This window comes from Anabrus simplex, chromosome 2 (genome assembly GCF_040414725.1).
Source record: "Anabrus simplex isolate iqAnaSimp1 chromosome 2, ASM4041472v1, whole genome shotgun sequence".
Classification (NCBI taxonomy): Eukaryota; Metazoa; Arthropoda; class Insecta; order Orthoptera; family Tettigoniidae; genus Anabrus; species Anabrus simplex.
Genome location: NC_090266.1, coordinates 105,230,440 through 105,374,618, shown reverse-complemented (window position 1 = coordinate 105,374,618; position 144,179 = coordinate 105,230,440).

Below are 144,179 nucleotides of genomic sequence, written 5' to 3'. Positions count from 1 at the left end.
GGGTGATGTGAATTGTTATGACTAGTGAATTGTGTTAACATGTAGCATGCATAAGAACATTTAGCTTGTATACAATTGCTCTGTCAAAAGGGTGAGTTTACATTATTATACATGATGATATACTTTAAAAAACTTGTGATGACATTGGTTGGTTTAGGTTATTTAGTCTGTAATATCCAATGTGCGTGCTCTCACTGGAATCTTCATGGACCTGAGTGTTGCCATGGGAATAAAATGTGGTATCATTTCTGTAAGATATTGCGTGATCTGTTGCCTGAATGTTGCTTTATGGTGATTAAATGATGTAAAATCCTGCTGCCTGTCACTGTGTGGGTTTGAAGAGGGGACTTCTCAAACTTGAAACCTCGTTTTTCCTTAACCTCACTTTTTAGGTTTACAAGACGACTTGAGGATGCCTATGACAGCAGCAGTATGCCAAAGAAGGAGAGAAAAGTTAAAAAAGGAAGGGAAATATGATGAATACAGATTAAAACATCAGGAGGAAGCAAAGAAACACAGAATGCAGATGCGTGAAAATTTTAAGAAGCTGCCTTGTGGTCTTGTTGCATCTTTTAAGGGTTGATATTGGTTGGGTTGAGAGTCTGTAATGAAAAAATATATGTTTTATTTGTGAAGTTTGTGTGAGCTGAAGTATAAAATGGGGATTTTAATCTGGCTCTTACTCACCCCCTCGCCTCTCTTCTGGCTGGCTTGCACTTGTAACACTTGCGGTCTGACTGGCGATGGCTAATTCTGTGCACCTCGTGTTGTATCTGTGTGTGTTACACGGAGGAGGTTTTTTTTCTGTGAGCGGAGCTTTTACGTGTGGATATTTATTGATGTTTTGGAACATGCTTTCTTTTATTTTTAAATATTTTAAACTGTGGAATTTTATCGTACAAAGGATTTTTAGTCTCTAAAATGTAATTTAAATTGTGGTTTCTGTTGAAGATCTAGTCTATGAAAATGTAGATGTTTTAGTATTCGTTCATCAATTTGCCTGGTATTATTCTCTTTAGTATAGTTAAATCTTGTTCTATGGTCATGTAGGCATGTCCAGGTTCTTTCATATGTGCGCTCATTGCCGAGAATTTATGATGTTTGCATTATAGTGTTCTAAGTATTTCGTTGAGAAATTTCATCCTGTTTGCCGTGTGTATGAGATGAAACATTGGGTACAGGTGAGTTTGTAAATCCTGGATCCGGACTATTGGTCTTTGTTGGAGTTGATGTTATTGTTATCTAGGAACATGCTTTGGTTAGTGTTTTGTGTTTTAAATGAAATTTTGAAGTCATGTTTCTTGAATGAGTTGGAAATTTGATATATATTGGGATTACTGTAAGTAAATGTGGCAAATTTAGACGTTTTTTGTTTTTTCGGAATTAATTTTGAAATTTGTCTCTTTCTGGTTTTTCCTATTATTTGATTGACCATTTCTACGTTAAACCCGTTGAACTTGGCTATGTTCCTTATATATTGTAATTCTTTGTTGAGGTATTTAGGTGTGAGGGGTATTTTAAATGCTCGATGTATTAAACTATGTTAGGCTGCCAATTTTTTTGTGTTGGGATGTAATGAGTTGTTCTTGATTGTGTTTGGTGAAATGGTTGGCTTCCTCTAAATGTGGTATTCAAAGCTATCATCCTTACGTGTGATGGTAATGTCCAAAAAATTTATGGACTTATTGATTTCCTTTTCTACTGTGAATTTTATATTTTGATCTAATGGGTTGAGGTATTGCAAACTATTTTTACTATTGTTGAAACGTTGGTCTATGATGATGAACATGTCATCGACATAGTGCATCCATAGACTTAAATCTTGTATTTTCGTTTTGATGTTTATGTGTTCTAAGTGGTCAAGATAAGATGTCTGCTAATATGCCTGATGCTGGATCTCACCTTAATGAACCTTTCTGGTGATATATTTTCTTATTGATGGTGAAAAAATTGTTGTAGAGAACAAAATTTAAGATGTTGATAAATTCATCGATTTCCTTTTATAACTTGTAATAAGTGGTTTTTTCCAAGCTGTCAGTGGAGAGATTGCATGGAATGACATTAGTAGACGAATAAGTTTGAGTGGTGTCTGTAAAAGTAGGAAAGATCACAATATGAAGATAAAGTTGGAATTAAAGAGGGCAAATTGGGGCAAATATTTATTTATAGGAAGGGGAGTTTGTGATTGGACTAACTTACCAAGGAAGATGTTCAATAAATTTCCAATTTCTTTGAAATCGTTTAAGAAAAGGCTAGGAAAACAACAGATAGGGAATCTGCCACCTGGGCGACTGCCCTAAATGTAGATCAGTAGTGACTGACTAGCATTTATCATAATAATAACATCTAATAGATATTCTCTATTTCGATTCCATACTGTATTTATCATAAAATCATTAACTTGCATTCATCCATATTATATAAAAGTACCTTCTCTCCCCTCTCCAGTGTTGTAAGAATGTTCCACAGTGCTCCACTCGCTCCACCCCTATTTCCCCTCCCCTCTCCATGGTACAGTATACTAGATTATAACATCCAGTAGGAAGGATGCACAATGCTCCACACGCTCCTCCCATGCTTCCTCTCCCCTCTCTGCAAGCATTGTGCTACTCCCAGAGCTTTCCATTTGCCTCTCCATAACCACAGTCCGGAAATAGTGTTTGGTGACAATGGACTTGACATCAGCAGTCTAGATAAGTACAGAAGTTTTTCATTATGTTAATACTTGTGAATTCATTATTTGTCAATACTTGTTCATATTATCACTAAACTCTCTATCATTGACAAGTTTACACACCGTAAACAATACTGTACATGTATAGGCATGGTTAAGTGATTTGATAGAATGTGAGGATGTTCTTATAGAACAGAACATGTTATTCTTTGTATAATAGTGTGTATTTTTTACAGATATGTTTATAGTGTTATAATTTATATTGAAATTGCTGTGTGTAATTCATATTGAAATTATTGTGTGTTTGACAAACTGGAAAGTTTTTTGTTATATTTAACTAAGTGGACACTGGAAAGTATGGCTTCATTCTTAACACAAAAAAAGTTATGATATAGTATGTTATGATCTTGTGCCCCTACCTTCCCATGTATAACAGTGTACAATCTCATCCTAGAAGAACAAATTCACAATTACTAACCCCATGTTAGCACGGTAGTCCATCAATGTTTCCCCTTCGTATTAACTGCTGTAACTTCCCTCCAACTTGTGATACTAGTGGGTGAATGCAGGTGCTAGTCTTGTCATATCAAACAATGTTTGCTCGTGCAAAGACATTTTGACATGCAAGCCATTTCCTTGCGATCCCAGCCATACAAGTAATACTGTACGTACAAGCATGGCTTGTATATACAATGCGATGTATCCTTTGGCTTTGCAATGCTTTTAAAGGAGAGGATAGGTCTCCCATGGCCCTGGATAGGCCATCAAATTGGTTTCAAGCATGCTCAATGGGTTTCATATGTGCATACCTACCAACTTTTCCAATTTAGGCGGGAGACTCAGATTTTCGACAGTTGTTCCCGCCTCCTGATTATTCTATTATTTCTCCCGATTTTAGCTTATGTTTTGGTGAACTTCAAACATTTGTTTTCAAATCCCGCCATTTCAGCTTTTTTACGCCAGTGGCCGGATGTCCTTCACTCATTGGCCGCTTTCAAATGAAATATCAACGTTTATGTGCACGAATGTGCGATGTCTATTGAAACCTGTATAACGCGACGCATATATCGATTGTCAATCTCTCGTTCTTGCGTGCTATGTTCATGTTCGTTCACATCAGTCTATTCGATTCTAGAGACTAGTCGCTATATATGGAGTCTTTCTTAGTAATTTAGTGACAGAATTTCAATGATAATGACTAATGACTTTTCTGGAGATTTTACGAGACATTTGGAGATAATTCTGACTAATTTTAATTTATCTCTGTATAAATAAAATAAGAGTTTTGTCTGTACATTGCTCAGAATTTAAAAAGAACAATATTTTCGTACCGGTCATGACCACAGTAACAAGGCGAAATGCAAGTTTTTCCGTTAATTTCTGTATGTATGTATATGTATGTATGTATGTATGTACTCTCATCAAGAGAAAACGGCCGAAGAGAATTTAATGAAAATCGGTATATAACATTGGGTAACAAGCCACTATAATCTACGCTGAATGAAATGGTAGTTTAGGGGAAGGCCTAACATTTAATTCTCAAATATTTATGATGTTATTGGCCTTATCAATAAATACTACATAACTAAAGTTATATATTATTAAATTTCCTATCATTTATGTCTTATACATTTTTTACTGTACCGGCTATAATAACAGAGATATTCGTGAATTTGGATTTTTGTTGCTAAGTCCAAATCAGCGCTAAGGTACGAGAAAATGGGTGAATAGAATTTATGTAAAGTCGGGGAATAAGGAACTAAAGTCTACACTATCAATCATTTTATACACCCTGCTCGAAATGGTAGTTTAGGGGAAGGTGCCAAAAATTTAATTACCCATCTTATTGGTCATATCGAAAAGTACTACATAACAAAAGTTATAGAGAACACAATTTCCGATTATTTATGTCTTATTCAGTTTTACCATACCGACTATAATAATATTGGTGGTGATGGTGATTAAATTGTGAAGATGATTATAGGAATGAGAAAAAAGTATTGAAGGAACGATCACTTAAATAATAACACAAGAGGGAGTCATGAAAGAAAGGACGACTCACTTTACATTAGATGCTCTAATATCACAGAGTCGGAAGAAAACTAAATGTGAAGGCCTCCAATATAGAAAGCTCAAAAAATTGATCAACAATAGCATTATGTTGACCCTTGTTTGTTGTGATATGTTTTGTGTATTCTGCTGCCATTTATCTCTGATCAAGGGATTAATGCTCCGTATCGAGTATAACAGCCTGCCTGAATATTGGCGGGAAGTAGCTGGGGAGTTAGATCTCTCTCTTCTTTAGCATGCCATTCCTGTGCTTCATAAATTTTCTGATAGTACTGGTACGTAACGCACTGGATCATCATAGTACTCCAGCTGTTTGATCCCTACTTTGAGGCAGTGATTGGAATGATCAGTGTGCACACTTAAACGGTCATCCTAGCTCTGGAACTTTGAAATGTTAGATCGACACCGTAGTACTTTTTGTTAAATGTAAGAAAATGTGCTATTTTTCATTTTATTGAATATTTCATATGACAGCATTGCTTTTAAACGCGACATTTGTTCTGACGTCATTGTGATGACCTATGTTGACTTCAGTTGGGAAAACTATCAGGACAGTCGTTCTGAGAATTCTGTAGCAAAGCTATTTGATGCAAATAGCATTGCGCTTCGCATAATTGTGCGGGCGCTTGATGCAATATATCAATCTATGCATTTGCTAAGTAATGGCATCGAAGTGCATGACTGATTCACATATGTGGTGCATGAGTTCATACTATTTTCGGTAGGCTTATCAGAGACCAATCACCTCACTCATATACTTCCTGTGAGGGAATAGAGATGTGTAATTTTTAGCCTTGTAGCCTCGTATAGCAACAGTCGGGCTTTGAGAAATGTCTTGCACAATACATAGTAGTGTATTGTGCAAGACATGTAGAATAAGCAGTTTTGACCAATTGTATCTCCTGATTTTTCCTGATTTTTGGTTTTGTAAAGTTGGCAGGTACGTGTGCAGGAAATGTACTAGCCAGTCATATCTGACAGATCCCAACCTCCTGGATGTAATCAGTTACCAGGCATGCACAAGTCACTTCAGTGTTGTCATTCTGTAGGATGAACGCATTCTCTACATGTTGCAGGAAATGCTTCACACATGGTTCGAGGATGGTGTCTTGATATGCTTCTACCTTCACAATTACTTCAATGGTGATGAGCTGCATCCAGCAGCCATGCATCGTTCTGTACCAAATCATGATGGACCTGTGGGGCAGGATATCAGAGGTATTCAGCATTTCCAGGCCTTTTCCATACATGGCTCTGAGGGTAATCAGAAGTGAGAGAGATCTTGCACTCACTCGGTATCCATTCAGGGTCCATCCTTCGTGCTCTTGTGCCCACCTGTATTGGGCACCAAGGTGCTGCAGGGTGAGTAGAGATAATCAGTGTGGATGCCAACTTTGTGATAGCATATTGCCACGTGTATGATTTTTGATGCACTGGTTTGTTGTTTATCATTTATCATTTACTATTTGGTCTTACAATGCTGTGATATTCTAAGGAAAAAGTTATACGCTGAACAAATTACCTGCAAAATAATGACAAGGAAAGTGATAAAGACCACAAATCATGACCTCACATCTGTATTGTGTTTACCTGAGCTGTTAGTGGGATGTAAAACCAATAATATTAACAAATCTTGAATTTATGCGTTTGAATTGGAGGTCTGCTGTATTATGTTCCAAAAATTTCATTACCTGGTTATAGTGGACCTCATAGTTATCACTAGACCTTGGATTTTAGGCAAAAACCTATTTTGTTCCTTAAGAGATAACTTAAAATGAAGTTTTATTTACATGTTTCATGTATTTATAAGGTTAGAAACGGTGGTCCTATAGTGCCTAAAAATGCCTAAATTGGCGTTAGAACCTATATTTGCTAATATTCCTATAATTGATATATTTTATCCCTAAATCGATTAAAAATGCTTTTAATTTAGTCAAAGAAACTTATATATTTGCCGACTCATTTTCAGTATCTTGAATAGTATTTTCTTGAAATTCTTTTCAGACAAAATGTGAAACTGTAAACAAATTATCACTCCCCAGAAGTCCTTAAGAACCTCCCGCTGTGAATACTCCCTTTGTCCCTTAGTCTGTGTGTCACAAGGTGGGGGACAGTGTCCATTGACCTGCTGGAAATGAAACTCTTCATTCCATTCTGTGAGAAACTTTCAGTGCATCCGATTGCTCAGTGTGTGCATTATGCCGAAAGTGGCAGCTTCCAAGACATCCTTAATTAAACAGTGGTTGCAGGAGTTTCCCCATTTCACGTCGGATGGAAAAATTATATTCTAAGACATTTGCAGCAAAGAGGTAAATGAAATTCGTTTTATATTTCACTCTGAAGTACGTACTTTGGTGTGAGAGTCGTACTTAATACGTTGGCTTTCTATCTTTCTGTTGTATTATGTTTTATACATTTTATACATCAATTCATCGTACATACACTAAATGAAGTATAACAGTAAATATGAATTGGGGATTGTAGCGCATCCTGATCCTTCGATTTTTTGTTTATAGAATCGTTAAAAACTGGCCATATTTGTGTGGTACTGTAAAGTCTATTCATTTCGGAGAAAGGCAAATTTTCAAGCAGGTTTTGGAAGAGGAATAATAGTACAAACATATTGAAAAATGAAAATATCATGCTGCCGCAGGTGGAAATTGTAAGAAAATTAGATATGCACTTTTATCAATTCTAGGAAGTGTATGGCAGATTATAAACATTGTAAATATATACAGCAATGATTTTTTTGATAAGCATACAGTAAATGTAGGGAGGAAAAAACACAGACTTCAGCCATGCGCGGGCATTAGTACTGGTAGTAACAAAAATGTTGGCCAACATAATCTACAATAAACTATTAAATTAATGTAGTTAATATGTAATATTCTAAATTACATTAATTAGGACTAGTTTCAGCCGGGGCTGGCCATCTTCAGACTTAATGTAAAACATCTAATAGCCAAACAAATGTACATGCACACAATTAACATAAAACAAACAAAACAAATATATACATACATACATATATTATCATTATAGACTGTTATGCCTTTCAGAGTTCAGTCTGCAGGGCTCTGTGAATTTACTAAACATCGCCACAATCCTTGATTTGCAACTAGTGTTGTGGCCTCATTTAGTTCTATACCTCTTATGTTTAAATCGTTAGAAACCGAGTCTAACCATCACCGTCTTGGTCTACCTCTACCTCTCTTACCCTCCATAACAGAGTCCATTATTCCCCTAGGTAACCTATCCTCCTCCATTCGCCTCACATGACCCCACCTCCGAAGATGGTTTATGCATACAGCTTCATCCATCGAGTTCATTCCTAAATTAGTCTTTATCTCCTCATTCCGAGTACACTCCTGCCATTGTTCCCACCTGTTTGTACCAGCAATCATCCTTGCTACTTTCATGTCTGTTACTTCTAACTTATGAATAAGATATCCTGAGTCCACCCAGCTTTCGCTCCCGTAAAGCAAAGTTGGTCTGAAAACAGACCGATGTAAAGATGGTTTCGTCTGGGAGCTGACTTCCTTCTTACAGAATACTGTTGATCGCAACTGCGAGCTCACTGCATTAGCTTTACGACACCTTGATTCAATCTCACTTACTATATTACCATCCTGGGAGAACACGCAACCTAAATACTTGAAATTATTGACCTGTTCTAGCTTTGTATCACCAATCTGACATTCAATTCTGCTGACTTTCTTACCTACTGACATCAATTTAGTCTTCGAGAGGCTAATTTTCATACCATACTCATTGCACCTATTTTCAAGTTCCAAGATATTAGACTGCAGGCTTTCTGCACAATCTGCCATTAAGACCAAGTCGTCAGCATAGGCCAGACTGCTTACAACATTTCTGCCTAACTGAATCCCTCCCTGCCATTTTATACCCTTCAGCAGATGATCCATGTAAACTACGTTTCGACCCACCTAGGGGTCATCATCAGCCATATTAAAGCATAAACAATTTTTGGTGAGATCCTAAAACATGTTATTTTAATGGTAAGAACTTATGGATTTATAATTTACAATGCGAAGTGTGGTAGATGAAATGAGAGATGTTAGTTTGGTACAGGTGAGTAATAGTTAATAACTATACAAGGATTATACATACCAAGAAGTTTGGAACAAAGTACAAATGGGGTGCTTGGTGTTGTAAAAATTATACACTCATGGAAATCAGCAGGTCCTCATAATAAAGAATACAATGTAAAATGACACATATAAAAATATATACAAGTATGTACAAAGTCTGGAGAGTAAAAAAGTGATACTCTTCATATGCTGAGTCGGCTTGACACTGATCAGCTTAAGCAGAGAAAATTTGGCAGTTGAAGTATTAAAGCTGTGTTGATGGGCAGCATTGTTGATTGTTGGATGTGAAGTTATTTTTTAATTTCTGGTTAAGAAGAAAGTGGACACTGCGCGTGGAGATATTAATTCTCAGTTCTTAGCGGAAACCACATTGGACGTATTAAAATGGAGAAAAGCAAGTAAAAAACAAAGTACACGGAGAGAGGAAAAGATTGCCATAAAGTGAAAGGACGCTTACCTCGCACTGCGGTGTGTGTAGTTTAGCTGATAGTGTGCGACTGGTGGCAGGAAGAGAAATATGGGCGGAAAGGAGGGCAGGCGCATGCGGGTTAGGAGGAGTGGAAGTGGCTTAGGAAGAGTGGTGGTGGCTTGGGAGGGGTTGGAAAGGGGGGGGAGGCTTAAGGCGGAGCTGAAGGGTGTGGGAGAAAGGGTAATTGTCTCGGAAAAGTACCTTTGATTAAACTTAGGATTGAGTTTTGGTTGGCTACATTATTGTTTCTGAGGAAAGTGATAAATAGATCAAAGAGTATGTTGGGTTTCTCTGAGATTTCATTGAGATTGTGATTGGCGTTAAAGTATTGGTCTAGGTGTATGTAGTAATTTTCCATTATGTTGAGTAAAGGGCCCTTGTTTGCTAATTCGAGGATGTCCATGTCCTGTTCGATATTGGTAAAATTGTGGTTATGATCTTGCATGTGTTGGCCGATGGCTGAGAACCTGTTGTATTTTATTGCGTTAGTGTGCTCATGGTATCTGGTTTCTTCCGGTTTGCTCAATGTAGGATTTTTCACAGGTGTTGCATTTGATCCTATAAACTCCTGATTTTTAAAATCTGCTGGCCCTGTTGATGTGTGAAATATTGTGTAAAACGTTTATGTTCTTATTGTTGGTTTTGAAGGCTATTTTAACGCCTTGTTTCTTGATGATAATGGTTAGCTTGTAGATATCGTTGTTGAACGTGAAGGTGGAAAATGTTAGAGGCTTAGTTATTTCTTTTTTGAGGGTTGTTTTAGGGGAATGTTTGTGTTTATTGATTATCCTTTCTATAAAATTATTGCGGAAGCCGTTGAATTTTGCCATTCCGCGGATTGTGTTAAGTTCATTCATTAGATCTTTCTTGGACATAGGTATGCTGAAGGCTCAGTGAACTAAGTTATTGTATGTGGCTCGTTTGGGGGACTGGGGGTGCACTGAATCTTGGCGAATGGTGGAGGCTGTTTGAGTAGGTTTTCTGAATATTTTATAACTGAAGGAATCTGAGTTTCTAGTGATAGTTAAATCTAGAAAGTTGATTTTTTGATTTGATTCGGATTCTAGTGTGAATTTGATATGAGGATCAATATTGTTGAGTCTTAAGAGGGTGGTGGAAGCGTTAATTGATTTCTCATTCATGATTATGAAGACATTGTCAACATATCTGGCCCAAAAGAGAATGTTTCCAAATTCATTGTCAATTTTGGTGTATTCGAGGAAGTCCAGGTATATTTCTGCCATAATGCCTGAGGCCGGTGACCCCATTGCCAAATCATCTTGTTGATATATGACATTGTCGAAAGTGAAGAAGTTATTGTTGATGATTAGTTTTAATACTGTTTTAATACCCGCACGCGCATGCCCTCTACTCCGCCCATATTTCTCTTCCCGCCACCAGTCACACACTATCAGCTAAACTACACACACTGCAGCGCGATGTAAGAGTCCTTTCACTTTAATGCAATTTTTTCCTCTCTCCGTGTACTTTGTTTTTTACCGGCTTTTCTCCATTTTTATAGGTCCAATTTGGTTTCTGCTAAGAACTGAGAATTAATATCTCCAAGCGCAGTGTCCACTTTCTTCTTAACCAGAAATTCAAAAATAACTTCACATCCAACAATCAACAATGCTGCCCATCAACACGGCTTTAATACTCCAACTGCCAATTTTTCTCTGCTTAAGCTGATCAGTGTCAAGCCGACTCGGCATATAAAGAGTATCACTTTTTACTCTCCAGACTTTGTACATACTTGTATATATTTTTATATGTGTCATTTTACATTGTATTCTTTATTATGAGGACCTACTGATTACCATGAGTGTATAATTTTTACAACACAAAGCACCCCATTTGTACTTTGTTCCAAACTTCTTAGTATGTACACTGACTGACAGAGCAAATGCAACACCAAGAAGGAGTGGTCAGAACTTTATGCCAATTGCAGGATAGACTGACGTCACTGAGGTATGCTCATGATGTGAAATGCGCGGCTGTGCTGCGCACGTAGCGAACGATAAATGGGACACGGCGTTGGCGAATGGCCCACTTCGTACCGTGATTTCTCAGCCGACAGTCATGGTAGAATGTGTTGTCGTGTGCCACAGGACATGTGTATAGCTAAGAATGCCAGGCCGCCGTCAACGGAGGCATTTCCAGCAGACAGACGACTTTACGAGGGGTATGGTGGTCCACGGTGCAGCGCCTGTGGCGAAGATGGTTGGCGCAGGGACATGTGGCACGTGCGAGGGGTCCAGGCGCAGCCCGAGTGACGTCAGCACGCGAGGATCGGCGCATCCGCCGCCAAGCGGTGGCAGCTCCGCACGCCACGTCAACCGCCATTCTTCAGCATGTGCAAGACACCCTGGCTGTTCCAATATCGACCAGAACAATTTCCCGTCGATTGGTTGAAGGAGGCCTGCACTCCCGGCGTCCGCTCAGAAGACTACCATTGACTCCACAGCATAGACGTGCACGCCTGGCATGGTGCCGGGCTAGAGCGACTTGGATGAGGGAATGGCGGAACGTCGTGTTCTCCGATGAGTCACACTTCTGTTCTGTCAGTGATAGTCACCGCAGACGAGTGTGGCGTCGGCGTGGAGAAAGGTCAAATCCGGCAGTAACTGTGGAGCGCCCTGCCGCTAGACAACGCGGCATCATGGTTTGGGGCGCTATTGCGTATGATTCCACGTCACCTCTAGTGCGTATTCAAGGCACGTTAAATGCCCACCGCTACGTGCAGCATGTGCTGCGGATGGTGGCACTCCCGTACCTTCAGGGGCTATCCAATGCTCTGTTTCAGCAGGATAATGCCCGCCCACACACTGCTTGCATCTCCCAACAGGCTCTACGAGGTGTACAGATGCTTCCGTGGTCAGCGTACTCTCCGGATCTCTCACCAATCGAACACGTGTGGGATCTCATTGGACGCCGTTTGCAAACTCTGCCCCAGCCTCATACGGACGACCAACTGTGGCAAATGGTTGACAGAGAATGGAGAACCATCCCTCAGGACACCATCCGCACTCTTAATGACTCTGTACCGCGACGTGTTTCTGCGTGCATCGCCGCTCGCGGTGGTCCTACATCCTACTGAGTCGATGCCGTGCGCATTGTGTAACCTGCATATCGGTTTGAAATAAACATCAATTATTCGTCCGTGCCGTCTCTGTTTTTTCCCCAACTTTCATCCCTTTCGAACCACTCCTACTTGGTGTTGCATTTGCTCTGTCAGTCAGTGTATATTCCTTGTAGAGTTATTAACTATTACTCACCTGTACCACACTAACATCTCTCATTTCATCTACCACACTTCACATTGTAAATTATAAATCCATAAGTTCTTACCATTAAAATAACATGTTTTAGGATCTCGCCAAAAATTGTTTATGCTTTAATATGGCTGATGATGACCCCTACGTGGGTTGAAACTAGTCCCATGTAACTCAAAATATTGTAAATACATCTTAGTATTGAATAGGTGGAAACCTCTACTGTGTTATTATTCATATGTTATTCTCAGTTCAATACGGACCAACAACATGAAATTCATAACCCTTGATGATGTAGCTTACCAGGCAAAACAGAAAGCCTTTCAATATATAGGCCTAAAATTAGAGATAGCCAAATTACGCAAAGACATCGATTTCCTAAAACAATGTATATCACTTAACTTGACACCTAATTTTCTAAGAAGCAATGAAAAGAAACATCGGATTTCACTTCAAACTTTCAAAACTCAAAACAAAACCAACAAAATATGGTTAAGAGATGAAATTAAATTCTTGTATAGGAAGAAATCTTTTTTGAATCAGAAATTATATGACGCTCACCTCGCAGCGACTAAACTACTTTCAATCGCACAATGGACACTTTTCTATCACCAAGTAGAGAACAAATTATTCCACGAACTAGCCAGAAAACAGTCAAATTTGGAGAATAAACTCAACAAGCTAAAAAACTCCCAACTACATAACAATCAAACTAGAAACTCCAATAGAAACATGTTTGATTGTACGCAGTTTCGTCCAGCTGTTGTAAATCTATCAAACATGCCCTTAAGTGAAATTGAACACTTAAATTTATCCAAAGGACCGAAACACAACTGGCCCAATTTGAACAGCCTCAACATAGCCGCTACTATGATTACAGAATCGGAGCAAGCCATTAGCAAAATACCGGAAGATAAGCAAAATGAGGTTAGAACCGATGTTAAAAGGAAACTGAACAATATCCTCCCCAATTTAACCAACCCCGTGAATAAGCTCAATAATAGAGAAAAAATAGCTGAACAAAAAGCGCATATACACCCTCAAAAAGAAAATTAAAGACAACAAACTCATCGTAACCAAAGCTGACAAAGGCAATGCTACAGTTATCATGGATAAAAAAGTATACATTGAAAAAACAAAAAACTTTTCCATAATCAAAAAAGACCCCACCAAAAAAATTCAAAGACTACTTAAACAAACTCTTAAAAACACTTAATTTTTATTTACTGAACAGGAAAATTCCAAACTCATACATATGAACCCAGGACTCCCCACTGCTAAAGCTCTCCCCAAGATACACAAAGCCGGAGTTCCCATTCACCCAATTATCAACTATAGACCAAGCCCCTTATACAAAATATCACAATTCATCCAATGTTTCTTAAGAAAAAATTGTCAATTCTTATCCAAAAAGTCTATTAAAAACACATCAGAGCTAGTGGAAAAACTAAACAAGTTCAATATGCAACCTGATTACTCTATCCACTCTTTCGATATTGTAAACATGTACCCAAGCATACAAGTATCAAAATTAATTCTGATAATTAAATACAATTTAAACAAAAACAGCCACTTAAGCAAACTAGAAATACAAGACTTTATCACAGTATTAAAACTAATCGTCAACAATAACTTCTTCACTTTCGAAAATGTCATATATCAACAAGGGGTCACCAGCCTCAGGCATTTTGGCAGAAATATACCTGGACTTCCTCGAATACACCAAAATTGACAATGAATTTGGAAACATTCTCTTTTGGGCCAGATATGTTGACAATGTCTTCATAATCATGAATGAGAAATCAATTAACGCTTCCACCACCCTCTTAAGACTCAACAATATTGATCCTCATATCAAATTCACACTAGAATCCGAATCAAATCAAAAAATCAACTTTCTAGATTTAACTATCATTAGAAACTCAGATTCTTTCAGTTATAAAATATTCAGAAAACCTACTCAAACAGCCTCCACCATTCGCCAAGATTAAGTGCACCCCCAGTCCCACAAACGAGCCACATACAGTAACCTAGTTCACTGAGTCTTCAGCATACCTATGTCCAAGAAAGATCTAAAGAATGAACTTAACACAATCCGCGGAATGGCAAAATTCAACGGCTTCAGCAATCATTTTATAGAAAGGATAATCAATAAACACAAACATTCCCCTAAAACAACCCTCAAAAAAGAAATAACTAAACCTCTAACATTTTCCACCTTCATGTTCAACAATGATATCTACAAGCTAACCAATATCATCAAGAAACAAGGCGTTAAAATAGCCTTCAAAACCAACAATAAGAACATAAACGTTTTACACAATACTTAACACATCAACAGGGCCAGCAGATTTTAAAAATCAGGAGTTTATAGGATCAAATGCAACACCTGTGAAAAATCCTACATTGGGCAAACCAGATGAAACCAGATACCATGAGCACACTAACACAATAAAATACAACAGGTTCTCAGCCATCGGCCAACACATGCAAGATCATAACCATAATTTTACCAATATCGAACAGGACATGGACATCCTCGAATTAGCAAACAAGGGCCCTTTACTCAACATAATGGAAAATTACTACATACACCTAGACCAATACTTTAACGCCAATCACAATCTCAATGAAATCTCAGAGAAACCCAACATACTCTTCGATCTATTTATCACTTTTTCCAGAAACAATAATGTAGCCAACCAAAACTCAATCCTAAGTTTAATCAAAGGTACTTTTCCGAGACAATTACCCTTTCTCCCACACCCTTCAGCCCCGCCTTAAGCCTCCACCCCCTTTCCAACCCCTCCCCCCTTCCCAACCCCTCCCAAGCCACCACCACTCTTCCTAAGCCACTTCCACTCCTCCTAACCCGCATGCGCCTGCCCTCCTCTCCGCCCATATTTCTCTTCCCGCCACAGTCGCACACTGTCAGCTAAACTACACACACCGCAGCGCGATGTAAGAGTCCTTTTACTTTATGGCAATCTTTTCCTCTCTCTGTGTACTTTGTTTTTTACCGGCTTTTCTCCATTTTAATAGGTCTAATTTGGTTTCTGCTAAGAACTGAGAATTAATATCTCCACGCACAGTGTCCACTTTCTTCTTAACCAGAAATTCAAAAATAACTTCACATTCAACAATCAACAATGCTGCCCATCAACACGGCTTTAATACACCAACTGCCGAATTTTCTCTGCTTATGCTGATTAGTGTCAAGCTGACTCGGCATATAAAGAGTATCACTGTTTACTCTCCAGACTTTGTACATACTTGTATATATTTTTATATTTTTATATGCGTCATTTTACATTGTATTCTTTATTACGAGGACCTCCTAATTTCCATGAGTGTATAATTTTTACAACACAAAGCACCCCATATGTACATACTTTGTTCCAAACTTCTTAGTATGTATATTCCTTGTATAGTTATTAACTATTACTCACCTGTACCACACTAACATCTCTCATTTCATCTACCACACTTCACATTGTAATTTATAAATCCATAAGTTCTTACCGTTAAAATAACATGTTTTAGGATCTCGCCAAAAATTGTTTATGCTTTAATATGGTTGATGATGATAATATGGTTGATGATGACCTGTAGGTGGGTCGAAACTAAACCCATGTATCTCAAAATATTGTAAATACATCTTAGTGTTGAATAGGTGGAAGCCTCTACTGTGTTATTATTCATATGTTAATCTACCTGTAATTCCATAGTCCCCCAGTATAGCAAACATCTTTTCCCTCGGTACCCTGTCATATGCTTTCTCTAGATCTACGAAACATAAACACAACTGCCTATTCCTCTCGTAGCATTTTTCAATTACCTGGCGCATACTGAAAATCTGATCCTGACAGCCTCTCTGTGATCTAAAATCACACTGGTTTTCATCCAACTTCCTCTCAAAGATTGATCGCACCCTCCCTTCCAAGATGCCAGTGAATACTTTGCCTGGTATACTAATCATAGTTGTTGCAATCCTTCCTGTTCCCTTGCTAATAGATAGGTGCAATTACTGCTTTTGTCCAATCTGAAGGTACCTTACCAACTATCCATGCTAAAAAGAAATGAATTAAATTCACCTCTACTGTGTTTGGCATCTTGGTTGAATGGTCAGCATAGTCGCCTTTGGTTCAGAGGGCCCTGGGTTCAATTCCTGGCCAGATCGGAGATTTAAACCTTAAATGGTAATTTCCCCTGGCTCGGGGACTGTGTGTTTGTACTGTCTGAAACATTCCTGAAACTCACACACAATACTATCATCCACTACAAAAGCATGCAGTTTCCTGTACACGGCAGATGCCGCCCACCCTCGTTGGAGGGTCTGTCTTACAAAGGCTGGACCAGGATAGGAATAGTCACATGGAATTATTACCTCTACTGCATCACTTAAAGGTCCAGGGTGCATGTCTTCTGGAGGGATCAGGAAGCGCTACGAGGCCCTATGAATTTGAATAGTCTTCTGTGCATATTTTCATCTGGCCTATATACTTGCACGGTTTACATAATGTTCGCGACTATTTATAGTTGTCGTTTCTAGGTGTCCAGTGAAAGGCGTTTGCATCTTAGTCAACATGTCCAGGGGATTAAACATCAGGAAAATCTGCAAAGAAAATCAAACCTTAAACAATGATTATAAACAACGGAATCATTAATTAAGGGGAGCAAAGACAAATTCCATGCAGACTTATGTAGAGCTCTTGTGTCAGCAAATATTCCCAACTCACTTGAAAATCCTTCCTTCAAAAGTTTTTTACAAAAATATTGTCATCAGAACATTCCATCCGAATCAACTTTAAGAAAAAACTACCTGGACACTCTTTATGAAGACACAGACAGGCGGATAAGGGAAGTTATAGGAGACTCATACATCTAGATCTCTGTCGATGAGACTACTGACACTGTAGGTCATTATATTGCCCACTTGATATTCGGATAATTAGATCCCGACACGCCGTGTTCGCCAAATTTGATCTGCAGCAGACAGTTAACTAAAACCATTCAGGAGACAGTTGCTCAGTTTGTAAATATAGGTCTCAAGGTGCTTTTCCCCAATAACATGGATGAAAATAAGGTGCTTCTTATATTTACTGATGCACCTACATGATTGCTGCTGTTAAGTTGCTGAAAGTATTTTACCCTGCTTTGATTCACGTCACTTGTCTTGCTCATGCTATGAATCACGTGGCTGAGCAGATACGTTCCGAATTTCCTCAATCAACAAGATGATCTCCTCCACTAAGAAAATTTTTGTAAAGGCTCCCACACAAATCCAGATGTTCTGCAATGAATTACCTGATGTTCCACTGCCAGCAGAACCCATCCTTACGTGCTGGGGGACTTGGCTTCAGGCCATTGTGTACTACAGCGAACATTTTGATGCAATCAGAAGTTTTGTTCTCGCCTTAAATGAAGATGTCATGTACATCACTTTGGCCAATAACAGGGACCAAAAAAGTATAATGGGATCTGATGTATGCAATTTCTTGAGAAATGGTTACATGCTTTAGAACATTTTTGGCCAAAGTGATGCACATGACATCTTCATTTAAGGCGAGAACAAAACTTCTGATTGCATCAAAATGTTTGCTGTAGTACACAATGGCCTGAAGATCTGAGGTTGCAATGCAGTTAGCTTCAGTTATTTTTACTGTAAAAAATAATATTTCTGTGTATTATTGACATAGAACTGAACAACAATCCAACATATTTAGTACATGAGTATGATAGTTCATAATGCATAAAGCTGTGAAAGGGATGTTAGGACATCCTTAACATTTCTTCCTTGTCAGGAACATCTTAGTTCACTCACTGCAATATCCTCGCATAACTCCAATATGTATTACGCACATATAATATTATGTATTTCTGTCTTCAGAAATAATATAGTCCACCTCTGTGTTGTAGTGGTTAGTGTGATTAGCTGCCACCCCCGGAGGCCCAGGTTCGATTTCCGGCTCTGCCATAAAATTTAAAAGTGCTTCGAGGAATGGAAAGGAGTTCACTCAGCCTCGAGGGGTCAACTGAGTAGAGTGGGGTTCAATTCCTACCTCAGCCATCCTCAAAGTGGTTTTTCATGGTTTCCCACCTCTCCTTCAGGCAAATGCTGGGATGGCACCTAACTTAAGGCCACGGCCACTTCCTTCACACTCATAGCGCTTTCCGATCCCATTGTTGTCATACGACCTATCTGTGTCATTGCGATGTAAAGCAAATTGAAGTTGGAAAAAAAATTCCAGAAATTCAAACTACAGCAAAAGCAAGATAGCAGAGTGAGGTAAGTTCCCCTATAAGAGTCTGGGGAGATTGTACCAAAGGATAAATGAGAAGTAAAAAAAATAATGGACCAAAACTCCTATTCCTTAATTACACCTGCACCTTTACAAAACATGAATAAAAACTGTATGTTGTGAAGTTATCTTCCTATCCATTGCTTTGGCTGAATGGTCAGCATGATGGCCTTCAGTTCAGAAAGCCCCGGGTATGAATCTCAGCTGACCTGGTGATTTTAATCATGTATGTTCATTTCTGTAGTTCGGGGGCTGGGTGTTTGTGCTTTTCTTAATACACATCTTCAAATCCATTCAACACGTCACATGACAAACCACCACGGAAACACATAATAGTGAAATAATTCCTCCTGAAAGGTTAAGTCCATACGAAGTGCCTACTCCAGGAAACTGGAAAAAGACAAGAAATAAGAAGAGGAGAGAGAAGTTGTTAAGTATACTGCCTGAAGGCTGGTTGGATCTTCCAACAAATCTCCTTGTAACTTTTAAGACATAGAAAAAAGCACAGCTAGTACAACGGTTGTTTGGCGAGTTATGAAAGAGGTAATGCATATTTTAAAATTTCATTCTTAATTATTTTGATTGTTCAATTATTATAAAAAATAATTCCAATATGTGGAGATGCATTTTTCTCAACTATATTGAAGATGAAAATGCAGTTCCTGGGCTTGTCCCACAGTACCACTGGATGCCGCTACCATTGCTGTTTGCACTCTTCTCAGTATGTTTGACATACAGCTGACCAGTACTGTCATAGTAAAGTATTTGCAATGGCTCCCTAGAAAATTCTTATTGTGATAAACTACAGGGTCTCTCGTATAAACTCTCACTGAGTGCATAGTTCTTGTACTCTGCGCTACAGCAACTGCCTCAGCCCAACTTATGTTGCATGCAGCTGCTCTGCTTTAAGCATGTATCAAATCTTACATGAAATGTTACTTTATAAAAGATGCTGGAAGTGTCATTCTTCATAATGAGGGACATCGTAAACACAATTAGGATTTTCTACACACCAATAGCGATATTTATGATGGTTCACATGACCACTAAGATGATACCAGGCCTCATCTGAAAAGAACACAAGCTGTGGATTGAATAAACGATTATTCAGTGATGCAAGATAACACAATATCTCACTCTTTTGGCTGGAGCAGGAGGTTTTAAACAATGGGACCGTGTAAACCTGTACGGTTTGATGCGTAACAGCATTGTAGCTCTCTGTGCAGAAGTACTTGTGTTAATTTTGTGAGTGATTTATTTGGTGAACGTTCAAGATTCGCACCAATATCATCTAGCTTTTCCTCTGTTAAAACTGTTCATGTGTGCGCATGTTTTTTATTGGGCACTGAACCAGTAGTTTCAAATTTATTTACAATTATGTGAATCTGTGCTCATGAAGGTGGCATTCACCACGAAATTGCTGAACAAATGCATCACATACCTGTTGAGCCAACTTGTACTTAAAACAACTTTTACATACCATGTTAACAGCTGAGATTCATACTGGCTATTGATGCTAGGTCGAACATGTGCACGCTCCTTACAAGGTCGAGAACTATGCGCGCGCCTCCTGCATAGCTGCTTAGGTCTTGGAGAGTAGAAACACTGCTGGACGGTCTGGGTTTATAAGATCCTGTACTCATAATGGAATATTTTGTAAATTTTGGGTGAATTTCTGTGTGGCTGCATTGCTAATGTATAGGTATTATGCTAGATATAACAGAATATATTAAGTGACTTTCTGCAAAATTCCTATTAATTTCTACACAATTTTGCATTCGGGCATAGCTATTATTATGTTACAATACTAGAATGTCATCTTTAATTGTCAGCTTCATTTGTTTCTAATTTTAATTTACTTCTTTTCATTCTTCTTTTGTTATGGTGAAATGTATTGTTATGAAATTTCTTATTTTTATATACTTTCTTTTAACATTTGGTTTTCATGTAATTACATCTAGTATTTGTTATTATGTAATTTATGTTTTTATTTCAGTTCATTGTTATACTACAGTAAGTATTGCCACCCGGATATCTCCTTTGTAAATGGAATATGTCTGTTTTGTTGAATACTGCTGCATAAACCTGAAAAAAGAATATAAACATTGATAAATTCAAATGTATAGTAATCAGTTTTTTTTATATGAGTGTATAGGATTTATTTACAAAAATGTTAATGTTAGTTCAAAACACATCTTCGCCAGACAACACTCGTGTATTTATCAGTAGCATAAGATCTCTTCCAATCTCATCACATCTTTTGCAGTTATTTGCATGCTCTCTATTAGTGTTTGCTAGTCTGGGCCCATTAACATGATCACCGGACATTTTTACTTCTTCAATCAATGTTAGATAATATGCAATTGTATTTTCTAATCTTGTTATGTACATTCAACAGCTCAACCTTATAAGTTACTAAAGAATATATTTTATATATATATATCTTACACTTCTTAGGTTACTGTCATCGTACCATAGTGGCTGGAACTGTTGGCTGCTGTCCTGTTGAAACTGCCCTCAATTCTCTCTCCAATGGCATTTCACAATCAAGTTCACAATGGGATGCTCAACAATCTGATGTGGTAAACCAAGCTGACAATGAAAGATTGACTTCTGAGGATCTGCTGCATTGACCATGCACCTCCTGAAATCTGTTCACAATAAGGTTGGTGGCAGCTATCTTCAAAGGACTGAATAAGTCACACCCTGACTTTTATTTTCTTCTCAAGTTATGGCAAACTTCCAATTTTCTTCAGTATTCTCTTGCTGTAGTCATCAAGTAGACATGGAGAATCTGCATTATGAGTTCAAGTGTGTATGTTATAAGGCTGATGACTGTATGTGATATTAAGCTGATTGTTACATGATATTAAGTTAGTCTATATTTTCCATCTCAGAGTTATTCCACTTTAAAATGATACACATGTGTTCAAACTCAATAGATGAAATTTATCTTGGTGTCCCTGACACACATTTATAATGTGGAAACTACAAGAGAATTCACATGATAATCTTTTGGGATTTTGACATGTCAATCAATAGGGTACCCTCCTTATTCCTGATGTAATAATGTGCCTCATCATACATTTGTAAATAAGTGAGGAATATTGATAACATAAAATTATCTCATTTCTCAGACTATCAGAACTAGAAATATTACAAGAAGTACTATTTACAAGAAGTTTAGAAGTTGACAAAGGAAAGGAGAAATAAGGAGAACAATCCTGCTATGGCCCAGTAATTGAATGTCGTTTAATGAAATTTCTAAGTCGATTATCATTGCAAAATGCAACATAATGTTAACTCTCAAAAGAATTAAGTACAGTGGGCTTGTTAGTAAAAATTCTTTTGAATTAAATTGGTTTGCATGTGGCATATTTCATACGTAATGCGAGGCTGAATAACTTAGGTGGTAGAGTACTGGCCTTCTGAGCTCAAATTGGCAGGTTCAGTCTCAAATCAGTCTGGTGGTATTTGAGGTGCTCAAATTTGCCAACCTTGTGTTTGTAGATTTACTGGCTCTTCTGTAGGACCAAATTTTGGAAAGTTGAACATTTTCAAACACAGTAAAATTAGATGCTGGGATGTGAAAGCAATAAAATAATAATAATAATAATAATAATAATAATAATAATAATAATAATAATAATAATAATAATAATAATAATAATAATACCAACTGAGAGAGCAGATGGCTGTCAACTCTGCACAGTTCACTAACCCGTATTTTAAACATTAACACATAATCACAATGCGAGTGGAAATTCTCATGTTCCGTTAACTGCTGATTTACGTGCTTCCAATCATTGAAGCCAGCTGTTGCAAATTGGGATATCCTCCCGAAAAATTTACAAGGAGGACAAAAACAGATCATTGGCTGCAGGAATAAACCAGATATTCATGTTTCGTAATGTCTGCATTTAAAAGCTTTCTTTCAAACAGCACTTTATTCAGAAATCGTTAATTGTCTGCATACATCTGCATACATCTGCATAGATTTACAAAAATTGTCCTGATTCTGTTTCACTCCACTTTTAGCATAGCAGTCTCTAGGAACATTAGTCATTAGCCAAAAATAAGGGTAATCATTTGGTTTTAAAATACCTTATCTTGGTACTGGATCATCTTCACCATTTTTCTCTTACAGTTCCAACAACAGACCAATGGAAACACAACTAAAACTGGGCATACACTCCTCAAAGTTTTCTGTGCTGGTACCATAATTTTTTATTTTCGTCTTTGGATGAGAGGATCCTGTGGAAATACAAGTCTAATTTTGGTGTATGAGAGAACAATTCACTTTCCCTCCTCCTCCTCCTCCTCCTCCTCTTCTCTTCTGCTAATCTGCAATCACTTGCGCCACTGACCGTAATCATTTTCGACCATCCATGTTGTGTACAGAACATGAAAAACAGTTAATGAAACTCCCACAAAATGAATAAACATGGCTTTCACTTTCACGAACTTCACCGGAACTCTTGCCATTATGGGAAATTAGTGGTCTCCTCTATTCACTTGACACCACATGGTTGACTCTAGGTGGCGTTGATTCGCTGCCCGCTTGACTAAGTTGCAGCCCGAAGTCATCTTGATATATATACCCAAAACTGGGGGGGGGGGGGCTGTGTTTCAATGTTGTGGTGGTGTTCATAATATAATTACCAACAGCTTTCACATAAGTGGAATGAAAATTGTTATTTATGTCGGGAGCCTTCCCTTTTGAATACTACAGAAGTGTGCGCATTCTAAAACTCATTTTCAAACTTTTAATTTTTGCCGCTCCATAAATTTGCCACCCTGGTCCCGTGCCCATAAAGCCCATGCCTAAATATAGCTCTGTCTGTGCCTTATCATGAACAAATGTGTATGGACCATTCTTTTCTTGCTGAACGCACTGCAAGTGGAATAACGTACATGGACATGTTGGAACAATGACTTTTTCCTCAACTTACCGAAGATTCATGTGACTTCATTTTCCAATAGGAAGGAGCTGCGTCGCATTGGAACCTTCATGTCCAAAGACTGTTAAATCAATCCCTTCCTCAGCGATGGATAGGTCGCATAGGAAAGGAAGACCTAGTCCTACACTTCTAGCCACCGAGATCACCTGATTTCACGCCATGTGACTTTTTCCTGTGGGGCTATATTAAGGACATGGTTTACATCCCATCTCTACCAACAACTCTGGCTGACCTGCAGAACCTTATCACTACTGTGGTGCACTCAGTAATACCAATATAGTTGGTCCGTTATCAGACATTATAAATTTTCCAGCTAACTCATTCCTGGTTGCCAGCGTTTCACCCCAGAGTGCTAAGTTGGGCTCATCAGTTGGTAAATAGCACACCTTAGCACACTGGGATGAAACACTGGCAACCAGGAATGAGTTAGCTGGAAAATTTATAATGTCCGATAACGGACCAACTATATTGGTATTATAAATTTACTCATTCAGGACAAATATTTTAGATTCCCTATGAGAATCAATATCTATATCAGCACTCACTAACACGAGACATGCTTTATCGCGTGTGGAACAGGTTTGGCTACCGCTTAGATGTTTGCCATGCAGCACATTTATAACCTGTGGTCAACAAAACTTTGAACCTTCCACGGTTCATTAGTATGTAGATTATTCATGTCCAATGTATATTTCTTGAATTACAAATTAATTAAATTGGGTCCATCTTTTTGAACAATCCTGTACTTCAGTGGAATGACCATACAAAAACAGGGCATAAGTATATCTAAATTATTGCAAAATCTCCAGTCCTTTTCATTGAGAATATTGTCTATTATCTCAAAAATTGCATTCTACTTTCATTTTCCTCTACCTCTGAATGACCTCTACCAGTGGACTGAGTAACAAAGTAATATTTCAAATGTTATTCAGTTAGCATTTTGAGGATGGGAATTGCTCTTTTCATTTAAAGATTCTATTATGCCCCACTTGTTTGCTATTTCCAATGCTTCAGTGTAATTCATCAAACCTAACTGCATTCCTCTCCTGTTGGAACTTCTGTTGAATCTTTAAGTTTGATGCATTGTCCATATTCTTTTCTTGAACACTGAAGATGCAATAAAACTGAATTAATTAGGGACAGTATACAAGCAAGGCACACTATAAATATAATAATATGAAGATTAGTGAATAGCTTTGCTTCTACAGTTACCTTATTTTACTTTTCAAGCAAGGAAATCAAATTTTGAAAATGTGTGTATCTTCATATTTTGACATCTATCCAATATCATAAAGTTAAAAGGTACTTAACTTTACAATATTATCCACCTCTAGAATGGAATATCAGAGTTGATTACAGTATTTACTTATGTATATTATGCATTATTTTCCTGAACATTTGAGCCTGAAAATTGTCAAGGGGGTATAATTTGAATAATAGATTGCATTTTATTACGTTTTGAAACATATTATTCTTCTTCTTACTCCATCATCCTTATCCCGGGAACTCCCAGGTCAAGTTGTGGATCACTGACCTCCATCCACTTCTCACACCTCCTTGGAGACGCCAGAGATGCCTGTCGCTTCTTGGGTACTCCTCAGATCTTTGTTGTGATCCACTTTCACGCCTTATATAGGCTATTATTACGATAGGCTCTCTAAAACAAAAGGCATATTATACATAACTGCCAGGTTTTAATTGGGCCGCTCCTAACGTGGGGATCAGACGCCTTTTGCAGCTGCCCCTAACCTGGAGATCAGATGATGCTCATTCACTTTCAGCCCCATTCCGTCCACTGAGGAACCAGGACCCAACTAAAGAATGTCCCCCCCCAACCAAAGCCCCTTCAGAGAGTTGGGTTATTTACCACTGCCGAACATCATTATTATTATTATTTTTATTAACAAATACATCGCAATTGGTAAATATCCCAGTGGCAGTAGTGTGATAATAAAGTTAAAACATAATTACTCAACAAAAACAATAACAACAAGAGTACAACATGCAATTCCATGGAAAGAAAATATTACAAGAAATACTACTAGTTTAACATTCTAAATCCAGAAGAAAATAGTACAAAAAATACTACTAGTTTAACATTCTAAATCCAGTATGAAGACATGTAACTCCATGGTCACACAATTAAAATATTATATAATATCACTTTATATCACAGCCTTTGTATAACAGGAACAGTTAGGAAAAAAAATTCAGACATTGAAAAATATGTAAGTAATCACAAATTCAGTGTCTGTCATTTACAACTTCTACTTTTCACTTGGTGTTGAGTGGCTGGCTGTATGGTCTACTCCATCCCCTAGCAGGTAATTCTGGTCAGACAAAACTGTAATATGTCATTGAATATTAAAAACAGTTCAAATTTTGTAGGATTCTGTTCATAGCTGAATACTGTATGTTTCCATGCAGGTTATGCTTCCGATTCACTGCACAAAGAAAAGGATATTATTAGGCTTACTTCCAGCACTCCTCATGTGATATGCATATTTTTTACTTATGGACATACCTCAAACTGTTTATTGAATATGAATATGGTCACATTAAATGTTTGACCCGTGGTATGATTATCATGTTTCTCCACAAATAGAATCACTCAAATATTTACACTTGCCTAAAACTTCAGTGCTCCTCCATAACTCATCTATAAGTGAAGATTTTGTAAATTTTGTAAAGTGGAAGCCATTTTCCTTCAATTTTGACTTTGTTAACCTATAACTGTTATGTTCTACAGTCCGCCAAAACTAACTTACTGTAACCTTTACTACAGCGGTTACACTAAACAAAAACTAAACACAGTAAAGGAAGGAAATTAAGTGCAATTACACAGTACCAAAAACTACTACACACTCAGTGAAACATCAGCTGAAACTACGCAGATCTCTGCCGATAACAACTTAGTAAATATCAGTAGGGCCAACTAGCTGGCAATAAACCAGGAAGGTGGGAAGGGGCTGAAACCTACCGAGGGCATGGACATGGCTTAGGTTGCAGATTCAGAAATAACCAACCGTGATCCTTAATTTTGAAAAATATTATTTACCAATGGACATTACGAATAAGTTCCAAACAATTTCAGTCATGCGGAAGGTACTGACACATCACGATAGAAAAATACAACCTCCATGTTCTGCAAAACACACAACTTAAAAGTTCCTTGACATTAGCTGTCTATAAGTTCGAAGTTTCAAAGAAACTATACATTTGGTTACAAATCCAGTTGTACAATGCAATTTAGTAGGAAAGAAGGAACGTAATACGCTATTACAATCTACCGTGAAGTTAAGCGTACCTTTCAAAAACTTTACCTTACATCAAGTGACACTGAACTACCAGAGGCAAAACCCCAAGGTAAATATATTAAACTACAAATTACATATTTAGCGAAACAAGGAAGGGAATACCTTGAAAACAAACAGGCAAGCCCAGCTGAAAAGCTAAGGCATCATAAATAAGTAAGTGGCGAATCTTGGTGAGGTTAGGGCACACTCCTATATGAAATGCAAGCGAACATTACACGAAATTTATGGTGGAATGGAAATCCAGAATGCTTACCCCAAAGTGGCACATCCCGGTAGCAACGCGTCGCTGACGACGTCAAAACGTCAGACAGCCAGACAGACCAAGGCCGACCAAGCCAGACTATGAAATGCTGCCTCGCTCTCATTATAAGGCGAACCCTGGCCTTAGAGTAGCCAATCAGAATGCATGAGCCCGCCTATTGTCACCCAGATTCACCAATCACAACGCCTGCTTCAGTCGCGAACTTTAAATAACTTTCTCGATTCGCACAATCGCGAATCTCCCATTTCCAGAACAGTCACAACATACTTTCTAGAATACATAACCAACAAAAGGAACACACCCTGTTCAAAAATTCACATAACAATTTTCTGGATACTTCCAGTAAGTACAGAACTGAAATCTACTATTTACAAATACCATACTGCCCCCATTATTGCCTAGCTAAGCCCAGCCAGTGAGCGAGAGATCCCAAGGTGGACCGTTCATTCATTGGCTATTGTTTTCTAGAGGCATTTAAGGGAAAAGAAGGGTTGATGACCAAGCAAGGATAAAAAAAAATGTAAAACAACACTCTGACATTTATTAACACAAGCAGATCACAAATGAAAATGTTCTTACTGATATTACTTTGTTTTTACATTGAACTTTCATAATATCCATTTCTTCCTCAGTCTTTGAGAGACACGTATTTCTTAACCTCCAGCCTTACTGTTCTGTAACGAAAATCAAAGAAAAATTAGGCCTACCGCCTTTTAAAATCAAAATATCCGGCTGAAAGAGTTTTAAAGTATTTAACATTGGTCAATTACACCAGTATAAGCTTTAATAGAAAATCAAAATTAATTTCAAAAACTTCAAAATTAATTAATTATTATTCTTCTTCTTATTATTATCAATCTCTCTCCTTATTTAATTAATACGTTCTTCACCATCACACGATTGTGTTTCTAATTAATTTCTCATTGCATCATTCAAATAGCGATTGTCATTTACATTCCAAAATAATTATTCTCCAATTAATTATTGTGACTCATTATCACCAGAATTCAAAGTAATTATGCAGCTAGTAAACATCTACTTCTGATCTTTGCATGGCATTTACGTCTCAAATTAATTTTAAAATATTTCAAAATTCAAATATAAATGTGTTAGAAAAACTTTGTTATCCACGTGTGAGCTAGTTAAATAATAATTTACTTTACAAATCGATTGCCTTTGTGAAAATAACGAGATGATCTTTCCTTTTAAATCACACTAATCAACAAAATAAATCCTTTCCTAGTCTACCTCGACTTAAACTTATCAAATTTTCCCTTAAGGGCACGAAAATTACTTCTTAAGGTAGCACACAATGATGAATGTAATCTGCATCGCCACAAGTACACGACCAGATCAAGTTAAATAGAACAAACATGATACAAGAAAAATACACATATTTACACACACACACTCATTCATACTGGGGAACACGTATTTTATATACATTATTTTCATCGAATCCTGTTCCTGCAAGTTTACTCTTGATTTTTAAGAATGGTCAGGTCACGTCAAATCCAGTAGGAGATAATTTGTGTACAGAAATTATTTTTATCATTAACGGTGACTAGTGATCGAAGTTAGGGATATCACTTGGGTAGGATTATGCTTCTCACAACGATGGAAATTCATCTAACTTTTGAAACTATAATTGAAGATTCCAATAAAATCCATAATCACTACCATCACATGGGTTACAAGTTGAAACTATCGCGTCCGTGAGCCTCAATCGCATTATTATTATTCCCTATCCATGAAATACACATGCAACATGTGCTCCATTAATTATAATTTATCTTGCGCTCCCAATAACACAAGAACAAGTCAATCATCATAAATAAATCATCCAATCGCTCAATTACATAATAAATATCCCGCAGGATTGGTCATATTCCAGATACTTCATGAACAGAACACATTCAATCTCACATATAAGGAATCTAAAGTAAGTTATGGCTCACAAGCGTTTAATTCTCTTTTACCCAATCTTTAGTCATTTTTATTATTGCTCAAGTGATTATTACATCTACCAATCCTTGTGGAATATCATAAAATTAGATGACTCGATCTTAAGGAATACAAGTGATCTTGAAAAGACACTAGGTTCGACCCTATCTCGCAAAATGTACACGTAAATTCAAGTCCGATAAATTTCCACATTACAAAAAAAAGTAGATTTATCACGTGGTCAGTGATTTTTAGATATTTAGCTCATAAGCACGGGAAATCATTCAAAGACAGATTACATGTCTACTCTAACAGGTTCAAAATTTCATTCACACACGTGACTCGTCTACCACGACACCTTAAGAAATGGAAAAATGAAATGTTTCTAACTACAACAAAACTAATAGATCTACGATTTAAAGAAGAAAGACCTTTAGTTTTACAAAAGATGAGACAGAAATTAAATTAAATGGTACTCAAGTTTTAGATGAGGTTCGATCCCAGGTAGCAATCAATCATTCCAGCATTTCCCTGGCCAGTTTCCTTCCAATGACCAGAGACGCCTCACATTTTAGAGATCCATGGAGACTCGGTAATCGAGGTCCCTCGATGAAGTTGAGTTGCAGATGATTGCAGAATTATCCATGTTTGTGTGCTGTGGCTTTCAAGACGACTTCTGTTGAGTTCCAGATGTAAGCTGTAACTGAGATGGCGAGAGTAAATATTGTCACAAACACATGCAGAATTTTGATTATTCTTCTAGATAGTCACACTTAACTTGGATTTTGAGATGATTTTTACTCCGTAGGAGCTAGCTAATTATTTCACTAAATGGTGGCAGAACGGGCGTCTGCTTGCACTGAAAAATTATTTCTCCACGTGGTCGTAGCGTCGCACAGCAGCGTAGGATAGCAAATACAGAGTGCAGAGAGTTCAGAGTATTCAGAGAGTAGAGAGTGTTTTACTCGGAACGAGGCTTTTTATATTCTTGGTTTGGGAGGCGTGTACTCCAACGAGAACGGTAATTGGTCGTTAGGTCACCTTTAATTGGCTCAGACTATTCTGGAATCAGGCTGTCTGTCGTTCACGCGTGGCAGGGTAGTGCATGGACTCGTCACGTGATTTGCCTTGGCCTTTTCGAAGCTCGATCAATACATCGCCCCTCTGAATGACGAAAAAAACTGGTTCTGAGCTCGCCAACTACTTCCCAAATGACAAATTACAGCTCCAGGCAGACAATAAAACTTTTAATATCCACTTGTTGGAAATATACTAGATATCGCCAAATTTGACGGGGACATCTCTCCCTTGGTTGGAGCATAATTTCATTAGCAGATGAAATTATAAAATAGCAGTGTCCATTAGTTATTGTTCCTGAAAATTTGGCCGATAGGTAACATAGAAGTAGCGTAGTTGATCTCACGACAGGTGTCTGTCCTTCTCGAGATTCGGAGTTCTTCGTTCCGCTCCTTGCATCTGGTAGCCTGGTATCTCTACACAGGGTGTTCCACAAGTCTTGCCTCTTTCTTCAATAAATGATTTTCCCTTTTTAGTAGATGGTTACACGATGTCAGTTTGTTGTGTAGGTGTCCTGTAGACTCGTAAATTAGTGGCGTTGTGGACAGCTTCGTAAGACTTGTCAAGTCTTTGAATTTTGTAGGAATTGTTGCCAAATACTTTCATAATTTTGTAGGGTCCCACAAACAGTGGTGCAAATTTTGCGTAGAACTTGCTTGTAGGTTCAGACACGGCGGGTCTTCTTAATAATACATATTCTTTTAATCGGAGAGGCCGGTGGAATTTTCTCCCTTGAACTCTTCGGTTACGTCTTTCAGCATGGAGCTTCAATGACTCCGCTGCCTTCTCGATGTTTTCTTGTGGAGTAGGTCTCACGGTACTCGGACATTGAATAATGTGGTCCCAAGGTCTTACAGGATAATTATTAAAGTGAAGTACTGATGGAATTTGGGAGGTTGCTTCGTGAATAGTGCCATTAGAACACTCCATGATGATTGGGAGTACATCTACCCATTTCCAATGTGCATTTCCACAGAATATCCTACAGAATTTAGCCAGTTCTTGCATTACACGTTCCGCTGGATTGCTGGACGGATGTCTTACAGAATTTAGGACATGTTTGATGCCTAGTTGGGTCATGGCTTGCTTGAATTCGGCCGAGGTGAATTGTGGTCCGTGATGCATTAATATAGCCTTAGGCTTTCCCATATGAGGAATTATATTCCGGGTGATTCTCCATAGAACAGATTTAGTAGTGGCCTTCTGGATCAGATACAGTGTTACGTACTTTGAAAATACATTGATGGTCACAATCACATGGCGATTTCCTTTCATTGAAGTTGGAATTTGACCGAACAAGTCCATTGCATAGAGTTCTTTCGGAGCAGATAGCAAAATAGGAATGGGACTTTGTTGTAACAAATGAGAACTTGGTTTGACCCTCTGACAAGTGTCGCACGTCCTGATGACATCATTTACGAAAATTCTCAATCCTTCCCACGTGAATGATTCCAATATTGTGGCAACAGTTTTATCCACTCCACCATGTCCTGTAATCCTATGTATGTGCCACGTAAGAGGTTCCTGCAGTTTCGGTGGAATAACGGCTCGTAATTTCGTCTTGGCTGGGTCAATAAACTTATAAAGGATTCCATTGACATAGTGGAAATTCTTAGCTTGCCTCCTGATTTTCCTAAATCCTGGCTCATTTGGAGTGAGCTTGTCTTCGAGACAGTCAATGATAGGTCGTAACTTAAGGTCTCATTTCTGTACCTGTTGAAGATAACCGAGTCTACGTAGAAATTTGTGGTCTTCCTGTATTAATTCTATCTGATGTATTTCCACGGCTTCAGAGTTAGGATTTCTGCTTAAGCAGTCGGCCAGCAAGTTGTTTTTCCCAGAGCAATGTTCTAACTGAAGATTAAACTGTTGTACAAAGAGTGTCCATCTGAAGACTCGTTCAGAAGCCATAGTTGTTTTTAATATGAAGGTTAATGCACGGTGGTCAGTCCTAACAACAATGGGAAAACCATAAATTAATTTTTGCCAATATTTAAGAGCATAAACTATGGATAGCATTTCTAGTTCAGTTGCGGAGTAATGTTTCTCGTGTTTCCTTATCTTCCTGCTGACGAAAGCCAAGTATGTCCTGTTTTCAGGTTTGTCCGTTTCTTCTTGAAAAAGAACTGCTCCTATCCCGATGTTTGAGGCATCTGTCTGTATAATGAAGGGCCTAGTAAAATCAGGGTATCCCAACTTGACATTGTTTATAAGCATTTCTTTAGTTTTAGCGAAGGCCTTGTCACACTCAGTGCTCCACTTCCATCTATTGCCTTTTCTTAAGAGATCTTGTAAAGGAGCTACTGTCTGAGTGTAGTTTGGACAGTGATTCAAAAAGAACTGGGCCAATCACAGGAATTGTCTGACCTGTTTCACTCTAACCGGCTTAGGAAAGTTGCTGATGGCTTCGATCTTGACTGGATAGGGTTTCACGCCATCACCGTCTATGACATGTCCTAGAAATAGGATCTCGGGCCTGCAAAAGTGGGATTTCTTCAAGTTCACATGGAAGCCAGTATCGGATAAATTCTTGAGAAGTTTCTCCAATTTAACCAGGTGTTCTTCTAAGGTCTCAGTCGCTAGGAGTAAATCAGCTACGTATCTCATTGTAAAGGCTTTTACCTCATCAGTTAGGCATCTGTCGAGTGCTCTGATAAGTGCGGCGCCAGCGTTACGGATTTCAAAGGGGAGCAGACAGAAAACATACGTCTGTTGGTTCTATATGAACCCTGTCAGTAACCTGGATTTTTCCTCAAGCAGGATATGGTAGTAGGAAGACGTAAAGTCAACAGAAGGGAAGTATCTCATACCCTTAAATTTTCTAATAATGTCTTTAATCGTCGGAGGCTGATCATTCTCCGGGATTAGCTTCGCATTTATAAAACGGGCGTCCAAACATACACGTAGCGATCCATCTGGCTTAAAAACGACTACTAAAGTGTTAACAAATGGACTTCGAGCTTTCATGATGATTCCATCCCTCTCCATCTCTTCGATGATCTTGCTGACTCTGGAGTGAAATTTTTCTGGTATCGGGTACAGCTTTTACTTGAAGGGTACCCAGTCTGTCACAAGAAGTGAGTACTGAAAGTTGGCAATAAGACCTGGTTTGGAATCGAACAAGTTCTTATATTTCAGCAGCAAATTTTGAAGCTGGATCTGTTCCTCTTCAGTACCCATGGCTTGTCTTGACTTATCAGAGATTAGATCGAAGGGGTGTACATCGTTATCGCCTTCTTCTAATATTTTATCCATGGCCATTAAAATTTTTCTTTGGAAGCCTCATGGTCTTCAGTTTCCCTCGGAGATAAGGTGCTCGACTCCCCACAATAGGCGTATGGATCGTTTACGTCTGAAGGATTTAACGTAGCAGTCTCAGAAAAATCTGCCTTCTTGAATTGGATGGAGTTTGATTGCATGTCAATCATAGCCTGGTACGACATTAGGAAATCAGCACTTAGGTTAATGTTGAATTTAATGTTGGACATGGCTAGGAATACGTGAGGAAATGTTGTCCTTCCAATCTCAGCATCCAACAATGTCTGTTGTTTACACATGACAGACTTATCCGGTATAATGCCCTTAATTTTCACAGGAGATACCGGTATGACAGGTATATCATTTCTGTCCCTGAGATCTCTTAAAAATGCAGTAGAAATGACGCTAATAGTTGACCCAGTATCGATGAGACATTTGACATGAACATTGCAGATTCGTGCTGAAATTATAGGTAAAGTTGATGGTATTTCACTGTTACGCTGACCAACTTCGTCCAATAAATCATCGGGCTTGGTAGTCCATGAGTCGACCTGTACCACAATCCATTCTTGACATTTTTTGACCATGCTTTCAGGATTCAGGCTATCTTCTTTTACTGGAGATGGAGTTTTTTTTCACGGCGGCTTGGCTGTGCTCCTGACTCGAGTTACTTTGTTGGCTTTTTTGAGCCTTAGCCTCTTGATATTGAAGGCTTTCCGCTCCCACGATATCCGGGTTGGTATCCTGGTTTTGGATTGCTCTTCGCCATCGTTCACTTTCCTGTGTCGAGTTCTTCAGATCCTTTAAGTATTTTTCTTTCTCCTCTTCTCGCCAATCTCTCTGTCCTCTTGACTGGCGGAAGTCCTGGTTTCGTCTCCAGCTCCTTTGGTAGTCCGAGTATGGTCGCTTTCTCTCATTACGTCGTGAATATTCCCAGTTTCTGGTGGGTCTATCTCGACGTACGGGCGATCGATCACGGGGCGAATCTTGCCCTCCAGGGTTACGTTGCCACTATCTCCCTTGGTTGACTGGTCTCGATTCCTCCTCCTTACTCGTGGTAACTTGGTGGATTTGAGGCTCCAGGTTTCGTCCCTGACGAACTGGTTCCTTTGACGTCACGTCCAGCTGCCTTAATAATGCCTCAGCCTGGATCGCAGTTTGTGTGTTTGAGGCTATCATGATCCTCTGCACATCTGTTGGTAATTGACGTATGATTACCTTGACCAATTCGGGTTCTGACAGCGGTGAGTCTAGTTCTCATAATTTACGTAATTGACTGGAGAAGAAGTCTGCATATTTAGTGGGCATAGAAGACGCATATCTCCTGGCGTATAGCTCCGTTTTGAGGTTGTGTTGCACGTCGCTATTCCAGTACTTTTCCAGGAACGCCTTCTTGAAACTTTCGAAATCGTCAAACGAAAATCGAAATGCCATGAACCAGGTATGCACTGAATTTTCCAGAAACCTTTCAGTGACTCTTAACTGTCTTTCGGGTGGAATTTTCGCATCACGGAAGTAATCTTGAAGTTCGCGAAAGAAGCCCTTTGGTGTCACGTTGCCTCTGGCATTACTGAATTTCTTCGGCTGGTCCTCATGAACACGAATTATGTTAACTATCTGCGTCTGACCAGTTGTGTTTAGTTGAGGTGTATTTACCATCGGCCCTGAAGAAATGTCAATGGTATTCGCAGCGCATGTTCCTCCGGTTGCCAGTGGAGTTGATGTCTGACCTGTGCCCGTTATGCGTTGCTCCAGTAACGCCTGCTTTTCTAGCAACGAGTTAGTGAACGTGCTAGTGTTTTCATTATCGTCGCCATAAGACCTATCTGTGTCGGTGCGACGTAAAGCCTCTAGCAAAAAAAAAAAAAAGTGTTTTCATTCTGGATATTTAGGAGGTGTACTTCATGAACAAGCTCCTTAATTCCGTCTGTGTATTCCTTTCGTATCCCGTCGGCTTCAGTTTTAGATTCGACCTTGACCTTGTGTATTTCATTTATTAAGGTGGCCTTAATTGATTTTGTTTCTCACTGACTATCCTCAAGCGACTTGTGGAAATAATCCATCCGCTCTGAATTGTCAGCTTGGGATGTCTTGATTTCGTCAAGGATGCCCTTTTCGACCTGTTTTAAGTTTTCGTTCAGTCCGGTGAATTTCTTTGCCCAAACCAGTTTAGGGGCTTTAAGGTCCTCGGCGTTCTCGTCAATCTTTTCCTCAATGTTCAGGAATGATTGTTCAACTTCGCCCTTGTATTTGTCAGTTCCAGTCAAAATGTCCTGTTGAACGTTAGCCAACCGTTCACTAAGCTCATTGGACACGACTGCCATGGATTTAGCGATGTTTTCATTAACTTCCTTCTTCATGATCGCGAAATCGCTCCTAACTACCATGAGCTCACTTTGCATTGAAGCTAACTTGCCGTTAAAAATCTTAATGTCAGCACATATTTTCCCAAGACCTTCCTCAGTTTGGTGCTTAATGTCTGTAAGTTTTTCCTCAATGGCCTCCCCAAGAGATTTCTCTAAGTTTATCTGAGCGTCACTAAGATCACTGAGTCCTTTCTCTAAGTGAGCCTGACTTTCACTAAGTTTTCGCTCTCAGTTCACCTGGCTATCATTAAAAGATTTTTCCAGGTTAGCCTGACTGTCGCTAAGATCAGAGAGTCCTTTCTCTAAATTCACCTGATTGTCGCTAAGTTTCTTCTCTAAATTAACTTGGCTAGCATTCAAGTTAGCATTAAGCCTCTCCTCCATAGCCAACAACATCTGCCTTAAGTCCTCCATAGTTACAATTATTCATTAAATGGCTATTCTGGTAAAGGAAGGATTCTGATCGGGATGCGGGAATGTTAGGGATCGAACTCATCTAATTTGCAAAGGCAATGATATGTTGATACCATGAAAGTTCTGAATTTTTACCAATATCGGTCACAATTATTAGCCTAACTTTAGTTAATTATGTCATCACAGCAAAATTAGAATTTCTAATTACCAGCAAGAATTTTATCTTAAATAAGATTCATATAAGTTACATTTAACATGTGCTTATTTTAGCCACAAGAATTTGGGCGAATAAATGTATCAGAGTCAGCCTAACTTAATTGGTCATCTGATCTTGTCAATGTCATGAACACTGGACAGCACAAGATCATTTTCGAGCATGGATAAGCCAATCTTGAGGCCCCACGATTGGATTAAGCCATCTTAAATGCCCCCATTATTGCCTAGCTAAGCCCAGCCAGTGAGCGAGAGATCCCAAGGTGGACCGTTCGTTCATTGGCTATTGTTTTCTAGAGGCATTTAAGGGAAAAGAAGGGTTGATGACCAAGCAAGGATTTAAAAAAAAATTTAAAACAACACTCTGACATTTATTAGCACAAGCAGATCACAAATGAAAATGTTCTTACTGATATTACTTTGTTTTTATATTGAACTTTCATAATATTCATTTCTTCCTCAGTCTTTGAGAGACACGTATTTCTTTACCTCCAGCCTTACTGTTCTGTAACAAAAATCAAAGAAAAATTAGGCCTACCCCTTTTTAAAATCAAAATATCCGGCTGAAAGAGTTCAAAATTTAAGAAAGAGGTTCACAAAATAACTAGATAACTGTCTTGCTAATGTTGTTACAACAAAGTAGTTAAAGGCTTCGTGACTTTAAAGTGGCCTCAACACGTGGTTTAAGCTGAATTCTACTAAGTTTTATCATTTAAAGTATTTAACATTGGTCAATTACACCAGTATAAGCTTTAATAGAAAATTGAAATTAAATTCAAAAACTTCAAAATTAATTAACTATTATTCCTATTATTATTATTATTATCAATCTCTCTCCTTATTTAATTAACACGTTCTTCACCATCACACGATCGTGTTTCTAATTAATTTCTCATTGCATCATTCACATAGCGATTGTCATTTACATTCCAAAATAATTATTCTCCAATTAATTATTGTGACTCATTATCACCAGAATTCAAAGTAATTATGCAGCTAGTGAACATCTACTTCTGATTTTTGCATGGCATTTACGTCTCAAATTAATTTTGAAATATTTCAAAATTCAAATATAAATGTGTTAGAAAAACTTTGTTATCCACGTGTGAGCTAGTTAAATAATAATTTACTTTACAAATCGATTGCCTTTGTGAAAATAACGAGATGATCTTTCCTTTTACATCACGCTAATCAACAAAATAAATCCTTTCCTAGTCTACCTCGACTTAAACTTATCAAATTTTCCCTTAAGGGCACGAAAATTACTTCTTAAGGTAGCACACAACGATGTATGTAATCTGCGTCGCCACAAGTACACGACCAGATCAAGTTAAATAGAACAAACATGATACAAGAAAAATACACATATTTACACACACACACACACACACACACTCATTCATACTGGGAAACACGTATTTTATATACGTTATTTACATCGAATCCTGTTCCTGCAAGTTTACTCTTGATTTTGAAGAATGGTCAGGTTACGTCATATCCAGTAGGAGATAATTTGTGTACAGAAATTATTTTTATCATTAACAGTGACTAGTGATCGAAGTTAGGGATATCACTTGGGTAGGATTATGCTTCTCACAACGATGGAAATTCATCTAACTTTTGAAACTATAATTGAAGATTCCAATAAAATCCATAATCACTACCATCACATGGGTTACAAGTTGAAACTATCGCGTCCGTGAGCCTCAATCACATTATTATTATTCCCTATCCATGAAATACACACGCAACATGTGCTCCATTAATTATAATTTATCTTGCGCTCCCAATAACACAAGAACAAGTCAATCATCATAAATAAATCATCCAATAGCTCAATTACATAATAAATATCCCGCAGGATTGGTCATATTCCAGACACTTCATGAACAGAGCACATTCAATCTCACATATAAGGAATCTAAAGTAAGTTATGGCTCACAAGCGTTTAATTCTCTTTTACCCAATCTTTAGTCATTTTTATTATTGCTCAAGTGATTATTACATCTACCAATCCTCGTGAAATATCATATAATTAGATGACTCGATCTTAAGGAATACAAGTGATCTTGAAAAGACACTAGGTTCGACCCTATCTCGCAAAATGTACACGTAAATTCAAGTCCGATAAATTTCCACATTACAAAAAAAAAGTAGATTTATCACGTGGTCAGTGATTTTTAGATATTTAGCTCATAAGCACGGGAAATCATTCAAAGACAGACTACATGTCTACTCTAACAGGTTCAAAATTTCATTCACACACGTGACTCGTCTACCACGACACCTTAAGAAATGGAAAAATGAAATGTTTCTAACTACAACAAAACTAATAGATCTACGATTTAAAGAAGAAAGACCTCTAGTTTTACAAAAGATGAGACAGAAATTAAATTAAATGGTACTCAAGTTTTAGATGAGGTTCGATCCCAGGTAGCAATCAATCATTCCAGCATTTCCCTGGCCAGTTTCCTTCCAATGACCAGAGACGCCTCACATTTTAGAGATCCATGAAGACTCAGTAAGCGAGGTCCCTCGATGAAGTTGAGTTGCAGATGATTGCAAAATTTTCCATGTTGATGTGCTGCGGCTTTCAAGACGACTTCTGTTGCGTTCCGGACGTAAGCTGTAACTGAGATGGCAAGAGTAAATCTTGCACAAACACATGCAGAATTTTGATTATTCTTCTAGATAGTCACACTTAACTTGGATTTTGAGATGATTTTTACTCCGTAGGAGCTAGCTATTTATTTTACTAAATGGTGGCAGAACGGGCGCCTGCTTGCACTGAAAAATTATTTCTCCACGTGGTCGTAGCGTCGCATAGCAGCGTAGAATAGCAAATACAGAGTGCAGAGTATTCAGAGAGTAGAGAGTGATTTACTCGGAACGAGGCTTTTTATATTCTTGGCTTGGGAGGCGTGTACTCCAACGAGAACGGTAATTGGTCGTTAGGTCACCTTTAATTGGCTCAGACTGTTCTGGAATCAGGCTGTCTGTCGTTCATGCGTGGCAAGGTAGTGCATGGCCTCGTCACGTGATTTGCCTTGGCCTTGTCGAAGCTCGATCAATACATCGCCCCTCTGAATGACGAAAAAAACCTGGTTCTGAGCTCGCCAACTACTTCCCAAATGACAAATTACTGCTCCAGGCAGACAATAAAACTTTTAATATCCACTTGTTGGAAATATACTAGATATCGCCAAATTTGACGGGGACAATACATTATCAATATTACACTGTACAGGTTAGGTCGTTACATGGCATACAAATAAAACAAATCACCACACTTCAGAACATACAGTAAGTACTACGGAAGGTTTACAAATAAAGTCGTCAATAAACACTTACCACTTTCCAATACATTCTACACCTGTGACACTTACGATTAATTATATTTAGAAAATACCTGAAAAAGAAAACATTTAACAGCAGATTATACCTGAAAAAGAAACATCTTAAGAATATCACCAGATTCTATCAAATCGTACTTTCTATTAAATTATGAATTTATTATGAAGTGTAAAACGAAGTATGTTAAAACTGGAGTCCACCCTTCTAAAAAAATTTTCAAATATTCTAACCTATGCTTATGAAGTACTCCTGACGAAGTTCTTCTCTCCTCACTGGTCGACCCAAGAGGGCAATGTTACATAATATGCTGTCACTGACATGCACCAGCTGAGTTGTTTATGGTCACTTTCCATTACATCACCTTCGAGTGACTCCGAAAACTGTCAGAAGTAGTTAGTGGGACGTAAAAAGAATAATATTATTAATAACCTTCTGGTTACAATATCAGCCTTCACAGAATTGTAATTACAGTTTATTATTGTTATCACAGTATTTTTAATTATTTTGAGGGATGTAGGGGATGTTTAATGAGCATTAGTGAACAAATGAATTACACTGACTGACAGAGCAAATGCAACACCAAGAAGGAGTGGTTCGAAAGGGATGAAAGTTGGGGAAAAAACAGAGACGGCACGGACGAATAATTGATGTTTATTTCAAACCGATATGCAGGTTACACAATGCGCACGGCATCGACTCAGTAGGATGTAGGACCACCGCGAGCGGCGATGCACGCAGAAACACGTCGAGGTACAGAGTCAATAAGAGTGCGGATGATGTCCTGAGGGATGGTTCTCCATTCTCTGTCAACCATTTGCCACAGTTGGTCGTCCGTACGAGGCTGGGGCAGAGTTTGCAAACGGCGTCCAATGAGATCCCACACGTGTTCGATTGGTGAGAGATCCGGAGAGTACGCTGGCCACGGAAGCATCTGTACACCTCGTAGAGCCTGTTGGGAGATGCGAGCAGTGTGTGGGCGGGCATTATCCTGCTGAAACAGAGCATGGGGCAGCCCCTGAAGCTACGGGAGTGCCACCGGCCGCAGCACATGCTGCACGTAGCAGTGGGCATTTAACGTGCCTTGAATACGCACTAGAGGTGACGTGGAATCATACGCAATAGCGCCCCAAACCATGATGCCACGTTGTCTAGCGGTAGGGCGCTCCACAGTTACTGCCGGATTTGACCTTTCTCCACGCCGACGCTACACTCGTCTGCGGTGACTATCACCGACAGAACAGAAGCGTGACTCATCGGAGAAAACGACGTTCCGCCATTCCCTCATCCAAGTCGCTCTAGCCCAGCACCATGCCAGGCGTGCACGTCTATGCTGTGGAGTCAATGGTAGTCTTCTGAGCGGACGCCGGGAGTGCAGGCCTCCTTCAACCAATCGACGGTCGATATTGGAACAGCCTTGCACATGCTGAAGAATGGAGGTTGACGTGGCGTGCGGGGCTGCCACCGCTTGGCGGCGGATACGCCGATCCTCGCGTGCTGACGTCACTCGGGCTGCGCCTGGACCCCTCGCACGTGCCACATGTCCCTGCGCCAACCATCTTCGCCACAGGCGCTGCACTGTGGACACATCCCTATGGGTATCGGCTGCGATTTGACGAAGCGACCAACCTGCCCTTCTCAGCCCGATCACCATACCCTTCGTAAAGTCGTCTGTCTGCTGGAAATGCCTCCGTTGACGGCGGCCTGGCATTCTTAGCTATACACGTGTCCTGTGGCACACGACAACACGTTCTACAATGACTGTCGGCTGAGAAATCATGGTACGAAGTGGGCCATTCGCCAACGCCGTGTTCCATTTATCGTTCGCTACGTGCGCAGCACAGCGGCGCATTTCACATCATGAGCATACCTCAGTGACGTCAGTCTACCCTGCAATTGGCATAAAGTTCTGACCACTCCTTCTTGGTGTTGCATTTGCTCTGTCAGTCAGTGTAATTATAAATTTAATGGAGTTTGAATTGTTGTGCTTTCTTGATATGTGATTTAGTTTATTATAGTGAAGATTGGGAAATCTTCTAGGTGTGTGATAATGGAAGTTATTCTGGTTGGCTTTCTTTGCAATTAAATTTCTATTGACTGCCTTATGTTCAATTTTTAAAAAATTATTTTCAATGTATGTCTGTAAAGTGGTAGGCGTTGTCATATATGTGTTCACAGAAGGCTGAGTGTCTGTTGTGTCTAATATTGCATTTTGTGTTCTTCGTGCCTGGCATGGCAGTTACATTTCTTTTGGCTGGTATATTGTACTGGGAAAAGATGGAGAATAAGGAAAAAGGGCATGAGAGTCAACAAATGGGTGAAATGTCCTCATGGAGCTGGTACAGAGAGAGGTATAAGCTGATTGAAATAATAGTTGTTATTTTTAAAGACAAAATTTATTCATTTCCTTGAGTAGGACTTGACTTTTCCCCATTATTTACTTGATCAGGAGAAAAAAAATTATTTTTAATAAATGAATTCACTTTTGTCTTGAAGTTACTATCAAATCAATTATAATAGATGTTTGTCATTCCAAAAACGTTCTTTTTTGAACTCATTTGAAACAAAAGAAAATACAGTAAAACCTCGTTAATTCGAAGTCGTTGGGACTCAAAAATCGGACTTCGAATTACCTGATTTCGAATTGACTGCCAATTCGTAATTCAGATGTACCCACCCTTGCCTCGTTACAAAATATTCTAAGGCCCGTTACTGCATGCAGTTAACCTTGATTCACAGTTTATACCTTTCAAATGCCATGAAAAACAACTATTTCCAAAATGTATCCAAAAAGGTGCATTTACAGTATTCAAATAATGCACTCGGATATTTCACTGGTAAACATAACCTCACGCAATGAAAGAAAGAAGAAAAAGCACAATTCAAAGACGAGGAGAAATCTATGCAGGCTCCCATGTGCAAGTGCTTTATTAATTGGATTACTATACTGTATGCATTTTAGATGCCTTGTATTTACACAGAAAGTACCCGATGCTCTTAAAATCGAACTTTCCTATGACTATCCTTGTATGATTTCCCGCAATGGCACTTCTCTCGTACTTCAGAAATGTAAACACTTGCCACGTCTCAAAGTATTCTAAGACCCATTAATACATGCAATCACCTTGATTCACAGTTTAAACCTTTCAAATGCCATGGAAAAACTATTTCCAAAATGTATCCAACAAGGTGCATTTACAATGTTCAAATAATGCACTTGGACAAATCACTGACAAACATAACCTCATGCAACAAAAGAAAAAAAAATCACACAATTCAAAGATGAGGATAAATTATGCTGATTCCCCTGCGCATATGCATTATTTTTTGGATTTCTTTACTGTTTGCATTTTTATTATAGATGCTTTGTACTGGCATGGAAAGTGCCCGACGCTCTTAAAACGTTGTGGCTTATCGAACTTTCCTATGACGAGGGGATAAAGTATCTCGCTTCCATGTGCATTGCAACGCACTACTATGACCCCCATCCCTCACACTTGTACAATTTCCCGGCTGGCAATTTCTCCTTAAAAACAATAAGACCGTTTGGGCTCGCATTAAAATAAAGCAATGCAGTTTCACCGGCAATGACAATATTGTTCGGTGCCTACGAATTTATTATATGAGCCACGTTTTTCGTCAACTGTCCGCATCGCTAGTGTTCGCGGATTCTGTTTTCCCGCACACTGCCTGTTGCGTGATATTACGGCATTCCTTAAAAGGTTGAATACAAAAGGATTCCGATTTCATTCAACTTAGCAATCATGAAGCGCACTGTAGACCCACCGAAGTGAGTGTAAGTGCAGAAAGCTACCCCTCCACGTTCCGGAACACGCGTTCTATTATGACGCGGAGCGGATAAATTTGAGTCGAAATTCCTCTGTAACATACTATTGTTTTAAAATGTGAAGGCAGTTTCCAATTAAAAGTCTGAATTTCGGTAATGGGGCCGACATTGTACTTTGAATTACGAATTATCTGTATTTCGAATTAAACAATAACACTTAAAAAATATTGCAATATAATTCAATTTTTTTTACAAAGTTTCGTCTTATTATTTCTTTACGAATTGCAGTTTGAACACTGAAAATACTGTTGGAATACTATGATTCTCAGTAAGAGTCATTAAATTGTTTGTTGAACTGATATTAAAAGTCACTGATTCTAATATTCCACCAATGAAAAGTTAGTTTTGTGGAATTTTAAAAAGAGTCTAAAAAACACTCATATCACCTGTAAACTGGAACTCAGGACTGGATTGTAAAGATATGCAGTTCAGCGAACCACATGTTAACGTCCGCGGCAGCCAGTGTCGTGATGTCATCACTCGTGGTACCACGTCCAACTCCCTCGTTGAGACCACGTCCCATGTCCCTCGCTAGATCCACATCTCCAATTCCGTGTTGAAACCACGTCTCCAATCCTACATTGAGAAGTAGATATTATAATAGGCACTCGTCAGGTTTTAACGCTTTTTTTTTTTTGGATTTAAAAACACGAAAAAGTTCAACTGACTAGTAATGATTATTGAGTGTCCTATCTAACCTATTTCAGATTTTTATGAATCAGATGACTATCACAGCATCGTGTTAAGTGCACACGTGCAGTCTGGCAGTAAATTGTTAATGCTCACTGCTCTGGAAATCGCAGTTTTATAATAGCGCAGTGAGAATATTTACAAGTGTCTTCACATGTAAATCACAGTTTATTCAGAATTACGAAATGTTAGATCTCATGAATATTTACAAGTATTGTCGCACAGAGATCGCAGTCTATTAAAAATGACGAAACGTTATTATCTCGTGAATATTTAAAGTATTGATCACGGTAGAGTAGAATGAAGTACAACTTCACGCACTCACAACAGAAGATTAAATATGAAGAAAAATGTCCTTAACTTGCACACGTTCATCAGCTGTAAATGTTTTAAGTTATTCTGTTTCGAAGAAAATCACAAGTTATTCTGCCTTGAAGAATATTACAAGTTTCAGACAGTCAGGTTCACTCGAATTAAAGTTAAAGATGTAAAGTAAATTATTAACACAGCACTGTTAAATATTTTAAAAAGTGGTGAGATTTACCAAGTCTTGAAAATTTTCTAAGTCCGACACTGTTCACTGGACTACAAATTTGAAGATAATTGATGCATAGTACCGCCACGCGATAACAAAGTTCGATTCTTGACGTGTACATCTGCATGCTTACGCGACTGCTGTGTGTTGAGAACTGTCTTACCAGGGCATATGCCTGGTTTTTTATACTGGGTAGCTGTATGTGCTTTCCTCCGCTTCTGATAAAATTGCATTTCTTTACAGTGGAATAACTTTTAACTCCGTGGGCTGATTTTAATAAAATTTACACATGTTGACGTTTAAATCATGGGCTACAAGATGGTGTAAGTCATTATTTGATATCTCCATGGGATAAAAAGTTAGTAAAAAAAATATTTCTCGTATGTTCTAGGGCAATCATGAGTTGTTCACGTGATCATTGCGTCAGTCTCCAACGTGGAAGTTCTGACATAGATAGCTCATTTCTTGGCTGCCTGAGCTGTGCCGTTGCAGTTACTCGCACGCTAGGCCATCTTGTTGCGTCTAATTGACATTACAAAATAATGTTCCAGGCCATTAATGGTTCCTGGTACAATATGTTGCATTACAATTTGGCTCTTGGCATTTGAGTTCACATATAGTCCTTATTTGGAGAAATAGTCTCTTTTATTTAGACTGCATTTACTAATTTGTTTTTGAAATGAGTTGTTTGTTCTACATCCTATTTTAAACCCTTGCTTTTTGAATACACTACATGACAGTTTATGAATCACATATTCATATAGTTTACATTACATGATCTGTTAATGAATAGTTGAATTTGCAAAATCGGCTAATGAGCAACTGGAAGTGGAAAATACTGTGGTGATTGAAGAAGCAAATGATTTAGAACATTATTCCAAAATCTATAATGTGGAAAAAAAAGGTGTATCGGTGAGTAGTGATGAAAATGTATATGTCATCATGGAAAACATTGCTCGCACACTTGGATCGCCAAGCAGAACGGAGGACATTGAGTATTTCCATCACATAGGTAATCTGAATCAAAGAAGTAACGTTCCTCCAACAATGTAGTGAAATTCTATTCAAGGCAAACCTGGGACAAAATGCTAGACAAGAAGAGGAACTAGAAAATCAGCAGCAAAGATCTCAAAAAATGACAGTCGATTTTCCTATTTATACAAACAAACATTTAACCTCTTAACCAGGTGTGACGAGTTAATTTGTCTACCAATTTGTTACTCAATCAGGTAATGCTGATTTAAATCGTCTAGAGGTTTCGAAAATTGTTATCTGTTGGGCGGAACGTGTTATCTCGTCTCTTATTGTTGTTGAGTGTAGTTCTATGATCGCTTTATAGACATCCGTAGGTTCCAGACATGCTGCACCACAGTCTGGAAATTCTAAGTTCCCAAGGAGGGAGTTAGATATTTTCCACCAATACAGCATGTCAAAAAACAGATCAGATGTAAGGCTTTTCAGGCGTTTGCTCTATTAACCAGCATTTTGTCTTAGGTCTGACACTAGACTCATCAGAGTGGGATGTGTCAGACCCTACCCACTGACGCTGGGGTGTATGCAGGTGAACTTATCAGAAGCCCTATATAATAGGCACAGTCTGATAACTGCATACGCGAGATAAAATTCCACAATGGAATTATTGCCCGTCTAGCAATTCCGAATGGAAATTCTAAGTTCCCCAGGAGGGAATTAGATATTTTCCACCAATAGAGCATGTCAAAAAACAGATCAGATGTAAGGCTTTTCAGGCGTTTGCTCTATTAACCAGCGTTTCGTCTTAGGTCTGACACTAGACTCATCAGAGTGGGATGTGTCAGAACCTACCCACTGACGCTGGGGTGTATGCAGGTGAACTTATCAGAAGCCCTATATAAGAGGCACAGTCTGATAACTGCATACGGGAGATAAATCTCCACAATGGAATTATTGCCTACCTAGCAATTCCGAATGGAAATTCTAAGTTCCCAAGGAGGGAATTAGAGCATGTCAAAAAACAGATCAGATGTAAGGCTTTTCAGGCGTTTGCTCTATTAACCAGCGTTTCGTCTTTGGCATGCTCTATTGGTGGAAAATATCTAATTCCCTCCTGGGGAACTTAGAATTTCCATTCGGAATTGCTAGATGGGCAATAATTCCATTGTGGAGTTTTATCTCCCGTATGCAGTTATCAGACTGTGCCTCTTATATAGGGCTTCTGATAAATTCACCTGCATACACCCCAGCGTCAGTGGGCAGGGTCTGACACATCCCACTCTGATGAGTCTAGTGTCAGACCTAAGACGAAATGCTGGTCAATAGAGCAAACGCCTGAAAAGCCTTACATCTGATCTGTTTATTTGACATGCTCTGTTGGTGGAAAATATCTAATTCCCTCCTGGGGAAATTAGAACTTCCATTCGGAATTGCTGGGCGGGCAATAATTCCATTGTGGAGTTTTATCTCCTGTATGCAATTATCACACTGTGCCTCTTATATAGGGCTTCTGATAAGTTCACCTGCATACACCCCAGCGTCAGTCGGTAGGGTCTGACACATCCCACTCTGATGAGTCTAGTGTCAGACCTAAGACGAAACGCTGGTTAATAGAGCAAACGCCTGAAAAGCCTTACATCTGATCTATTTTTTGCACCACAGTCCGCGCCAATATTTCATTTTATTCTCTTCCGTACATGATGGCTGAGCTGCTCGTTTGGATGATAACCTATTCTTCATCTCATTGATTCAGATGACGAATTAGGTGACAACTCTTTGGATAGCAACGATAGATCAGATGGTGAAAATGACAGTTAACTTTCTTCTGAAAATGAAGAAGAGGGAGAAGATATTAGATTGCCTACAATAAGTGATGCAGTCACTTCACACTGGAATAGCCAAGGTAATCCTCATGCTCCTTTTACGTTTGTGTCGGATAGTAAAATAAATATTGAAGCCGTTGCAAGAAGTTGAATCAAATATTGAATTATGGTTTGAATTAACAAATATAAATCAAAAGAAACTAATTTTCCCTTTGCGAAAATCAAATGATCATGTACATGTCTCTTGGTCATGGTCATTCGTCAACCGCTTCTAATTTCAGATGACCACCAGCCGTAAGACATAGCTAGCACAGTTGCTAGGTAACACGGTATGACCATCGATCCATACCTTACATCACAGCCTGCAAGAGTTACACTTCCGTCACTCCTTTTGTGCCACCAACTTCCGTAACTCAAATTTTCAGATGACCACCAGCCATGAGAAATATTTATGTCAAAATGCACAGGCTGGATAACTCGTCTCCTGCAAAGGAATGCACGCATAATGTGCAGGGCGAGTTCCTTCATCATTCGCCAAAGCACATAATGTGCGGGACGAGTTCCTTCGTCATTCGCAGAAGCACATAATGGGCGGGACCAGTTCCTTCGTCATTCGCGGAAGCACATAATGGGCGGGACAAGTTCCTTTGTCATTCGCGGAAGCATAATGGGCGTGACAAGGTAACTCGTCACCCACATCATGATAATGGGCGTGACAATTAATCTCCTTTTCAGTCAAAATATATTCCCCGGTATGAATGTTCATTTCTCAGAGGAAACTCCCCAGTTAAGGGGTTAATATGGGAAACCTGTGAAATACCTGGTGACCTTAAAAATGCCGCTATCGTTACTCTTTAAAAAAGGTGATTGTAGTGTTTGTGGCAACTGTCTGGGTATATCATTGCTATCTATAGCAGGTAAAATTCTTGCTAGAATTTTGCTTTATCGCCTGCAGATTATTTCTGAGAGGATCCTACCCAAGTCACAGTGTGGTTTTCGAACGTCCAGAGGCACAGCAGATATGATTATCTGTGCAAGGCAAATCCAGGGAAAATACAGAGAGCAACAGACTCCTTTTTACCTAGTGTTCTATGACCTGGTAAAGGCTTTCAACTCATTCTCGAGACCAGCTATGAGGACAGTACTGAAACATTTCAGCTGTCCACAGCATTTTGTAGATCTGGTTAAGGCTCTTCATGATAAAATGTCTGGGCAAATCATTCATCAAAATATTATCTCTGATCCATTTCCAAACACTCATGGATTGAAACAGGGATGTGTGTTTGCACAAGCACTCTTCACTCTTTATCTGGCACCCCCTGTGGGTGGAGGACGCAGATGAAGAATACACCCACGGTATCCCCTGCCTGTCGTAAGAGGCGACTAAAAGGGGCCCAAGGGGCTCTCAACTTGGGAGCGTGGGTTGGCGATCACGGGGCCCTTAGCTGAGATCTGGCATTGCTTCCACTTACTTGTGCCAGGCTCCTCACTTTCATCTATCCTGTCCGACCTCCCTTGGTCAACTCTTGTTCTTTTCCGACCCTGATGGTATTAGAGCATTTGAGGCATTGGGAGTCTTTCATTTCCACGCCCTTTGTGGCCCTTGCCTTTCTTCGTCCGTTACTTCATTTTTCGAAGTGATGGATCCCTTCTCATTTCTCCCTTTTTCTCTGTCTACCCCCTGTGGGTGCAGGATGCAGATGTAGAATACACCCATGGTACCCCCTGCCTGTCGTGAGAGGTGACTAAAAGGGGCGACCAAGGATGATTGTATTAGAACCATGAAACTACTTGTGATTATTACCATCATGCAGGGAACACCATGGGTTGCCTGTACTTGCGAATAGTACCACTATATTAGGTACGAAATAGGTTTGTGATTAGTAGCAGCAGAGAGTGGGTCACTCTAGGTTTCCAGTACCCGTGAGTCATACCCTTGTGAGCAACACCACGAGTCTGGGCGTTGCCTGTGATTAGTACCACTATATGAGCGGCACCGTGGGTCAGCATTGCCTGTGCTTAGTACCCACTATGTGAGGAACACCACGGGAATACCGGTGCCCGTGATTAGTACACCTAGGTAAGGAACACCATCGGTTTGCGTTGCCTGTGTGTGGCGCCATTATGTGAGAAACACCATAGGTCGGCGTTTCCTGTACGACGTCCAATACTTGTGAGTAGTACCATCATGTGTGGAACACCGTGAGTCTACGCTACTTTTGATTAGTACCCTAACGAGACAAATACCATGGTTCTCCTTTACTAGCGATAAGTACCATAATGCGGGGCTGTTGACCTGTATTTTGGACATCTTTACACAACAAGCATCCTCGATTCAGGATTGTGCTTTAGAAGTGGTCTCTTGGTCAGTAATACTATTTTTTATGGTAGATTAGGATCCACTGATTGTTTTAAATTCATATCCATCCATTCATTCTTCATGCCATTTTTTATTTTGGTCAGTAGATGATTTAAAACTTTTAATTTGTCATTTCATTTCGTACCATCAGGGGCCGATGACCTAGATGTTAGGCCCCTTAAAACAACAAGCATCATCATCATCTTTATCTGGCTGCCATGCTATATGGAACATCTACAGACAACCAAGGTGTAAAAATCAGATATCGCTTCAATGGGGGACTGTTCAATGTGGCTAGACTTTGCTCCCAAAAGCTTTCTAAGATTTTCTCCATTATGGAATTGCACTATGCAGATGACACTCCTGCACCTGCTCTCACACCTGATGAGCTACAACAGTCCGTCAGTTGTTTCAAGAGTGTTTGTGATTGTTTTGGTCTCTTGATTAATATTCAGAAAACCAAAGTCATTACACAGCCTGCACCTGGGTCGATCCTCCCAGCTTTCAATATCTCCATTGCGGGTACTCCACTGGAGCAGGTCGACAGCTTATTATATCTAACAAGTATCCTCTTCACAAGATGTGGATAGGAAAATTGGTGCTGGCCACTCAGCATTTGGACGTTTATCCCTTCGTGCCTTCACGAATAAGGACCTCACAATGCATCAAGGGTTATGAACTTCATGTTGTTGGTCCGTATCGAACTGAGATAACATATAAATTATACACAGGAGAGTTTTCCACCTATTCAATACTAAGTTGTATTTACAATGTTATTTACATTACATGGGACTAGTTTCAACCCTACTCGGGGTCATCATCAGCCATATTAAACATACACAATATTTGACGAAATCCTAAAACATGTTTCTAACCAGTAAGAATCTTATGAATATATAATTTACAATATGAAGTGTGGTTGAATTAGGCAAGGGCTGTGGCATTCAAAATGTTGCAAATGAAATTGAAATATTACGTGTGACATAGGTGAGCAATAAATAATACAAGTACACTAAACATGCTAAAAAGTCTGGAATAAAAATACAAAATGAGGTGCTCTGTGTTGTAGGTTAAAAATTTCAGTATGATTTTAGACTCATGGAATTTAGTAGGTCCTGGTAATAGATAATGGTTGTGGACCGAGTGCTATGGTACTAAGAATGAACACAATGTAAACCGACACATATATAAAAATATACAAGTATGTACAATGTCTGAGAAACAAAATGTGTAGTTGATACTCTCTAAAAGAAGAGTCGACTATACACTGTATCGGCTTAAGCGGAGAATTTGGTACTTGGTGTATTAAGTAACCACGCCATGTTGATAGGGCTGCATGGTTGATTGTTGGAATTGTGCAAACTGAATATGAAGTTTTTGAATTCTTCTTGAGAAGAAAGTACACACTGCATGTGGTGATATTAATTGGTGGAACTCTCAGTTCATAGTGAAAAACAAATTGGACCTATTAAAATTGAGAAAACCCAGTAAAATGCAAAGTACGCGGAAAGAGGAAAAGATTACCACAAAGCGAATGGACATTCACCTTACGCTGCGGTGTGTATAGCTTAGCTGATAGTGTGTGACTGGTGGTGGAAGGAGAGATATGGGAGGGGAGGAAGGCAGGCGCATGCAGGTTGGGTAGAGTGGAGGGGGCTTGGGAGGGGATGGGGGATGTTGGAAAGGGGAGAAGGGGGGTGGGGAATGTAAGGCGGAGCTGAAGGGTGTGGGAGAAAGGGTAATTGTTTTGGAAAAGTACCTTTAATTAAACTTAGGACCGAATTCTGGATGGCTGAATTATTGTTTCTCAGAAACCAAATCCCCCCCTCCCGAACGACCATCAAAGACAGTTTGTATACCATCTGCAAAATTAAATAATGAACTTAGAACTCTGCTTATTGATATTCCTGATAAATTGAAGGGTCGTGAAGAGCTCTTGGCTAATTTAAAGGCAAACTTCTTTAATACATATCATTTAATCTATAGTACATGTTTTGAGAATATCACTCCATTCACCTGACCAGTGACAAAATGTTCACAAAATTTTCTGTGAACTTGATCAAATTACATGCTAGATTATTATCTGAAAGTCCTATGGACCTAAATTGAACAAGATGATCAAAATTGCAGACAGATTAATGGTTCGAACAAGCCAAAACCTAGCCAGGGAATGGGACCTCCTGAAAACAACCAAAACTGTTGCTAATGCATCTGATTTCAATTCCCACCTACAGAATAATTGTTCAAGTAACCAAAGGCCTAGTCAGGAAATGCAATCTCCTCAAAACAACCAAAATATGAGCAGTATCTCTAATGCAACTCCTATCAGTTTCCATAAGCAGATTAATGCTTGAAACAATCAAAGGCCTAGCCAGGAAATGCAATCTCCTCAAAACAACCAAAACATGAGCAGTATCTCTAATGCAACTGCTATCAGTTTCCATCAGCAGATTAATGGTTGAAACAATCAAAGACCTAGTCAGGAACTGCAATCTCCTAAAAAAAACCTAAACATCAGCAGATTAATGGTTGAAACAATCAAAAGCCTAGTCAGGAAATGCAATCTCCTCAAAACAACCAAAACATGAGCAGTATCTCAAATGCACCTGCTATCAGTTTCCATCAGCAGATTAATGGTTGAAACAATCAAAGATCTAGTCAGGAAATGCAATCTCCTCAAAACAACCAAAACATGAGCAGTATCTCTAATGCAACTGATATCAGTTTCCATCAGCAGATTAATGGTTGAGACAATCAAAGACCTAGTCAGGAAATGCAATCTCCTCAAAACAACCAAAACATGAGCAGTATCTCTAATGCAACTGCTATCAGTTTCCATCAGCAGATTAATGGTTGAAACAATCAAAGACCTAGTCAGGAACTGCAATCTCCTAAAAAAAACCTAAACATCAGCAGATTAATGGTTGAAACAATCAAAAGCCTAGTCAGGAAATGCAATCTCCTCAAAACAACCAAAACATGAGCAGTATCTCAAATGCAACTGCTATCAGTTTCCATCAGCAGATTAATGGTTGAAACAATCAAAGATCTAGTCAGGAAATGCAATCTCCTCAAAACAACCAAAACATGAGCAGTATCTCTAATGCAACTGATATCAGTTTCCATCAGCAGATTAATGGTTGAGACAATCAAAGACCTAGTCAGGAAATGCAATCTCCTCAAAACAACCAAAACATGAGCAGTATCTCTAATGCAACTGCTATCAGTTTCCATCAGCAGATTAATGGTTGAAACAATCAAAGACCTAGTCAGGAACTGCAATCTCCTAAAAAAAACCTAAACATCAGCAGATTAATGGTTGAAACAATCAAAAGCCTAGTCAGGAAATGCAATCTCCTCAAAACAACCAAAACATGAGCAGTATCTCAAATGCAACTGCTATCAGTTTCCATCAGCAGATTAATGGTTGAAACAATCAAAGATCTAGTCAGGAAATGCAATCTCCTCAAAACAACCAAAACATGAGCAGTATCTCAAATGCAACTGCTATCAGTTTTCATCAGCAGATTAATGGTTGAGACAATCAAAGACCTAGTCAGGAAATGCAATCTCCTCAAAACAACCAAAACATGAGCAGTATCTCAAATGCAACTGCTATCAGTTTCCATCAGCAGATTAATGGTTGAAACAATCAAAGATCTAGTCAGGAAATGCAATCTCCTCAAAACAACCAAAACATGAGCAGTATCTGTAACGCAACTGCTATCAGTTTCCATCAGCAGATTAATGGTTGAAACAATCAAAGGCCTAGTCAGGAAATGCAATCTCCTCAAAACAACCAAAACATGAGCAGTATCTCTAATGCCACTGCTATCAGTTTCTATCAGCAGATTAATGGTTGAAACAATCAAAGGCCTAGTCAGGAAATGCAATCTCCTCAAAACAACCAAAACATGAGCAGTATCTCTAATGCAACTGATATCAGTTTCTATCAGCAGATTAATGGTTGAAACAATCAAAGGCCTCGTCAGGAAATGCAATCTCCCTAACGAAATCAGAATATTTGCAGAGTCCCAATTGCACCTGTTTTCAGTTCCCAACAATAGATTCATCATCACCCTCCTTTCCCTCTCTCCATCTCCTGCTTGTTTGGGGCATTAATGGCATTTCTCCACTTTCCTCTCTCCTTCCACCAAACCTCTTCCATCATTTTGTCCTTGTCCAGATTTCCTGTCGTACTCCTTTGTCAAATCGATCCGCCCTGTTCTAGGTCCCCCTCTCATTTTCTTTCCCTCAAAATGCTTTTCTGCACTGAGTTCTACAGTTTAGCAAATGTTTAGATACACGTCTGTAATATGCAAAATTGATATTACTGTACTTTTTTTAAAAAATTCCAAATTTCAGAATTAACCAGGAAGTACCATAATACAAGACTACAAGTTAGATCTGGTTTTCCACTCCCATACTGAAATACTTTAGGTGGACAGAGATATGCAAGTTATCTAGATCTTGTATTTATAATACCTTGCCCCCCACTGGTTACAAATGCTAGATACATGCCCAGGGAAAAACACATTGAATACCTGGCTCCTACAGACAGATATAATAAAGAAACTTTAATCTAATTTTTTTTGTATCACTCAGAATTAGTCCTTAGAACTAATATAAACGGAAATGAAAAGCTAACAGAGAGGACTAAACTCAGTAATTTAAAAAGTAAATGTGTGAACATAAATTACCATTGTAATCTCTGTTATATATTGCCAAAACCAATTATTTACTTATTATAAATTTAACTGTGTACTACAAAATAATTTTAAATAGTTTCTTGACAGTATTATTAATTCATTCAAGCCCACACAAAAGCATTGCTTATCAGGGATTCACTGTTGTTTATTGTTAAGTAAAAAATGTAATCATAGCTGTGAATAAATTAAATTTACTACTGCTGCTGCTACTACTACTACTACTAGCTACTTTCTACAGGTTTTTATTCTCAAAACTGAGAAAAATTCTGGCACCTCAACATTACCAAAAACCATAAAAATTCAGGTAGTGGGATGTAAAGCCAATAACATTATTATTATTTCCTACTGTAGCTCCTCCCTTACCTTTAATGTCACCTCAGGAAAGACACATAAGGTTACCAGAACTGATTTTCCAGTAATAGAGCACTGAAATGGGAACTTGAATTTTATATGTTTTCGTTTTAAGGAACCTTCCTCATATCTGGCAGACCAGAAGGTGCATATAAAGAGAGTACAGGAAATCTAACACATACAATATTTATAAATGATCAAGGATTAAGTTTAGAATTGCAATTTAATTTCAAATTATGGAAATTTTACATTGTAGCAAATTCTCTGAAAGTGAGCAGCAGAAATTCAAAATTTACTCCAGAGAAGCAAGAGCAGACCTATGGTCCTGGGATTGAGTGCCTAGCTTGGCTGACCCTGCTTGCTGCAGAGGTTACTGTTCACTGTCCAGTTTTTTACTCTCCATTTATTCAAGTTGTTTTAAGACACGACATATTGACTATTTGTTTTAAATATATACTGTATATAGTTCACCTAAATAACTCTGTGTATATTTTAGTCATTGTTATTCATGCAAAGCTTCCCATACTTTACATCCATGGCTTTGGACACAGCATTTGCAGATTTAAATCATTCCCATCTTCATTTCCTTCAAAGTCACCAACCAATATGTGGACAATTGCTTCACTATGGTACATACAGTAGTATCTCATACATTGTGAAATACAGAACCATAATGCATTGAAACTACTTATAGAAGCACTAATATTTCAAACAGTGGACAGAAGCACACTCTCTAACTCTCCTTCTGTGGCGTTCATGTTTTAGCAAACAAATAGAACCCCTTATTAGGTAGGAAAAAAAAAAGGCTGTTGCAGCAATGGGAATTCTAAGTTAACTATGGTTTCAAAACAACAGGAGAAGATGAATTCAAAAGACTAACCATTAAATACGAGAAATTGGATCAATTAATCCAATAGGATTGATTAATAGTAACACTGCTACTACTTTAAGTCCTAAGTCACCTATCACAATCATTCGACAAAATATGCACTCACACTTGCACTGTTGTAGTCATTAATTTATAACTGTTACATTCTTCAGTCTGTTAACCTAGTCAAACTGAAAAGAAATGGCTTCCACTTTAATAAAATATAAGTCATTACACAATTCATACAAGAATACCGAGAGGAACAGAGCCCAGTGACTCAGCAAGTATATTCTGAGTGCACAATAGCGATATTTGTCATAAGTTACATGTAGCGGGATAACAGACCTAAACCTAAACTAACACGAGTGAAATAAGATTACAATATTCAACTATTATTTGTCAAATATTTTACTAATTGTGTATCATTTGAGAGAGCAATGTTATGATTATTTTCAAGATATTTGATTAGTGAATCTTTCTAATGAATGTATCATTCATCAACCATCATGCAACACTTTTCCTTGTAGACACTCACTATGTAATAAGTTTTCTGCACTGGGTATCAGTATCTAAATGTCCTATAACATATTTGTACTCAATTTCCAGTTTATGGCTGTGCGAGTTAAATACTGTTATTTTGGCTGATAACTTGTGGTATCTGTACTAAAAATATTCAAGCAATGCTTGAGGTTGGTTTCAGTGAAAATGAGGGATGAGATTTTAAGATTAACACAACAGCCTTGGTAAATAGCAACACTTCCATGTACTATAAGAATGGATTGTAGCCTCAGCAGAAGCCTGGCGCAGGTCTTTTGAGTTAATGCCCTATGGGGGACCTGCGAGAATATGGCCCTACTTAACACATTGCTCACCGGATGCTTGAGCTTGCCACATACCCTGTGGACCGCACATTTTTCTGCTGAGCATACTAGAGTGCACATGATTATACAAATGTATATAAATATTAAACTAGTCAAGATTTTCTCTTTAAAGTTGTAAATATCTTGGTGGATCGGTCTTTATAAAACCATCTTCAGTGTCAATTCTTAATACATCATCCATGTTTACATCGTTGTCGGCATCAGAGTCACTTGAATAAATGACCACCCTATCTATGTAAATTACGGTGTGTAGGGGTATGAATATCACTTCCACTATCAGTCTCACATTTAGTTTCCACTGATTCACAATCACTATATCCATTTGAATGATCATAGACTTACAATTCTTCTAAAATATCATCGTCAGGTAACACTGTATTACGAGAGTGCTCCATCTTATCATTGACCGAACTGGCAGAAAGAAAGTCGCGTTTTGAAACTAAATTATAGAATAAATGACGACCGTGAATAAAAGAAAAGCGGCAGATACACATCTACGATTTATTCTACTCAATGTGCAAGTCCAAAAATTTCAACATATTGTCATGGAATGTCACAGGGAGACCGAAAACGATGTAGTGAATAAAACCGAGATTTCTCGTGGCCCGTCAACTACCGCTGCCGAGCGTACTACAAAATTTCTCGGGGCCCGTCACCCATGTGTTATGATTAATTCTAATGATGAAGACCAACACAATCAACATATTCACATTTAAATCACATAAAGGGAGAAATGAATGTACAGTTTTGTAATCCTCAACTCTCACATGCTTACAGAAAATATCCTGTGCTCACAGAGTCAGCAATTTTCAAAATATTCCTTCTTTCTCAGTGAAGTTTCAGGGATGAAGACTACCCAAAACTTCTTGAATGAACTAAATTATAGTTGTAGATTTGAGCAAAATTATTAACACATGTTGAAAACTGAAGGTGAAATTTAACATCGTATAGCTTCTTCCAATGGCATTCACTATTTACTAACCAGTTTGTATTCATTATAATCATAATTCACTTCTCTGATGTTAAAAAGAGAAATACCCACCCTTGGTACAATAAAGGCAGAAACAGTATACAACCACGACCATAAAAAATTACACTTCTCCACCTCTTTCTACTAATACAACTGAGGTGTAAACAAGTTTCCAAATGTATTCACTCATCATCCTATTGGATACTGTACTCCATATAATGGACCAGGTTCAAATGGGACAACAGACACATTTCAGTGCAATAGCATGTTTGCAAACAGAGGGAACAGAACACCTCAGCCCACCAGTTGTACACTGCGCATGGCAAATCATCTAAGTTGTCTCCATCTCCTTCATTCTGATTGTGGACCACATCCCCAGCTACAACCATTGGTAATGGAGTGTTATATCTGCTATAGTGAGATACCATTCTGGATGGGCCAAAAATTTCATACAGCAATTCAATATCAGGTCAGTTCTCCCCAGGATCCAGCATTGCGACTACTAGGGATACGAGTATCCTCACATCAGGTGACAACATGTTCTTTTCCAAGTTCACTGAACTTGTCAAGTTACTCTTCAAACAGAACCTGCTGCTCACCCAATCTCTTTGAGACCTCACTGGGATACTCTTGTATTGAAGACTGGAGCACAGCAGACTATCATGTATCTTCAGCAAGACTTGAGGAAGATGCTGAAGCAGAAGATGCTGAATTTTCTTCACATGCTACACCCTGAACTGCTTTAGATGAAGGAACCTGTCCTGTGCTGCATTTCAGAGTAGTAGATATATACATCTGTCCATAACTTTTGAACCACTTTATGTAGACAAAGAGGACAGGGTAATATTTTGCTACATATCTTGTAGGTCATTCTGCCTAGATGCAAATGGTTTTGCTGCTAAATTGGTTGGTCCCTACATGAAATGACCTTTCTACCATTGATAAGTTAAGCTGTGTTCCAGAGGACAAGGAGTGATTGAGTTTCATACCCAACGAGCCTGACATGCTTGGTATGAAATGTTACGTGATATCCTGTTCTGTTACTGAATTTATTCTCCCAGAAGCCAAGGAAAGTTCAGGTTGAGTCTCCAGTGCATTATTTTGTGTTTAACATGACAGCACTGGAGGAAGATGCTGTTGAATATCCGACGGGTTCATCTGGTACGGTGCAACAATGTGATTGTTGATTTGTTCATGAAAAAGAATTTCTTCCAGATGTCTTCCAATGAAGTGGCTCTTCCTTGAGATGATGTTCTAGTCTGAAAATGTGTCAGGATGCTCAGCATCCAAGGTCCTGTTCATTGTGAAATGGAACGGGATGATAGATTCTTCTACGTTTGAGAAGAAATTATTCTTCCAATTCCTAATGTTGCAGTGAAGGCTCTCCAAGGAAAAGATGACCTTATTCTGAATAGGAATTTGTTCCAGAAAAATCTGACTGTACCTCAGACACACTGGGTCTTCCCACACTTGATGGAAGATTCTGCTGCATGTCTGTTAATCCAGTCATGGGATGTAATGAATGATTTTGTTGCACTCATGAGGTCCTTGTGAGTTGTTCAGAAATTGATAGCAGATTATGCCGTGTTTCTGGAACATAGTGCCGTCTTGATTTAGTCGATATTACAACTAACTGTTGCACACCTGACATTTTGTGCAGTCCTAAAATTAACTGTGGATTCTTCTGTTCTGTAACATTAGAATGCCTGCCAGAGAGCTGTGATTCTGTCAGGATCATTCTACTAGCATGTGATGAAATACTCTGCTGCTTATCTATCATCATTGTTTGTCTTGACTCAAGCAATAGATTATTGTGCCCCTTATCCCATATGCTTAATGACCATCCCAAATTCAGCAAATGCCAAGAAAAACTGTTGGTATTTAAATACAAAAATAGGATATTCTGCTGTATATTTTAAAACTGTACTTGATTTGATAAAGAATGTGGTTGTGCCTCAGATGAACTGGTTTGTGTCTGCCCATGTGATACTACAGGGTTCATTAGCAAACTAGAGCCACTTAATTTGCTCGACTCAGAAACTGCCAAGAGATTCTGCTTCAGTTCACAAGAACTCAATTGCCTGCCAGGTACTGATGGAGGATTCTCTCTCTCTCAGATATAGTTTCTTTGGATAAACAGAGCAAACTATTGTGTCAAACTTCCGATGCTCTGCATTCTTCCACACTCAAGGGAAACAGATGGTTCTCAAGTGTTTCTAAACAGCCTGTTTGCCTTCCTGAATAGGTGATATCTGACACACTGGTTCTGGTGGCTGATGAAAACTTCTAACTCCTCCTCTTATCTGCCTCCTGTGAGAAAGATGGAACACCGAGCTCGATAGCTGCAGTCGCTTAAGTGCGGCCAGTATCCAGTATTCGGGAGATAGTAGGTTCGAACCCTACTATCGGCAGCCCTGAAAATGGTTTTCCGTGGTTTCCCATTTTCACACCAGGCAAATACTGGGGCTGTACTAGCAAAAAAAAAAAAAAAAGGAAGATGGAACTGCGCTCGTATTAATATCTTTGGGAATACTAAGAGATGGTTAGGTGTGTGTATGTTTCCTAGAGGAAATATTAATATTCTGGTCAGGAAATAATGCTGCAGTGTTTGATACATCCATGTTTTTTGTCTAGTGATTCACTTTCATCAGCATCTGTCTTCCTTATTTTTCAGACCTCTTTCTGTCGACTGCAGTAAGTAGTGGGGTTGATGCACGGACCTGACTATTAGTATGCTGCTGAGATTGCTGTTCTTATTCTTTTGCATGCTGAGACTCATTCATTGTCACATAACATCAGACTTGATAATGAACCTGAGGCTAGTTCTCTTCCTGACTATGTCTTACATTATTAGAACCATTAATCTTTTGTTGGGACAGGGCAGTATGCTGTCGCTTCTTTTGTTTCCAATTATTTTGGACGAAATTGTAAAGGAGGCAAAGAATTTGGCCAAGAAAGTAGTGGAGGAAGAAAAGAGGAAAAGCTGGGCCTTATTCACACAGAAATTGAGAGATGATTTGCAGGGCAGCAAGAAATGACTGTATGGTATCTTAAGAAACAAAAAGAGAGATCAAGTAAACACCAGATTTGTGAAGGATGAAGGTGGCATAATTTTAACAAAGCCAGAACAAATAAGAAATAGATGGAGAGAGCATTTTCAGAAGCTGCTGAACATAAGAACGGATGACAGTCATTCAATGGATGACCAGGAAAGGCAATTAGTTGATGAAGAAATGGTTAAGAAATTACAATTAATGAAATTGAAATGGCAGTAAGAAAGATGAAGAATGGAAAAACTGCTGGAATAGATGAAATTTCAGTGGAGATGATAAAGGCAGTTGGAGCTGTAGGCCTGCAGTGGACATATCGGGTTCTCAGGAATGTCTGGGAGAATAAGAAGGTCCCTGAGGATTGGCAAAAAGGAATAATCATCCTAATTTTCAAGAAAGGTGATAAGAAAGTTTTGAAGAACTACAGGGGAATTACTCTAATATCCCATGTTGCTAAGATAATGGAAAGGATACTGGAAAGTAGAATAAGGTTGAGGGTTGAGAATCAATTACAGGAAAATCAGTTTGGTTTCAGAAGTGGAAGGTCAACAATAGAGCCCATTTTCATTATGAGACAATGAATCGAAAAGCATTGGGAGTACGGGAATGATATGGTGATGACATTCATTGACATTGAAAAGGCATATGACAGTGTCCCCAGGACAAAAGTTTGGGACAGTCTGGTGCAAAGAGGAATTGGACAGGGATTAATAAAAATGATTATGGCATTGTATAAGGAATGTTGTAGTTGCGTGCAAACACAAGTTGGCAGGACAAGTTGGTTCAAAATAACTAGTGGGCTGAGACAGGGAAGTGTTCTATCACCAATCCTGTTTACAATAGTAATGGATGACATCATGAGAACAGCAAAAGCAGCATATAGAGGAAGAGAAATGAACATGTTATTTGCAGATGATATTGTGAGTTGGGAAGAAGACGACAGGAAGGTTCAAGAACAGTTGAATGTGGTGAATGGGAAGATCGAAGAATGTGGATTGAAATAAGTGTAGAAAAGAGTAAAACTCTTGTTATGACTAGAGGGGAGAAAGAAGGGAAAGGTCAGATTAGACTTGCAGACAAGCCCCTGGAAGTAGTGGAAATGTTTAAATACCTGGGGAGTGAATTAATGGAGAATGCTCAACTGGATGCTGAGATTAGTAAAAGGATTCAACCTGGAAGTTGTTTCTATCATAGTGTAAGAAACATGTTATGGGACAAAGATGTGCCAATGGAAGCAAAGGCTACTATGTACAAGATGTATTACGTACCCATAACAACTTACAGAGCAGAAACTTGGACAATGACAAAGAAGGATGAGAGTTGAATACAGGCAGCCGAAATGAAGTTCTTGAGGAGTATGATACAGAAGAGTGGAAGATACAAAATAAGGAATGAGAAAATCCGGGAAGAAATTGGAGTGGAAAAAATGAATGATAGAATAGAGAAGAGCCGACTAAGATGGTTTGGGCACATAGAGCGGATGAGCGATGAAAGAATGCCAGAAAAAGGTGATAGAAATGCATATCCAAGGAAGGAGATGCCGTGGACGACCATGATTGAGATGGAAGGATACCATCCAACGCAGCATTATAGAAAGAAACCTGGACTGGGACACAGTGTTGGAGGAGGAGTGGTGGAAAGACCGAAGAAAGTGGAGAGGAACCATATTTGCCCCTACCTGGCTACAGCTGGATAAAGGGAAATGATGATGATGATGATGATGATGATGATGATGATGATGATGTAAAGGAGATAAAGGAAGCATATGGGAATATGGAGAAGAAGTTATTATTATTTGCAGACAATATTGTTGTCTGAAAAACAAACAGCAAAGAAGTACAAGAACAACTTGATGCACTGAACAAGAAAATTGAAACCTATGGTATAAAAATCAGCGCAAAGAAAAGCAAAGCCATTGTGATATCAAGAGCAGAAAGACAAGGAAAAGGCATTATGAAAATTGGTGGTCAAATCATTGAAATTGTTGACAGTTTCTTGTACCTAGGGAGTGAATTAATGCAGAATGCAAGAATGGACATGCCGATTACCAAGAAGGTGCAACAGGGCAATGCATTCCACCAGAGTGTAGGAAACCTTGTCTGGAATAAGGAAGTGCCAAGGAAGTGTAAAGAGATGATATAGAAAATGTATTTGCACCGATATTGCGGCTGAAACCTGGACAATGAAAAGTAGGGAGAAGAGTAAAATACATGAGAGAAAAATGAATTATTCAAAAAGTATGATAAGAAAGACAAGGAAAGACAGACTGAGAAATGAAGGTGTAAGAAAGGTCAGAATGGGAAACCTAAATGAGAGAATTGATAGGAGTAAGCTAAGATGGTTTGGATATATAAAGAGGATGGAGGAGTAAAGAACCAAAACAGATGATGCAGATAAAGTTTGAGGGATAGAGAGCGAGAGAGACCTAAAACAAGGTGGATCGATTAAACAAAGAGGAGTACAAGGAGAAGAAATCTGGACAAGAAAAAACTGATGGAAGAGGTTTGGTGGATGGAGAGAGGAAATTGGAGAAATGTCATAAATGCCCCAACCAAGCAGGAGCTGGAGAAAGGGAAAGGAGGATGATGATGAATCTGTTGTTGGGAACTGAAAACAGGTGCATTTGAGACTCTGCAAATATTTTGATTTTGTTACAGAGGTTGCATTTCCTGACTAGGCCTTCAACTGTTTCAACCATTAATCTGCTGATAGAAACTGATAGCAGCTGCATTAGAGATATGGCTCATGTTTTGGTTGTTTTGAGGAGATTGCATTTCCTGACTAGGTCTTTGATTGCTTCAACCATTAATCTGCTGATAGAAACTGATATCAGTTGCATTAGAGATACTGCTCATGTTTTGGTTGTTTTGAGGAGATTGCATTTCCTGACTAGGTCTTTGATTGTTTCAACCATTAATCTGCTGATGGAAACTGATAGCAGCTGCATTAGAGATATGGCTCATGTTTTGGTTGTTTTGAGGAGATTGCATTTCCTGACTAGGTCTTTGATTGTTTCAACCATTAATCTGCTGATGGAAACTGATAGCATTTGCATTAGAGATACTGCTCATGTTTTGGTTGTTTTGAGGAGATTGCATTTCCTGGCTAGGCCTTTGATTGTTTCAAGCATTAATCTGCTGATGGAAACTGATAGCAGTTGCATTAGAGATACTGCTCATGTTTTGGTTGTTTTAAGGAGATTGCATTTCTTGACTAGGTCTTTCGTTGTTTCAACTATTAATCTGCAGATGGAAACTGATAGCATTTGCATTAGAGATACTTCTCATGTTTTGGTTGTTTTAAGGAGATTGCATTTCCTGACTAGGTCTTTGATTGTTTCAACCATTAATCTGCTGATGGAAACTGATAGCATTTGCATTAGAGATACTTCTCATGTTTTGGTTGTTTTGAGGAGATTGCATTTCCTCACTAGGTCTTTGATTGTTTCAACCATTAATCTGCTGATGGAAACTGATAGCAGTGGCATTAGAGATACTGCTCATGTTTTGGTTGTTTTGAGGAGACTGCATTTCCTGACTAGATCTTTGATTGCTTCAACCATTAATCTGCTGATAGAAACTGATAGCAGGTGCATTAGAGATACTGCTCATGTTTTGGTTGTTTTGAGGAGATTGCATTTCATGACTAGGTCTTTGATTGTTTCAACCATTAATCTGCTGATGGAAACTGATAGCAGTGGCATTAGAGATACTACTTATGTTTTTGTTATTTTGAGGAGACTGCATTTCCTGACTAGGCGTTTGGTTGCTTGAACCATTATTCTATTCGTGGGAATTGAAATCAGATGCATTAGCGACAATGCTTATATTTTGGTTGTTTTCAGGAGGTATAATTTCCTGGCTAGGTTCTTGCTTGTTCGAACCATTCATCTGTCTACAATTTTGATCATCTTGGATAATTTTGGTCCTTACTGACTTTCAGATAATAATCTGGCATGTAATTTGATCAAGTTCACAGAATATTTTGTGAACATTTTGTCCATGATCAGGAGAATGGAATGGTATTCTCAAAACATGCACTGTAGATTAAATGATGTGTATTAAACAGTTTTTTTAGTACTGACAAGGTGGACTCATAACATCACCTATTTTTTTCAGTGTTGAGAACACTATTAGTGTCTTGTTGGGAGATTGAAGCAGATTTATTGGAGGTATTGCTAATATTTAGGTTCTTTTCAGGAGGTTGCATTTCCTGACTAGGTCTTTAATTGTTTGAACAATTAATCTGTTAATTGGCACTGAGAACAGATGCATTAGGGACAAGATGGTTTTGACAGGTTGTATATTTTGACTAGGTTTTCTGCTCTTCGAGCCCTCAATGTTTTGTTGGGAACTGAAGGCAGATGTTTCACCAACATTCCTCATGATTTGGTTGTTTTGAGGTGATTCCATTTCCTGACTAAGCCTTTGATTGTTTGAACCATTAATCTGTTGATGGGAACAGAAAACAGATGCATTAGGGACAGGGTTGATTTGATAAGTTTGCATTTGCTGACTATATCTTCTACTGTTTGGACCATTAGTCTCTTGATAGGAATTGAAAGCAGATGTATTAGCAATGCTGCTAATGTTTTGGTTGTTTTGACAATGTTGCATTTCCTGACTAAATCTTCCATTGTTTGAACTATTATCTGCTGATGAGGATTAAAAGCAGAAGCATCTGGGACACTTCTATTCTTCTGTTTGTTTTGAGGAGGTTACATCTTCCTTTTACTTGTATAATTTATTCCCTCTGTAGCAAGTGATGTTTGGAATAGTGGAGTGTTCCTTCCTTGAACTCTCTGCTCATGTCGTGATACATCAAAATCAAAAAAATCAAAATCTCTTTATTTGCAAATGAGGTGTTTACCTCGGTGGCAAATGGTACACTAAAATACATTATTGTCAAGCACTAAATATTAAATTAACAAGAGAATAAAGTTTTCCTATAATACAATATTATATAATTTACGCTAACAATTTTTTCTATTAAACACACAGCTCATCCTTAATAAATTTACATTGTTTACAAAATTCTACTTATATCTCCTGTACTACTTACAAATATAGTCATCTGATATACAGTATGTGGAATTACTTCAAATGATACTGTACAACTGGTATAAGATTAAAATTTACATTGCATTTCTTTACTTTTTCTTTTCTTTACCCATTCTGGAACCTAAGTAGCATAACGACCTGCTGCGTCTTAACCAGACCCCCTTTTACCACCACTTTTCAGAGTTCCTGAAGGGCCTTCACAGCTACCGTAGCAGTCCCAGTGCCCTCGAAGTCCCCACTGTACTTTACCCCTACAGGCAGTCCCCTACTTTGGCCGTCCAAACTCCTTAGACCAGGGGATGGAATTAATTTATTCACACACATTTTTTATTTACATTAACCTGCACTGGTCGAATGCCCTCTAACATTTCATTTATTTTCTCTGTTGCTGTTTATTCTCTTCTTGAATATCTGTACAGATTTTGGAAAAGGATCAAACACTACCCCTGGTAAACTGTTCCACTCCTTCACACCCTTCCCAATGAATGAAAATTTACCCCAATCGCTTCTGCTAAAATTCCTTCTAATTTTATATTTGTGGTCAGTCCTGCCGATATAATTATTTTCCAACTGAAGCCTCTCACGGATATCTCCCCATGCTGCTTCTCCTGTATAGGCTCTATATAAACCTATAAGTCTAGTTTTCTCCCTTCTCTTACTTAAAGTTTCCCACCCTAGTTTCTTTAACATTTCTGACACACTACTCTTTCTCCTGAAATCCCCTGTTACAAATCTTGCTGCTTTCCTCTGCACACTATCTATTTCTTTTATTAGGTATTCTTGGTGAGGATCCCAAACACTGTTTGCGTATTCCAACAATGGACGAAACATACTTAAGTAACTTTTCTCTTTTAATTCTTTGTTGCATCCTTTAAGTAGCCTCATTATGACATGTAACGATCTGTATGCTTTCCCAACAATGTCATCCACATGACCCTTCCAGTGCAAATTACTTTCAAATCTTACACCTAAGTATTTGCACTTGCCATCTTTTGGGATAACTACCCCATCCAAAGTATATTCAAATTCAGTTTTAAAACTCCTGTTTGTAAATGTTGTAACAGTTGATTTGCCTCCATTAACCTTCATATTATTCTCTTCAACCCATTGTTGGATACTCTCAAGGTCCCTTTGTAATTCTGAACAATCCTCAATGTTGTTTATTTCCCTATAAACAATTATGTCATCTGCATACAATCTTATTTTTGATGTTATATTGTTCCCTAAATCATTTACGTATATTAAGAAAAGTAACGGACCGACTATACTACCCTGTGCAATTCCCTTCCAAACTTTCTCTTCCTGCGATACGTTAATTCCTACTTTGACTTTCTGAACCCTTGAATTTAGAAATGTTTTTACCCAACGTGTAACCCTTACGTCCAATCCTATTCCCTTCAATTTCTTTAATAATATTCCATGTTCCACTCTATCAAAGGCTTTGGAAAGATCTATGGCTATGCAATCTAACTGGCCTCCTGAATCTAACTGATCTGATATGTCCTGCTGAAATCCCACCAGTTGTGCCTCACAAGAAAATTTCTTTCTAAATCCATACTGGCTCCTCATGAACCAATTTTTATCATCACATATCCCTCTGATGTACTTTGATATTAAACTCTCCAGTATTTTACAAACTATACTGGTCAGGCTGATTGGTCTGTAGTTCTCTGGTTTCCTTTTATCACCCTTTCCTTTATAAATTGGTATTATTATAGATTCCTTCCATTCTTTTGGTATTACACTATTATTGATGACATAGTCAAAGAGAAATCTTAAATAAGGCACTATGTACCACCCCACTGTCTTTATCACCTCCCCAGTAATTTGATCACTTCCTGCTGCTTTTCCTTGCTGAAGCAGTTGGATTTCTCTGAAAATATCTTCATTTGTGAACGAGAAGCTTCTTGTTTCCCTCTGTGTCTGTCCCTCTGTAACTTCTGTTTCGGTTTCCAACTCCTGATAATCATCTACTGAATCTCTAAATTCCCTACTAAAGAGGTTTGCTTTCTCAGTATCTGTTAAATAGTGTTCACACCCTTCTCCCACCATTGTAGGAATTTGGATTCCTTTTCCTTTTTGATTCCTGATATATGAATACAGCTTTTTCCATTTCCCTTTGTGGCCATTACGCTCTTGAAGAATGCCATTCATATAATTCTCTTTTGCTTCCTTTTTCACTCTATTCAGTTCCCTCATTAGCTGTTTTCTACTTTCTCTACTCTCCCTACCTTCTTTGATTTTCCTGTTTACTATTCTACATTTTCTTTTTAATTTTCTTATTTCCCTTGTATAATAAACAGGGTCTGAGGTCATTTTACCCTTCTTAACAGGTACAAATCTCTTCTCTCCTTCCCAAACGGTTCCTTTGAATTTAGCCCAAAGTGTATCCACATTACTCCCTTCACTTATCCAACAACTGAATTGTGATTTAAGGTAAGTCCCAAATTCATCAACTTTAGTTTTTCTGTACAATTTCTTGCCTTGTGTGACCCTCTTATTAAGCCTTTTTGGTACCAGTCCTACATCCATTATTACAGCCTTATGGTAACCTATTCCTTCAATTACCTCAGTTTTATCAACAATTTCCCATGGTTTAACCAAGAATACATCTAGTAAGTTATTGAGACGAGTCGGTTCTTGTACTACTTGTGTAAATCCTCCCTCCCAAATTAACTTATTTGCCAGTTTCTGTTCATGGGCTTCACTTGCAGCTCCATTCCATTCAACCTCAGGCAAGTTTAGATCTCCCCCAATTATTACCACATCATTATTATTGTTTTTATGAGTATAATTATTATTTTCTCAAATATTTCCATGTCTCTTTCCTCTCTTCCAGGCCTGTATGTTCCTATAATTCCCACCTCCTTCATATTATCACAAATTAATTTTATCCCTAATATTTCATCCCTTTCATCAGTAAACCATTCATGTGAACAATATGTTTCCTTCACCAGAATAAACATGGTGGAAAACATTCATTCCCTGACATCTCTGGTGGTGTAGATTAAATGATGAACCATAGACAAGTGCTCCTTCCTGAGTAGACTGATTTTACACACCTCTGATCCTTGCTGAGATCTGAAGCCAGCTGTGTTGGGAATGTAACTAATGTTATGGTATTATTGGGACAGTTGCCTTTTGTTCTGACCTCCATGACTTGTCTGATTTATCTCAATTCTATGTTGGCAACAAAGTACTATTTTTTCCTTGTGCACAGTAATTCAGTTTAGCACTTCCCTCATGAAGAGCAGAGAGCAGCTTTGGTACTGAGAAGAATTGTTGGAAAATTCACAGTAAGGAGTTAAATAAGGATGCTATGAGTTGTCAGAACCTGGATTATCAAGCCTAGTAGCACGAAGCTAAACTGTATTCTCCAGCATACACATACGTTTTCACACTTTTAACTGAAGGCAGATTTACATCACCTTGGTTATTATATCCATTATCTCTACTCAACAATGGATTCCTCTGGGATTGAACTACTGCTGAATTGGATGTCTGATATTGATTATATGTTGGATTCCATTAGGGTTGAACTATTGCTGAATTAGATGTCTGATATTAATTATAAGTACTACACAAGAACCTCGTTTATCCGGATTAAGTGGGACCGGAACTGAACCGGATTAACGAAAGTCCAGATAATCTGAAGAAAGTAAAAGACCAAATACAGTACATGTTATAAAATCTATTAACATAAGTTGTACAGTAATACCTTTTTTCATTTGTATAAAAATATATAAGAACTCTCTTCTTACATTTACGACTCTGTTTTATCCACTAAAATAATGTGTGAATTTTTTCCGTTTTACAATATGGTAATATAAATGGTCTGTTATTGGACATTTATATAGAGTTTGCGCACAGCACGATCACGAAGACCTTTTTGTAACCACAGTTCCGCCGGTGTGGTTTCACTCTGGGATTCTAAGTAGGCCATCAGTTTGTCTAGCTGCAGTGTTGCATCTCCATGAGTCATTGTTTCTTCTGATGGGGCACTGGTTTCATTTTCAAATTCACCATCAATGAATTAGTAGTGCGTTGCATTCAGAAGAGCGTGGGTTCGAATCCCACCTCGACCATCCTGAGAATAGTTTTCTATGGTTTCCCATTCTCAATTCCAGGCGAATGCCTGTATGGTACCTTTGATACACCGTGGCCAAATTACTTCCAGTTCCTGTCCTTAACTATCCTTGGTGGAAAAGACATTCAAGAAGAGTCGATACCGTAAAAGAAATACTATACAAGTAAAAATTACTTTTTGTTATTTTCAATCCAAATGAACTGGAGATCCAGATTAATGAGGGCCAGATAAACAAGGTTCTTGTGTATTATGATAAACTGTGTTGGAAACTGTTGGGAGACTGTTGGGTATGAGAAGAATTCTGTTTTCATAAAACATTTGTACCTGGTGGGTGAATAGCCAATTCTCTTTGCCTACCCATATCCTGATTTTGTGTAGATGCATGCACTGCCACATTCTGAGGATAAATTGTTCCATTACTTTCAAATCCAACAGGCTGAGGAGTGGAAAGGAAGTTACCCTGCTCGGCAGGCATGCAAGATGAAGCAGTTAATGATGGTGAGACCAAAAACTGGGTCAGAGCACCAGTAATCCTCCACATTTCATGGTCTTCGATTCATCCCCCAAACAGATATAGAATGCTAAGGATCAGAACTAGAGGTCACTCAGGTGTGCTGTATAATATGTGTATTTGTCTGCAAAAGTTCATTTTCAATATTATGATTTTCCCTATTTGTGAAGATTTGACCCATATTTGTAGTCTGAACCTCAGTATGTAATTGTCCTGAAACTGCTAAAGCAGTCATTTGTTCTACACTACCAGTCTCATGAGTATGTTTTCCTAGTCCATTTATAGAGTTGTTTAGAGTTCTGTTCACACCATCAGTATCACAGGATTTATTTGCAGTCACCAGGCACTCATAATTCTTGGCCAGAGATCAAGGAATAAATATGGAAGGAAAATGTCTAGCTAGTTCCCTCAACAACACAAGAATTTGCCCAAAGTTCTTGGCTGTGAAACAACTGTCATCTACATTTGCAGAAAGAGCAGTACTGCTTGAAATAGCTTTAGACAATGGGAAAATATTTTAAAATGTCAAATAGTTGATAGCTGCCATTTGAAATGCACTATTGCATTTTGCATTAGGTTCATGTTCATGCACACATTCATGTTCTACTTCACTCTCAACCCTAAAATTTAATGCAACTTCACAACATGCCACCGAATCTACTTAAGTACCTCCGTCTCTCATAACAATAAGTTATTTTATTTATTTGGCCACCTAATCAATACAATAAATCTTGTTTTTTGTTGAATTACATTGACATGTTAATTAAAATGGTACATGTTTCGTCTTACATATAGGCATCATCAGCCATGGGTTTACCTTAAAATAAAAACAGGCACCTTATTTACATATAAATAAAATAAAACAATTTATAAAAAGCCTTGAAGAGAGTTGAAAGAAAATTAACACATGGTAAGAGACTAGTACAATGTTGGTCAAAAGTCAATAGCATATGGTGATGTTGTAGTTCACTTTGATGAAGTACGAGGTTGTAGTTGAATGTTGATATTGGACCTCTATGGACCATCTCATTTGATATGATGCTATAATGTTGTTATGGCATGTAGGTTTCTTGACTTGCTGGTCGAAAAGGCAATGTGACAGAATGTTGGATCAAAAGTAGAATCTGTAAAGCAGGCCACTCACGAGCAAACTTGTTGGCCAACATGCTCTCCAACGTGCTCGTCAACATGTTCTCTATTGCCCACACGCGGAGACGAACTTCAGTTACACATGAGCTGGGAAGTCGGTAATATCTGTAAAAATGGCAGTGTTGTCTAAGCAACAGAAACTGGCAATTGCAATAGACCTGCAAATAATGATTGAAAAGCACAGAAGAGGAAGAAGAAGAAGAAGTATATGGACAACGCAATGGCTATTAAATCGCAGAAAATTCACCCATATGAATTTGTTGCGAGAACTGAAATCTACAGCTCCAGACTTCCAGAACTATTTAAGAATGGACAATAATACGTTTGCCACTCTTAGAGCTAATGAGAGACAGCACAAATTATTTGCAGTCGTCTTCGAAGATATCAACAGTGGTGAAATTAGAGAGGGTGACCGGCATTGAGAAGTAAATAATCTTTTGGGTCTTCAACACTTACGAGAAAGAAAACAAACATTATTACGAAAGACAGGAATTAGAGACTTATACAAAACTTTTTACAGTAGCAATGCTGGATGTGTACAGTATCTTTTCAAAAAAACACTGATCAGTCATTGAACTGACTAGTGGATGTTGTCAGTTGGATATTGTGTACCTTGTGCTAAGAAAACTTAGAATGTGATACAAATAATTAGTATTAATAATGACAATTACTTACCGGCGTATGACCTCCCCCATCTTCACCATTGCTAGAAACATGGATCATAGATGACATACCATCTCGAACAATTTCACAATCGGCAGTGAATAAAAGCAGGCCGTAGTACCATAGAGACGGTTCATAAAAGTCATCGGGATTTGTACCACATTAACACTTTCCTGAGTTCTCTTCTGAACTATGCTCTTAGACTCTTTTTTTTTTATATATATATATATATATATTTACAAACTCCTTGTCTGCATTAGGATAAACACTTTGACATTTTTCCATTAAGGTCTGCATTGCTTCACTACTTAGGTGTTTATTTGAATATTATTTTCCTTAACATCCCACAAGCATGGTAAAGATTCATGTAGTTCAATAAATTCTTCCAAAACTCTTTGTTATCACTGAAAGACATCGTGTATGCTGTATATTGCAAGCAGGCTACTATCTAACTGGTTGTCAACATGTTGCAGCATGTTACAATTTACAATTTGTTTTTTTAACGTCGCACAGATACAGATAGGTCTTATGGCGACGATGGGATATGAAAGGCCTAGGAGTGGGAAGGAAGGCTGTAGCCTTAATTAAGGTACATCCCAGCATTTGCCTGGTGTGAAAATGGGGAAACCACAGAAAACAATCATCAGGGCTGCCGATAGTGGGGCTCGAACCCACTATTTCCCAGATGCAAACTCACAGCTGCATGTCTCTGACCGCACTGCCAACTCGCCCCGTTGCAACATGTTGAGGCAGCGCTACACGCAGAGCAACATGCTCGGCTCGTGTTGAGGCTTTTAGTATTTCTTCGTGAGCCTGCAACTTGTTAGCAACTTCGCAGCATGTTGACCAACCAGCCCACACATGAGTGAACTTGATGTAGCAACTTGTGTTCATGAGCATGTTGGCCAACAAGTTCACTCGTGAGTGGCCTGCTTAGAAGGAAACCAGAAACGTGGTGTCAATTTTATGAAAAAAAAAAAATCGTAATAAATTTTAGGTCGTGTACACTTACCATTTGACGATGGTGAGGGTAACTTGTTATGTTATGAGCTAAAAGTTGGGATGCCGTAGGAGGGAGCGGTATTAGAGTGGGTGTGGCTTTGGGCTTATTGGTTGTTCTTGAATGGTTGGTACTAGCAGTGGGGGAAAGGGAGGGGAGTGAATTAGTTATGGAAGAGGTGGGTGGGGGGAAGGGAGGGTAGTGAATTAGTTATAGAAGACGTGGGAGTGTTTATTAATTTAAGGTTGAACATTTTTAAGAATATATTTGTGAGGGGAATTGATTCTTGTATTATTAATAAAATCTGTTTGTACAAGGGGCTTTTTTTAATCAGTGATATCGTTTAAATTCTTATCTTTATTAAACTGCTGGTCAAGGAATATGAATGTGTTTATTATGTTATATATTGAACTCCCTTTGTAGGTCAGATTCTGCACACGCATTTCCTAAACTTAAAAAGCAAGTTTCAAAAAATCATCCAATCCATTCTCTCATGATGGCTATAAAATGTTATCCGTGTCATGTATAATTGCCATTTTGATGTGAGGTTGCTAGTGATGTGTTTAGATTTTCAAGTAAGTTATCTTCAACAGGTTTGTGCAGGCTAGGGTGTTAACAAGAAGTGTATGAATGGAGGGTGAGTGATGTGATGTGTACATGCAAGGAGAGCTAGCCTGTAGGAGTCAGTCAGGGAAGAGACTAAAATAAGAAATAATTTTATTTCTTTTGCAAGACAGTCAGCCACCACATGATATAAAATAATACTCTTTCTAAGGTTATTGGCTTCAGGCAAATTTAGTCTGAAAAACAACTACAATTAGCAGGAATTGTTCCCCATTCACCAAGTGAGTTGGCTACACAGTCTCGATCACGTAGCTGTCACATTGAATTGGGGGATAGTTCTGTAGGCTCGAAGCCCTCTGTTGGCAGCCCTGAAGATGTTTTGTTCTGGTTTCTCAGTGTTATGCCAGGCAAATGTTGGGGCTGTACCTTACTTAAGGCCACAGTCACTCCTTCCCAGTCCTAGCCTTTGCCTATCCCATTATTGCAAAGGGACCTATCTGTGTAGGTTTGACATGAAACAAATTGTAACACACTGATATAATATACCAGATAATCCTCTCACTCTTACTCTCATATTTTGCTAACCATGCACTGTATTTTTCAGACCATAAGATGCACCCTGATATCTTTATGACAATTTAAGGAAAAATACAATTTCACTGCATTTCAAACAAAATCTTACAGAAATAATTTAATTTGTGAACAAACACAAATTATAGGTAGGTAGTGTGATACTGTCTGTGTTAAAAATCACAAGCAGGTACTGTCTTCCTGCTGCCCTATTACAATGTAATTTTGCATATTCCATAACTTTTAATTTGAATGCTAAGTTATAAAGAAACCTCTTGTGTAAAACTGACATTGGGTACGCTAAATTATCACTAGTGGAATGTGCTGCTGATTACAAAGATTTTCTTTCTACCCTTCCTTGAAGGTTACCTATAACGGTAGTCAAAGTTGCAGCTCTTTGTGTTTGCCTGGTATTATAAGGAGGCACTTATGGAAGGAGTTGTGAGCTGTCGTGTTAGGAATTCCTTGACAACTCACATTCCTGTCAGACAAATGCAGGTATACCATAGCCACTGTTTCTTAACCACAGTAATAAAAGGGGTCAACTGCTGAGAGTCTCTTCTTCTTAATCTCTTTACCCTCCAGGGTTGGCTTTTCCCTCGGACTCAGTGAGGGATCCCACTGCTACCGCCTCAAGGGCAGTGTCCTGAAGCATGAGACATTGGGTCGGGGGATACAATTGGGGAGGAGGACTAGTACCTCGCCCTGGCGGCCTCACCTGCTGTGCCAAACAGGGGCCTTGCGAGGGGCGTGGCCTTAAGTTATGTACCATCCCGGCATTTGCCTGGAGGAGAAGTGGGAAACCATTCAAAAGACAAATCAGAAGGTCCACTGCCCACCACTCTGCATTAGCAGTGCTATTACGCAGTGTGGAACCGACTCCTGATGAAAGAACTGACGTGAGTACCTTGGACCCATGACCTTCATGTAGCATTCCAATATTAATCAAGGAACAATTTTACATTCATATTTTGACATGGAGACTGAACCTACAGATTCATTATTTTTTACACCAAAATTTTGACATAATTCACCAAGAAATAGCAATTCAGGGAAACAAATGAAAACAGGCAATGCCTCCACTAGAACATGTAGAATCAATAACTGATCATTTTCAACACTATCTGATGTAAGGGCTTTGATTGGTGTAATAACTTATTATTGTGGAATGACCCTTATGCCTTTTTTGTGCTAACATGCTTCCGCAAAAGAATTCGATAATATCCTATAGACCTCTGTAAAGGAGTACATTCAAGATTCAAGGTAAGAAATTAATAGTACATACATATGCGTGTTTATAGTTAGTGTTCGATAATTCTGGACGAGTTTTAATTTGTCATATTTTCAGTCCATGTACAGACATAAAACGTGTCTGCACGCATAGGTTAAGGTCCTGTAAGTGTCCAAATTTTGAAGCTTCAATTATGCTGCATAGAAATTAGGATGTACCGGCAAAGAATCCACTCACTTTGACCATGTTGGCAAAGGTATCCGGTCATCTTAAAAAGTCAATTTTGTAATAACCCCCTCTGAAGTATTCTAGAAGGCTACAAAGGTCACCAACTTTGTTTCCAAGTCAAATGCTTTTGTAAAACACTGGTTAAAATTTTAAGATGTCCTGTATTGGCGACAGTTTAAGTCTTGGATTCTGCCTCACAGACAATATTGTAGCTAAGTAATCTGCTGGAACATAAACTTCCCTCCTCTTACTCAACTTCTTCTCAATAGTCACATGTGATGAGTAGACGTCCTACTTCTAAGTACAGTACTTTTATTCATTTAAAATATTATTTTTGATACTTAATTTGAGAAGCATAATAGACAGCTTGACATTTCTCTTTCAATACCCCTCCAAAGAGATCAGTTTGTTAGGTTTCTTCCTATCTGTTTCTATTTGTAGTCTGTATCAAGGGGTATATTGCTTATAAAGATGGAAAAAAATAAGTAGATTTTTTCATGACTGCAACTTATTGTAGCCACCACAATGATATGTTGTTCGTATTGTCTTGTCCCCATTTCCTCTATAACTTCTGCTAATTATTGACATATTTCTTTGCTCTTTTTTTACTTTTTAAATTTTTGTATTGGATGCAGTTCTCCAATCAATGTTACCTTAATCTACCATACTCCACTCTTTCAATTAATCTACATACTAACCTTTCCACAGTAGACCACCCGGCCAGATTCAACTGGCCAATCTCTTATAGCTCAACTATGTCATAACTAAGGTGAGGATTTATAGGCACTAAAAATACCCAAAGTAGGCAGGCAAATATCTACTTAAAAATCACAATATATGCACTAAAATGGCAAAAATAGGCACTAAAAACCAACCCGAATATACCATCTGCTTATCATTTAAAATTACTCAGTATATGTGAATCATGCCACTTTGTTCTCAGCTAAAGGGTTTACGCCAAGGAACAAGTGACCACTAAAATCATGAAAAGGTAAAAGTAATAATGATTATTATTATTATTTATTATAATAATTATTAATACAATTGAAGCCACTTATCTCTTAAGACAATAATTATGTGAACAGGACACCTGCTGGTCATTCCAATTGTAACACCAAGAAGGAAGTACCCATTTGACCTGATATGTATTTAACTCAGTGAATTGAGGACAGGGAAAAATGTTTATTAAGAAAGTGTATTTTGCTTATGAATCTTACCCATGTTACAGTGGACAACCAGATACTGTTCCAAATTTTGCACATTAAATCTTTGCCTGTTGTCAGTTAATATATTTTTAAATTGTGAAAATGACCTTTCCACTTCACATGAGGTCAGGGGACAGTATGTAAAAGCAGCTAGCTCTGCTGGGGTGAAACCTGGTAGTGGTGGTGCTGCATCATTCCCTGCGAGAACAGCAATGTCCAAAGCATTCTTCCAGCTGGGATTCCTCTGCATTATTCTATGAAATTTGTCACTGATCTTAGCTCCTATCGGTCCATTAAGGTTAACCATTGTCGCCTCCACCTCACGAACAATCCCTACGGCCTTCACAAGAGGAATTTCTCTGTCTTCCAGCTGCTTTATTTTGGAAGTTAGCTGTTCCAAATTTGAAGAAATGTATATGTACCAATGAAAATCTTTGGGTTGGCCAGTGCAGCCTTAGCTTTTATAATGCTTACTCTATCTTCATCAAAACTGTCCACTACCTGCAGAATTTAATAAAATTTCACTTACCTAATTTATACAGTGTTATATGTGCATAACTGCATTAATATACCTAGGATTAACAATTAAATATAAAAGAAGAAGAATATTCCTAGGAAAACAGCAGAAAAATGGTTTGATAACCTGAAGCAAAAAAGTAATTTTAAGACCATTAATGCTACATACCTCTCATATCTTATTGACATTCTTGGCATAGTATAGGGCAGCATACAACCACGTGCCCCAACAGGTCAGAACAGGCTGAGGTGGAAGGGGGATGTCAGGGAATGCATTCTTAAAGGCTGATATCCGGGAAGGAGCCTTCAGGAACATTTTCTTCACATTCGAGATAACTGCATTTACCTCTGGGAACATGGCTCTCACGTCCTCGGCAAGTCTATGAAATGCATAAGCCAGGCATGTAACATGCATCATCTTCGGAAAAAACACTTGTAATGCCTTTCTGGCTTTCAGCATATATGAAGCACCGTCAGCGAGGAGATTTAAGAGCTTTTCTTCATTACCCTTTCCTAGCCACAAAACTCCTGAAAGAGTAAATAGAGAAATTGAATAAAACACACACTGACTGACAGAGCAAATGCAACACCAAGAAGGAGTGGTTCGAAAGGGATGAAAGTTGGGGAAAAAACAGAGACGGCACGGACGAATAATTGATGTTTATTTCAAACCGATATGCAGGTTACACAATGCGCACGGCATCGACTCAGTAGGATGTAGGACCACCGCGAGCGGCGATGCACGCAGAAACACGTCGAGGTACAGAGTCAATAAGAGTGCGGATGGTGTCCTGAGGGATGGTTCTCCATTCTCTGTCAACCATTTGCCACAGTTGGTCGTCCGTACGAGGCTGGGGCAGAGTTTGCAAACGGCGTCCAATGAGATCCCACACGTGTTCGATTGGTGAGAGATCCGGAGAGTACGCTGGCCACGGAAGCATCTGTACACCTCGTAGAGCCTGTTGGGAGATGCGAGCAGTGTGTGGGCGGGCATTATCCTGCTGAAACAGAGCATTGGGCAGCCCCTGAAGGTACGGGAGTGCCACCGGCCGCAGCACATGCTGCACGTAGCGGTGGGCATTTAACGTGCCTTGAATACGCACTAGAGGTGACGTGGAATCATACGCAATAGCACCCCAAACCATGATGCCGCGTTGTCTAGCGGTAGGGCGTTTATACACGTTACGCATTTTAAAATTAGAACTGTATTATATTTTTTATCGAAATGATTTGGGTGTGAAAGAATTACCTACGCAAAGCATCTCTAACAACGCGAGCTATCATGGCATGATTGTGACCTCAATTTCCTTTGCAAGGACTAAGTAAGGTCTCCCAGGCTTGCTGGACGTCAGTTTACCAATGACTACATTGGCAATCATTTGACCACAGCTGTCTGTGGTTTCGTCTACCGAGAGCCAAAAGGGGGAGTCACCCACGTCATCCCTTATGCTTTGTAGCACCTAAAACCCAGTATTTATTAAAATTAGTTGTCATAATTTTACTGGGGGGGGAAAAACCGGTACTGAACACCCAGAGTTAAAATAATATTTAAACTTACAGATTGATAAGATGGCTCCAGATAGTTTTTTTCGGAGAGTCGACTGGTCGGGAATAATTCTCTTTGAACGTTTTTCCAAGAAACCCCTGAACTCCTGGTTGTCCAGCTTCCTCCATGGAATATTTGCTGCGACCAGTGCATGGCAGAGCTCTGTATTGAAGGTTTTCTGAGAATTGTCCTCCATGAGGTGGAGAAATGGCTGCAGGCCTGTTGCTTGTTTTCTTGTCTTCGACATATGTGTAGCAGTGTTCTTGTGCTTGTTCAGACAGTATTTCTTTACACATTTTATCTGAAGGGATAGAAAAAAAAACCAGAAAATTAACTTCAAGAAATCATGTGAAAAACTTTAGTAGGCCTGCTACATAAGAAATAAAAGTATTAAGCGTTTAATAAACACTGTACTTACTTCTTTTGAACAGGCTTGGCAAAATGTCACTTTCCCAACGGTAGTGAAATTTGAGTCACCATTGATCCACTGCCAGTACAGAATAGATCTGCACGATTTGTCCTTCGGCATTTGCTTGAGAAATTATTGCACTTCATTTAGAGAATGGAAAGCACCACCCGCTATTTCCTTCCTGAGACCTTCAAGTATATTAACACCAATGTACGTGGTCCACTAACAATCTGGCTTTGAGAAATATTTTTACGAGTCCAGGAATTCCAAATTACTTGCAGCTTAGCACAAAACGAGTAAACTGATGTGTAAACAGCACTTCCCACCATGCGCATTCTCTCTCTCTCTCCCCACCTCCCACACAGCAGAGTGCAGAATCGAGGCACCTCGCTCCAAGCAGAATCAGAAGATGGAGAGAATGCTGTTGTACTGTCTAATCCCATTTAAGTGCCTGTCTTTGGTAGCTACCTGCAAACAATACCTGCTTTCAGCGGCTATCTGGTCAAGAAAACTAATAAAGTAGAGATGGGTGGAAAAATACGACTTAAAAGCTTAATATTTGTCGTTTTAAGCACTTAAAATGCAAATATCTTCAAAATAGGCACTAATACACGAAATAAGCATTTATTGGCACTATAATACCCATGTATTTCCTTTGAAAATTGACTGAAACAGATTTTAGACTTATAAGCATATGATTCTTTGTTGAGGATTAAAATAGGCATTTATGACAAAATCCTCACACTAGTCATAACGCATATTACCTCACCATGTCTCAGGAGGTAAACACCGATGTATGTCACTCCCAGCCTCCTGAGGAGAAACTGTGAATATTTAGGTACTGCCCTGTTGGCCTGGTTTGATTCAGTTCTCCATACTACCCTATCCTGAGTCAATCTCTTAATTGCTGCATAAGTAACACATACTACAGCCTTCCTAATTTGTTTGTCATACTTATCCCTTGCTCTCCATCATCTATTTTTATCCCACCATGAACAAGTCCTAAAAGTCTCGGAATGTGACCAGCAAACCTACATTTGTTCATTATTCAGGAGTAATTTGTAAGTAGCACTAAAATAAAATGTCCATTTTATGGTCATCCTAAATTAAATAATAATAATGATTTTTGCTTTACGTCCCACTAACTACTTTTACAGTTTTCGGAGATGCCAAGGTGCCGGAATTTTGTCCCGCAGGTGTTCTTTTACGTGCAGTAAATCTACCGGCATGAGGCTGATGTATTTAAGCACCTTCAAATACCACTGGACTGAGTCAGGATAAAAACCCACCATCCTAAATATAATGAATTTGTAATTACCAGTGATTTAAAGTACAGTATACAGTATGAAGTGCCATTATCCTCCACGAGCATCTTTTCCCCTAGGACTGTGTAACCTTACTTTTGTGTTCCTACTGCTCTCTATTTTAATCTGTGACAGTGTGTAGCATTATTATAATAGAGTAGAAAGTAATCTATTTGATATTAAATTTTATGTGAAGGTTGAGATATCGTGTACAGTTGCTCAAAAAGTAGAAAAAGCACATTTTTATTTTATCAGACTAAATTTTAATTCTGACTGAAATATGATTCATCTCCCACATAGATACAAAAAAAATGACATTTCAGTAGAAACATCCTCAATTCTTTTTTGTAAAAATAACACATTGTTAATTTAGCTAATGTTATTCTCAGAAAATTAGAAAGAGCCATGTTACAGATCTTATAAAAATGCAGAATATATATATCAGCAACAAACATTCATAGGTTGAAATGTTTCTGAGAAAAGTGTACCTGCGAGGAACTTATACAATACCATGTGCTCATTCTATTTTTGAGCATCTGTACAAGCTGTATGTACAAAAAAAATGCAACTGTTCTTAAAATGGGCTAAGAATCAGCTTTTGTTACCAAAACAATTTTATAGGAAGATGAAAAAGGTTTACTTGCAAATTGTTGTTCTTTTTCTTTTGTGGAAGCTCTTAAAGATGAAATGTAGTACTTGACATTGCAATGAAAAAATAGTGTGAAGATTTGATATTTGTAACATACTCTACATGACTGTTGATGTAGATAAAAATATTACATAGGCTACATTTGTTTAATAATAACTAACTGAATATCAATCAACTTGTTCATACAGTATATGAAGTCCATCCAGAAGGGTCAGTATCCTCCACTAGCATCTTTTCCCCTAGGACTGATTACCGTTACTTCTGTGTCCCTAATGCTCCCTATTTTAATATGTGACAGTGTGTACATTATTATAACAATGTAGATATAAATGTAATCTACTCGATACCAAATTTTATGTGAAGGCAGAGATAAAATGTACAGTTGCTCAAAAAATAGAATGAGTGCATTTTTATTTTATCAGACTAAATTTTAATCACAATTAAAATATAATTCACCTCCCAAGTAGATATAAAGCCTGTGGATACCTGCAAGGAACTTAAACAATACCATGTGCTCATTCTACTGTATTCTGTGAGCAACTGCACATATGTACAAAAAAAAAAAAAAAATGCAATTGTTCTTAAAGTGGGCTAGGAATCAGCTGTTTTGTTACCAAAACAATTTTATAGGCAGATGAAAAAATGTTTACTTGCAAATTCTTGTTCTTTAATAGAATCTCTTGGAGATGAAATGTAGTACTTTATATTGCAATGGAAAAATTATGCGAGGATTTGATATTTGTAACATACTGTACAGGATAGTTGATATAGATATGAATATTAAATATATTTGTTTAAAATAACTAACTGAATATCAATCAACTCTTTCATATAGTATATGAAGTGCCATCCAGAAGTGCCAGTATCCTCCACTAGCATCTATTTCCCCAGGACTGATTACCCTATCTTATCTAGGGAATGTAACGGGATACAGGAACATCCTGACTGTAGTAGTAAGTGTAATAATAATAATAATAATAATGACCAAAGGGAAGCCACCTCTCCCATTACTAAGTCTAGAGCTCAAAGACTGTGAGAACAATTATGTTTGAATCATTTAGCAACTAAGGACCACGAAGAAATATATGCAGTCTGTACCACCTACCAAGATATATTTTACTTGGAAGGTGATAAATTGACACACACGGATGTGCTGCAACATGCCATTACGACACAGACTGATCAGCCTCCTATTCATTTAAGACAATATAGGCTACCTGAAGACCAGAAAGAGGAGATAGGCGGCAGATTGACAAAATGCTAGATAATGGAATTATGACACCTTCGACCTCTCCATGGTCATTGCCAGTTCTCCTCATCCACAAGAAAATGGATACCTCTGGGAAACAGAAATACTGGGTAGTAGTTGATTTTAGAGAGCTGAACTGCATTACTATCAGTGTAGCATATCCACTCCATTTAATCACAGAATTATTAGATGCCTTAGGGAAGGCATGATATTTCTCCACCCTGGATTTGGCCCATGGCTATCATCAGGTTATATTTAGGCCAGAAAACATAGAAAAGACCACATTCTCTGCATTGGGTAGGCACTATGAGTATGTGTGAATGCCGATGGGGTTGAAGGATGCCCCGGCAACGTTCACCTGGTTAAATAAAATATCGACAGGTCTAGAGAGCATAAAATGCCTCTGTTATTTAGATGATGTAATTGAAATTGAAGCTTCGAGACATATTTCAAAGGCTGAGAGAAGCCAACTTGAAATTAGGGCCAGGTAAGTTTGAATTCCTTCGAAGTGAGGTCACAATTTTAGGACATGACGTTACGATGGACGAAGTCCAGCCTGATGAAAGGAAAACCCAAGCAGTAAGGGATTTTCCACAACCAACCACCTCAAAACAATTAAAGGGATTTTTAGGGTTGTCGGGCTATTATCATAGGTTCATACCTAACTATAGCAAAATAGCGAAGCCGCTGTATGAACTCCTAAAGAAGGATGTACCCTATGTGTGGACAGAACAGCAAGAACATGCGTTCCAAGTACTAAAGCGAAAGCTCATTGAGAAACCGGTGTTACAGTATCTGGACTTTGAGAAACAATTTATTCTGACCCCAGATGCAAGCGGAGAAGCACTAGGTACTATCTTCTCACAAGGTCCATTAGGCAAGGATTTGCCTGTGGACTATGCCAGTAGAACATTGAATAAGGCCAAAAGAAATAATACTACCACTGAACGAAAAGCATTGGCCATAATGTTCAGTGTGAAATATTTCCGTCCAAACCTGTTTGAACACCATTTCACTGTGGTGAATGATCATAAGCCATTAAAATGGGTTTTTAATGTACAGGACACATCCTCCAGGCTGTTGAGATTTAGGTTCAAATTAGCCAAGTACAATTTTGATATCGTATGCAAGAAGGGCAAGCGTAATTGTAATGCGGATGCCCTGAGTAGAATACCTGCAACACCTGAGGAGGAGGTAAGAGTAGTTAGTTCCAGAAATGAAGAGACACCGACCCTTAACATGATCAGATAAAAAATTAGATGTATGGCTTTTCAGGCGTTTGCTCTATTAACCAGCATTTCGTCTTAGGTCTGACACTAGACTCGTCAGAGTGGGATGTGTCAGGTGTCAGGTGAACCTATCAGAAGCCTACTTACGAGGCACAGCCTGCATACGCCCCAGCGTCGGTGGATAGGGTCTGACACATCCCACTCTGACGAGTCTAGTGTCAGACCTAAGACGAAATGCTGGTTAATAGAGCAAACGCCTGAAAAGACATACATCTAATTTTTGATCTGATATTTGATATGCTGTATTGGTGGAAAAATATCTAATTCCCTCCATGGGAATTTAGAATTTCCATTTGGAATTGCTAGGCGGGCATTAGTTCCATTGTGGAGTTTTATCTCCCGTATGCAGTTGTCAGACTGTGCCTCGTAAGTAGGCTTCTGATAGGTTCGCCTGCATACGCCCCAGCGTCGGTGGGTGGGGTCTGACACATCCCACTCTGACGAGTCTAGTGTCAGACCTAAGACGAAATGCTGGTTAATAGAGCAAACGCCTGAAAAGCCATACATCTAATTTTTGATCTGATTTTTGATATGCTCTATTGGTGGAAAAATATCTAATTCCCTCCATGGGAATTTAGAATTTCCTTAACACGATGTCGAATGGGGAACAAAATCGAACAGACTGACTCAGCTCTGAATCTGAGGATGCTTCAGCTGAGGTGACAGAGCCTGAGGATGAAGCAGAAACGCCCGTTATAGGTAGTCAGAAGTCCGAGCTAACAGAGCAGGAAAAATTAGAAATAATTGAAGGAGCACATGCTTTGCTGGTCGGGGGTCACCAAGGCATTGCTAGAACATGTGCTAGAGTTAAGGACTACATCCAATGGGATGGAATGCATAGGGATATAGAAAACTATGTTCGTTCATGACCTTGTTAGAAAAATAAGATTACCGGACCCGAAGAGCAAGTGCCAATGGTAATCATGGACACACTTGTCATGGTGTTTGACAAGGTCGCATTAGATATCGTACGCCCCATGGATTTGATTTAACGGAGGCCAGGAATAGGTATATACTTACCTGTCAGGACCAGTTATCAAAGTATCTGGTCGTGAGTGCAATGCCGGATCAGAGCACAGAGACTGTAACTAGAAATCTGATCGGTAATGTGACTAGTATCTTTGGTATACCTGGAACGATCTTAATGGATCAAGGTGCGTATTTCATAGCGGATGTGTTTAAGAAACTATGTCGGACATTACGAATTAAGGAAGTACATACCGTCGCCTTCCGATCACAGTCAAACGGAAGTCGGGAAAGGTCACACAGAGTTCTAGATGAATTTCTGAGACATCATGTGTGTAGTTCTCAGAATGATTGGGACAAGTATCTCCCAATGGCTATGTTTGTGTATAATACTACCAAACATACTAGTACTGGGTACACACAATTTGAGTTGATTTTTGGAAGAAAGGGCAATATCCCAGGAGTACTTCAGAAAAAAACCCAAACAGAATTACAATGAATATAAAAATGTGCCTCCCCTGCGAACCATGTGACCTTGCCACGGTTGAGAGGCTTGCGTGTCCCAATGAAGCAGATAGCCGAGCCGCAGGTGCAACCATATTGGATGGGTATCTGTTGAGAAATCAGACTAAGGAATGGTTCATCAAAAGGAGGTAGCAGCCTTTCGGAAGTTGCAAGGGTGGCAGTCTGGATGATTGACTGATATGGCCTTATAATAATACGCAACATGGCTTAGCTGTGTTGATACTGCTACACGGCTGAAAACAACAGGTAGCGGGTAAGCTACTACGACCAGCATAGTGAATGAATTATTGTCGTCAAGATAGACACCAAACCAATGCCCACCACAGTAGTGCAGGTCTATATGCCTACTAGTTCAGCTGATGATGATGAAATCAAAAGAATATATGAAGAGGTAGAAGATTTAATACAATAAGTAAAAGGTGATGAGAATCTAATTGTGATGGGAGACTGGAATGCAGTGGTAGGCCAAGGAAGAGAAGGTAATACAGTAGTAGAATTTGGATTGGGACAAAGAAATGAAAGAGGAAGTCGGCTGGTTGAATTCTGCACTGATCATAATCTAGTCCTTGCCAATACTTGGTTCAAACACCACAAACGACGGCTTTATGCGTGGACGAGACCTGGAGACACTGGAAGGTGACTTCATTATGATTAGGCAGAGATTCAGAAACCAAGTGTTGGACTGCAAAACTTTCCCAGGAGCAGACGTGGACTCTGACCACAACTTGTTGGTCATGAAATGCCATCTGAAGTTGAAGAAATTGAAGAAAGGAAAGATTGCAAAAATATGGGATCTACTCAAGTTGAAAGAAAAGAGTGTGAGGGATTGTTTCAAGGAACATGCTGCACAAAGGCTAAATGAAAAGGCTGAAGGAAACACAGCAGAGGAAGAGTGGACAATCATGAAAAATGAAGTCAGTGGGGTTGCTGAAGAGATGTTAGGAAGGAAGAAAAAATCGACTAAGAATCAGGAGATACTAAACCTGATTGATGAACGACAAAAGTACAAGAATGCTAGAAACGAAGAGGGCAGAAAAGAATACAGGCGATTAAATAATAAAGTTGATAGAAAGTGCAACGTAGCTAAGGAAGAATGGCTGAAGGAGAAGTGCAAGGATGTCGAAGGTTGTATGGTCCTGGGAGAGGTAGATGCTGGATACAGGAAAATCAAGGAAACCTTTGGAGAAATGAAATCTAGGTGTATGAATATTAAGAGCTCAGATGGAAAGCCCCTTGTAGGGAAAGAAGAAAAAGCAGAAACATGGCAAGAACATATTCAACAGTTGTATCAAGGTAAAGATGTAGATGATTTGGTTCTGGAACAAGAAGAGGCTGTTGATGCTGATAAAATGGGAGACCCAATTTTGAGGTCAGAATTTGACAGAGCTCTGAGAGACCTAAATAAGAACAGGGCATCTGGAATTGATGATACTCCCTCTGAATTACTGACTACCTTAGGAGAAAGCAGCATGGCAAGGTTATTCCATTTAGTGTGTAAGATGTATGAGACAGGAGAAGTCCCATCCGATTTTCGGCAGAATGTTGTTATACCTATTCCCAAGAAAGCCGGTGCTGACGTGTGAAAACTACTGCACCATTAGTTTAGTATCTCATGCCTGCAAAATTTTAAAACGTATTATTTACAGAAGAATGGAAAAACAAGTTGGAGCTGAGTTGGGTGAAGATCAATTTGGCTTCAGAAGAAATGTAGGAACACGTGAAGCAATCCTGACTTTACGTCTGATCTTAGAGGATCGAATCAAGAAGGACAAGCACACATACATGGCATTCGTAGATCTAGAAGAGGCATTCAATAATGTTGTTTGGACCAAGCTATTTACGATTCTGAAGGTGATTGGGATCAGATACCGAGAACGAAGAATTATCTACAATCTGTATAAAAATCAGTCTGCAGTTATAAGAAAAGGGCTTTGAAAAAGAAGCAGGAATGCAGAAAGGAGTGAGGCAAAGCTGCAGTTTGTCCCCCCTCCTTTTCAATGTTTACATAGAACAGGCAGTAAAGGAAATCAAAGAGGAATTTGGAAAAGGAATCGCCATCCAAGGAGAGGAAATCAAAACCTTGAGATTTGCCGACGATATTGTTATTTTATCTGAGACTGCAGAAGATCTCGAGAAACTGCTGAATGGTATGGATGAAGTCTTGGGTAAGGAGTACAAGATGAAAATAAATAAGTCCAAAACAAAAGTAATGGAGTGCAGTTGAACGAAGGCAGGTGATGCAGGAAATATTAAATTAGGAAATGAAGTCTTAAAGGAAGTAGATGAATATTGTTACTTGGGTAGTAAAATAACTAACGATGGTAGAAGTAAGGGGGACAAAAAATGCAGACTAGCACAAGCAAGGAAGAGCTTTCTTAAGAAAAGAAATTTGCTCACTTCAAGCATTGATATAGGAATTAGAAAGATGTTTTTGAAGACTTTCGTGTGGAGCCTGGCATTGTATGGAAGTGAAATATGGACGATAACTAGCTCAGAAAGAAAGAGAATAGAAGCTTTTGAAATGTGGTGTTACTGAAGAATGCTGAAGGTGATATGGATAGATCGAATCACGAATGAAGAGATACTGAATCGAGTAGATGAGAGATCGATTTGGCTAAATTTGACAAGAAGAAGAGATAGAATGATAGGACACATCTTAAGACACCCAGGACTTGTGCAGTTGGTTTTTGAAGGAAGTGTAGGTTGTAAGAACGGTAGGGGTTGACCAAGATATGAATATGACAAGCAGATTAGAGCAGATGTAGGATGCAGTAGTTACGTAGAAATGAAAAGTTTAGCACAGGATAGGATGGCACGGAGGGCTGCATCAAACCAGTCTATGGACTGATGACTCGAACAACAACATCAAAATGTGGTAGAGCAATTGACACGATGACTCCAAGAGAGTCACGAGATAGCTAGGGTGACCCTAGTGAAAAATAAAGAGAAAGAGAAGGTACGGTACGATACCGCACAGCATGAAGTTTCCTTCAAGGTAGGAGACTTAGTATTACTCCATAATGGTGTCGTAAGACGAGGGCATAGCAAGTTGAAGTTATCCCCTCCATATCAAGGTCCTTACAGAATAACAAACGTAGATGGTGTGAACTGCACACTTCAGCTAAACAAGTGGGGAAAATCAAACTAGAGTCCATAAGAATAGATTAAAATTGTATATTAACTAGGAGATCGCAGATAGTAATGACTGGCTCTAATTTCGGCAGCGGTAAGCCACACTTCCCTTACCCTAACAGCAATGTGAATTTTCGATGGCCGCTGATAGAGTCAGGCCACGTGCTAAATTAGGGATACAGATGTTAGAATTTTCAACCTAGAAATACATCGAGCCAGGATTGTTGGCAAGGGACATCAAGCATTACACGATCCTTAGTACCTGTCAGAAAGACCACAGTGGCAAGGCTGTGAGTCTAGACATCAACCCTCACCGAACTTAACTCACAAAGTCTGGAGTTGAGCACGAGGCTCACTCACGCAGCAAAGACAGAGGGCCTAGGATTAATTGAGATTTAACAATAATACTACCAACCCATAGCTTATTACCCTTACTTACTTACTTACTCCTCGGCGCTACAGCCCTTGTAGGGCCTTGGCCTCTCTGACGATTGTAGCCCAATCTTCACGATCTTCTGCACGCCTCCTCCATCTTCTTATTCCCATCTTTCTTAAATCCTCCTCCACATCATCCAGCCATCTTTTCCGGGGTCTTCCTTTCCATCTTCCACCACCTGGATTTCCCTTATAGATCTTCTTGACAGCCCTATTATCTGGCATTCTCTCCACATGTACCAACCACCTTAATCTGTTGCTTTTTATTTCGGTTACGATACTTGGATGTCCATAGAGTTCTTCCAATTCCTTGTTTTTCCTTATTCTCCACAATTCCCCTTCCTTCACCGGGCCAAAAATCTTTCTCAGTATTTTTCTCTCCCATCTGTTCAACAGTTCTTCATCTACTTTGGTCATTGTCCATGTTTCAGAGCCGTAAGTTACCACTGGTCGTAATACTGTTCGATAGACTGTCAACTTTAATCTTCTACCAAGCCTGCGTGATCTAAACACTTTCAATAAAGCTAAGTAAGCCCTATTGCCCGCAGCAATCCTCGCTTTTATTTCCTCTTTCATGTCATTATCTTTTGTCACCAGCACTCCTAAATACTTAAACTTTTCACATCTCTCGTAGTTAATCCCATTTAATTTTATGCACTTGTCTTCCCTTACTACGGTCCTCCTAGATGCAAACAAGTAACGAGTTTTGGCATTATTCACTCTTAGACCCATTTCACCTCCTTCCTTTTCTAATCTATCCAGTCCTTCCTCTAGGTCTTTCAATCTTCTAGACAGCATATCAACATCATCAGCATAAGCCAGATTCTGTGTTACACGGTTGAACAGCGTACCGCCTGGATTACTGACCTCCACCTTTCTCATCACACGCTCCAAAACCACATTGAAGAGCAGGGTAGATAACACATCCCCTTGCCGCAAACCTTGGTTTACTTCAAACTCTTTAGTAAGATTTTCTTCTATTTTAACCATGCATTTAGTACCTGTTAGGGTCATTTGTACCAGTCTTATCAATTTAGTTGGGAACTCCATGTTCATCATTGTTTGATACAGTTTCCTTCTCTTCATACTATCATAAGCTTATTGGACATTATAAATTTTCCAGCTAGCTCATTCTTGGTTGCCAGCGTTTCGCCCTCGTGTGCTAGGGTGGGCTCATCAGTTGGTACCTAGCACACCTACCAATACGCTGGCTAGTGCATACCGTGGAGGCCACTGCGTAGGCTAACTGAAGCCACCGGCAGTGCCAATGCACTAAGAGACTTTGTCTCATCACTAAAAATTGATGCCTGCTTGGCCATCAGATGATATAGATGTTGATTCCCATAGGGAATCTGAAATATTTGTCCTGAATGAGCAAATTTATAATACCAATATAAATGGTCCGTTATTGGACATTATAAATTTTCCAGCTAGCTCATTCTTGGTTGCCAGCGTTTCGCCCTCGTGTGCTAGGGTGGGCTCATCAGTTGGTACCTAGCACACCTACCAATACGCTGGCTAGTGCATACCGTGGAGGCCACTGCGTAGGCTAACTGAAGCCACCGGCTCTTAGTCTCTTAGTGCATTGGCACTGCTGTTTGTCATGTTGCGGTACTAATCAAAAGTAGCGTAGACTCGTGGTATTCCACACATTATGGTACTACTCACAGGTAATAAAATTCGCACTGTAACACAGACCTATGGTGTTTCACACACTGCAGCACTATTTACAGGCAACGCAGACGTATGGCATTCCTCACGTAAGTGGAGTAACCACAGGGACCTGCACTATTCTGTTGTGTTCCTCACATAGTGGGTACTAAGCATAGGCAAGGCAGAACCATGGAACCGAGCTCGATAGCTGCAGTCGCTTAACCCGTGAACTGGGTTTGATGCCTTTAGGCGTTCTTGTACTTCTAAATGTGTTCTTACGTAGTGTTAGCTTCCTATAGGCGTCTGACTATTCTTAAGCACTTTTGCCATCTACTATCATAATTTAAAACAAATTCCACTCATATTAGATGTGATTATTGCTGTCCTATTAATTTCTATACGGTCTCACGCCAGTCGGGTAGTTCGCGCCTAAGCAGCATTCCAACAGCTGCCTCGTGTTGTGCGGTCCGCGCCAAATTCTTCATAAATAATTTATTTGTGTATATGTACATTGAAATAACTAAATTTGTGAGTTCTTGTCATTGTTGATGTTATAGTTACTACGATACAGTTGTTCTGTGAACTCCATTGTCCATGTTCTGATACCTTTTTGTAAATTGGTCTGTATATGATGGTAAACTGTTCCGTGTGACGTGATAATGGCTTGGTTGGGAAAGACATTGAATTATCTGAGAATCCGCCGACCGGATGTAGGAATCACTCAATTAAACGTGTTGTGTGCCTGTCAAACCAGAGGCGACGGGAAACTGTCTACTACTGTGAGGAATGTGACGTGGCATTTTGTGCTTGCCCTTGCTTCCGTATTTACCACACTGTGCACAATTTCTGAATGACCTATGAACCAGAAAGTATGTAGAACCTATTGATGCATATCTGAAAACTTGAAAAATGTCATCATAATAATGAAAGGAACACTTTTTAAATTCACTTTTGTATGAACACACTGTGTATATGTATATATTCACGGGTTTACAAGAAAAACGGTAATAACATAATGCTATTGAATTTCTACTATATTACTCATAATTTATACAAATCAAGTAAAATATACTTTTCTATTGAGTATTTACATCTACGCCGGCCTGTGATGTAGGGGTAGCGTGCCTGTCTCTTACCCGGAGGCCCTGGGTTCGATTCCCGGCCAGGTCGGGGATTTTTACCTGGACCTGAGGGCTGGTTCGAGGTCCACTCAGCCTACGTGATTAGAATTGAGGAGCTATCAGACGGTGAGCCAGCGGCCCCGGTCTCATAATCCAAGAATAACGGCCGAGAGGATTTGTTGTGCTGACCACACGACATCTCGTAATTTGCAGGCCATCGAGTTGAGCAGCGGTCGCTTGGTAGGCCAAGACCCTTCAAGGGCTGTAGTGCCATGGGGTTTGTTTTTGTTTTTTGTATTCACATCTGCCGCACGCTACTGTACCCATTCCTAAAGTGCGCATTGCGCTGAATAATTACCCACTGGCTTGGTGATGTTATGAAACAATTCCCCAGTTAAGGGGTTAAGTGCGGCCAGTATCCAGTTATCAGGAGATAGTGGGTTCGAGCCCCACTGTCGGCAGCCCTGAAGATGGTTTTCCGTGGTTTCCGATTTTCACACCAGGCAAATGCCAGGGCTGCACATTAATTAAGGCCACAGCCGCTTCCTTCCCATTCTTAGGCCTTCCTATCCCATCGTCGCCATAGGACATATCTGTGTTGGTGCAACGTAAAGCAAATAGCAAAAAAAAAAAAAAAAACCCCATGGTGTCGCTTGTCCCATGGTGTTGCTCATATAGGGGTACAAATCACAGGTAATGTAAAATGCATCCTGAGCCACACACTCGCTACTAATCACAAACCTATTTTGTACCTAACGTAGTGGTACTGCGCGCAAGTAAAACCGACCCATGATGTTCCCTGCGTGATGGTACTAATTACAAGTAGTCTCATCGTTCTAATTTGATCATCCCCTGGTCGCCCCTTTTAGTCGCCCCTTACGACAGGCAGGGATACTGTAGGTGTATTCTTCAACTGCGTCCCCCACCCAGGGAGTTGTGTGTTTGCTCCGTGAGAGGCATTTTATTTCCCTGAAGTCCACCAGCAATCCGGTTAGGACCCCCCTATTCGGTAGATGGTGTAAACTGCACACTTCAGTTAACAAGCGGGGAAATCAAACCAGAGTCCATAAGAATAGATTAAAATTGTATATTAACTAGGAGATCGCAGATAGTAATAACTGGCTCTAATTTCGGCAGCGGTAAGCCACACTTCCCTTACCCTAACGGCAATGTGAATTTTCCATGGCTGCTGATAGGGTCAGGCCACATGCTAAATTAGGGATACAGATGTTAGAATTTTCAACCCAGAAATACATACAGCCAGGATTGTTGGCAAGGGACATCAAGCATTACACGATCCTTAGTACCTGTCAGAAAGACCACAGTGGCAAGGCTGAGAGTCTAGACATCAACCCTCACCGAACTTAACTCACGAGGTCTGGAGTTGAGCACGAGGCTCACTCACGCAGCAAAGACAGAGGGCCTAGGATTAATTGAGATTTAACAGGAATACTACCAACCCATAGCTTATTACCCAAATAAATGAATATTGTGAGTAATTGGAGTCACATCCAACTTAGTCGATATGAAGGACAAGGAACTAAGATTAAGTTACAGACACAGCTGAATTGTTAAGAAACTAACCAATACAGTCAGTTTTTTATAGTAATTCCCTTACTACAAAAGGGAGCAGTCGAGTCCTGTTAATAAAAGACATGGGAAAAACCCCGTGTGGTGCCCGGGGATTACACAAACAACACAGGTATACACAGTAGAGTGAGAGGATGAAGAACACAAGAACACAGGCAGAATAGCACCACGGTCCGTCCAACCAATCGTAGCAGGCGATTAATGGATTCCCTGGTCAAGGGACAAGGCGCAGACAGGGACATATTACCCTCGCTGAAATGATCTAAAGTTTTCTCTTTATGAGGTAACTGCAACTCATACAGCAAATTCAACGAAGATGAGTGTTCAAAACACACATTGTAATGAACAAAAAGTGCTGGAAGAATCCAATTATATTTAGAGAGAAATCTTGCACTTTCAGGGTATTATTCATGTCTCTTCATGTCAGATTCTTATCTATCATTTTTAAATTATGAATTGCAGAATGTCTGCCAACTCTGTGCTCTCTGCTACGATCTCTAGAGTAAGATCACTCGCAGTAGAATAAATTACTGCACACCTCTCTGTGCCACGCTGCATATCCTATCTATACACACTATGTGAGCGACCTTAAGTGCGCACCGCAGTACACCATCCACAAGGTAAAGTTCTGGTATTCAAATTACGGAGATGTTTCCTCTGGGCCGGAAAACTCCGTCTCCACTCAAAGGATGCTGAGTACCAGAAGGTGAGCCACCCCTGGTCGGGAGTCACCACCTTTGAGATGAATTGCTACCTGTACATCAGGTAGCTGTCTAAGCGTTTAAAAGTCAATCAAGTAATTCTGATGATGATGATGCTTGTTGTTAAAAGGGGCTTAACATCTAGGTCATCGGCCCCTAATGGTACGAAATCAGATGCAATGTTATGACAATTTAAAAATCCAGAATCCCCCACTGACCAGAATTCGGAAACGTGAGGATGAAGAATGAATGGGTGGATGTGAAGTTAAAACAATCAGTGGATCCGACCCGCAATGACCCACATTCCCAGAAACTAGCATTAAACAATAGTATTACTGACCACGGGACTGCTTCTAAAGCACAATACTGAATCGATGATGCTTGTAGTCAAAACAGGTCCAAAATCCAGGTCATTGACTCCTCAGAATCGTACTTACTGCTAGGAAAATAGAACCACGCTGTTTGTCATGTTGCGGTACTAATCAAAAGTAGCGTAGACTCGTGGTATTCCACCCATGGTACTACTCACAGGTAATGAAATTCGCACTGTAAAACAGACCTATGGTGTTTCACACCAGTGGCAGCTCGTGACAAAATTTTTAGGGGGTTCACAACAACATTTTTGTTCATGTCTCAAATCTGCAAAAAGTAACATAGGTACATAAATCACTTCACCAAAAGTTCCTTGTACGGTTCCTTTTTCACAAATAATATGGTAGAACCCCTGTAACCGAGGATAAATTTTATACTAGACTAATCTGTTAGTGTAGAACAAAAGTAAAATTCATAATAACTTTAGTACACTGCGGATATTGAAGGATGCGAGCACTATTCTTGGTTTTTAAATAGCACGAAGTTCACCTAGGCACGACGAGAAGCATGGAAATAATGTGTGCCGCATTTACCGGTCGAATTTTTAAAATAATTATTTCCGAATTGACCCCAATAGTCTCCACATTATCTCGGTTAATCAGGGTTCTGCTCTATCACATGTTAATTTTTTATTGTCTTGGAAATTACAGACAACACTAGCATAGGGAATTCAACACTCGCATTTTTGTGTGCATGAAACTTTTCATGTTAATTTATTTTTGCACTCAAATGAGCAAGGTCTGTGCACCCAACTAAATTCCACACACTTCTTTCTTTGTTGAACAATAAACAGGGCAAACAAAAAGGCGCACTCCTAGACCACCATCCACAGAGCCACTTGCATGTTTCGTACATTTCTGTCTTAAACTTATGCCTATAGTCGCGTTTGTCAGTTTTTGTAAGGTTCTCAATAATCAAATCTGGTCTGACCGGTCCAAGCCTTATAATTTCTAACTTACCCTGATAGGTTAATATTTCTTTCTTAATCTGCTTACCCTCCAGGGTTGGTTTTTCCCTCGGATTCAGCGAGCGATCCCACCTCTACCGCCTTCAAGGGCAGTGTTCTGGAGCGTGAGACATTAAGTCGGGGGATACAACTGGGGAGGATGACCAGTACCTCGCCCAGGTGGCCTCACCTACTATGCTGAACAGGTGCCTTGGTCGGCGATGGGAAAATTGGAAGGGATAGACAAGGAAGACGGAAGGAAGCGGCCATGGCCTTAAGTTAGGTACCATCCCGGAATTTGCCTGGAGAAGAAGTGGAAAACCACTTTGAGGATGGCTGAGGTGGGAATCGAACCCACCTCTACTCAGTTGACCTCTAGAAGCTGAGTGGACCCAGTTCCAGCCCTCGTACCACTCTTCAAATTTAGTGGCAGAGCCGGGAATCGAACCGGGCCTCCAGCGGTAACAGCTAATCACACTAACCACTAGGGCCTACACCACAGAGGCGGACGGTTAATATTTCGCTGGTTAAAATTAACTGAACTGAATTCATTTCCTCTTACACAAAGAATACCATGGTTACAAACCATACAAACAGAGAAGCAAAATACAACACTCAAATAAATTTCAATTGGAAAGATTTTCCAGTCACAAGGTAAAGCAAACTTCTTCCCGCAATTGCGAACACCTGTTCACGAGCTAGAAAATGCCTATTCAGAATTACTAGCGAAATCTGCCGGTAATGTAATGCAATAGTATCTCCTGTGGGGCTGTGGCTAACAGTAATAGGGGAGGTGGCGGACCCTTGCGGTCAACTGTAATACTGCCACTGGTTTGAGGATTGCTCAAGACGGCAAAGCACGTACCTTACCGTGCTCCTCGCTAATGGGAATATCAGTGCATAAACTATGACGTCATCTGCTTTGCGCATGCGTATAGTCTTCAGTACAATAGCGCATTACCCAGTGTGCTCGCTGCACTGTCAGTCAAAACGAACAACTGTCGGTGTAACGGAGCTTCGATATAAGTCGAATGCTTTCGATCGATTGTTGAAATCAGGTCGAAAGAAAGGAAAGTTTTAAATTATCCATGAATGCGTAAAGTTGTATTTAAACTGGGTGTTCACGTGCTTCTGTGCTCCTAAGAGCCCACCGCCACTGTTTCACACACTGCGGCACTATTTACAAGCAACGCAGACCTACGGCATTCCTCACATAAGTGGACTAACCAGAGCGACCTGCACTGTAACAGAGACCTATGGTGTTTCACACACTGCGGCACTATTTACAGGCAACGCAGACCTATGGCATTCCTCACATAAGTGGACTAACCACAGGGACCTGCACTATTCTGTGGTGTTCCTCACATAGTGGGTACTAAGCATAGGCAAGGCAGAACCATGGAACCGAGCTCGATAGCTGCAGTCGCTTAACCCGTGAACTGGGTTCGATGCCTTTAGACGTTCTTGTACTTCTAAATGTGTTCTTAAGTAGGGTTAGCTTCCTATAGGCGTCTGACTATTCTTAATCACTTTTGCCATCTACTATCGCAATTTAAAACAAATTCCACTCATATTAGATGTGATTATTGCTGTCCTATTCATTTCTATACGGTCTCACGCCAGTCGGGTAGTTCGCGCCTAAGCAGCATTCCAACAGCTGTCTCGTGTTGTGCGGTCCGCGCCAAATTCTTCGTAAATAATTTATTTGTGTATATGTACTGTACATTGAAATAACTAAATTTGCGAGTTCTTGTCATTGTTGATGTTATAGTTACTACGATACAGTTGTTCTGTGAACTCCATTGTCCATGTTCTGATACCTTTTTGTAAATTGGTCTGTATATGATGGTAAACTGTTCCGTGTGACGTGATAATGGCTTGGTTAGGAAAGACGTTGAATTATCTGAGAATCCGCCGACCGGATGTAGGAATCACTCAAGGAAACATGTTGTGTGCCTGTTAAACCAGAGGTGACGGGAAACTGTCTACTACTGTGAGGAATGTGACGTGGCATTTTGTGCTTGCCCTTGCTTCCGTATTTACCACACTGTGCACAATTTCTGAATGACCTATGAACCAGAAAGTATGTAGAACCTATTGATGCATATCTGAAAACTTGAAAAATGTCATCATAATAATGAAAGGAACACTTTTTAAATTCACTTTTGTATGAACAAACTGTGTATATGTATATATTCACGGGTTAGAAGAAAAACGGTAATAACATAATGCTATTGAATTTCTACTATATCACCCATAATTTATACAAATCAAGTAAAATATACTTTTCTGTTGAGTATTTACATCTACGCCGGCCTGTGATGTAGGGGTTGCGTGCCTGTCTCTTACCCGGAGGCCCCGGGTTCGTTTCCCGGCCAGGTCAGGGATTTTACATGGACCTGAGGGCTGGTTCGAGGTCCACTCAGCCTACGTGATTAGAATTGAGGAGCTATCAGATGGTGAGATAGCCGCCCCGGTCTTGAAATCCAAGAATAACGGCCAAGAGGATTCGTCGTGCTGACTACACGACATCTCGTAATCTGCAGGCCATCGAGCTGAGCAGCGGTCGCTTGGTAGGCCAAGGCCCTTCAAGGGCTGTAGTGCCATGGGGTTTGTTTTTGTTTTTTGTATTCACATCTGCCGCACGCTACTGTACCCATTCCTAAAGTGCGCATTGCGCTGAATAATTACCCACTGGCTTGGTGATGTTATGAAACAATTCCCCGGTTAAGGGGTTAAGTGCGGCCAGTATCCAGTAATCGGGAGATAGTGGGTTCGAGCCCCACTGTCGGCAGCCCTGAAGATGGTTGTCTGTGGTTTCCCATTTTCACACCAGGCAAATGCCAGGGCTGTACCTTAATTAAGGCCACAGCCGCTTCCTTCCCATTCCTAGGCCTTCCTATCCCATCGTCGCCATAAGACATATCTGTGTTGGTGCAACGTAAAGCAAAAAAAAAAAAAAAAAACCAACCATGGAGTTGCTCATATTGGTGTACAAATGTAAAATGCATCCTTAGCCATACACTCGCTACTAATCACAAACGTATTTTGTATCTAACATAGTGGTACTACGCGCAAGTAAAACCAACCCATGATGTTCCCTGCGGATGGAACTAATTACAAGTAGTCTCATGGTTCTAATTTGATCACCCCCTAGTCGCCCCCTTTAGTCGCCTCTTACCAAAGGCAGGGGATACCGTGGGTGTATTCTTTTTTTGCATCCCCCACCCAGGGGGTTGTGTGTTCTGTCTGCGAGAGGTATTTTATTTCCCTCAAGTCCACCGGCAAGCCGGTTAGGACCCCCCTGTTTGCCACCTAGGACACCCCGCATGGGAGTATCTATCACCTCTCCCCCTGCAACACCAGCATAGCAGGTTCGTGGTCAAGTAATTCTGAGCCATATCCCAAATCCCATATTGTGTTGGGAAGGCATTCATGAACCCAGGATGCACAGTATCTTTTTTTTTTTTTTTTGCTAGGGGCTTTACGTCGCACCGACACAGATAGGTCTTATGGCGACGATGGGATAGGAAAGGCCTAGGAGTTGGAAGGAAGCGGCCGTGGCCTTAATTAAGGTACAGCCCCAGCATTTGCCTGGTGTGAAAATGGGAAACCACGGAAAACCATCTTCAGGGCTGCCGATAGTGGGGTTCAAACCTACTATCTCCCGGATGCAAGCTCACAGCCGCACGCCTCTACGCGCACGGCCAACTCGCCCGGTACGCACAGTATCGAAAGCTGTTATATAACAGTAAAGGTGATAATGTCATATAATGTAATACAAGGTCAGGGATAAACCCAGGGCCCACAGCACCCCGGACCACAGTGCGGTCAGTTAAGGCAATAATGCCATTCAGAAAATCACTCAGGAATAACAGTGACACCTCGTCATGCCAGGACCTAAGTGCTACAATTATCTAGCATAAGCTTAAGACAATGTTATGTCAGCACTGCCAGTAGATAAGAAAGACCGTATTTGAATTGCAGGCCAACACAGCCGGCAGGCACGTTGTCAAGGGTGACAACCTTAGTTATGATAACACTGGTCGCCGCATATGGAGCACCGTTAGACTTGCAGATAACTCAGTAAGACGACATGCCAGGCATATAATTCAAAGATGAAGGTGATATGCGACTGTATACAACAGAATGGATATTAATCACGTACGTCCAATTATATAAATTATCCGAATTGTATATTGTGGCCCATAATAACCTGCAAAAGATGCAGAATTTGTGTGTTAGTATTGAAATGGAGATGCACTTATCTTGTCAGCATGATGTGAAATTAGTAGATACAATTGCAACGCATACAAGGAATCAGGAGGAACATTCCAAAGGGAAAAGTATTGGACACAGAGAACAGACAAAACGAAAGAGGATTAATAAATGTAGTAGGCACCGTAGCTAAGACGCTATTTGGCATATTAGATCAGGAGGACGCTGATTTTTATCAAAGTAAAATCAATGAATTAGAGCAGGAACAGCTATCCTTAATTAAACTGACAAAAGAGCACATGACATTTGTAAAATCCACCCTTCAGTCCATTAATAACACTATATGATATTACTGTGAAAGAGGTAAAGTGATAATGTTGAACAACTTAAACAATACATGCAAAATGAAAGTTTGCAAATTTCAGACAGTCAGAACTGCAGGAAACTTTAAAAGAGCATTTGATTGAATTACAAGGTATTTTAGTTCAGTTGCATGAACATTATCAGGTAGTCTTGGATAGCATAATGGATGCACGATTAGGGGTAATACAAGTACAGATCCTCAGTCATGATGATATAGTAAGGGCATATAAAAAGTCTCAGGGAGATTTCCCTAAAGGTTATGATCTACCAGTGGAAGTACGAGAATGCTATGGGTATCTCACATATCAAATCTTGTCAGTAAGTGTTTACCTGACGAAAGTCACATTGGTGTATATATTAAGACTCCCACTGACAAGTGGAATTAAATATTCATTGTATAAGTGTGTTCCCTTTCCCACCATAATAAAGGACAACCTCAACGACTTTGTATACCTACAGGAAGAGGAGTATGTAATACTGGATAAGGAGAAACAGACATATGCACAGTTACGTGAAGAAGAGCTACAACAATATATGTTAATAAACAGTAATCAGAAGCTATGTAAATTTAATTTTCCATTAAGAAATATAGTACTGCAAAGAAATTGTTTAGTTAGTCTATTAACAGGTATAAGTGACATACCAGATAATTGTGAAAAGAGATTGTTATTTTTTTAAAACTTACCTGGATACTTGTAAATGATAATAAGTTATTATTCAGCACCTAAGGAAACAAAGGTAAAATGATAATAAGTATATATATTTAGCACCTAAGGAAACAAAAGTAACAGGTGCATGGAAAGATACCACTAGTGACGTGAAATTACAAGGTACAGGTATATTAAGTTTTATGGACTTGTGTACTATATATGCTGTAGATAGTAAAATTCAGGGTTTGGGATCAGCAAACTCTACATTGAAGGACATAATTCCCAAAACTGTTTTAGAATATGACTGTTGTGAAACCAGCTATAGTGATATGAAATTAAGTCAGATCCCTGACTAAGGAAACAAAGGTAACAGGTGTATGGAAAGATACCACTAGTGACGTGAAATTACAAGGTACAGGTATATTAAGTTCTATGGACTTGTGTACTATATATGCTGTAGATAGTAAAATTCATTAATTTATTAAATCACATTCATGATCTTAAGTGGGCCAGTCACAATGCCGAAGAGGTAGAACAATTAGTGCAACAGCAAGAAACTGAATTTAAGCACAAGATGGCTTACCAGTATATAAGTGTATATCAGTTAATAACTTGGAGTGTTTTAGTGATAATGATTGTAATATTATGTTGTTGATGTAATAATTGCTGTAGGAGGTGTAAGTACACTCCTAAATGCATTGATAATTATAAGGAACGCTGTCCCAATCTCTGTATATATCAGAATGTAATTACTGCCAACAGTAAGGCAAGGGTATCAGATGAGGACAGTACCGTCCACTTTCGGCAACCCAGACAAGCTGGAAGGGCCCCCAGTGAGTCAGGTTCGCTGCCAGAGTTAGTAGAAATATTTGGGATCAGGACGATTACAGGAGAGACTTTGGCACAGTGTAGTCCTGTCAAATTGTGGCTGAGAGAGTGATGTTTCAAAATGTTGGGAAATCTTGAGTAATAAGTCGGTCTGTCACAAGGTGTAGAGCAATAGTCAAGAGGCCATGACTCATGAGTACGCAGACCACATCTATACACTGTCATGCTGAAATGTTGTAGCGAAATGAACGCAAAGGATATCTTGCATTCATTTCTCCCTAGGGGAGGGATGTGTAGTGTCCTCCCCGGGATATGAACTCAGGACAGCTGTTCCCTCCGAGGCTCGACACAAAGGGAAGTAGGAGAAACTACTGTGACCTGACATATTAGAATTAACCAACATAAGGCTGGGATTCAGTACTTGCAAATGTAATACTTGTAAATATGGTAAAACACTTTGAAATGGTAATTATAGCTGAGAGAGTGATGTTTCAAAATGTTGGGAAATCTCGAGTAACAAGTCGGTTTGTCACGAGGCGTAGAGCAATAGTCATGAGGCCGTGACTCATGAGTACACAGACCAGAGGTTAGGCTGCTGACAATCTTGAGATGTAAAGGAATTATAACAGGAATACAGTCCTCTGATTGGTTAGAACCGTAGAAGGTTCTAGGGTAACGTCTCATAGAATATTCTAAGAGCTTCGGGAACGTTGGGTGGGGCCGGAAAAGCTTATATAAGCTTCAGCAAACCCGCCTCGGGGCTTCTGTCTGAATTTGCGAGAACAGTTGTCAGGTTAATCCTTATTACATGTAATAAATATCATTTTGATCCGTATTGATGATATTTGATTAGGATAATAACAGTAAGTTATTTATTAAATTGACCACCTAATCAATACAATAAGTCATTGTCTTGGATGATTTACATTGATCTATTAACTAAAATAGTACATGTTTCGCCTAGTATGTAGGCATCATCGGCCATAGTCTTAACCTCGGAATAAAAATAAGCACTTGAAATAACAAATAATAAGATGAAATTGATTTTAAAAGTCTTGAAGAGACTTAAACTAAAATTAACATTCAAAATAACAATGTTGGTTTAAAAAAAAAATTTTTAATACTGTGATGAATTATAGAGGTGAAAGTATTAAAATTATTGACATAAAAGTTGCTATTACAAGTAAAATGGACAAAGCAACACTGTGATGAACAAGTTAGTAAGATTGCTAAAAAATAAGTTGACCGATTGGCAGTTACAATTAGATTCTGGCGAGAATGACGATCAGTCATATTTAATCAAAAAGTAATATTTAGGAAATAATGTTGAAGGTTGGTCAGGAGATCACAGAGGTTTCAGAAACAGCTCCTCCTCCAACTCAAACCTGCAGCTACAACACTCATAGTAAAAAGTCTACACTTATCAATACACTTGATTCATAATGTACAAACTACCTTCACCTTGTCAAATGATTCATCTGTCAATAAACTCATATTCTTCACAAGATTTTAACATCGCTTCAAATTGAGATGGTCCACAGAGGTCCAATTTTACCACTGTTCTTCAACCTTTAATCTTCAACTTTTTATCTTCTCATCAATGTGTTCTATATTTCTACCATATGCCTATGATTTTCGTCTTCTGTCTCCTGAAAAGGAATATAGTGATCTCCTGACCAACCTTCAACATTATTTACTCAATATTACTTTTTGATTAAATATGACTGATCGTCTTTCTTGTCAGAATCTAATTGTAACCGCCAATCAGACAACTTAATTTTTAGCAATCTTACTACTTGTTCATCACAGTCTGTTCCTTTGTCCATTTTACTTGTAATAGCAACTTTTAAGTCAATAATTTTAATACTTTCACCTTTGTAATTCTTCACATTGTAAAAATAAATAAAAAATTAAAACAAACATTGTTATTTTGAATGTTAATTTTAGTTTAAGTCTCTTCAAGACTTTTAAAATCAATTTCATCTTATTATATGTTATTTCAAGTGCTTATTTTTTTTCCGAGGTTAAGACTATGGCTGATGATGCCTTCATACTAGGCGAAACATGTACCATTTTAGTTAAGAGATCAATGTAAATCATCCCAGATAATGACTTATTGTATTGATTAGGTGGTCAATTTAATAAATAACTTACTGTTATTATTCTAATTAATAAGGTTAATCCTTGCCGGTCAACAGGATGATTACGCAATTATTAAAAGTACTTGTAACTTAGTAGCCAAGTGTTAGGGGCTTTCCCGGAGTGACTTTAGCTCAAGACTCAGCTACTAAAGAGTGTTATATCATCTGTACATAGCATACCTGTACATAGTGTACATATTCAGTGAAGAAGAATAGAGCAATTTCTTCAAGGGACATAAACATCTTCTTTGCACCCTTCTTCTCCCACCTTAGTTGGAGCTTCCTAATCCACACTTTCCACTGCTCGGGAACTTGCCAATCTATCATCAAACCAACCTGTCTACGTCCTACGAGGTCCAAACAATGTATATCACGACAGGGCGAATATAGTGAATGTGGGACGAGTGACACAATCTCTGGCCAGATACTCCATAATGGATAATGCAGTGTGAGGTCTTGCATCGTCGTGCAGTAAGAACCAGTCTTGCGACTGCCACATATCAGGAAGTTGACGTCGATTTGCTTGTCGCGAACATTTCAAGATTTCGTTGTAAAGTGTTTGGTTCACTGTTTCACCTGGTGGAATGTACTCAAGGTGAACAAATCCTTTATTGTCAAAGAATGCAATCAATATTGTCTTTGTTCTCGAACCTTGATGTTTGGAATTTTTCAAGGCTGGTAATCCAGGACTCTGCCATTCTGTACTTTGATGCTTCGTGTGGGTGGTCATACTGGTAACACCAACTATCATCCCCAACAATAATCTTATGTTGGAAATGTGGGATCAAATCTGGCTCTATCCAATAGTTCTGTAGAAATTCTTCATCTTTCCTTTTCCTGGTCGTCTGTTAGGGTGCGCGGGACGAGTTTTGCAGTCAGTTTCCATTTCCATAAATTGTTGCGTAAAATCTTATAACACACGTCACGATTCAATTTAAGAGCTTCTGATATCGCATGCACAGTTACATGACAGTCTTCTTGCAATAACTGTCTTACACACTCTACATTTGCATTGGAATGTGTTGTAGATGGGTGGCCAATTCTGGGATCGTCTTTCACTGAATCTCTGCCTACCGAGCTCGATAGCTGCAGTCGCTTAAGTGCGGCCAGTATCCAGTAATCGGGAGATCGTGGGTTCGAGCCCCACTGTCGGCAGCCCTGAAGATGGTTTTCCGTGGTTTCCCATTTTCACACCAGGCAAATGCCGGGGCTGTACCTTAATTAAGGCCACGGCCGCTTCCTTCCACTTCCTAGGCCTTTCCTATCCCATCGTCGCCACAAGACGTATCTCTGTCGGCGCGACGTAAAACAAATAGCAAAAAAAAAAAAAAAAAAAATCTCTGCCTTCCCAAAACTTTTTTTTTTTTTTTTCACAATCAGCGTCCATTGTGTCACAGTCACTAAACCACACAGAGTGTTGCTATGCACAGCCCTGCCACCTAGTGCATGTACGTGGAAACATGGCCAAGGCCATCTCAGAATGTACACATACCAGGTAACATAAAACGAACATTTGTTTCTTTGCTCACATCACAATCTCAGAAATACACAACTTGTCCCAGAACGTTTCTGACAAAGGGTGTGTAAAAGTAATCTACTTATATATAAATTTTATGTGAAGGCTAAGATAACATGTACATGAAAAATGCTACTGTTCTTAAAATGGGCTAGGAATCAGCTGTTTTGTTACCAAATCAATTTTATAGAAAGATGAAAAAATGTTTACTTGCAAATTCTTGTTCTTTTGTAGAAGCTCTTAGAAATGAAATGTAGCACTTTATATTGCAATGAAAAAATTATGTAAAGATTTGATATTTGTAACATACTGTACAAGATTGTTGATGTAGATAAAAATATTAAATACATTTGTTTAATAATAACTAACTGAATAACAATCAAATTGTTCGTACAGTATATGAAGTGCCATCCAGGAGTGCCAATATCCCCGACTAGCATCCTTTCCCCTAGGACTGATTACCCTTATTTTTGTGTTCTTGCTGCTCCCTGTTTTAATCTGTGACAGTGTGTAGTTTACATGAAACCCTATCAGCCACAACATTGTTGACGAAACTCTTATCATTTGATGTAACAGTGATTCCTCCGGATACGTTTTCCTTTTTCAACAGGCTGAGTGCATAATCAGTCACTGGCTTCTGACCAAGATGGCCAAGATATGAATCCCGGCCAATGCATGTGGGATTTTTTAAATGAAATGTCCCATCGGAGTGATTCAAATTCCATGTAAAACTGGAGGTCCCGTAGCTACATTCACAATATGAAGTCACCTAAAACTATTAGCTTGCTTTCTGGAAAATATTTTTTAACACTCTCTGGCCCTGCTTTAAGCTTGTCAGTCAACAAAAAAGTCCTTTACCTTCACACTGGATTTGAATATGTAACAAATCCTTCATAATAGCTATTCATTCTTTTCCTGGTTGTCAACAAAGAGAAAATAGAGAAAATAACGTCAAGCTTGCAAGAAAGCCAAACTTCACATACGTAGGTGGTTTGAAAAGTTCTCGGAATGTACTAGAATTAAGTATATTACCTCTGTGGAACTGCTTTTATTTTTCAACATAGTCTCCCTGTAGACTAATGCATTTGGTCCAGTGATGTTCCAATGCCTTGATCCCATCTCGAAAATGAGATTCCTCCAGGCCTGCAAAATACCTCTCCAATTCGGCTGTCAGTCAATCAGTCAATCAATCAATACTGATCTGCATTTAGGGCAGTCGCCCAGGTGGCAGATTCCCTATCTGTTGCTTTCCTAGCCTTTTCCGAAATGATTTCAAAGAAATTGGAAATTTATTGAACATCTCCCTTGGTAAGTTATTCCAATCTCTAACTCCCCTTCCTATAAATGAATATTTGCCCCAGTTTGTCCTCTTGAATTCCAACTTTATCTTCATATTGTGATCTTTCCTTCTTTTATAAACGCCTTTCAAACTTATTCGTCTACTAATGTCATTCCACGCCATCTCTCCGCTGACAGCTCGGAACATACCACTTAAACTGTATATAGGATAATATCTTTTGTTTATTTCCACCTATTCAATACATTACAAGAAGTTGGCATTTATTTTAAAACATTATTCAGATGAGACATGTTTCGCCTCTCACTGTGAGGCATCTTCAGTCATTATCAAAAACCTTATTATTTTACCAGGCATCTGGTTAAAGATATTCAAAAACGTGTTTGATGATTATAAGAGAGGTAAGATTTACGTTAGTTATAAACATGTTCATGAAGTAACTAAAAATCCAATATATTGATAAAAACATATGTAGTTCTTTGTTGAATAGGACTTGTTTGATTCTACTATAGTAAGAGAAGGTGGCTTGAAGCCGTAGTCGTTAATAGATGTCTAATACATAGTGGAAGGCATAAAATATCAGTTCTATGAGAATATACATTACATTCAAATGATACTAAAAACTAGTGGATTCAAAGGTAGTACATATAAAATGTTCAATGAAATAACTATTGATCTAATAAAATGATAAACACATATGTAGTTCTTTGTAGGACTCCTAATTAACAAAGAAAAATTCGAGGTGCTTTTCTTTGGATTTTTTCCAGTTCTTGAATCAGGTAATCCTGGTGAGGGTCCCATACACTGGAACCATACTCTAGTTGGGGTCTTACCAGAGACTTATATGCCCCCTCCTTTACATCCTTACTACAACCCCTAAACACCCTCATAACCATGTGCAGAGATCGGTACCCTTTATTTACAATCCCATTTATGTGATTACCCCAATGAAGATCTTTCCTTATATTAACACCTAGATACTTACAATGATCCCCAAAAGGAACTTTCACCCCATCAACGCAGTAATTAAAACTGAGAGGACTTTTCCTATTTGTGAAACTCACAACCTGACTTTTAACCCCGTTTATCAACATACCATTGCCTGCTGGTTCTTCCCTTGTAGAAAATCTCCGTCCACCGAGGAAAATTTTCAGCTTGGGAAATAGATGAAAGTCTGATGGTGCCAACAATTCGTACTCCAGTTCATGAAGTTTTGCCATGGCAATAACACTTGTGTGCTTACGGAGCGTTGTCCTGATGAAAGATGACATTTTTCCTTGCCAAACCAGGCCTTGTTTCGCGTATCTTTTCCTGTAGTTGGTCTAGGAGGTTTGCATAGTATTGCCCCGTAATTGTTTGGTCAGTAGGAAGATAATCTATCAGCAGAATGCCTTTTGCATCCCTGAAAACTGAGGCCATGACCTTTCCGGCCGAACGCACTGCCTTTGCTTTCTTTGGTGGTGATGAATCAACAAGTTTCCACTGCTCTGACTGCTGTTTTGTCTCTGGGGTATAGTAGTGGACCCAAGTTTCATCTGCAGTCACAAATCGGTAGAAAAAATCTTGTTGGTTGCACTGAAAACGGGCCAGACTTTGTTCGGACATTTCCAATCTGGTGCATTTATTGTCCAGTGTCGAGAGCCGCGGCACCCATTTTGCGGATAATTTTTTCATACTCAATTCTTGGGTTAAAATAAAATATACCCCTTCAGAAGACATCCCTACAGCTTCAGCAATCTCTCGCACTTTCAGTCGACGATAATCCATGACCATTTTATGCACGTTTGCGATAAATTCTGGGGTCGTAACACTTTTTGGCCGTCCACTACGCGGATCATCAGCCAAGCTCTCCCAACCAAATTTAAACTCGCTGGTCCACTAGGCAACAGTTGAAAATGAAGGAGCAGAGACCCCCAGTGTGTTCTGAAAGTCGGCATGAATTTCCTTTGCTTTCATACCTTTCTTTACAAAGTATTTAATCACTGCTCGAATCTCAGTTTTTTCCATTGTCACAAATCACTACGCGGGAACAACAACAAAGATTCGTCACTACCACACTCCTGCAGCTAGAGCACTGACGCGCCACGTTTTCACTCACAAAGGATGTGTGATTATTGCGCGGGAACCTTGTTGCTCTTGCAATGACATCTAGCGGTGATTCCGAGAACTTTTCAAACCGTCCTTGTAAAATACCAGGTGGTCATTCATGGAATGATATCAATTTTAAAAGAATGATACCATTACTAGCTAGTGAGCCTCACTCTGAAGGGCCCTCTATGGGAATGAATTTCTTGGAGAGTTTAAGGGTAGTTGGAGGGTAGTTTGAACCAAGTTCACTAATGTTAACTGATGATGATAATGTTTGTTGTTTGAAGGTGTCTAACAGCTAGGTAACTGGCCCTAAATGATACAAGGTGCAATGAAATGAAATGATAAAACTTCAAGAATCCGAAACGATGATGATAAATGACCATGAATCTAAAACAATCAGGGGATCCAATTCACAATGCCTTATTTTCTGGGATGATGCTTGTTGTCCAAAGACCAAAAAAATTGTATATTAACTAGGAGATCGCAGATAGTAATGACTGGCTCTAATTTCGGCAGCGGTAAGCCACACTTCCCTTTATCTAACGGCAATGTGAATTTTCGATGGCCGCTGATAGGGTCAGGCCACGTGCTAAATTAGGGATACAGATGTTAGAATTTTCAACCCAGAAATACATACAGCCAGGATTGTTGGCAAGGGACATCAAGCATTACACGATCCTTAGTACCTGTCAGAAAGACCACACTGGCAAGGCTGTGAGTCTAGACATCAACCCTTACCAACTTAACTCACAAGGTCTGGAGTTGAGCACGAGGCTCACTCATGCAGCAAAGGCAGAGGGCCTAGGATTAATTGAGATTTAACAGGAATACTACCAACCCATAGCTTATTACCCAAATAAATGAATATTGTGAGTAATTGGAGTCACATCCAACTTAGTCGATATGAAGGACAAGGAACTAAGATTAAGTTACAGACACAGCTGAATTGTTAAGAAACTAACCAATACAGTCAGTTTTTTATAGTAATTCCCTTACTACAAAAGGGAGCAGTCGAGTCCTGTTAATAAAAGACATGGGAAAAACCCCGTGTGGTGCCTGGGGATTACACAAACAACACAGGTATACACAGTAGAGTGAGAGGATGAAGAACACAAGAACACAGGCAGAATAGCACCACGGTCCGTCCAACCAATCGTAGCAGGCGATTAATGGATTCCCTGGTCAAGGGACAAGGCGCAGACAGGGACATATTACCCTCGCTGAAATGATCTAAAGTTTTCTCTTTATGAGGTAACTGCAACTCATACAGCAAATTCAACGAAGATGAGTGTTCAAAACACACATTGTAATGAACAAAAAGTGCTGGAAGAATCCAATTATATTTAGAGAGAAATCTTGCACTTTCAGGGTATTATTCGTGTCTCTTCATGTCAGATTCTTATCTATCATTTTTAAATTATGAATTGCAGAATGTCTGCCAACTCTGTGCTCTCTGCTACGATCTCTAGAGTAAGATCACTCGCAGTAGAATAAATTACTGCACACCTCTCTGTGCCACGCTGCATATCCTATCTATACACACTATGTGAGCGACCTTAAGTGTGCACCGCAGTACACCATCCACAAGGTAAAGTTCTGGTATTCAAATTACGGAGATGTTTCCTCTGGGCCGGAAAACTCCGTCTCCACTCAAAGGATGCTGAGTACCAGAAGGTGAGCCACGCTTGGTCGGGAGTCACCACCTTTGAGATGAATTGCTACCTGTACATCAGGTAGCTGTCTAAGCGTTTAAAAGTCAATCAAGTAATTCTGATGATGATGATGCTTGTTGTTAAAAGGGGCTTAACATCTAGGTCATCGGCCCCTAATGGTACGAAATCAGACGCAATGTTATGACAATTTAAAAATCCAGAATCCCCCACTGACCAGAATTCGGAAACGTGAGGATGAAGAATGAATGGGTGGATGTGAAGTTAAAACAATCAGTGGATCCGACCCGCAATGACCCACATTCCCAGAAACTAGCATTAAACAATAGTATTACTGACCACGGGACTGCTTCTAAAGCACAATACTGAATCGATGATGCTTGTAGTCAAAACAGGTCCAAAATCCAGGTCATTGACTCCTCAGAATCGTACTTACTGCTAGGAAAATAGAACCACGCTGTTTGTCATGTTGCGGTACTAATCAAAAGTAGCGTAGACTCGTGGTATTCCACCCATGGTACTACTCAGAGGTAATGAAATTCGCACTGTAAAACAGACCTATGGTGTTTCACACCAGTGGCAGCTCGTGACAAAATTTTTAGGGGGTTCACAACAACATTTTTGTTCATGTCTCAAATCTGCAAAAAGTAACATAGGTACATAAATCACTTCACCAAAAGTTCCTTGTACGGTTCCTTTTTCACAAATAATATGGTAGAACCCCTGTAACCGAGGATAAATTTTATACTAGACTAATCTGTTAGTGTAGAACAAAAGTAAAATTCATAATAACTTTAGTACACTGCGGATATTGAAGGATGCGAGCACTATTCTTGGTTTTTAAATAGCACGAAGTTCACCTAGGCACGACGAGAAGCATGGAAATAATGTGTGCCGCATTTACCGGTCGAATTTTTAAAATAATTATTTCCGAATTGACCCCAATAGTCTCCACATTATCTCGGTTAATCAGGGTTCTGCTCTATCACATGTTAATTTTTTATCGTCTTGGAAATTACAGACAACACTAGCATAGGGAATTCAACAGTCGCATTTTTGTGTGCATGAAACTTTTCATGTTAATTTATTTTTGCACTCAAATGAGCAAGGTCTGTGCACCCAACTAAATTCCACACACTTCTTTCTTTGTTGAACAATAAACAGGGCAAACAAAAAGGCGCACTCCTAGACCACCATCCACAGAGCCACTTGCATGTTTCGTACATTTCTGTCTTAAACTTACGCCTATAGTCGCGTTTGTCAGTTTTTGTAAGGTTCTCAATAATCAAATCTGGTCTGACCGGTCCAAGCCTTATAATTTCTAACTTACCCTGATAGGTTAATATTTCTTTCTTAATCTGCTTACCCTCCAGGGTTGGTTTTTCCCTCGGATTCAGCGAGCGATCCCACCTCTACCGCCTTCAAGGGCAGTGTTCTGGAGCGTGAGACATTAAGTCGGGGGATACAACTGGGGAGGATGACCAGTACCTCGCCCAGGTGGCCTCACCTACTATGCTGAACAGGTGCCTTGGTCGGCGATGGGAAAATTGGAAGGGATAGACAAGGAAGACGGAAGGAAGCGGCCATGGCCTTAAGTTAGGTACCATCCCGGAATTTGCCTGGAGAAGAAGTGGAAAACCACTTTGAGGATGGCTGAGGTGGGAATCGAACCCACCTCTACTCAGTTGACCTCTAGAAGCTGAGTGGACCCAGTTCCAGCCCTCGTACCACTCTTCAAATTTAGTGGCAGAGCCGGGAATCGAACCGGGCCTCCAGCGGTAACAGCTAATCACACTAACCACTAGGGCCTACACCACAGAGGCGGACGGTTAATATTTCGCTGGTTAAAATTAACTGAACTGAATTCATTTCCTCTTACACAAAGAATACCATGGTTACAAACCATACAAACAGAGAAGCAAAATACAACACTCAAATAAATTTCAATTGGAAAGATTTTCCAGTCACAAGGTAAAGCAAACTTCTTCCCGCAATTGCGAACACCTGTTCACGAGCTAGAAAATGCCTATTCAGAATTACTAGCGAAATCTGCCGGTAATGTAATGCAATAGTATCTCCTGCGGGGCTGTGGCTAACAGTAATAGGGGAGGTGGCGGACCCTTGCGGTCAACTGTAATACTGCCACTGGTTTGAGGATTGCTCAAGACGGCAAAGCACGTACCTTACCGTGCTCCTCGCTAATGGGAATATCAGTGCATAAACTATGACGTCATCTGCTTTGCGCATGCGTATAGTCTTCAGTACAATAGCGCATTACCCAGTGTGCTCGCTGCACTGTCAGTCAAAACGAACAACTGTCGGTGTAACGGAGCTTCGATATAAGTCGAATGCTTTCGATCGATTGTTGAAATCAGGTCGAAAGAAAGGAAAGTTTTAAATTATCCATGAATGCGTAAAGTTGTATTTAAACTGGGTGTTCACGTGCTTCTGTGCTCCTAAGAGCCCACCGCCACTGTTTCACACACTGCGGCACTATTTACAAGCAACGCAGACCTACGGCATTCCTCACATAAGTGGACTAACCAGAGCGACCTGCACTGTAACAGAGACCTATGGTGTTTCACACACTGCGGCACTATTTACAGGCAACGCAGACCTATGGCATTCCTCACATAAGTGGACTAACCACAGGGACCTGCACTATTCTGTGGTGTTCCTCACATAGTGGGTACTAAGCATAGGCAAGGCAGAACCATGGAACCGAGCTCGATAGCTGCAGTCGCTTAACCCGTGAACTGGGTTCGATGCCTTTAGACGTTCTTGTACTTCTAAATGTGTTCTTAAGTAGGGTTAGCTTCCTATAGGCGTCTGACTATTCTTAATCACTTTTGCCATCTACTATCGCAATTTAAAACAAATTCCACTCATATTAGATGTGATTATTGCTGTCCTATTCATTTCTATACGGTCTCACGCCAGTCGGGTAGTTCGCGCCTAAGCAGCATTCCAACAGCTGTCTCGTGTTGTGCGGTCCGCGCCAAATTCTTCGTAAATAATTTATTTGTGTATATGTACTGTACATTGAAATAACTAAATTTGCGAGTTCTTGTCATTGTTGATGTTATAGTTACTACGATACAGTTGTTCTGTGAACTCCATTGTCCATGTTCTGATACCTTTTTGTAAATTGGTCTGTATATGATGGTAAACTGTTCCGTGTGACGTGATAATGGCTTGGTTAGGAAAGACGTTGAATTATCTGAGAATCCGCCGACCGGATGTAGGAATCACTCAAGGAAACATGTTGTGTGCCTGTCAAACCAGAGGTGACGGGAAACTGTCTACTACTGTGAGGAATGTGACGTGGCATTTTGTGCTTGCCCTTGCTTCCGTATTTACCACACTGTGCACAATTTCTGAATGACCTATGAACCAGAAAGTATGTAGAACCTATTGATGCATATCTGAAAACTTGAAAAATGTCATCATAATAATGAAAGGAACACTTTTTAAATTCACTTTTGTATGAACAAACTGTGTATATGTATATATTCACGGGTTAGAAGAAAAACGGTAATAACATAATGCTATTGAATTTCTACTATATCACCCATAATTTATACAAATCAAGTAAAATATACTTTTCTGTTGAGTATTTACATCTACGCCAGCCTGTGATGTAGGGGTTGCGTGCCTGTCTCTTACCCGGAGGCCCCGGGTTCGATTCCCGGCCAGGTCGGGGATTTTTACCTGGACCTGAGGGCTGGTTCGAGGTCCACTCAGCCTACGTGATTAGAATTGAGGAGCTATCAGATGGTGAGATAGCCGCCCCGGTCTTGAAATCCAAGAATAACGGCCAAGAGGATTCGTCGTGCTGACCACACGACATCTCGTAATCTGCAGGCCATCGAGCTGAGCAGCGGTCGCTTGGTAGGCCAAGGCCCTTCAAGGGCTGTAGTGCCATGGGGTTTGTTTTTGTTTTTTGTATTCACATCTGCCGCACGCTACTGTACCCATTCCTAAAGTGCGCATTGCGCTGAATAATTACCCACTGGCTTGGTGATGTTATGAAACAATTCCCCGGTTAAGGGGTTAAGTGCGGCCAGTATCCAGTAATCGGGAGATAGTGGGTTCGAGCCCCACTGTCGGCAGCCCTGAAGATGGTTGTCCGTGGTTTCCCATTTTCACACCAGGCAAATGCCAGGGCTGTACCTTAATTAAGGCCACAGCCGCTTCCTTCCCATTCCTAGGCCTTCCTATCCCATCGTCGCCATAAGACATATCTGTGTTGGTGCAACGTAAAGCAAAAAAAAAAAACCAACCATGGAGTTGCTCATTTGGTGTACAAATGTAAAATGCATCCTTAGCCATACACTCGCTACTAATCACAAACCAATTTTGTATCTAACATAGTGGTACTACGCGCAAGTAAAACCAACCCATGATGTTCCCTGCGGATGGAACTAATTACAAGTAGTCTCATGGTTCTAATTTGATCACCCCCCTAGTCGCCCCCTTTAGTCGCCTCTTACCAAAGGCAGGGGATACCGTGGGTGTATTCTTTTTTTGCATCCCCCACCCAGGGGGTTGTGTGTTCTGTCTGCGAGAGGTATTTTATTTCCCTCAAGTCCACCGGCAGGCCGGTTAGGACCCCCCTGTTTGCCACCTAGGACACCCCGCATGGGAGTATCTATCACCTCTCCCCCTGCAACACCAGCATAGCAGGTTCGTGGTCAAGTAATTCTGAGCCATATCCCAAATCCCATATTGTGTTGGGAAGGCATTCATGAACCCAGGATGCACAGTATCTTTTTTTTTTGCTAGGGGCTTTACGTCGCACCGACACAGATAGGTCTTATGGCGACGATGGGATAGGAAAGGCCTAGGAGTTGGAAGGAAGCGGCCGTGGCCTTAATTAAGGTACAGCCCCAGCATTTGCCTGGTGTGAAAATGGGAAACCACGGAAAACCATCTTCAGGGCTGCCGATAGTGGGGTTCAAACCTACTATCTCCCGGATGCAAGCTCACAGCCGCACGCCTCTACGCGCACGGCCAACTCGCCCGGTACGCACAGTATCGAAAGCTGTTATATAACAGTAAAGGTGATAATGTCATATAATGTAATACAAGGTCAGGGATAAACCCAGGGCCCACAGCACCCCGGACCACAGTGCGGTCAGTTAAGGCAATAATGCCATTCAGAAAATCACTCAGGAATAACAGTGACACCTCGTCATGCCAGGACCTAAGTGCTACAATTATCTAGCATAAGCTTAAGACAATGTTATGTCAGCACTGCCAGTAGATAAGAAAGACCGTATTTGAATTGCAGGCCAACACAGCCGGCAGGCACGTTGTCAAGGGTGACAACCTTAGTTATGATAACACTGGTCGCCGCATATGGAGCACCGTTAGACTTGCAGATAACTCAGTAAGACGACATGCCAGGCATATAATTCAAAGATGAAGGTGATGTGCGACTGTATACAACAGAATGGAAATTAATCACGTACGTCCAATTATATAAATTATCCGAATTGTATATTGTGGCCCATAATAACCTGCAAAAGATGCAGAATTTGTGTGTTAGTATTGAAATGGAGATGCACTTATCTTGTCAGCATGATGTGAAATTAGTAGATACAATTGCAACACATACAAGGAATCAGGAGGAACATTTCAAAGGGAAAAGTATTGGACACAGAGAACAGACAAAACGAAAGAGGATTAATAAATGTAGTAGGTACCGTAGCTAAGACGCTATTTGGCATATTAGATCAGGAGGACGCTGATTTTTATCAAAGTAAAATCAATGAATTAGAGCAGGAACAGCTATCCTTAATTAAACTGACAAAAGAGCACATGACATTTGTAAAATCCACCCTTCAGTCCATTAATAACACTATATGATATTACTGTGAAAGAGGTAAAGTGATAATGTTGAACAACTTAAACAATACATGCAAAATGAAAGTTTGCAAATTTCAGACAGTCAGAACTGCAGGAAACTTTAAAAGAGCATTTGATTGAATTACAAGGTATTTTAGTTCAGTTGCATGAACATTATCAGGTAGTCTTGGATAGCATAATGGATGCACGATTAGGGGTAATACAAGTACAGATCCTCAGTCATGATGATATAGTAAGGGCATATAAAAAGTCTCAGGGAGATTTCCCTAAAGGTTATGATCTACCAGTGGAAGTACGAGAATGCTATGGGTATCTCACATATCAAATCTTGTCAGTAAGTGTTTACCTGACGAAAGTCACATTGGTGTATATATTAAGACTCCCACTGACAAGTGGAATTAAATATTCATTGTATAAGTGTGTTCCCTTTCCCACCATAATAAAGGACAACCTCAACGACTTTGTATACCTACAGGAAGAGGAGTATGTAATACTGGATAAGGAGAAACAGACATATGCACAGTTACGTGAAGAACAGCTACAACAATATATGTTAATAAACAGTAATCAGAAGCTATGTAACTTTAATTTTCCATTAAGAAATATAGTACTGCAAAGAAATTGTTTAGTTAGTCTATTAACAGGTATAAGTGACATACCAGATAATTGTGAAAAGAGATTGTTATTTTTTTTAAACTTACCTGGATACTTGTAAATGATAATAAGTTATTATTTAGCACCTAAGGAAACAAAGGTAAAATGATAATAAGTATATATATTTAGCACCTAAGGAAACAAAAGTAACAGGTGCATGGAAAGATACCACTAGTGACCTGAAATTACAAGGTACAGGTATATTAAGTTTTATGGACTTGTGTACTATATATGCTGTAGATAGTAAAATTCAGGGTTTGGGATCAGCAAACTCTACATTGAAGGACATAATTCCCAAAACTGTTTTAGAATATGACTGTTGTGAAACCAGCTATAGTGATATGAAATTAAGTCAGATCCCTGACTAAGGAAACAAAGGTAACAGGTGTATGGAAAGATACCACTAGTGACGTGAAATTACAAGGTACAGGTATATTAAGTTCTATGGACTTGTGTACTATATATGCTGTAGATAGTAAAATTCATTAATTTATTAAATCACATTCATGATCTTAAGTGGGCCAGTCACAATGCCGAAGAGGTAGAACATTTAGTGCAACAGCAAGAAACTGAATTTAAGCACAAGATGGCTTACCAGTATATAAGTGTATCAGTTAATAACTTGGAGTGTTTTAGTGATAATGATTGTAATATTATGTTGTTGATGTAATAATTGCTGTAGGAGGTGTAAGTACACTCCTAAATGCATTGATAATTATAAGGAACGCTGTCCCAATCTCTGTATATATCAGAATGTAATTACTGCCAACAGTAAGGCAAGGGTATCAGATGAGGACAGTACCGTCCACTTTCGGCAACCCAGACAAGCTGGAAGGGCCCCCAGTGAGTCAGGTTCGCTGCCAGAGTTAGTAGAAATATTTGGGATCAGGACGATTACAGGAGAGACTTTGGCACAATGTAGTCCTGTCAAATTGTGGCTGAGAGAGTGATGTTTCAGAATGTTGGGAAATCTTGAGTAATAAGTCGGTCTGTCACAAGGTGTAGAGCAATAGTCAAGAGGCCATGACTCATGAGTACGCAGACCACATCTATACACTGTCATGCTGAAATGTTGTAGCGAAATGAACGCAAAGGATATCTTGCATTCATTTCTCCCTAGGGGAGGGATGTGTAGTGTCCTCCCCGGGATATGAACTCAGGACAGCTGTTCCCTCCGAGGCTCGACACAAAGGGAAGTAGGAGAAACTACTGTGACCTGACATATTAGAATTAACCAACATAAGGCTGGGATTCAGTACTTGCAAATGTAATACTTGTAAATATGGTAAAACACTTTGAAATGGTAATTATAGCTGAGAGAGTGATGTTTCAAAATGTTGGGAAATCTCGAGTAACAAGTCGGTTTGTCACGAGGCGTAGAGCAATAGTCATGAGGCCGTGACTCATGAGTACACAGACCAGAGGTTAGGCTGCTGACAATCTTGAGATGTAAAGGAATTATAACAGGAATACAGTCCTCTGATTGGTTAGAACCGTAGAAGGTTCTTGGGTAACGTCTCATAGAATATTCTAAGAGCTTCGGGAACGTTGGGTGGGGCCGGAAAAGCTTATATAAGCTTCAGCAAACCCGCCTCGGGGCTTCTGTCTGAATTTGCGAGAACAGTTGTCAGGTTAATCCTTATTACATGTAATAAATATCATTTTGATCCGTATTGATGATATTTGATTAGGATAATAACAGTTATTTATTAAATTGACCACCTAATCAATACAATAAGTCATTGTCTTGGATGATTTACATTGATCTATTAACTAAAATAGTACATGTTTCGCCTAGTATGTAGGCATCATCAGCCATAGTCTTAACCTCGGAATAAAAATAAGCACTTGAAATAACAAATAATAAGATGAAATTGATTTTAAAAGTCTTGAAGAGACTTAAACTAAAATTAACATTCAAAATAACAATGTTGGTTTAAAAAAAAAAAATTTTTAATACTGTGATGAATTATAAAGGTGAAAGTATTAAAATTATTGACATAAAAGTTGCTATTACAAGTAAAATGGACAAAGCAACACTGTGATGAACAAGTTAGTAAGATTGCTAAAAAATAAGTTGACCGATTGGCAGTTACAATTAGATTCTGGCGAGAATGACGATCAGTCATATTTAATCAAAAAGTAATATTTAGGAAATAATGTTGAAGGTTGGTCAGGAGATCACAGAGGTTTCAGAAACAGCTCCTCCTCCAACTCAAACCTGCAGCTACAACACTCATAGTAAAAAGTCTACACTTATCAATACACTTGATTCATAATGTACAAACTACCTTCACCTTGTCAAATGATTCATCTGTCAATAAACTCATATTCTTCACAAGATTTTAACATCGCTTCAAATTGAGATGGTCCACAGAGGTCCAATTTTACCACTGTTCTTCAACCTTTAATCTTCAACTTTTTATCTTCTCATCAATGTGTTCTATATTTCTACCATATGCCTATGATTTTCGTCTTCTGTCTCCTGAAAAGGAATATAGTGATCTCCTGACCAACCTTCAACATTATTTACTCAATATTACTTTTTGATTAAATATGACTGATCGTCTTTCTTGTCAGAATCTAATTGTAACCGCCAATCACACAACTTAATTTTTAGCAATCTTACTACTTGTTCATCACAGTCTGTTCCTTTGTCCATTTTACTTGTAATAGCAACTTTTAAGTCAATAATTTTAATACTTTCACCTTTGTAATTCTTCACATTGTAAAAATAAATAAAAAATTAAAACAAACATTGTTATTTTGAATGTTAATTTTAGTTTAAGTCTCTTCAAGACATTTAAAATCAATTTCATCTTATTATATGTTATTTCAAGTGCTTATTTTTTTTCCGAGGTTAAGACTATGGCTGATGATGCCTTCATACTAGGCGAAACATGTACCATTTTAGTTAAGAGATCAATGTAAATCATCCCAGATAATGACTTATTGTATTGATTAGGTGGTCAATTTAATAAATAACTTACTGTTATTATTCTAATTAATAAGGTTAATCCTTGCCGGTCAACAGGATGATTACGCAATTATTAAAAGTACTTGTAACTTAGTAGCCAAGTGTTAGGGGCTTTCCCGGAGTGACTTTAGCTCAAGACTCAGCTACTAAAGAGTGTTATATCATCTGTACATAGCATACCTGTACATAGTGTACATATTCAGTGAAGAAGAATAGAGCAATTTCTTCAAGGGACATAAACATCTTCTTTGCACCCTTCTTCTCCCACCTTAGTTGGAGCTTCCTAATCCACACTTTCCACTGCTCGGGAACTTGCCAATCTATCATCAAACCAACCTGTCTACGTCCTACGAGGTCCAAACAATGTATATCACGACAGGGCGAATATAGTGAATGTGGGACGAGTGACACAATCTCTGGCCAGATACTCCATAATGGATAATGCAGTGTGAGGTCTTGCATCGTCGTGCAGTAAGAACCAGTCTTGCGACTGCCACATATCAGGAAGTTGACGTCGATTTGCTTGTCGCGAACATTTCAAGATTTCGTTGTAAAGTGTTTGGTTCACTGTTTCACCTGGTGGAATGTACTCAAGGTGAACAAATCCTTTATTGTCAAAGAATGCAATCAATATTGTCTTTGTTCTCGAACCTTGATGTTTGGAATTTTTCAAGGCTGGTAATCCAGGACTCTGCCATTCTGTACTTTGATGCTTCGTGTGGGTGGTCATACTGGTAACACCAACTATCATCCCCAACAATAATCTTATGTTGGAAATGTGGAATCAAATCTGGCTCTATCCAATAGTTCTGTAGAAATTCTTCATCTTTCCTTTTCCTGGTCGTCTGTTAGGGTGCGCGGGACGAGTTTTGCAGTCAGTTTCCATTTCCATAAATTGTTGCGTAAAATCTTATAACACACGTCACGATTCAAATTAAGAGCTTCTGATATCGCATGCACAGTTACATGACAGTCTTCTTGCAATAACTGTCTTACACACTCTACATTTGCATTGGAATGTGTTGTAGATGGGTGGCCAATTCTGGGATCGTCTTTCACTGAATCTCTGCCTTCCCAAAACTTTTTTTTTTTTTTTTTTCACAATCAGCGTCCATTGTGTCACAGTCACTAAACCACACAGAGTGTTGCTATGCACAGCCCTGCCACCTAGTGCATGTACGTGGAAACATGGCCAAGGCCATCTCAGAATGTACACATACCAGGTAACATAAAACGAACATTTGTTTCTTTGCTCACATCACAATCTCAGAAATACACCACTTGTCCCAGAACGTTTCTGACAAAGGGTGTGTAAAAGTAATCTACTTATATATAAATTTTATGTGAAGGCTAAGATAACATGTACATGAAAAATGCTACTGTTCTTAAAATGGGCTAGGAATCAGCTGTTTTGTTACCAAATCAATTTTATAGAAAGATGAAAAAATGTTTACTTGCAAATTCTTGTTCTTTTGTAGAAGCTCTTAGAAATGAAATGTAGCACTTTATATTGCAATGAAAAAATTATGTAAAGATTTGATATTTGTAACATACTGTACAAGATTGTTGATGTAGATAAAAATATTAAATACATTTGTTTAATAATAACTAACTGAATAACAATCAAATTGTTCGTACAGTATATGAAGTGCCATCCAGGAGTGCCAATATCCCCGACTAGCATCCTTTCCCCTAGGACTGATTACCCTTATTTTTGTGTTCTTGCTGCTCCCTGTTTTAATCTGTGACAGTGTGTAGTTTACATGAAACCCTATCAGCCACAACATTGTTGACGAAACTCTTATCATTTGATGTAACAGTGATTCCTCCGGATACGTTTTCCTTTTTCAACAGGCTGAGTGCATAATCAGTCACTGGCTTCTGACCAAGATGGCCAAGATATGAATCCCGGCCAATGCATGTGGGATTTTTTAAATGAAATGTCCCATCGGAGTGATTCAAATTCCATGTAAAACTGGAGGTCCCGTAGCTACATTCACAATATGAAGTCACCTAAAACTATTAGCTTGCTTTCTGGAAAATATTTTTTAACACTCTCTGGCCCTGCTTTAAGCTTGTCAGTCAACAAAAAAGTCCTTTACCTTCACACTGGATTTGAATATGTAACAAATCCTTCATAATAGCTATTCATTCTTTTCCTGGTTGTCAACAAAGAGAAAATAGAGAAAATAACGTCAAGCTTGCAAGAAAGCCAAACTTCACATACGTAGGTGGTTTGAAAAGTTCTCGGAATGTACTAGAATTAAGTATATTACCTCTGTGGAACTGCTTTTATTTTTCAACATAGTCTCCCTGTAGACTAATGCATTTGGTCCAGTGATGTTCCAATGCCTTGATCCCATCTCGAAAATGAGATTCCTCCAGGCCTGCAAAATACCTCTCCAATTCGGCTGTCAGTCAATCAATCAATCAATCAATACTGATCTGCATTTAGGGCAGTCGCCCAGGTGGCAGATTCCCTATCTGTTGCTTTCCTAGCCTTTTCCGAAATGATTTCAAAGAAATTGGAAATTTATTGAACATCTCCCTTGGTAAGTTATTCCAATCTCTAACTCCCCTTCCTATAAATGAATATTTGCCCCAGTTTGTCCTCTTGAATTCCAACTTTATCTTCATATTGTGATCTTTCCTTCTTTTATAAACGCCTTTCAAACTTATTCGTCTACTAATGTCATTCCACGCCATCTCTCCGCTGACAGCTCGGAACATACCACTTAAACTGTATATAGGATAATATCTTTTGTTTATTTCCACCTATTCAATACATTACAAGAAGTTGGCATTTATTTTAAAACATTATTCAGATGAGACATGTTTCGCCTCTCACTGTGAGGCATCTTCAGTCATTATCAAAAACCTTATTATTTTACCAGGCATCTGGTTAAAGATATTCAAAAATGTGTTTGATGATTATAAGAGAGGTAAGATTTACGTTAGTTATAAACATGTTCATGAAGTAACTAAAAATCCAATATATTGATAAAAACATATGTAGTTCTTTGTTGAATAGGACTTGTTTGATTCTACTATAGTAAGAGAAGGTGGCTTGAAGCCGTAGTCGTTAATAGATGTCTAATACATAGTGGAAGGCATAAAATATCAGTTCTATGAGAATATACATTACATTCAAATGATACTAAAAACTAGTGGATTCAAAGGTAGTACATATAAAATGTTCAATGAAATAACTATTGATCTAATAAAATGATAAACACATAGGTAGTTCTTTGTAGGACTCCTAATTAACAAAGAAAAAATCGAGGTGCTTTTCTTTGGATTTTTTCCAGTTCTTGAATCAGGTAATCCTGGTGAGGGTCCCATACACTGGAACCATACTCTAGTTGGGGTCTTACCAGAGACTTATATGCCCCCTCCTTTACATCCTTACTACAACCCCTAAACACCCTCATAACCATGTGCAGAGATCGGTACCCTTTATTTACAATCCCATTTATGTGATTACCCCAATGAAGATCTTTCCTTATATTAACACCTAGATACTTACAATGATCCCCAAAAGGAACTTTCACCCCATCAACGCAGTAATTAAAACTGAGAGGAATTTTCCTATTTGTGAAACTCACAACCTGACTTTTAACCCCGTTTATCAACATACCATTGCCTGCTGGTTCTTCCCTTGTAGAAAATCTCCGTCCACCGAGGAAAATTTTCAGCTTGGGAAATAGATGAAAGTCTGATGGTGCCAACAATTCGTACTCCAGTTCATGAAGTTTTGCCATGGCAATAACACTTGTGTGCTTACGGAGCGTTGTCCTGATGAAAGATGACATTTTTCCTTGCCAAACCAGGCCTTGTTTCGCGTATCTTTTCCTGTAGTTGGTCTAGGAGGTTTGCATAGTATTGCCCCGTAATTGTTTGGTCAGTAGGAAGATAATCTATCAGCAGAATGCCTTTTGCATCCCTGAAAACTGAGGCCATGACCTTTCCGGCCGAACGCACTGCCTTTGCTTTCTTTGGTGGTGATGAATCAACAAGTTTCCACTGCTCTGACTGCTGTTTTGTCTCTGGGGTATAGTAGTGGACCCAAGTTTCATCTGCAGTCACAAATCGGTAGAAAAAATCTTGTTGGTTGCACTGAAAACGGGCCAGACTTTGTTCGGACATTTCCAATCTGGTGCATTTATTGTCCAGTGTCGAGAGCCGCGGCACCCATTTTGCGGATAATTTTTTCATACTCAATTCTTGGGTTAAAATAAAATATACCCCTTCAGAAGACATCCCTACAGCTTCAGCAATCTCTCGCACTTTCAGTCGACGATAATCCATGACCATTTTATGCACGTTTGCGATAAATTCTGGGGTCGTAACACTTTTTGGCCGTCTACTACGCGGATCATCAGCCAAGCTCTCCCAACCAAATTTAAACTCGCTGGTCCACTAGGCAACAGTTGAAAATGAAGGAGCAGAGTCCCCCAGTGTGTTCTGAAAGTCGGCATGAATTTCCTTTGCTTTCATACCTTTCTTTACAAAGTATTTAATCACTGCTCGAATCTCAGTTTTTTCCATTGTCACAAATCACTACGCGGGAACAACAACAAAGATTCGTCAATACCACACTCCTGCAGCTAGAGCACTGACGCGCCACGTTTTCACTCACAAAGGATGTGTGATTATTGCGCGGGAACCTTGTTGCTCTTGCAATGACATCTAGCGGTGATTCCGAGAACTTTTCAAACCGTCCTTGTAAAATACCAGGTGGTCATTCATGGAATGATATCAATTTTAAAAGAATGATACCATTACTAGCTAGTGAGCCTCACTCTGAAGGGCCCTCTATGGGAATGAATTTCTTGGAGAGTTTAAGGGTAGTTGGAGGGTAGTTTGAACCAAGTTCACTAATGTTAACTGATGATGATAATGTTTGTTGTTTGAAGGTGCCTAACAGCTAGGTAACTGGCCCCAAATGATACAAGGTGCAATGAAATGAAATGATAAAACTTCAAGAATCCGAAACGATGATGATAAATGACCATGAATCTAAAACAATCAGTGGATCCAATTCACAATGCCTTATTTTCTGGGATGATGCTTGTTGTCCAAAGACCAAAAAAATTGTATATTAACTAGGAGATCGCAGATAGTAATGACTGGCTCTAATTTCGGCAGCGGTAAGCCACACTTCCCTTTATCTAACGACAATGTGAATTTTCGATGGCCGCTGATAGGGTCAGGCCACGTGCTAAATTAGGGATACAGATGTTAGAATTTTCAACCCAGAAATACATACAGCCAGGATTGTTGGCAAGGGACATCAAGCATTACACGATCCTTAGTACCTGTCAGAAAGACCACAGTGGCAAGGCTGAGAGTCTAGACGTCAACCCTCACCGTACTTAACTCACGAGGTCTGGAGTTGAGCACGAGGCTCACTCACGCAGCAAAGACAGAGGGCCTAGGATTAATTGAGATTTAACAGGAATACTACCAACCCATAGCTTATTACCCTAATAAATGAATATTGTGAGTAATTGGAGTCACATCCAACGTAGTCGATATGAAGGGCAAGAAACTACGATTAAGTTACAGACACAGCTGAATTGTTAAGAAACTAACCAATACGGTCAGCGTTTTATAGTAATTCCCTTACTACAAAAGGGAACAGCCAAGTCCTGGTAATAAAAAGACATCGGGAAAAACCCCGTGTGGTGCCCGGGGATTACACAAACAACACAGGTATACACAGTAGAGTGAGAGGATGAAGAACACAAAGAACACAGGCAGAATAGCACCACGGTCCGTCCAACCAATCGTAGCAGGCGATTAATGGATTCCCTGGTCAAGGGACAAGGCGCAGACAGGGACATATTACCCTCGCTGAAATGATCTAAAGTTTTCTCTTTATGAGGTAACTGCAACTCATACAGCAAATTCAGACAAAGATGAGTGTTCAAAACACACATTGTAATGAACAAAAAGTGCTAGAAGAATCCAATCATATTTGGTGAGAAATCTCGCAGTTTCAGGATATTATTCATGTCTCTTTATGTCAGATTCTTCTCTATCATTTTTAAATGATCAATTGCAGAATGTCTGCCAACTCTGTGCTCTCTGCTACGATCTCTAGAGTAAAATCACTCGCAGTAGAATCAATTACTGCACACCTCTCTGTGCCACGCTGCATATCCTATCTATACACACTATGTGAGCGACCTTAAGTGCGCACCGCAGTACACCATCCACAAGGTAAAGTTCTGGTATTCAAATTATGTAGATGTTTCCTCTGGGCCGGAAAACTCCGTCTCCACTCAAAGGATGCTGAGTACCAGAAGGTGAGCCACCCTTGGTCGGGAGTCACCACCTTGAGATGAATTGCTACCTGTACATCAGGTAGCTGTCTAACCGTTTAAAAGTCAATCAAGTAATTCTGATGATGATGATGCTTGTTGTTAAAAGGGGCTTAACATCTAGGTCATCGGCCCCTAATGGTACGAAATCAGACGAAATGTTATGACAATTTAAAAGTCCAGAATCCTCCACTGACCAGAATTCGGAAACGTGAGGATGAAGAATGAATGGATGGATGTGAAGTTAAAACAATCAGTGGATCCGACCCGCAATGCCCCACATTCCCAGAAACTAGCATTAAACTATAGTATTACTGACCAAGGGACTGCTTCTAAAGCACAATACTGAATCGATGATGCTTGTAGTCAAAACGGGTCCAAAATCCAGGTCATTGGCTCCTCAGAATGGTACTTATAGCTAGGAAAATAGAACCGTGCTATTTGTCATGTTGCGGTACTAATCAAAAATAGCTTAGACTGGTGGTATTTCACACATTATGGTACCACTCACAGGTAATGAAATTTGCACATGTAACACAGACCTATGGTGTTTCGCACACTGCGGTGCCATTTACAGGCAGCGCAAACCTATGGCATTTCTCACATAAGTCGACTAACCACAGGGACCCGCTCTATCTCATGGTGTTCCTCACATAGTGGGTACTAAGCAAAGGCAAGGGAGAACCATGGAACCGAGCTCGATAGCTGCAGTCGCTTAAGTGCGGCTAGTATCCAGTATCTTGATTTATCAGTTTCATATTCCGTATTGACCGTTATCCTAAGTTATTTATATAAATATCTACAGTACCGGTTTTGACTCTTTACATGTAGTCATCCTCAGCTGTACACCGTTACCTTCACATAAATCAAATTAGTTGATTTGCTTTGTCCATAATGATAGGATATAGCTTACTTCAAATTGAGCATACTTCATGGTAAATTTGACTATGTACAATCTAAAATGTGTAGGTGAATCTTTTAGGCCTAAAATCATGTAAATGTGCAGTTATTAAAAGTACAATTACATAAACACTTTTTAAAAAATACATGTGATACATGTAAAATGTTGTCTTAAAATATACAGTTCAAATAAAATCTGTTATAATAAATAAATAGGAAACGTTTTGTTGGAATAAGTTTTCGTCTTGCGTACGTTGATTTTCTTCAATGTGATGTGAAAAATCGTATAAATGGACTATTATTAAAAGTACAGTTACATAAACACTTTTAAAAATTTATATAGTATATGTAGAATGTCATCTTAAAATGTGCAGATTCATGTAAGATCCATTACAATAAATAGGAAACAATTTTTTAGAGTAAGTTTCCGGTCTTGCATTCGTTGATTTTCTTCAATATGATATGGAGAATGTCCATGCTTTTTTGTAAGTGGTGCTCTTCTTTCTGCTGTATATTATGCTTATTCATTTGTTTATAGTTGTCTAATCAATCATTAATAACAAGTCTGATGTATTGTCTGAGGTAGATGTGTGCAGCTGTGATTGAATATGGCTGGAATATTGAATGTAATTTCTTTTCTGTGAGTGTCAAATGCAGGAAGGTGGGTCTTCCCCGGTCTATAAATGCCGATGTGTGCGATTGCTATTGTGGTTGTGATGCGCTAGCTTTGGCAGGCCAAAGACCCACCTTCCTGCATTTGACACTCACGGAAAAGAAATTACATTCAATACTCCAGCCATGTTCAATCACAGCTGCACACATCTACCTCAGACAATACATCAGACTTGTTATTAATGATTGATAAGTCAACCATAAACTAATGAATCTGCCTGCTGTCATTTCCTGATGGATACAGTACATTTGCATCCATCTCTTGGCAGAGGCCAGAGTAAAGTGTAGCTTCCACCGAAGTCCCAGTCAACATCCATGGCTGTGACAATATGGAAGTTGCTGGGGTATGGGTAGTGCTGAGTAATGACATTCAGAGCATGACTAGTGCATCTGAGTGTTATGAAAGGTGCTGCTCATAGGGTCAGTAGTGCTGCAATAGTACTTTCTCACCCAGTGAGGAAAGCAATGGCAAACTACCTCACGCCTCATCTTGCCTAGTACGCCTCATTTTGGTGCTGCCATTGGTTTTTGGGGTTTCCTTATAACCGCATAAACTTTGGTGGTGCTATTTGAGGATCCAACCAACCTCTGGGCTGATGACCTAACAGACAGACAGACAAACTAATGAATAAGCATAATATACAGCAGAAAGAAGAGCACCACTTACAAAAAAGCATAGACATTCTCCATATCATATTGAAGAAAATCAACGAATACAAGACCGGAAACTTACTCTAAAAAAATTGTTTCCTATCTAATGTAATGGATCTTACATGAATGTGCACATTTTAAGAAGACATTCTACATGTACTACATATATTTTTAAAAGTGTTTATGTAACTGTACTTTTAATAATAGTCCATTTATATGATTTTCACATCATGTTGAGAAAATCAACGTACGCAAGACGAAAATTTATTCCAACAAATTGTTTCCTATTTATTTATTATAACGGATTTTACTTGAACTGTATATTTTAAGACAACATTTTACATGTATCACATATATTTTTTAAAAAGTGTTTATGTAATTGTACTTTTAATAACAGCCCATTTACATGATTTTAGGCCTAAAAGATTCACCTACACATTTTAGATTGTACATAGTCAAATTTACCCTGAAGTATGCTCAATTAGAAGTAAGCTATATCCTATCATTATGGACAAGGCAAATCAACTAATTTGATTTATGTGAAGGTAACGGTATACAGCTGAGGATGACTACACTTAAAGAGTCGAAACCGGTACTGTAAATATTTATATAAATAAATTTGTATTGATAAGGAGGAACCTTTCTCGTCTATAACTTAGTATCCAGTAATCGGGAGATAGTGGGTTTGAGCCCCACTGTGGGCAGCCCTGAAGATGGTTTTCCGTGGTTTCCCATTTTCACACCAGGCAAATGCCGGGCTGTACCTTAATTAAGGCCACGGCAGCTTCCTTCCCATTCCTAGGCCTTTCCTATCCCATCGTCACCATAAGACATATCTGTTAGTGCAACGTAAAGCAAATAGCAAAAAAAAAAAAAGAAAGAAAAAAAAAAAGAACCATGGTGTCACTCATCCCATGGTGTTGCTCATATAGGGGTACAAATCACAGGTACTGTAAAATGCATCCTGAGCCACACACTCGCTACTAATCACAGACCTATTTTGTACCTCACATAGTGGTACTACGCGCAAGTACAAGCAACCCGTGGTGTTCCCTGCGTGATTGTACTAATTACAAGTAGTCTCATGGTTCTAATTTGATCACCCCCTAGTCGCTCCCTTTAGTCGCCTCTTACCAAAGGCAGGGGATACCGTGGGTGTATTCTTTGTCTGCATCCCCCACCCAGGGGTTGTGTGTTCTGTCCGCGAGAGGTATTTTATTTCCCTCAAGTCCACCGGCAAGCCGGTTAGGACCCCCCTGTTTGCCACCTAGGACGCCCCACATGGGAGTATCTATCACCTCTCCCCCTGCAACACCAGCATAGCAGGTTCGTGGTCAAGTAATTCTGAGCCATATCCCAAATCCCATATTGTTTTGGGAAGGCATTCAAGAACCCAGGACTCACAGTATCGAAAGCTGTTATATAACAGTAAAGGTGATAATGTCCAATAATGTAATACAAGGGCAGGGATAAACCCAGGACCCACAGCACCCTGGACCACAGTGCGGTCAATTAAGGCAATAATGCCATTCAGAAAATCACTCAGGAATAACAGTGACACCTCGTCATGCCAGGACCTAAGTGCTACAATTATCTAGCATAAGCTTAAGACAATGTTATGTCAGCACTGCCAGTAGATAAGAAAGACCGTATTTGAATTGCAGGCCAACACAGCCGGCAGGCACGTTGTCAAGGGTGACAACCTTAGTTATGATAACACTGGTCGCCGCATATGGAGCACCGTTAGACTTGCAGATAACTCAGTAAGACAACATGCCAGGCGTATAATTCAAAGATGAAGGTGATGTGCGACTGTATACAACAGAATGGAAATTAATCACGTACGTCCAATTATATAAATTATCCGAATTGTATATTGTGGCCCATAATAACCTGCAAAAGATGCAGAATTTGTGTGTTAGTATTGAAAGGGAGATGCACTTACCTTGTCAGCATGATGTGAAATTAGTAAATACAATTGCAACGCATACAAGGAATCAGGAGGAACATTTCAAAGGGAAAAGTATCGGACACAGAGAACAGACAAAACAAAAGAGGATTAATAAATGTAGTAGACACCGTAGCTAAGACGCTATTTGGCATATTAGATCAAGAGGACGCTGATTTTTATCAAAGTAAAATCAATGAATTAGAGCAGGAACAGTTATCCTTAATTAAACTGACAAAAGAGCACATGACATTTGTAAATTCCACCCTTCAGTCCATTAATAACACTCTATATGATATTACCATGAAAGAGGTAAAGTGAAAATGTTGAACAACTTAAACAATACATGCAAAATGAAAGTTTGCAAATTTCAGAGGCATTCAGACAGTCAGAACTGCAAATAACATTAAATAAGCACTTGATTGAATTACAAGGTATTTTAGTTCAGTTGCATGAACATTATCAGGTAGTCTTGGATAGCATAATGAATGCACGATTAGGGGTTATACAAGTACAGATCCTCAGTCCTGATGATATAGTAAGGGCATATAAAAAGTCTCAGGGAGATTTCCCTACAGGTTATGATCTACCAGTGGAAGTACGAGAATGTTATGGGTATCTCATATATCAAATCTTGGCAGTAAGTGTTTACCTGACGACAGACACATTGGTGTAAATATTAAGACTCCCATTGACAAGTAAAATTAAATATTCATTGTATAAGTGTGTTCCCTTTCAAACCATAATAAAGGACAATCCCAACCACTTTGTACACCTACAGGAAGAGGAGTATGTAATACTGGGTAAGGAGAGACAGACATATGCACAGTTAGGTGAAGAACAGCTACAACAATGTAAGTTAATAGACAGTAATCAGAGGCTATGTAAATTTAATTTCCCATTAAGAAATGTAGCAGAACAAAGACATTGTTTATTTAGTCTATTAACAGGTAGTCACATACCAGAAAATTGTGAAAAGAGAGTATTACCAATTTTTTAACTTACCTGGATACCTGTAAATTATAATAAGTATATATACACTGACTGACAGAGCAAATGCAACACCAAGGAGGAGTGGTTCGAAAGGGATGCAAGTTGGGGAAAAAACAGAGACGGCACGGACGAATAATTGATGTTAATTTCAAACCAATATGCAGGTTACACAATGCGCACGGCATCGACTCAGTAGGATGTAGGACCACCGCGAGCGGCGATGCACGCAGAAACACGTCGAGGTACAGAGTCAATAAGAGTGCGGATGGTGTCCTGAGGGATGGTTCTCCATTCTCTGTCAACCATTTGCCACAGTTGGTCGTCCGTACGAGGCTGGGGCAGAGTTTGCAAACGGCATCCAATGAGATCCCACACGTGTTCGATTGGTGAGAGATCCGGAGAGTACGCTGGCCACGGAAGCATCTGTACCCTCGTACAGCCTGTTGGGAGATGCGAGCAGTGTGTGGGCGGGCATTATCCTGCTGAAACAGAGCATTGAGCAGCCCCTGAAGGTACGGGAGTGCCACCGGCCGCAGCACATGCTGCACGTAGCGGTGGGCATTTAACGTGCCTTGAATACGCACCAGAGGTGACGTGGAATCATACGCAATAGCGCCCCAAACCATGATGCCGCGTTGTCTAGCGGTAGGGCGCTCCACAGTTACTGCCGGATTTGACCTTTCTCCACGCCGACGCCACACTCGTCTGCGGTGACTATCACTGACAGAACAGAAGCGTGACTCATCGGAGAACACGACGTTCCGCCATTCCCTCATCCAAGTCGCTCTAGCCCGGCACCATGCCAGGCGTGCACGTCTATGCTGTGGAGTCAATGGTAGTCTTCTGAGCGGGCGCCGGGAGTGCAGGCCTCCTTCAACCAATCGACGGGAAATTGTTCTGGTCAATATTGGAACAGCCAGGGTGTCTTGCACATGCTGAAGAATGGCGGTTGACGTGGCGTGCGGGGCTGCCACCGCCTGGCGGCGGATGCGCCGATCCTCGCGTGCTGACGTCACTCGGGCTGCGCCTGGACCCCTCGCACGTGCCACATGTCCCTGCGCCAACCATCTTCGCCACAGGCGCTGCACCGTGGACACATCCCTATGGGTATCGGCTGCGATTTGACGAAGCGACCAACCTGCCCTTCTCAGCCCGATCACCATACCCCTCGTAAAGTCGTCTGTCTGCTGGAAATGCCTCCGTTGACGGCGGCCTGGCATTCTTAGCTATACACGTGTCCTGTGGCACACGACAACACGTTCTACAATGACTGTCGGCTGAGAAATCACGGTACGAAGTGGGCCATTCGCCAACGCCGTGTCCCATTTATCGTTCGCTACGTGCGCAGCACAGCGGTGCATTTCACATCATGAGCATACCTCAGTGACGTCAGTCTACCCTGCAATTGGCATAAAGTTCTGACCACTCCTTCTTGGTGTTGCATTTGCTCTGTCAGTCAGAGTATTTAGCACCTAAGGAAACAAACATAACGTGTGTATGCAAAGATACCACTAGTGACGTGAAATTACAAGGTACAGGTATATTAAGTTCTATGGACTTGTGTACTATAATGGTGTAGATAGTAATATTCAGGGTTTGGGATCAGCGTAGTCTACAATGAAGGACATAATTCCCAAAACCGTTTTAGAATATGACTGTTGTGAAACCAGCTATGGTGATATGAAATTAAGTCAGATCCCTGAATTAAACAGAGTGACTAAGAAATTTATTAAATCATATTAATGATCTTAAGTGGGCCAGGCGTCTCTGAAGATGGTAAAAGTAGTTAGTGGGACGTAAAGGAAATATTATTATTATTATTATTATTATTATTATTATTATTATTATTATTATTAAGTGGGCCAGTCACAAGGCTGAAGAGGTAGAACAATTAGTGCAACAGCAAGAAACTGAATTTAAGCACAAGATGGCTTACCAGTATATAAGTGTATATCAATTAATAACTTGGAGTGTTTTAGTGATAATGATTGTAATATTATGTTGTTAAAATTATAATTGCTGTAGGAGGTGTAAGTACACTCCTAAATGCATTAATAATTATAAGGAACGCTGTCCCAATCTCTGTATATATCAGAATGTAATTACTGCCAACAGTAAGGCAAGGGTATCAGATGAGGACATTACCGTCCACTTTCGGCAACCCAGACAAGCTAGAAGGGCCCCCAGTGAGTCAGATTCGCTGCCAGAGTTAGAGTTAGTAGAAATGTTTGGGATAAGGACGATTACAGGAGAGACTTTGGCACAGTGTAGTCCTGTCAAATTGTGGCTGAGAGAGTGATGTTTCAAAATGTTGGGAAATCTTGAGTAACAAGTCGGTTTGTCATGAGGCGTAGAGCATTAGTCATGAGGCCATGACTCATGAGTACACAGACCAGAGGTTAGGCTGCTGACAATCTTGAGACGTACAGGATTTTAACAGGAATACAGGCCTCTGATTGATTAGAACCGTAGAAGGGTCTAGGGTAACGTCTCGTAGAATATTCTAAGAGCTTCGGGAACGTTGGGTGGGGCCGGGAAAACTTATATAAGCTTCGGCAAACCCTCCTCGGGGCTTCTGTCTGAATTCGCGATAGCAGGGATCAGGTTAATCCTTGTCGGTCAACAAGATGATTACGCAATTATTAAAAGTTAAGAAGTTCTTGTAACTTAGTAGCCAAGTGTTAGGGCTTGCCTGGAGCGACTTCAGCTCAAGACTCAGCCACTAAAGTGTGTTATTTCATCTGTACATAGCATACCTGTACATAGTGTACATATTCAGTGAAGAAGAATAGAGCAATTTCTTCAAGGGACATAAACATATTCTTTGCACCCTTCTTCTCCCACCTTAGTTGGAGCTTCCTAATCCACACTTTCCACTGCTCGGGAACTTGCCAATCTATCATCAAACCAAACTGTCTACCTCCTACGAGGTCCAAACAATGTCTATCACGACAGGGCGAATATAGTGGATCTGGGACGAGTGACACAATCTCTGGCCAGGTACTCCATAATGGATAACGCAGTGCGAGGTCTTGCTTTGTCGTGCAGTAAGAACCAGTCTTGCGACTGCCACATATCGGGACGTCGTCGTCAATTTGCTTGTCGCGAACATTTCCAGACTTCGTTGTAAAGAGTTTGGTTCACTGTTTCACCTGGTGGAATGTACTCAAGGTGAACTAATCCCTTATTGTCAAAGAACGCAATCAATATTGTCTTTGTTCTTGAAGGTTGATGTTTGGATTTTTTCAAGGCTGGTTATTCAGGACTCCGCCATTCTGTACTTTGATGCTTCGTGTGGGTGGTCATACTGGTAACACCAACTATCATCCCCAACAATAATCTTATGTTGGAAATGTGGGATCAAATCTGGCTCTATCCAATAGTTCTGTAGAAATTCTTCGTCTTTCCCTTTTCTGGTCGTCTGTTAGGGTGCACGGGACGAGTTTTGCAGTCAGTTTCCATTTCCATAAATTGTTGCGTAAAATCTTATAACACACGTCACGATTCAAATTAAGAGCTTCTGATATCGCATGCACAGTTACACGACAGTCTTCGTGCAATAACTGTCGTACACGCTCCACATTTGCATTGGAATGTGTTGTAGATGGGTGGCTAGTTCTGGGATCGTCTTTCACTGAATCTCTGCCTTCCCAAAACTATTTTTTTTTTTTCTTTCACAATCAGCGTGCATTGTGTCACAGTCACTAAACCAAACAGGGTGTTGCTATGCACAGCCCTGCCACCTAGTGCATGTACGTGGAAACATGGCCAAGGCCATTTCAGAATGTACACATACCAGGTAACATAAAACCAACATTTGTTTCTTTGTTCGCAATGCAATCTCAGAAATACACCACTTGTCCCAGAACGTTTCTGACAAAGGGTGTATAAAAGTAATCTACTTGATATATAAATTTTATGTGAAGGCTAAGATAACATGTACATGAAAAATGCTACTGTTCTTAAAATGGGCTAGGAATCAGCTGTTTTGTTACCAAATCAATTTTATAGAAAGATGAAAAAATGTTTACTTGCAAATTCTTGTTCTTTTGTAGAAGCCCTTAGAAATGAAATGTAGCACTTTATATTGCAATGAAAAAATTATGTAAAGATTTGATATTTGTAACATACTGTACAAGATTGTTGATGTAGATAAAAATATTAAATACATTTGTTTAATAATAACTAACTGAATATCAATCAAATTGTTCATGCAGAATATGAAGTGCCATCCAGAAGTGCCAATATCCCTGACTAGGATCCTTTCCCCGAGAACTGATTACCCTTATTTTTGTGTTCTTGCTGCTCCCTGTTTTAATCTGTGACAGTGTGTAGTTCACATGAAACCCTATCAGCCACAACATTGTTGATGAAACTCTTATAATTTGATGTAACAGTGACTCCTCCCGATACATTTTCCTTTTTTAACAGGCTGAGTGGCATAATCAGTCACTGGCTTCTGACCAAGATGGCCAAGATATGAATCCCGGCCAATGCATGTGGGATTTTTAAAATGAAATGTCCCATCTGAGTGATTCAAATTCCATGTAAAACTGGAGGTCCCATAGCTACATTCACAATATGAAGTCACCTAAAACTATTAGCTTTCTTTCTGGAAAATATTTTTTAACACTCTCTGTCCCTGCCTTAAGCCTGGCCAGTCAACAAAAAATCCTTTACCTTCACCATGGATTTGAATATGTAACAAATCCTTCATAATTGCTATTCATTCTTTTCCTGGCTGTCAACAAAGACAAAATAGAGAAGATAACAACCTCAAGCTTGCAAGAAAGCCCAACTTCACATACAATACCAGGTGATCATTTATGGAATGATATCAATTTTAAAAGAATGATGCCATTACTAGCTAGTGAGCCTCACTCTGAAGGGCCCTCTATGGGAATGAATTTCTTGGAGAGTTTAAGGGTAGTTGGAAGGTAGTTTGAACTAAGTTCACTAATGTTAACTGATGATGATCATGTTTGTTGTTTGAAGGTGCCTAACAGCTAGGTAATCGGCCCCAAATGATACGAGGTGCAATGAAATGAAATGATAAACCTTCAAGAATCTGAAACGATGATGATAAATGACCATGAATCTAAAACAATCAGTGGATCCAATTCACAATGCCTTATTTTCTGAGATGATACTTGTTGTCCAAAGGGGTCCAAAACCAGGTCATTTGCCCCTCATAATGGTACTAATCACTGGTAAAGCAGAACCATGGTGTTCCTCATATAGTTGTAGTAATCACAGGTAATGTAGACCCATGGTATGTCACACATAATGGTACTACTCTCAGGTAATACAGACCCATGGTGTTCTTCACACAGCAGTACTAACCACAGGTGCCGACTAGATCTGTGGTGTTCCTCAAATAGTGGTACTGATCATAGGCAATGTAGACCCACGGTATATCACACATTTTGGTACCACCCACAGGTAACATAGACTCATGGTGTTCTTTGCATAATGGTACTACTCACAGGCAGCAACACAGACCCATGGGCTTCCTCACATAGTGGTGCTAATGACGGGCAACGCACAATTCTGTGGTAATAATCACAGGTAACGTAGACCCATGGTGTTCCTCATATAGTAGTAGTACTCATAGACAACACGACCCATTCTGAATACAGAGGAACTAACACAATTTAGCACAGTGCACGACACATTCTCCCTCATGGACGTTAGTCTGTGCAAATGCGTGCCCGCTCCACTGCCTCGGTGGGATGCAACAGGCAACGCCCAGACCCACGGTGTTCCTCACTTAATGGTAATAATCACAAGTAATCTTATGGTTTCAATTCCATCAGCCTTTGGTTGCCCTTTTAATCGCCTCATGAGAGGCAGGGGATTCCGTGGGTGTATTCTTCGTCTGCGTCCCCCACCCACAGGGGGTCTAATGTTTACATTTTAAAACATTACTTATCATCAGCTTGCATTGCCACAAGATCGCTTGGTTCTTTCTTAGCAAGACAAAACAAACCCTACAACACCATATTTGCAATACTGTTTCTATTCCAATAAATACACATTTGATATTTGAAATCGGCCTTGTCAATACTTAGAGTTGTTTAATTAATTATTTATTATCACCTCGTACACCATACCTTATTATCCACTTCCTCAGCAGTTTTTTCCCACTACCAAATATCTCTTGGACTTCTTTACTTAAAACACCAACGTTCTAAACATCTCTTAATATCTAATATGTGTCATAAATAAAATAAAATATATCATCAATGTCATAAAAGAACACTAAACTACACTGTTCTCTTTACAATCTTCTTAATATGTCATCCTTCTCTATTACCTAAAACTACAATCAATTTATTAAAATCAGTCTCTCTTAAAATTTTACTATAATCTTCCAATCCCGAGATTACGTCAGTTAAATCTTGCTGGTATTTCCATCTGTCCTCGAACACTCCCTAGAGTGGTAGCTCTTCACTCCACCCTAAATGAATATGCTGTTGTCCATACATAAACATAATTGGTCTTGACCGTAGCATCGGGCAACATGCCTGCCAGTAGTACATCGATATCAGGATCAACATCTTTCTCCTCTATTAGCAAATTGGACAATGATTGCTTTTGACAATAAGGTCCTCGAAACATGTATGGTGTATTAGGTGATAACAAATAATTAATTAAATAACTCTAAGTATTGACAAGGCTGATTTTGAATATCAAATGCATATTTATTGGAGTAGAGACTGTAGTCAATATGGGCCATTATAAAATCAAACTACAATGGTTAAGTTAATAAATTTGCAATACTGAATGTTACTTCTTTTCAGAAAGGATATTCAAGGAGACTATTACTATGATGTTGTTTTCCCTCTTTTACCAACAGTTTCATCAAGTTCCCAGAGAGAACATCATTACGGAGCTCATCAGGTTAGTCCGGTATGTTTTTGTCATACTAAATTATTTGCAATCTCATCATTAATTATCTTATTCAATGATATGGAATTCATCCCCTCCTCTTTGCTGCCAAGACATAGTGTTTACAGTACACCATATTTTCCAGTGCCGGTCCCATGGTGGAGGGGTAGCAATCCTGCCTCTTACCCAGAGGCCCCGGCTTCAATTCCTGGCCAGATCAGGGATTTTTACCTGGATTTGAGAGCTGGTTTGAGGTCCACTAAGCCTACATAATTATAATTGAAGAGCTATCTGAGGTGAGATAGCGGTCCTGGTCTAGAAAGCAAGGAATAACAGCCGGGAGGAATTGTCATGCTGACCACAAGATACCTTGTAATCTGCAGACCTTCGGGCTGAGCAGGGGTCACTTGGCAGGCCAAGGCCCTTCGGGGCTGTTGCACCATGGGATTCAGTTTGGTTTATAACTTCTAGTACAGGCTAAACATATTTGTTACTTTCATTGACCTCTCTGTCTCATCCTTGGCTTTGACAACATGAAAGTTTTTTTAATATTGGCCTGATTATATAGAGCCTGTCTGCACTGTTTACATAGTTAATGCCGTCGCTAAAATGAAAAATCATCATGGTACTTTTGAATCTGTTCCTGGACATTGTCTTGGAAAATACAAGCACTGAAAACACGGGATCTTCGGTGGAATGCATTTTTAGATCCGGCTTCTGTATAATTCCAGTAACTAACATCAAACCGAAAAACTATCTTTTCGATCATTGACGCAGGTTTCCAAGTTTGATAAATTGAATATTTAGTGAATGGACGCAGTGCGCTACTGATAACCTGCTGTGAATATACGGTAAATTAGTTTGCTCACATACATACGCAAAAAAACTGCCACTGATAAATATGTTTACAAAAGACATTATATCTTCACTGTTTGGTACCTTTGCATTTAGGCCCGCGTTTCCTAAAAACTTGGGTAACGGGGGAGAATAGCTCGGAAAAGTGTCAGATAGAGGAACACTGGTATTTCAACATTAACGTCCACTGTTGTTTTGTCTTCATCACTTTCACTATCTAAATCTGGGATGAGTTCATCACCAGAATCATCATTATAAATCATTTCAACAGCCTCTTCAACAGATATAAACTTACTGCTTGTCATACGGTCTTGCTAGTGGCACTAACACAACAACACTGGAGGCAAGAGCACAGGCTTGGAATGTGCCGGGAAAGAACAATTTTTTGCTGGACGATTCTACGCAGGAATTACTGTTTTGACATATGTTAACGAAGGTCTGAACATTCATCTAACTACCGTCTATGAAAGAATGAAGGAACAACAATCCATAGTGCGGTTTTTAACTTGAAATTTTCGCGCAAGTTCTTATCCGCCTTAAGGCGGATACGGGATAATACACTGGTGAAATGTTAACCGCCTTAAGGCACCTACGGGAGTGAGTGTGTTAAGGTGCAATCCCAGCAATTGCTTGGTGTGAAAATGGGAAACCATTTTCAGGGCTGCCGCCGGTGGGGTTCAGTCCAACTATCTCCCAAAAGCAAGCTAACAGCTATTGTTGTTGTTTGGGTCGTCAGCTCATAGACTGGCCTGATGCAGCTTTCCATGTCACCCAATCCCATGCTAACCTTTACCTTTCTCCACATCTATTCTGATCTGTTTGTCATATTCATGCCTTGATCTACCCCTACTGATCCTATTGCCTACAGTTCCCTCAAAAACTAACTGAACAAGTTCTGGGTGTCTTCAGATGTGTCCTATCATTCTATCTCTTCCTTCTAGTCGTATTTTGCCAAATTGTTCTCCTCTCAAAAATTCGATTCATCATCTGAACATTCGTGATTCGATCTACCCATCTCACCTTTAGCATTCTTCTGTAACACCACATTTCAAAAGCTTCTATTCTGGTTCTTTTTGTGTTAATTACTGTCCATGTTTCACTTCCATACAATGCCATACTCCAGACAAAAGGATTCAAAAACATCTTTGTAATTCCTATGTCAATGTCCGAAATGTGCATGTTTCTTTTCTTATGAAGGCCTTCCTGGATTGTGCTAGTATGCATTTTATGTTCTATCTACTTCTGTCACTGTTAGTTATTCTACTATCCAAATAACAATATTAATTTACATCCTTTAAGACTTCATTTCCTAATCTACTGTAGTATTTCCTGCAAAACCTGACTTTGTTCGAATGCACTCCATTCCTTTTGTTTCGGATTTATTTATTTACATCTTGCACTTCTCCAAGACTGTGTCCATACCATTTAGCAATTTCTCCAGATTTTCTGCAGACTCAGAAAAAATAACAGAATCATCAGCAAATCTCAAGAGTTTTGATTTAGTTTCCTTGGATTGTGATTCCCTTTCCAAATTCTTTTTTGAATTCCTTTACTACCTGTTCTATAAAAGAGGAGAGGGGGGAATGAACTGCAGCCTTGCCTCACTCCTTCCTGGATTGCTGCTTCTTTGTCATAGCCTTCGATTCTTATCACTACAGATTGATTTTTGTACGGATTGTAGATCATCCTTCTTACTCAGTATCACCCGATCACCTTCAGAATCTCAAATAGCTTGGTCCAATCAACATTACAGTAGTGAATGCCTTTTCTAGTAGATCTACGAGTGTCATGTATGTGGGATTGTCCTTCTTAAATCGATCACCTAAGATCAGATGTAAAGCAAGTGCTTCAAATGTTACTATATTTCTTCTAATGCAAAACTGATCTCACAACTCAGCTTCAACTTGTATTTCAATTCTTCTGTAAACAATAAAACCAAACCCCATGGTGCAACAGACCTGAAGGGCCTTGGCCTACCAGCCCGAAGGCCTGCAGATTACGAGGTGTTGTGTGGTCAGCACAACGAATCCTCTCGGCCGTTATTCTTGGCTTTCTAGACCGGGGCCGTTATCTCACCATCGAATAGCTCCTCATTTCTAATCACGTAGGCTGAGTGGACATCGATCAGCCCTCAAATCCAGGTAAAAATCCCTGACCTGGCTGGGAATCGAACCCGGAGCCTCCGGGTAAGAAGCAGGCACGCTACCCCTTCACCGCGGGGCCGGCTCTGTAAATAATACATGGTAAAATTTTACAAGCTTCAGATAATAAATTAACAGTGCAGTAGTTTTCACACTAGACTGCACCAGCTTTCTTGGGAATATGTATAACAACATTCTGTTTGAAGCCAGATAGCACTTTTCCTGTATTATACAACTTACACACTAATGGCCGGTTTCTGGAATGACAGTTACCTGTAGATGCGTAGTTATCAGTGACTTAAGATGATGATATGTTCAAAATGAGTTTCCGAAACAACAGTTACCGTCTTCTTCACAGTTAACTGCAAAGTGACTGGTAGCTGCAGCTAAAGCTGTGGTTACCTCTATGTTAGAACTGATTCCAACAAATACCGATGTGCAGTGCCACTTCATTACTGTTTCGTACAAGGTCTTGTATTAGTTTCGTAAACATTAGTAAGTGATAATAATCTGATTATAATATATTCAGTCATTCATTGTAGTTTACGTGCTTTCTTTTCTTTTCTACATTACGGTAGATAGCCTGCGTTTATAGTATTGTACTGTAGGTGGTTTTAAGATACTAGTTCATATCAGCAAAATGGAATTATTATTATCTTTGTCTTCCTCATCATCATCAAATTCTGTGTCGTCAGACGAAGATGATTTGGCTGTTTTGGGTGCTCTACCAATGCCGCGAGTGTTCAGGGCTTCGAAAAATCCATTCGATCACTTTAATGAAACCGAATTTCAGATGAGGTACAGGTTAAGAAAACAGACAGTGATGAGGTTAGAACATCAAATTGGTCAAAATATTAGACCTGAAACACACCGAAACCAATCTGTAAGTTCATTAAATCAAATTCTGATTACCCTAAGATTTCTAGCAACAGGAGCTTTCCAAATTTTATTAGGTGATTACATTAACCTACATAAATCAACGACATATCGCATATTGAAGAAGGTGCTCCCTCAAATTGCTGCTTTGCGGGACGAATTTATTTACATGCCAAGAAACCCAGTGGAAATTGCAGGAACGAAAAGAACCTTCCATGCCATTTCTGGCTTTCCCTCTGTAATAGGATGCATTGATGGGACACACGTGAAGATTCAGTCTCCGGGTGGTGAAAATGCAGAACGGTATAGAAATAGAAAATCCTACTTTTCCTATAACGTTCAAGTAGTCTGAGATAAAAATCTGTGCATCATGGATATTGTTGCTCGCTGGCCAGGTTCAATCCATGACAGCACAATCTTCAGTGCATCTGCACTGAATCTCAGATTTGTTCGAGGAGAATTTCCAAATTCTTTTTTGCTTGCTGACAGTGCATACCAGCAGAAGAAATTCATTCTTACGCTGATTCTAAACCCTCAAAATAATGCGCAAGAACGATACAATTCAGCACATATGCGAACAAGAAATTGCATTGAACGGTGCTTTGGAGTTCTTAAGAGACGTTTCCCTATCCTGGATTTCGCACCAAAAGACAAACAATTTTAACAGCAATAGTGGCAGCTGCTATATTACACAACTTAGCGATAGAAGAAAAAGAGGATATGTCGGTCATGGAAATGGATGCAGATTACGACGACCCAGTACCCACAGAAAACCTACCTGATAATGTGGGTAATGCTGTTCGTGCCGCAATTGTGGAAAACATTTTCAGATAATGTAAATATGAAACATTTATATTCTAATATAAATTGATATATTAGACTATAGTTTATCACAAATTATAATGTATTAACATAGGCTAATTTTCAGATTAATATGACTCGCAAAAAAAGAAAATAATATTTGTTTCAGATTGTTCTTACATCATTTCAAATTGTTTTAATTTTATTTTGTAATCAAGTTCCTTAATTTTAAATTCATATTCTTGTTTTTCCAACTCCTTAAGAGCACTCTTCTTTTGAATGTCTAATATTTCACATTTTTTAATTATGTTTTACTTCCTTCATTTCAAATTCCTTCTTTTTAATTATCGCAAGTTCTTCATCTATATCAGTTTTGGCTTTCTTTCTATTTACAATGCTTTCACTGACGCTGTGGACATAATCTGATTTTCTTTTAGGTGCTGGTTTAGGCCTAGGGAGTGCTGGAGTCGACAACATTTCATTCACTACATTTACGTCCACCTTATCATTGGCTTCAGTCACTGATTCCACTTGGATGGTGTCATCTGTCCTAGCTGTTTCACTTACAACCTCCTCGGTACATGATGCCTCTACTGTAGACGTATCTTCGAATACGGGAACTGAATCATTAAACAAAATAGAACTGGAATCAAATGGATTTTCATCTGGTTCAAATTGATCTTTGAGTGCACCTATAATCTTAAGATCTATTTCATCAGCCTTTGTTTCATGAGTCCCACCACCAGTTAGTGAACACCCAATCTGAAATTAAAGAACGTTCACCATTAATATTTACATTTATACTAAATAATCAACATCTTAGTTACTGGTATGCATTTAATATAAGCCTGCTGAGTAATAAATACAGATTTTTCATTGCTCTTTTAATTTTATTATATCATTTAAAGGTGATGTGAGGTCTCATATACTCCCACGAAATATAAAACTTCTGGACTTCTTTAATTATAAATCTTGCAGGGAGCTGTAGTTTATGTTACCTTCTTATCTGTGTCAACACATTTTGTACCCAAGGTCAGGGTTAGCTCACTACGATTAAAATT